Source organism: Phodopus roborovskii, unplaced genomic scaffold, assembly GCF_943737965.1.
Source record: "Phodopus roborovskii unplaced genomic scaffold, PHOROB, whole genome shotgun sequence".
Classification (NCBI taxonomy): domain Eukaryota; kingdom Metazoa; phylum Chordata; class Mammalia; order Rodentia; family Cricetidae; genus Phodopus; species Phodopus roborovskii.
The window spans coordinates 18185144-18307336 of NW_026126585.1; the positions used below are offsets into that span (position 1 = coordinate 18185144).

Below are 122193 nucleotides of genomic sequence, written 5' to 3' on the forward strand. Positions count from 1 at the left end.
TTTTTTAAAGATTTGTTTTATTTTATATATATGGGTTATTTTGTCTGCATGCATATATTTGCATACCATGTGCATGGCTGGTACGTTGGATCCCCTGGAACTGGCGTTACAGAGAGTTGTGATCTACCATATGGATGCTGGGAATTGAACCTGGAGGAAGACCCAGTGCTCTTAACCACTGAGCCATTTCTCTAGCCCCTATTTTGATATGTTTTAATTACATGTAGGTATGTGTGTGTGTCTGCATGTGGGTACATGCTCATAAATGAAGGTGCCCGTGGAGGTCAGAGGTGCCTAATCCCCTGGAAATAGTGATAGACAGTTGTAAGCCACTGGATATGGGTGCTAAGAACCAAACCAGAGTCCTCCTGAGGAACAGAAAGTGCTCTCAACTGCTGAGCCCCTTCTCATTCATGACCCCAAGGGCAGGCACACTGAGTTAAGCCACCTTACCTCAATAAGAGCTGAATACGTGCATTTCACCGCAGGAGTGTCGAAGCAAGGGAAAAAGGCTCGGTTTAACACGGCCTGACCCTGGGTGTAGACAAAGGGTTTCTTCTTTCCTGCTGTCTGCTCAGGAGCTAACCAGCAAACCTAAGAAAACAGAGAGGCGTTTCAGAACACACAGCTCACGAACAGAAAGGAACGGGCTGATGAGGGACATTTTCAGGTAATTCTCAAGATCTTCCTGCCAGCCAACCTGTCTCTGACTGGAATGTCCCTTTCTGTGTGTATTTATCCTACCCTGGAATATGCCATGGTCTCATGCCCACATCACAGGGCAGACACTTCCTTCCCCACCGTATCCCATGGCGCCTGGGGAATCCTCTGACGGGGATTACATCCTCTTCTGTGCCCTCACTGCTGTAGGATTTCCCATCTAACCAGTATTCTGCACTTCTGACAGAAGAGCAGAACCAGCCAGGGGTAATGGGCTTGTCCTTTGTTGTAGTTCATTTGTTTTTTGTTTTTAACAGTCTTCATGGAGCACATGCCAAGCCCAGTTTTCTTTTTAGTAATACTTCTGAGGCGCTCAGTTCATCGGTGTAGTAAGGCAACTCCTAGTCTCTCCCATATCTGGGTAGACTGGCGGCTCTCCCCTTTAAGATATCTCTTCCAGTGACCCTTTAGAAAAGTCCAGAAGGGGGATGCAGACCTTCCTTAGTACAGGTATGGTGAGACATCAGGGTACCTTGGTGTCTGACACAGCAGAACAACCCATTGGCAACACAAGGATATGCAATGACAAACTCATTCTGACCCTCAGAAGACACAGTTTCCAAGGCACAACTGTAGTTTCTTGGTTTCCCCAGATCTCCTTTTTGAATACCCAAGGTTATGATTGATGTGGCTGTCTTAGTTAAGAAAGCTAAGGCTTTACCATGATGGGACAGACCTTACTTTTGCCCATAGCAAAAGGAAACCATATATAACACTATTCTAGGAAGGGTTCAGAGGTGAAGTAAAACTGTCTGATTAGTCAGTCCTTTAAGGACAAGCAAGAGTCAGATGTTGGAAGGGACGAAAGAAGTCTTTCTCCAGCAGGTGAGTGGGGGAAGACAGTCTGGATGCAGCGCTGGGAGCTGCGTAGGCTCTGGAGAGGCTGGTAGGAGGCACTCCCAAGGAGACAGAAGAAAAGGCTTTGGAAACAAGGATCCGGGACATTTTAAAGATGCAGAAGAAAGCCACACTGGATGTTGGGTCTTTCTGCTTTTGTCCAAGTATAATAAATTCAATTAGTCTTCCAATAAATACAGTGCAGTGTGAAAGGCAGCTGACACAGTAGAAAAAGGTCAGCACAGTCAGGTGGCACATTACCTCTGCATTTCCCCTCTACAATACACAATTCCCACCTAGTCACCAGGAAAATGCCTGAAAATTTCCAGTAGAAGGACATTCAATCACATGTCTGCACAGCACCCTCCAAATCGTTAAGGTCATTTAAAAAAAAAAAAAAAAAAAAAAAAAAAAGGAAAATTCCAGGCAGTGATGGCGCATCCCTTTAATCCCAGCACTCGGAGGCAGAGGCAGGAGGATCTCTGAGTTCGAGGCCAGCCTTGTCTACAGAGGGAGTTCCAGGGCTCCAAAGCTACACAGAGAAAACCTGTCTTGAAAAACCAAAAACCAAACATCAATCAAACAAATAAGTAAGCAAACAAACAAAACCCCCAAAAGAAAACCAAAGAATAATCTGGGAAACCCAAAAATGTACAACTAGCTGAGTATAGTGAGGCAAGCCTGTTAATCCCACCACTCGGGAGGAGTTCGGGGCAGCCAAGGATACACAGAGAAACCTTGTCTCGAAACCTGCCAACCCTCCCCCCACCCCCTGCAACAACAAAAAAGATACAGATAGCTACAATGTGCTGCTTTGGCTGTGCAGAAAAAGAATAGATAAAAACCAAAACAAAAAGCTAAGACCATAAAGCCTGTGGCACCTTGTTAGTACGGACAGTTAGTGTGTATCAGTATTGACCGAACTGAGCTAAGGGAGAAAAGGATAGTGTAGAGGGCAAGGAAGAGCTGAGTACTATCTGCTCAGTTACACTGCTAATCTGCCTTTTGTTTTTATTTTAAATTTGCTAATCTCCTTGCTTCAACTTCCTGAGCACTGGGATTCCGGGCATGTATCAGGCACTTATATAAAGAGAATTCACCCAATTTTGTCAAGTACTTAGACAAATGCCTAGCATATGTCAGGAAACCCTGTTCACTATCTCTCTATCACCATCTATGAGATTATACATACAGGTATGTATGTATACATTACACACACGTATGCACATATTGCTTTGTTTGTTCTTAAGAAAACACAGCGATGCAATGAAGAGGCCTGACAGTATGTGCACTACAGACCATGTGAATTCTGGGAGAAGAGGCTGCAGTGCTTGGGTGAGAACCCTCTGCAAAGGACAGGAATGCATGCTAATGCCTCCATTGAAGACCTTCACAGCCTTTGTAAAGCAGAGAGCAGCCACAGCCACTAACGTTAGGTGCCCCCTTCAGACTGGGCAAATTTAGGGACGGTTAATTTTTAATGAATTGCTAGCTCCCAATGAGAATTAAGAATCAGCCAGGCAGTGGTGGCTCACGCCTTTAATCCCAGCGCTTAGGAGGCAGAGGCAGGCAGATCTGAGTTCGAGGCCAGCCTGGTCTACGAAATGAATTCTAGGATGGTCTCACAGAGAAACCCTGTCGGGGGAAAAAAACAAAAAGCAAAAACAAACAAAACAAAGGGAAAAGGGGAAAAAAAGAAAAGGAAAATTAGAAACCAAGATATTAGAAACCAAAGCTGTTTCCTGATGCCAAGCTTCCCTCTGGGCACCGAAGGGGACTTTCCTTGACCTTTGGGGCCACATGGTTCCGTGTGACTTTGACTTTCAGTTTCCCTAACAAGTTCCACCACCACAAGGCTGGCTTATATCCCTCTAGTCTTAGAAGCAGGAAGTGGGGCTGCTCTTTGCGCCCGCCCGTTGGAAGAGCAAGGGGAACTGCTAGCTGGGTAAGCAAGCTCCAAGAGTCTGCAACAAGCTTTTGTGAACCTTGTAACCCAGCCTAGGGCTGTCACTCTTAGGGATGTCCGCTGCATACGGTTACCCTTAACTTCCAGTATTTGTATTAACCGGCCAACCGAGAAGCCCAGATTATTATAAAGCCCAGAGTACCAATTACACATTCTCACTCTTGCTCAGATTCTTTTAAGTCCAATGCAAGATTTCAAAGGAGGAAGAAAACGTAATTAATTATCTAGGCTTCAGGGCTGTTTTAACCTGTACGACAAGAATGGCAGGATGATAAAGGGCCGTGTCAGCATCTAGCTAACTAACCAACACTGTCCAGACTCCATCAAGGACAATTACATATAAAACAAACAAAGTTTGTGTGTGAAGTTCCTCATCCGGAGAAAGATACGCGGGGTAGTGGAGAAGTGGTTTAGCACGTGTGTGACAGGCAGTCTAAGACAAATCCACAGACAGTGGCCCAGGAAGCGAGAAGGAGCGGCAGGAGGAACGCAGCGCCGGCTGGAGAGGTCCGAGCCCAGGGTGGGGACCCGGGAGCCAGAATGCAGAGCGGCTACCGGGGAGCAGAGTGAGCGCCCGCGGATCTCCCGCGGAAGCTGCACAGCAAGGCCAGGGTTGCTGCTCCGGGGCTGCGGGCAGCTCAGGGGCCACCCCGGGAGGGGAGGGCAGGGAAAGGCCGGTGGCCCTGGCGCGCGGCGCGCACTCACCCCGGGTCCCTCCCCGACGCGGTACGTGAGCTCCAGCTGGAGGCGCTCGGCGGGGCGGCAGGGCTGCGGGAAGTCCACGCACAGGGCCTGGCCATAGTGCGAAAAGGGTTGCGTGTGGAACGGCACGGTCTCCGCGGGCGGCTGCTGGTCTTCGGGCTGCCCCCGCCGCAGCGTCGCCGCCGTCACCTCCAGGCAGCTGTGTGAGTCCAGCCGCAGCTCCGAGGCGCCCTCGGGCAGCAAGCAGCGCAGCTCCAGCGCCACCGTGCCGCTCAAGCCGCGGCTTCCCGGTCCCGGTCCCGGAGGCCCGAACTCGGCCCGCAGGTCCAGGTGCAGGTGCAGGATCTCGAAGGCGCGGAAGCTGGAGGCCGAGGCCACGTCCACCGCCTGCGCCGAGTGCAGCGGCCGCCGGGCCACGCCGCCGTGGCTGCCGGGCCTTCGGCTCTCCATGGCTCCTGAGCGGTTGCTCACCCGCCGGGAAGACGAGGCTCTCCGCGGGCCCCGGCAGGCTCCGCCTCGAGGCGACGCGCCACCGTGGGCCCCGCCCCCGAGGATTGCGGGCGGCCACCGCCCCTAGCAAATCTGGGCCACAATCTGTCCCCTCCCTTGCTGCTCACAGCCCACCCCCCTGGTTCACGCGGCTTCCCAAGCCACCTGGCGACCGAGGACGGTGGTGTGGAGGGTCGCGCTTTGCCCACCCAGGTCCTCATCCTCCGAAGGATGCCGGGGACAGAACCTGGATTGGAAGGGTCTGTGTCTGAAATCTCACTCACTTTCTCCCCTGGGCCAGTTATTAAGACGATGGCTGACCTCTTGGACAAACTGCCTGTAAAACAACAGGAGTTGCAGTATCGCCTAGTGAGCAGCCGCCCCATCCCTCTGTGACCCGAGGCACGCGGACCCTCGTTAATGAGTTTTGTGCCAGAAGCAGGGACTTTCCTGTTGTTCCGTTGTATGTATATATTCCTACATGCGTTACATTTTACTTGTCTCTATTTTTAAGTTTTTATGTGTATGGGTGTTTTGCCGGCATGTATGTGTGCTGAGTACCTACAGGAGCCAGAAGAGGGAGTCGGATCCCCTGGAACTGGAGTTACAGGTTTTGGAAATTGGCATTTGAGTGCTGAGAACCAAACCAGGTCTTCAACCAAGTGCTCTTAACTGCTCCCTACTCTACATTTTATTTATTTAGTGGAACTGGAGTTGCAGACAGTTGTGAGCTGCCATGTGGGTGCTGGGAATTGAACCTGGGTCCTCTGGAAAAGCAATCAGTGCTCTTAAACCACTGAGCCTCCAGCCCCTAAAGTTTATATTTTTCAGTGAGTTCATTAAGGCTGGGCTAGTTAGGCCTCACTAGCTATTGAAATAAATAATATGTAACCCTTTTTAAAAAGTATGCTACTATGTAGTCCAGGGTAGTCTCAAACAGGCAATCCTGCATCAGCCTGAGGAGTTCTGGGATTACACCACTCTGACAATATTGTTTACAGGAGTTGGATCAAATCTAGGGCCTTAACGTATCCTAGGCTGCACTGTAAACTTAGACTAAATTCTCATGCCTGCACTGTAAACTTAGGGCTCATTACATGCCACTTGTATTTTCCTTGTGTGTCTCAGTTTATTGACCTAGGCTCATCTCTACATTTCCTCTTTCGTGCCAGAGCCATGCGGTGGCCACAGATGGAGACATGATGTACAGCCGTTCCCTAGAGGTGGGAACTTTCCGCCATAGAGGAAGAAAGGAAGTCATACTTAGGTGGCTCAGAAAGTGCAAGGCTATAAAAGGGGCAGGGTGGTGGTGACTGGTCTTGGTCCTAACACTAGGTGGAGGTCTGTGAGTTCGAGGCCAGCCTGATCTACGAAGTGAGTTCCAAGACAGCAGAGCTGTTTGTTACACAGACAAACCCTGTCTGGAGAAACGGGAAAAGAAAAGAAATAGTGAGCATGTTAGGGAGAGGACACTCTGGGGGAGCTGTGTGTGGGGAAGTTTCTTTGGCCAGTCCACAGTGCACTAGCCACACTAAATACATGTTTATGTTCTCCATTTTCTATCTAAAGATGAAATTTCCCCCAGTACTTGAGGTGGGCCCTAGAGTCACGTGCTAGGCAAACGATTTGACACTGAACGACATCCCGTAGCCCCCTCCTTCCCACTTTGAGACAAGGTCTTGTTAATACAGCCCTGGCTGACATAGACCTCTCCATGTAGAGCAGCAGGTCTCGAACACAGAGACCCACCGGCCTCCGCTCCTTGACTGTTGTGACTCATGTCTCACATGCGTGCATCTTTTTCCTAACACAGTGCAGTAAGGGGTCCCAGTGGCAGGGACAACCAAGTAACACCAGAGCACTTGTGTACGATTATATTGGTAAAGCGTTACATGCTGTTTAAGCTTACCGAGAAGCTGGCTCAGGAAACTTGGCCCCTCCACCTCAAGTCCAAACGTGTTTAAATTGTCCTCCCAACTTGCCCTGTCCTGGGTCAGGTGCCCACCGCCCCAACCTGTCAACTACATAAAGGGGAGAAAAATGGCAAGCAGCTAAGTGTACCTAAAAACACCGAGTCCTTGAACCACTTGAAGGTTCACTATTTCCAACAAAAAGTTCTGTTTATCCCATCTGTTAAAAATTCCTGGGGAAGGGTGGGGAAACTTATCCAGGAAAAGCAGCTAGATCAGGGATTCCATCGGCCTCCTGACCTCCCTAGCCAGTTCCTGCTGGGTGTTTGGAAGCCCTCGTTTGATGCTATCATTGCCTTCTGACCCCACTACTCCAGTCGTGGCTGCTGGATTTGTAAGGGCTAGGTCTGATGATGGTGGGCTGCTGTTCCCTATTGGATCCTTTGCTTTGCTTGCTGCATGCCTAATGAATAAGCTCACTCATCTGAAACAGAGCGTGGCCACCATGTTTCTCCAGACGGTATAGGACAACGTGGCACCTAGACTTTGGACTCTAGTATTTATTCTCCGATAAAAGGCACTAGTACTTTCAAAGACACTGATTGCAAGGTTTAGGTCAGGGAATATACAAACTGATCCTAGACCTGTGGGTCGCGACTCTTCTAAGGGTTGAATACATTTTCGCAGGGGTCACCTAAGAACATCAGAAAAAACATGTTTACATTATGACTCAGAACAGTAGCAAAAGAGTTATGAAGTAGCAAAGAAATCATTTTATGGTTGGGGGCATCACCTCACCATGAGAAACTGTATTAAAGGGCAGAAATATGGTAGGTTGAGAACCACTGTCCTAAATCATCTTGTGGTTCTGAAAGGTAAGAAAGCCCCAAACCAAAATAATAATAGGAAAAAGTGAGGGCTGATGAGGTCTGAATAAAAATGGCCCCAAACGCTCGTATATTTGGATGCTCAGTCACCAGGGAATGGAACTCTCTGGAAGGATTAGAAGCATCAGGTGTGTTCTGTGCAGCTGCGGGTGAGCATTGAGGTTTCAAAATCTCATACCAAGCTCGTCTCTGTCTGTCTGTCTGTCTACCAGTGTATAGAACTCTCAGCCATTTCTTCAGTGCCATGACTGCCATACATGCCATCATGATGATTAAAGCTCGGAAACGGTGACCAAGTCCTCAAGTAAATGGTTTTCCTTAAAAGAATTGCCTTGGTCATGGTGTCTCTTCACAGAAATAGGAGAGGGAGCTGGAGAGGTGGCTCAGAGGTCCAGAGCACTGGCTGCTCTTCCAGAGGATCTGAGTTCAATTCCCAGCACCCACATGATGGCTCACAACCATCTGTAATGAGATCTGGTGCCCTCTTCTGGTGTGCGGCACACAGGCAGGGAGAACACGTGTGTGTGTGTGTGTGTGTGTGTGTGTGTATTTTTTTCTTTAAAAAAATAGAGTGACTGAGACATTAGGGAATACAGCTAAGTGGTAGAGTGCTTATCTAGTTATGTGTGAAGTCCTAAATTAAAAAAAAAAAGCAAAACAAACAAAAAACAGTGTTAAGCCAGGCATGGTGCATGGTAGTGTATGTCTTTAATCACAGCACTCAGGAGGTAGAGGCAGGCAGAGAGTTTGGGACCAGTCTACAGAGCAAAACTTACAGCTACACAGAGAAATCCTTTTCTTTTCTTTCCTTTTTTTTTTTTTTTTTTTTTTTTTGTTGTTGTTGCTGGATATTTGATCACACTGTGAAACCCAAGATTGCATTATTCACTGGAAAAACCAAGATTGCATTATTCACTGGAAAAACCTGTTTCCAGGAAAGAAAGAAAGAAAAAAAAAAAAAAAAAAAAAGTCCTAGCACACACCTTACACACCTTTAATCCAGGGCTTTCTGCGTGAATACTGTAATGAGGATTAAATTAAGTCAACCATAGATCAAGAGGGGGGCAATCAACCAGTTGATGGGAGTGAACATAAGATTAGTAAGAAAAGCCATAGAGAGTAAGGGAGTCAGGAGGATGGATAGAGAGACAAAGAGGAAGTAGAGGGGAGGGGCATTGAGTTTGAGGAGCCTGGATTGGGACAGGAGGAGACAGAAGTTTCTGGGACAACGGCAATGGCAGAGGAGGAAGGTCAGCTTGCTGTCTTTGCGGCTCTGAGCTAGCAGGCTTTCATCCCAGCATCTGGCTCATGAGTATTTATTGGTAAAAATCGAATGATTGAGATTATGTTAAAAATAACACTTTCTCAAAAAACAAACAAGTCGCGTGGAAAGGATGTAAGAGCCAACCAGGGCAGGTATTGCTGCCAAGCCTATAGGCTGACTTTGACCCCAGGGACCCATCTGGAAGCAGAAGACCGCTCTCCCGTTTTGTCCTCTGACCTCCACGCCCACCTCCCCCACCTATGACTTACACATAGAGAAATCTAATATCGTTTTTAAAAGAGTCAACCAGAAGGAGTTCTTGACAGCCAAAGTTAGAACAACCTGCACAAATAGATAATGGTATTGCACAACCTGCAGAAATAAATGACAGTATTGGATCATAGCCCCCAAATGAAATCTCCAGGAGCTTATACAGGTAAAAATGAGAAAGTAAATGGGGAACAATTCTTCCTTTAGAAGAGAATTCTAAAAGTATAATAGAGAAATTACAAATAGAGAAAATAACAATGAAAAAGAGAGTGTGTTAACTAGTACAGGTAGAAGGAATGAAATAAATAGAAAACTGTATTTAACAGCACATATCAAAGTTAATAGGCAAAAATTAAAGACAATATAGTCACGTCTCAAATAATCGTACTCCCATTAGTTACAAGGGAAAAAACAGGACTTACACCTTTATAGGTGGCTGGAAGATGCCTGTATAAGCAAACAGTTAACACAGGTACCACTGGCCCCCAATATGCACTAAGCAAAGGGGTGTCATCTCCACACTGTCTACATCTCTACATGAGAACATATCAAATACAAGCAGAGTTGCCCTGTAGAAACAGACTACTGTTCTTCAAAAGCATAAAGCTGGGGGCTGGGGAGATGGCTCAGTGGTTAAAAGGACGAGGACGTGGTTCGGTTCCCAGCACGGATGTGATGACTTCTCAACCACCTGTACTACAGTTCCAAGGGATCTACCGCCCTCTTCTTACCCGACAAATAAATAAATAAAGCATAAAGGTCAGGGCTGGAGAAACGTTTCACTGGCTGAGAGTACTTGCTATTCTTACAGAGGGTCTAGGCTTGGTTGTAGCACCCACAAGCTGAGACACAGCTGTTGGTAATTCCAGTTCCAGGGAATCCAATGTCCTCTTCTGGTCCTGTGCAAACATCAGGCATGCACATGGTATATGTACATACATGCAAGCAAATGCACACAGACACACATTTAAAAGAATGCTTAAAGCATTGGAGCCGGAGAGCTGAGGCACTCACTGCCCTTTCAGAGGACGCAGGCTGTTTCCAGGGCCCACACGGTCACACAACCATCTCTAACTCCAGTTCTAAGGGATCAGAAATGACACCTTCTGGCTTCTGAGGGCAGGCACTAGGTGTCCACATGGTGCACATACACGTGGGCCGGCAAAACACTCGTACATATAAGACAAGTAAGTCTTTAAAAACTCCCCCCCCCCTCCCCCAGGCATCAAGGTCAAAAAAGACAAAGACTAAGAAATGGACAACAAAGGAACCATGGCATGAGTTACTGGGATTGAGGTCCTGTATTTGATCTTGAAACAGAAAAGAACATTACCAGAGAGAGATCTAAAGTCTATATAGTGTAATAACTATAATGTGAATGTTGAGTCTCCTCATTGTTAACATCCTAAGATGTTAACATAAATGAATCTGAATGAAAGATAAACCAGAAGCCTTTGGCTTTACAGCCTCTTAAGTCTATAGCTATCTAAAATAAAACGTGTTTTGGTTGTTTTTTTCAAGACAGGGTTTCTTTGTGAAACAGTCCTGGCTGTTCTGGAACTTACTCTGAGGACTGACTAGCCTGGCCTCGAACTCAGAGCTCCTCCTGCCTCTGCCTCCTGAGTGCTGGGACTAAAGGTGTGTGCCACCAGACTTGGCTTGCTGGTCTCTTTTTTAAAAGATATTTAATTCCATGTGTATGAATGTCTGCTTGCATGTGTGCATGTTATGTACATGTGGGTGCCTGAGGTCAGACTAGGGTGTCAGGTCCCCTACAGCTGGAATTAGAGTTGAGCTGCTGTATGGGTGCTAGGAACCAAACCCAGCAAGAGTAGCCAGAGCTCTTAACTGAGCCATCCAACCAGACCCTACTGGTCTTGTAATCACCAACTCTCAGCTCCAGCCAATCAGCATTGGTATCTTGTTAATCACAGTTGATTCTTTGAGACAGGGTTTCTGTGTAATAGCCCTGGCTGTCCTGGAACTTACTTTGTAGACCAGCCTCTGCTTCCCTAATACTGGGATTAAAGGTGTGTGCCACCACCCAGCTAGAAAGTTTAAAGGCAGAGGGGCTGGGGGTGTCGTTCCGTTCTGTGGTTGTATGCTCGATTGGCAGATAAGAGGGCCTGGGTTTAATCCCCAGCATGGGGTGGGGGGTAATAGACGATAAGCATTGCTTGGCAAGGAAGTGGGGAAAAATCCTCTCTCATTGCTCCTGGGAATAGTAAAATGGTGCAGCGCCCTTGTGGAAAACAGTTTCACAGCTCCTCAGAGTTAAAGATAGAACTATCACATGACCTAGCAATCTTAGCCTTAGGTAAATATCCAAGAGGACTCAAAGTAGGGACTCAAATAGATTTTTGCACTCTGGGGTATAATTCACCATAGCCAGAAGTTGGAAACAGCTTTACCATGAACAGCTGAATGAATAAAATCAGTTGGTATATGTATACAAGGAAATACTCAGACACAAAAATTAAAGAATTCCCAGGATGAATGGACCTGCAGACATTATGCTAGGTAAATCAAGACAGGCACCAAATGAGTCTATGATTCTATACATATGAAGGGCCTCAGACAGGCAAATTCAGACTGTGGATTAGCAGGGCTGAGGGGAGAGATGAAGGAAAAAAACTACTATTTAGTGCTGGAGTTTATTTATTATTTATTTTTGGTTTTTCGAGACAGGGTTTCTCTGTATTGTTTTGGAGCCTGTCCTGGAACTAGCTCTTGTAGACCAGGTTGGTCTCGAACTCACAGAGATCCGCCTGCCTCTGCCTCCCGAGTGCTGGGACCAAAGGCGTGCACCACCACTGTCTGGCAACATTTTGTTTTCAAAGCAAAGGATAAACATGTGGACATATCTTTCAGTTCTTTCCTTGGGAAATGACTCACGATGATTGCATCATCCTTCCCACATATAATTCATTTCAAGTAAGACCAGGGGTTGGCATAAACATGCGTTATCTGAAGTATGCTCAGTATGAAAGGCAGAACTCTGTAACTTTAAAAGGAAATGTCAGACCCAGGAACCTTTTATTGTCTGAATAATTGTACACAAAATACCAGACACAGAAGCCCTGAAGGAAACGATGGTGGAGTTTCACTGCTGTTTGCCCTTTGGTCCTTTATCTTCTAAGCACGTGTATATATACGCCTTTAAATGGCATTAGATTTTGATCACAAACGCAATCCAAGTGTGAATAAATAAACTTGGGATCTTTTCTCCCCTCTGAGTCTCTTTTAAATAGAAAAATGTGCTGAATGTCTCTTCACAGCCCACTTGGCCACCGCTGCCCCACCTACGGCTTTACAAAGACTGCAACCTGATCTTCTGAAACCCTAGTGACCCATGACAGGAGTCAGGGAAGAGGCGTCCTACTGATACTGCCGGTAGTCCCCGAAGGGCGAGGACGGTAGCTGGCTTGAAGGCAACTGTGAGTGATCTTCAGCAAACTGAGGGCCTGCAACAGAGAGAGAATAGATCTTTAAAAGAACAGCAGCATCCAATTAAAAAGTAGACCCCTGTAGAAAAGAAATGGATCAACTTAAAAGTCACTGCTACACGACAATTGTAGTTGCACTTTCTTTATAAAGATCTGACGAGCTGCCCAGAAGCTTGTGGAAGCCAGAAAGGCTGCCATGTGTGCCCTGAGAACAGAACCCTGGTCTTTGGCAAAAGCAGTAAGGGGCTCTTAATCACTGAGCCATCTCTCCAGCCCCTCTGCATGTCCTAAAAATTTTTTTAAATGTTTTTGTTTTTCTGGATATGTGTCGGTGTACATGCATGAGGGTACCATGAAAGCCAGAAGAGGGTGCTGGATCCCTTGGAGCTGCAACTTAAGAATGTTGTGAGCCCCGGTGTGAATGTCAAAACTGTGCTGAGTCCTCTGAGAGCAGCAAGCAGTCTTCATCACTGAGCCCCTCTCCAGCCCCTCTTGACACAGTTCAGTATCCACTTAAAATTGTGGTGACAAAATTTACAATGACCTTACTTATGTTCTTGTTGTTGTTATGGCAGCACAAGGGACAAACTCAGGGTCTCTGCAAAGCTATGCAAGTGGTAAAGGGTTCACTAAGCTACAGCCCTTAGTTGTGTTTAAAAGAACTCACTAACCCAACTTGAAATAACAAGTGTGAAAACCACCCCAAAAACCAAATAAATTTAAATAAAACCAATAAAACAAGATCTGAAATGGGAAGATACCCATAGCTTCTTACAACAAAATTTACAGATTTATTTCCAAAAGAAAGCAATGATGAGGACAAAAAGGCTGTTTTATTTTTTATTTAATTTTGAGACTAACTCTCATTTAACTCAGGCTAGCCTCAATTTGCTATGTAGATGTGTTGGCTAGTTTTATGTCAGCTTGAGACAAGCAAGAGTCATCGGAAAGGGGGTGTCCCAGTACAGGCTTCTACTGCTATGATGGGGCAGCACGACCCAAGACACCTGGGGAGGAAAGGGTCTACTGGCTTGTATCCCGTAACTGTCCATCATCTACAGAAGTCATTTTCTCAGCTGAGTCCCCTCCGTGCTAGACAGTTTAATGCTAACTTGACACAGAGTCATTAGAGAGATGGAACCCTCAACTGAAAAGGCCTCCAGATGGCTCAGTGGGTACGAGCACCGGCTGCTCTTCTACAAGTCTGGAGTTGAATTCCCCACAACCACATGGTGGCTCACAACCATCTATAATAAGATATGATGCCTTCTTCTGGCCTGCAGGCATACATGCAGACAGAACACTCATACATTAAAAAATAAGTTTTTTTTTTATTTTCTTAAGTGGGAAAAACATAAGACCCGCTGTAATGCATTTCCTTAATTAACTGCAGCCTCCAGGTCCTGCCCTGAGTTGCTGCCCTGACTCCCTTCAGTGAGGAGAGTGCTGTGGAAGCATGAACTGAATATGCTTTGGCTATGGTGTGCCCATCACAGCAATAGTAACCCTAACTAAGACAGTCACCAAAGAAAGAGGACTCTGAACTTTGTTTTAAATTACTTAATATTATGTGTATGATAGCCAGGTCGTCAGTAACGACCATAACAACTGTCATCTCTTCAGCCCTTAACTTGGTTTTGAGACAGGGTCTCCCCAGTGGCCTGGAACTTGTTAACCATACTGCGAGATCAAAGTGCTGGAATTACATGGGTCATCACGCCTTACTTTTGTTTTTTTTAGCATGAATTCTGGGGACCAACCTCATGGGAGGACAATTAACAGCGTGACTGAGCTATTGCTCCAACCCCAATCCAAGTTTTGGCATCATAGTCCTTATATCTGCACGCTTCCTTCTAATATCCAGGGGATATTTGCATTTATACACTGAACGCTTAGATAAGAAACTCTGAAAGTTAAAGAACAGATAGCCCCTCACACCCACCAAGTGATTAAGCAAATCCACAACCCAACTCCTCACTCTCCAGTAACTTAACTCTAATTGGGTGCCCACCAAACCCCAGTCACTCTCAATCAGTCCCTTTACACTCTTCTTCTATTCCCTTTTCTAGGACAAGTTTCTCGGTAGCTCTGATAGTCCTGGAGCTTAAGACATCTGCCTGCCTCTGCCTCCTGAGCGCTGGGTTTTAAGGCATCTGCCACCATGTGCAGCCTATTTTATAGTCTTGGAAGCAAGTAACACTATTTGGGTAGGATGATCTCACTCTGTTCTACGTCCTTGAGGTCAGGGACTGTGTCCCTCACCCCTCTACAGTCAGCAACTGTAACAGTACTTGCTACATACATACACACACAGCAAGAAGTGGTCACTACCACCATTGCTACATATCTGAGTATCTTTCAAATGACCAGAAACTTCTCAAAATTGGTAAACGAATACTAACAAAGCTTGAGGTCTACAAAGGAAGGCAAACACCAAATGAAGTCACCGGATCTGCTCGGAACTAGAGGAGTTACAGGCATCGGGGATGAACTAAGTGGAACAGGGAACAGAGCCTCTGCAAAGGCAGCAAGTGCACGGACTGCTAAGCCTTCTCTGCAGACTCCACCTAGTGTTTTTAAAGCTAGCCTCTGACATGGGCACACCTTTGGTCCCAGCACTCTGGAGACAGAGGTAGGCGGATCTGTGAGTTCGAGGCCAGCCTGGTCTACAGAGTGAGTGCCAGGACAGCTTCCCAAAGCCAGAGAAACCCTGTCTCGAAAAACAAAACACAAAACAAAAAAACAAAAAAAGCTAGCCTTTGAGCTTATCCTAGGTTCAAATAATACATATAGCATGTTAATACCTAAAGTAAAAATCACAAACTACTCCATTTTACCAAACAATATGCTTTCTTAATGTCAGGAAACCATTCCCACGTGTATGCGCTTAGAGCAATAAAGAGAAAAAGGACTTACCATTGGGGAACTGTGCAGAGGCAAACCTTGTCAACAAGATACCAGCTCCTTCAATTAAAGCTAGGAGAATGCCTCCCATTGCAGCCGACCCAACCATGGCTACCGGTCCATCTGAAGACATTAATAACAAAGATTACTATAAAGGAATGGGTCATCCAGATAGTTACATGTTTCTCTGATTCTCCAACTCTTCCACTGTCTAAGACCGTCAGCCCCAGGCCAGTGTACTTTTTAAACAGAGCTGTGATGGTTTGAACGAGACGGCCCGCCCCCATAGGCTCATGTTTGAATAGTTGGTCCCCAGACGGCGGGACCCTTTGGAAAGGATGGGGGGGGGGGGGAGTGGGGTGGTCATGGCGGTGGTGTGCCACACATCTATATATAACCCCAGCATTTGAGGAGCAGGAGCAAGAAGGTATTCAAGGCCAGTCTGAGTTAAGGAGGAGTTCGAGGCCATTCTGGATTACACAAGACCCTGTCAGCAAACAGGGCGCAAGCAGGGCCGTGGTGAGATGCAATTGTAGGCAAAGGCACTGAATTCCACTCCCGGAACCCAAGTGGTGGAAGGAGAGAAGAAACTCCTGAAAATTGTCCTTGACCTCATTTCGCACACATTATCCCACACAGGGATAAATACTGTAGTAATAATAAATTGAAAAAGCCCAGTCCTTTTTCACTCTATACCAAATCAGGCAATTCTCAGTTTCATACATTACAGATTTCACTAACAAAACTTTTTTGAGACATGGTTTCTCTGTGTAGCCCCTGCTGTCCTGGAACTAGCTTCTGTAGATCAGGCTGTCCTCAAATTCACAGAGATCTGCCTGCCTCTGTCTCCTGAGTGCTGGGATTAAGGACAGATGAAGTCGCTCCAAACACTTGACTCCCACTAGTATGTCCAAACGATGGTTTACTTAACAGGCTGAGGATACAGTTCGGTGAAAGGCACCTGCTCACCATGTCCAAGGCCCCAGGTCCAACCCTCAGAGCTACAGAAACTCACTCACTTCTTGCTGCCAGGATGGCTCCTGTTAAGGCACCACTAGTGATGGAGTTCCAGGGGTCTTCTTTGCCCCTTATCTGAACCATACTACAATCGATCGTGGAAAACAGTCCTCCCCAAACTGCAAAGCTACCTGTTTTATAAAACAAAACAATCAAAAAGCAACTAGTTTAGATTTCTTTTTGCCTTATTGTTATATTATTATTACTATCAGTCAAGTAAGTTTGCTTTGAAGTCCTGGTATCTATGAGAGAAGAGAAAGCGTTCCCCTCCCAGAGAGTCCATGCCCACTACCCCAGTGTGCCTCCCTTCCTACTAAGGCCTGGGCTTCAAGCATACATTAAAGAGCCCTGGGGCTGGAGACGACTTGGTGGAAGAACGGCTTGCTGCTCTCGCACAGTACTTGAGTTCAGGTCCCACCACCTACATCAGTGACCTGTAACCCCAGCTCCAGGGATCACTTTTCTAGCCTCCATGAGACCTACACACATGTGGCAGACACACAGAAATGCATGCACAAAAACGGCGTAAAGATGAATCTTAAGAAAGGAAAATGTATTTAAGATCTCCAACCCTTCTGAAAGGGGTAGGGTGAGGTAAGGAGGGGAAAGAATAAAATCCAGGGGCTGGGTTATTAGTGGTGGAGCTCTTACCCTGCATGTACAAAGGCCTGGCTTCCATCCCAGCACCATAAATAAAACAAGCTACACGACACAAAAGACAAGCCTAAAAGCAGCAGCAAATGTCTAAAATCATGTCAGTTGCTCTTTTAACAGCACACCTTTGTTTAAACAACAATATCTCAGGGCCTCAAAGGCACCTTCTTTTCGTAACTGAGTTCTCTCGTCTTTCTTCATCAAGTATCACGGAGCATCTACTCTGACCATCACTAATCAGAACACACACAGGGAAAGTCAACTACTCTGGGCCAACTTACAGCACAAGTTGAAGAGGCAAATAAACAACCTAGCCGGAGTCAGGGAATGCCAGTGTTAGACACAGGAGGCTTACTCCCTTTTTATTTACCCTCTATACCCTCCGAATCAGTGGTCAGGACCCTTCAGTGAAAATGAAGTAGCAATGAAAATAATCTTATGGCTGGGGGTGGGGTGGGCACCACAAGGCAAGGCACCGTATTAAAGGGTGTGGGGACAAACAGGATGCTAGCAAGAACAACCACGGGGCTTCAACAGATGTCTGAACCATGTCACTCCACAGGCTCTCTCCAGTTCCCACATGTTCAGGGGCAGCTGAGTACAGCAGGAGCCCCTCATTTTTGGTCCAATATTAGGGATCTCATACTTAGGGCACGATGACCTGCCTGCCCACAGGGTAGAAAGAGAGCAGACTCTTACAAGTTATTCTGTGAACCATGTGTGAGTGCACACATACACCAACCAAGTAAGTAAATATGTAATGAAACAAAGAAATACATATACACCACTTCAAGCCTGGAAGCCAGAGGCCAGAAGCAGGTCTTACATCCCCTGGAAATACAGATGGGCGTACAGATACCTTGTAAGTGCTAGAATCAAGTCCTCTATTGAGTCTTTACCATGACTTATGAGAAATGTCAACTCTGAAAAATGGTGTACCTTTGTATGTGAATATAATTTCCACGCTGTTTTTTTTTTGTCGTCTTTCTTCCAGCTGCTGAGTAACCAAGTTTTATAAGTGCCGTGCTTGTATAATCTTCTTCTAATATTTTGCACTGGTTTCTGCACAATTCTTTTTTAAATTTATTTTTATTTTATGTGCATCGGTGTTTTGTCATGGCTGGAACTGAAATTACAGACAGCTGTGAGCTGCCATGTGGGCGCTGGGAATTAAACCCAGAACCTCTGAAAGATCAGTCAGTGCTCTTAACCGCTGAGCCATCTCTCCAGCCCATCTGCACAATTCTTAATGTTAACCCTGGAGAACCTAATGGGTTTAGTTAGTCTCTCTGACCCTTTACATCACATTCTCTTCAGCATTATGCTATCACAGAAAATACCATTTCTGCTTCTCCAAATCTGATCTTTGAACACAGTCCTTCTGGAAAAGGAAAGCTGTGCTGGTTAGTCTTGTGTCAAGTTGACACAAGCTAGAGTTATCTGAAAGGAGGAATCTCAATTGAGAAAGAGGTCCCCCTAAGACTTAGATGTGATGCTGCATTTTCTGCCTTAGTGATTGATGTGGAGGGCCTGGCCCACTGTGGTGGGGCCATCCCTGGGTCCTATAGGAAAGCAGGCTGAGTCAGCCATAGGAAGCAAGCCTGTAAGCAGTAACCCTCACAGCCTCTGCATCAGCTCCCGCCTCCAGGTTCCTACCCTGTGTGAATGTTCTGGTTTTCTTCAATGACAGTGGCATTGAAGTGCTTTCTCGACACGGTCTTTTGCTGCAGCAACACAAATCCTAATTTAGCAAGGTGGTGGTGGTGCACACCTTTGATCCCTGAACTCAGGTGCAAGAGGCAGGTGGATCTCTGTGAGTTTAAGGCCAGCCTAGTTTACAGAACAAGTTCCAGGACAGCCAGAGATAGAGAGAAACCCTGTCTCAAAACAAACAAACAAAATAAACCTTAACTAAGACAAGTTAGCACAAAACATGAATGACAGAAACAAGACTTGTCAAACATAATAATCCAACTAATTTAACTTTCCAAATGAAACATCAATCAAAAAGAACTTACAGGGATACTAGACAAGCAGTGTAAATGAAAATCACTAATAAAAAGAATAATAATTTACTGGCTGAACTGTAATCTTAGCACAGAGGACAAGTGGGCAGAAGATCTTGAGTTTGAGTTCAGAATGGGGACGGAAGAAAGGGAAGGAAACAGGAAGGGCAGATGGACAGGTAGGCAGACAGGGAAGCAGAAAAGTCCATATAAGTGGAAGCATTCTTACCTCCCAATTGTGGAGCTCTGGTTTTAATAGCTGTCAAACTGCCTCTGAGCCTGTGGTTAAATCCCTGTAGCAAAGACAAAGGGAAGTGGTCTAGAATGTAATATATTAGGGACTGGAGAAATGGCTCAGTGGTTGGGAGCACTTGCTGATCTTCCAGAGAACCCAGGTTCAATTCCCAGCACCTACATGATAACCAAAACAGTCTATAACAACAGTTCCAGAAGATCCAATGCCTTCTTCTGGCCTCTGTGGGCACCAGGCATGCACATGGTTCGCAGACATGCATATCTAGTGAAGATAAAATGAAACCAACTGTCTACTCACCACTGGAGAATTTCGAAACCCTTTGAAGGCCTGAAAGATACCGCCACCTATTGTACCCATGGTAAAGGCACCACCACAGTCGTCCACAATCCGCCAGGGGCTAAAAAACGGAAGGGGAGAGAGAACAGGACCTTATGTCTCATCCATAAACCATAAAACTTTCTTTGCTTAATAAATGAAGGAATGCAAAAGGTTCCAGTGTGGAGTTGACTATGACCAATAAACTTTTAGATTGTAAAATAGGGGCAAAGATACTAAACACGTTCATAGCTACTCAGTCTCAAGTCCTCAAAGGCAGAAGGGTTTAACAATCCCATCTTTTTCTTTAAGAGAATGGTGGTGGGTGTGGTCTGCCTGGTTAAATTGCCTGGCCTCGAGTTGGTGCCTCATCATCCCTAGTGTTGGCACTACAGGTCTGTAACATCACAACCAGGGTTTCGTTCACCCACAATAACTTGTCACAAGTCTGTCCCAAGCTAGGCATTATAAGAAGTAAAGTAGAAAGGAAATTATATTGTAATCAACATTGATTCGGTTTCTAGAAATCAGGGTTTGCTCCCACCAGCATGAAGTATTGGGGTTTTGCTTTTTGAGACAGGGTTTCTCTGTTATTAGTCCTGACTGTCCTGGGTGACCTTGAACTCACTGAGATCCACCTGCCTCTCTCTGCCCTCTGCCTCCCCAGTGCTGGATTAAAGGTGTGTGCAACCATCACCTGGCAGCATTGTTTCAAAGCAGGGACCCAATGAAGATTCACTAGCTGCAGACGCTTTTTTTGTTTTGGTTTTTCAAGACAGAATTTCTCTGTGTTGCTTTGGAGTCTGTCCTGGAACTAGCTCTTGTAGCCTAGTCTAGTCCCGAACTCACAGAGATCTGCCTGCCTCTGCCTCCCGAGTGCTGGGACTAAAGGCGTGTGCCACCACTGCCCAGCTGCAGACACTTTTAAAAGTGTTAAGTCTTTTCAGGATAACTAAGTTCAAAACAGCATTTTAAACTTTAGAGCACACTAGACTAATACCTAATAATTAGAAGTTACATTTTCAAACACCAACATTGAAATGTTGCCCCCCTAACTCACACAACACTTAAATATGAGTAATTGGATCAGGAGATCAAAACTACTACTCCAGGAATCAGGCTAATAAAAGTCTGTATAGAACCCAGGACCTGACACACAACATCTCCAGCCTTGTTAAGTCAACTGTATTACTATAAAGATTTATGTAAGTTCCTCTTTGGTATATCACACAAGCGTATTCATACACAGCATGAGAGGGAGTATGCACGCATGCGTGTGCGCTATTTCAGCCAACTCTCAGAGTTGTAACTCTCCCACCACAGTCTTCCTAATAAAAAGCTGTTACTTCACCTCTGACACACATCATCCATCGCCTTTCAAATCTAAATGAAGTCCGTGAAAAAACATTTCTATAGTGTTCACATGCTCCTTGGGCAAGCACAGAGAGGCTTATAAACAATTTCACAACCAAACCTAAAGTCAAAAAAATTTCTTAGTACATCTGCCAGCCTCAAGAGATAAGCATGGATCTGGGACTGGTGGCACACAAGAGGCAGAGGCCAGCCTAGGTTACACTACAAACCCGCATCTTAGCCCCCAGCCTAAGGCCCCTCCCTACAAAACGACACGCACTACAGTGAGCTAGCCCACATTTCTTAACTTACCATTACTGCCTGCAAAAATCTGAATAATGACTCCTTTTCCTTTAAAGTTCATAATCTTTTAACTTGACACAAAGTTATCTCCTATGAATTTTACAACGAACAAAGGCTCACAAGAAATTAAGCAGCTTGCCCCAAAACAAACAAGAAACTAGTACGGCCAACTAAAAGCACAAACTTTGGTACTCTAACTCTTTCCGCTGGGTTTATGTGGTCCAAAGGGTTCTGAGAGCACAAGCGGTAAGAGAAGTATTAAGACACCGTTTTAACCCTCGCTAGAGTGTGAAGACACAGGCTGAAGGATATCTTTGGGGGGGGGGGTGGCACAGAGACTGCCACCGAATGACCATCAACTCCTGGGCAGGCACACAACCCCAGGATACCGATCCTTTCTCATTACAAATAGAAAACGAAAGGAAACCAGATAAACCTAAGTACCGAGGTCCCATTAAGTGCTCGTGGCCCGAGGCTTTGGCTGACAGCGTGAGACTTAACAGCCTTCCCACCAATTCCCAGCTACTTGGCTGTGTCTGCCTGGCTGACTCACTCATGTTCGGTGGTAGAGCCGAGCACGGAGCCCTCACTTAACCAACGCTCACTGAATGAACGCGCTTCTTCCGCCCATGGCTTTCCTGAGGACGCATGCAGCTCGCCTCGTCCTATTTCCCACACAGTCATTTACGGCTCCAGGAGTCGCACGCAGCAAATGACGCTGCAGCCTCCAAGGAGCTGACCCGGACCCCGTGGCCTCGGGGGTGAAGTCTACGGGTCTACTGCCTCGACGTGACCTCCGCGGGCCGGGGCCTTCTGACCGTGCGAATGCGGCCCCGGCCACGTCCGCCACCCCCGAGACCTGCACGCCGAGCAGCGCCGAGGCCTGGGGACGCGTCCAAGGTCACCGTGCGGGCAGCGGGGTCCCCACGTCCCCCGCACCGGGCGGACCGCGCCTGCCTCGGGGAGGAGGCTCGGAGGCCGCACGGAGCCCGGCACCCGGACCCCTCGCTGGGCGCCACAAGGCCACGGGGGTCCGGGCCGCGCAGCGCGGGCACGCAGCTCTGGCCCGCGCCACCCACGGCTGCCGGGCGGGCTCTGGGCGCCGGGCCGCGAGGGGCCCCGCTGGCGCCTCGGACTGCGGCCGGGAGGCCGGGCGGCCGGGCGCGGGGGCTGAGGGGCAGCAAGGGCGGGCGCGCCAGCTCACCACGGCTCTCTCGCGTACTCCTCCATCTTGGTTCCAGCCGGAGCGAGAGTGCCGGGCACGCGGGACTTCCGGAAAGCGATCGCCGGGGCGGAAGTGATCCCGGGAGAGGGCGGCGCCGTCCCTGGGTTGCCGGGCGGGGATTGGCTGGACGTTTCCCGCGGCAGCCAATAGTAGTTGAGACTCCGTGGAGACGTCGGCTCCGGGGAGGTTGCGAGGATGCCGGGTACTGAGCATCCCGACTTCGTAGATACTGTTTGTTTGTTTGTTTATTTGTTTGTTTGTGTGTTTGTTTGTTTGTTTGTTTGAGGCAGGGTTCCTCTGTGTAGCCCTGGATGTTCAAGAATAATCTATGTAGACCAGACCGGCCTTGAACTCACAAAGAGCCGCCCGCCTCTTAGGGTGTGATGAAAGGCGTGCGTCACCACCGCCCGCCGGCTATTTTTTTGTTTGTTTGTTTGTTTTTTGTTTAAACTATTTTTGCTGCTAACTATTATTGATAATGCTGCTTGATTTGCCGTGAACGGTGAATTTTTAGCAAATATACGTAGCTCTTGTGGAGCAGAGATTTATAGTCGGAGTACCCGGAATGTGTATGTGTGTGGGGGAGCGAGTGGACGCCGACGGAAGTCAGTTCTGGCTTCCCACACTGTGTGTCCTCAGGATCGAGCTGAAGCTGTCACGGTTGACAGCAAACACTTGACCCACTGAGCCATCGCTTTCTTTTTCTTTCCGAGACAGGTTTTCCCTGTGGCTTTGGAGCCTGTCCTGGAACTCGCTCTGTAGACCAGGCTGACCTCGAACTCACAGAGATCCGCCTGCCTCTGCCTCCCGAGTGCTGGGATTAAAGGCGTGCACCACCAACGCCTGGCTTTCTGTCAACAGCTCCTTTTGCCTCTTTTTCCTTACAGTGGAATTTTTGGGTTTTTTGTTTTTTGTTTTTGTGTGAGTGTGTGTGTGTGTGTGTGTGTGTGTGTGTGTTTGAGACAGGGTTTCTCAGTGTACGAGTCCTTGGCCGTCCTAGCACTCACTCTGTAGACCAGGCTAGACTCAAACTCAGAGCTCTGCCTGTGTTGGTCTCCCAAGTGCTGGCATGTGACACCTCCCAGCTGAGAAGAAAAATGTTATAATTATCTTTGTATCTCTCTTTACACACTACCTGATAAGGTACTGTCTGTCTCTGTGTGTGTATGTGTAGGTAGTACCTACATAAATTACTCCCAAAGGTCCTGAGTTCAATTCCCAGCACCCACATAGTAGCTCACAACCATCTATAATGAGATCTGCTGCCCTCTTCTGGCCTGCAGGCAGACATGTAAACACAGAACACTGTATACATGATAAATAAATAAACCTTGAAAATAAGTAAATAAATAACTGAATGAATGAATGAGTGAGTGTTGGGGATCTCCAGCTCAGGGGAGCTCCATTCCAAACCTTGCCCTCAGTGCACAGGCAGCACCTCCAGGGACTGCCCAGAAAAGCCAGTCAAGGGTCAGCTCCTACCCCAGGACTGCCCAAGACCATGCCTACAGGGTATGTAAGACCTGGCTCCAGACCCACCACGTGAGTTTCTCTCCTGCCTTTCTGAGAGTCTGTTTATTAAACCTGGGCTTATTAATCCAGCTTGATTGACTTATTGCATTGGTGGAGGATACCCAACAACCAGGGAATATGTACGTGTTTATTACGAGTAGCTACAGCTAAGGGAAAGAACAAAAGAGGAAAGTGGTAGGCTAGAGAAGGAAGAGCCCAGAGAAAGGATAAGTATAGTAACACTGGCTTGGTGTGTATTCACGTTGGAGTTCCAGCTTCTCAAGAGGCTGAGGTAGAAGGATCACAAACTCAGGGCTTGCCCGGACCATGGAATGAGTGAAGGCCTGTCTGGGCAACTTAATGAGATCAATTTCAAAATAAAGAGTAAAAAGATGGCTTGAGTCACGGCTCAGTGGTAAAGAGCTTGTGCTGTTCTTGTAAAGGACCTGAGTTAAGTTCCCAGCTGACTCTGGGTGACTCATGGCTATAACGTTAGATCCAGTGGATCCAACAGCTCTGACCACTGTGGGCCCTGTACTCAAAAAAAAAAAAAAAAGGTAGTTAGCGAGGGTAGCATTCTCCTTTAATCCCGGCATCTCAGGAGGCAGAGGCAGGAGTATCTCTGAGTTCAAGGCCAACCTGGTCTACACAGTCAGTTCCAAGACTATAGAATGAGGTCATGTCTGAAAAACAAACAAGCAAACAAGAAAATCCCCACCACCACCACCACCACACACACATTCTTAAAAACATGCTGGGAGTATATCTCAGTGATAGAAAGCTTACCTAGTAGATGCAAAGTCCCGAGTTGGAGATAGATTCTAGTCCCACCATTACAAAGAAAGAACTCCAACACAGAGCTGGAGTGATGGCTCACAGGTCAACAGGGCTGGCTGTCCTACGGGGGACCCAGGTTCAGTTCCCAGAAACCATAAGGTGCCTCACAACTCTTAACTCCAGTTCTAAGGACCAGGCCCAAGTGTGGTGCACATACATAATACAGGCAAAATATACGTATACGTAAAATAGAAATAAAATTTCAAAAAGAAGGCAAATGCAAGAAGCTACAATAACTCCCAGTGAATACTCTGCTTACCATGCATGTTTCGGATTTTCTCATATCTTACAATTTCAGGTTCACCGGGCTTTGCCTTGTGATAGAATTTTCAAAGACTCCATTAAATGATACAACATCTTAAGCTTTTAAAATTGGACTTATTTTTTATGGTAGAGGCACACACAGAGGCAGAGGTCAGAGGAGAGTCACTGCCACTGCCATGAATTTTATCATACCCCCCCCCACCATGCAGGGTTAGCATCCCCCCCCCCACCACCACCACGCTGGGTTAGCATCCTCCGGAACTGCGTCCAAATGAACCTTTTCTCCCACGAGCTGCTCCTGCCAGGTCTTGTGTCACAGTGACAGATGGGTAACCAATTCAAGGCAGGGCTGCTGCTGCTGCTCTTATTTTACAGCTAGAGAAGCCTCATCCCAAGGAGGCAGACATTTGCTCAAGTCATGTGGTCGGTAGATGACAATCACAGGACCTAATGCAAATCTGTCAGCCTAAACAGCATAAATTCTTGATTAACTGTATTGTTATGTGCCTCTTCCATTGTATTCCCCGTTCTCTGTGTAGCCCTGGCTGTCCTGGAACTCACTGGATAGACCCGGCTGGCCTTGAACTCAGAGATCTGCCTGCCTCTGCCTCCCGCATACCATACTGGGATTAAAGGCGTGTGCCACCATGCCCCAATATTTTGAGGAATTTTGAAAACTCTTAGTTATCTAATGGCTTCTTTGGAATCATTTGTATAATGACGGTCATGTTATTTCAGCTTTTGCATCACGTGAGACTTGAAGGGAGAGGATTGATCTTGGCTCCTACAGTTCTTGGCAGGAGAGCAAGTGGCAGTGGCAGGGCCCTACTCACTTCATGGCAGCCAGGCACCTGGAACCAGGTGGAACTTTTTACCTTTAACCCTTGGTGACCCACTCCCGCGTAGAGCTACCAGCCAGGGACCAAGCCTGGACTACTTGTGTTCTGCGGGACAGTTCGCACACCATGGCAGTACTGGTACTGACTGTGGGCTCCACACTGGCAGGTTCACACTGGTTGGCATCTTAATTACATCACCTGCTCTCACAGCAGAGCCTGGCAAGGGCTATTCACTGGTGGACGTGTGACTGCACTATGGCCCCCAGGGTTCTCTCGGCCCCTCCCCCACTCTCCCTTTGTGATCTGCCTGCCTCGTTTCTACCAATCCCACCAGCCCCTCCCTTAGCCTTAAAACTAAAGCCGAACTAGCCGGCATGAAAGGCCATGGCTGTTTTAGTTCTAGGTAATCCTAGGACAGAGCAAATGCTGATCAAGTGACTGCCTCTCTCTGGCTTAGGATGGAGAGGCGCCAGGAAAGATCGAAGCATCTACCCCGATGGGTTACACCAGGGCTTCTAAAAGGGATTTTGTGGCAGGAAGGAGGGGGGCAGGAGATTGAATGTCTCTGCGACTTGGGCAGCATGATGGATGGGCAGTAGAAAGCCCTTCTATGAAACAAGCCAGACCTGTTGCAATAGTATCTCCCAGTGGCCCAGAATTGCATTTCCCTTAAGACATGCTAAATTATGCTCTGGATTTATATGTGGGTGGTGCCTGCCATCTCCTCCTCACTGTTCACCGGGAAGGTTGTCTACAGATGTCCCCGCAGAAGAGGGCACTAAGGAAGGTTAGAGTGCTCTCCCTGAGAGCCTTGGGGCCTCGGAAACTGATAGTCCTCTAAGAGTCTCCTCTTTCTTCCCCAAAGAGCCTTCATATTTTCAGTCTGTTCCCAGATGGTGGTGGCACACACACGCCTTTAACCCCAGCATTCCGGAGTCTGAGGCAGGCAGGTCTCTGTGAGTTTGAGGCCAGCCTGAACTACAGATGACACAGAGAAACCCGGTCTTGAAAAACCAAAACAAACAAAAATACCCCCCCCCATACACACACCAAAACATTTTCAGTTTGTATACACAGTGAGGACATCACCCCACACCATGTCTTCCATCCTCCTGTTCTCTTGAGAAGTGACCCAAGGGCGGCAGGGCGATTGATGCTCAGCTTCCAGGCTCTCCTCGGCAGACAATGGTGTCGGTGGCTTGGTTACGAGAACTGCCCCTTCATCTTGCATTAGTATCTTTTCTGGGATTGTAAATGCCTGGGAGTTCCCCCCAAACCATTACCAAATACAGCCGAGAGGTGACTGTGGCCACCCAGCGATAGACAAGAGAAATCCACTCTTGAACAAGGCTTGCTTCAGGCTGGCCAGTTAATGAACCTCGCGGCTGGGTCCCTGCTTTCCCGGGCTCCAGTGGCTCTGCCAGCCTTTGCATTTTTCTATCTTTTCCTCATTGCGTGGCCCCTTGTCTTTAAAAGGCTAAACTGCTCTGTACTAAATTTGGTCACGCAGCGCTCCAAGATTCCCTGGAATGTCCTCAAGTTTCAAACAGCTCTGACAGCGAGGCAGGCCCGCCCCCTGCCTTGGGGATTGGCTTCTCCTCTCTGGCTGGGCAGCTGACAGGTTTTATTGGTTGCTGGTTAGACCAAGCAGGGTCCACTAGCCTTGGGCTGCTGGGAGGCTGCTGTGTCCCCCGAGCACCTGCGGCACAGCGGGCCCCACCTAGCTGGGTCTCCACACCCGAACCCACTCAGCTCTTGCCAGACCGGAGCCCCGTCTCCCTTGCCCGCGTACCACCAGCACGCCCACAGACTTGGCAAGAGCAGCTGCCCACTTTGCCAAGATGTCCAAAGTAGCCAAGTATCGGCGGCAGGTGAGCGAAGACCCTGACATCGACAGCCTGCTGTCCACCCTCTCCCCTGAGGAGATGGAAGAGTTGGAGAAGGAATTGGACGTGGTGGACCCCGATGGGAGCATTCCCGTGGGGCTGCGGCAGAGGAATCAAACGGACAGACCGCCCTCTGGCACGTTCAACCGCGAAGCCATGCTCAACTTCTGTGAAAAGGAGACCAAGAAACTCATCCAGAGGGAGATGTCCATGGATGTGAGTGACATAGCCCGGAGGGAAATAGAGTGGGTCGGGAGGCCCCGGGCGCCTAACTCCATGACTAGAACCCTTCTCTCCTTAGAAGAGTAACTTCTTACTGGCAGGGGACCTAATGCTTCGGAATAGCGTATTGTGCATTAAACTGGCAGTGTAAACCCCTGCCCTCAATTTGCTTTGTATGCAGAAGTTGGCTATGTGGGAAAGATGACATCTCAAGAGTCAGTTAGGGAAAAGGAGCTGGGAGGTGTCCTTAAAGAACAGGCCTTGTTGAGCCGATGCCATCCCGGTCTCTGGGCACGGTGCTGCCTTCACCTTTGCCCTGTGCTGGTGAGGAGGGAGGAAGGCTACACTGATGTTTGTAGTCTCCAACCACTCAAGAAGAGAAAGCCAAGCTGATCATAATGTCCTGGGGGGACATGGTCCAACTCCTGAGAGCAGGGGTTGGGAAATCAGGGAGACACTGTGGAAGAGTGGGGACATCGCTCCTGGGCCTGCCATCCCCTGGGCCCGTGTTCAAGGCTTTACCAGGAAATGAGGCGTGTGTGGGAAGCCAGGGGACTCAGGAATTCTTACCCTGTGGGGAAGGTGGCTATTTCTTTTACAGCTTTCATAATAAGGGATACATGTTAAACTAGGTATGGGGGAAATGGCAGGCCCTCCTTCAAGGGGGATGGTGACCCAGGGCAGGAAGCAGAGAATAGAAACTCAGACACGGTATTGACACTTTTGTGACCCCCTAATCCCCCCCCAACCCTAAGACTCACTCCAGAGTTTGGCTGCATTCTCTTCTCTTCCAATCCCTGGGCTCTGGGCCCAGTGGTTGCCTTGTCTCCAGAGGCTTCTGGAGGATGAGGTTTTCAGCCCTGGGAAACAAACCCAGGGCCTCTCACATGCCATGTAAGTAAGCCACCTTTGCACAGTCCGCCCACGCCTAGAACTAAAGCCTTTATTTAATTATAAAGCAAGATGCTTAGGTCAAAGAACATCAGAGGAACGGTTGTGTTCCTGGACTTTTCTATTCTACAACATTTCTGCTCTTAGTAAATACTGTGCCCCACCCCCCTCTCCTGTCCCCCAGTTCCCTGGCTCTGCCCAGGAATATACTTACTCCTTCAGATGGAGCCAGGTCAAGCAACAGAGGATGAGAGAGTGTGCATCTTTGGAGTTGATGCTGCTCTTAGGGCCATTTTCCCTTATGGAGATAGTCTGTCACAACCCACTCTTCGCTCTTCATGCAGGTAAAGGACATATGTTAGCATAACGGCCAGCTGGAGTTTGGAATGTATATTGATTGAGTAGTGGCCAGAAGTCTCTAAATCTGGGGGGAGGGGACATGTGAATCCTAACATGTAGTCTCTTTAGCATCATTACCAAAAGAATGGCTGTGAAGTCAAGGCCTAGCTAGCATTTAAGTCCCGGAAAAACCCTGTGTGAGAACCAGCGACTCTTACTGTCCTGGCTGTATAACTCCTCCCAGGTTACCTAGATCTTGAAAACAGTCCCCCCCCCCAGGGGCTGTTAAGTAGACTAAGAGGGTGGAAAGTGCTTGGCACAGAACCTGGCACACAAGTGCTCGATAAACATCAGCGATGGAATTATTAATTCATTTTAGTAAAGGAACTCAGATATCGGTGAAATCAGTCCTAAGCAAATCTCTGCCCTTGCGCAGCCCTGGCCACCCCTCAGTCTAGGAACTTGTCCAATTAGTGGCCAGAGCTAGCAAGCAAAGCACGGATGCTCAGGTGTAGCTGGAAAATGTGAGTTCCACTCCAGGCTGGGGAACTAGCTCCAGCTCTTGTTGCCTGAGCCTTCATTCTTCCTGAATACATGCAGGTGATGATAAGCCATCGAGTTGATGGTGAGCCAACCAATTAACTGGACCCTCGGAGCAAGATGGGCTGCTTTTTCGAGACGGGGTTTCTCTGCATAGTCCTGGCCATCATAGAATTCACTCGGTAGACCAGGCTTGCCTCCAACTCAGAGATCTGCCTGACTTTGAAGTTTATACTTCCTTCCTTTTTCCTGTTACATTAGGATATCAGAGTACAGGGGGGCGGGGGATAATGCCAGCCCTTCCTTATTTTTAAGACGGATCCTCGCATGGCTCAGGCTTTCCTCAAACTCGGCAGCTAGTAAGGGAGGGTGACTTCAGACTCCCCATCCTCCTGCTTCTACCTCCTGCAGGGGGATTACAGACACAAACCATGGGGTCCTGGTGCTTGGTAGATAAATGCAGGGCCAACTGAGTTCCATTAGGGTCACACAGCAGCTGTTTGTGAGAGCACCAGAGAGATGCTTGAGATCCGAGTACTTGTGTGTTTGTTAGAGGAGCGGTGGCCATGGCAGTCTGCCTGAGGGCTGACCTCCCTGCCTTCTGAGGAGTACCTTTACCTACTAAACCAACTGTCCCCGAGGGAAGGCACTGGGCATCATTAAGGAACTTTAGTTAAATCCTGTCTATGGGATGCTGGCAATGTGAACATTCTTTTTTTAAGTGTGTGTGGGGGGGTTGGTTTTTCAATACAGGATCTCTCTGTAGCTTTGGAGGCTGTCCTGGAACTCTCTCTGTAGACCAGCCTGGCCTCGAACTCACAGAGATCCTCCTGCCTCTGCCTTCTGGGTGCTGGGTCGACTAAAGGCATGCACCACCACTGCTGCCCAGCATGGACTTTCTTTTAAAAGAATGTTTATGCTTTAGACACGGGCAATAAACTATTCTTGGGAAAACTGACTGAACTGGGAAATATCTTTGAAATGACAGGAATGGGAGATGGATGAGGCAGCCCTGGAGAAGCTGGATGTCGGGTCTACAATATTGCATTGGTCTCTACTTTTGCTAAAAGCTTACCATACCGAGAAAACGCTTAATAGAAACTCAGAGTGGCAAGCATGCCATGCAGCTTTTCCTGGGAGGGGAAACCCAAGACTCATACCATGGCTGGAGTGCTGGGGTCTGGACCAGGAAAGCGACTGCCGATATGCCTTCTTAACCGAAATATCCCAGGGATCTTTTGGCTTGGTTAGCGTAGTTTTCATGAATTCCTCCCATCCCTCTTCCAGCACGCCACCTCCAGGTAGTCACCCCAGATTTTTAGGCACAGCTGTGCGGGCACCTCGATTGAGCATTCCCATACCATAAGGCTCAGTCCTGAGGACATTTATCTCTAAAGAAAGAAAGGGGTGCTGCTGTGCATCGTGGTGGGCATGTGGAGGTCACAGTCAAGGGACAGTTTTCAGGAGTCCGTTCTCTACTTCCCCCGGAGGCTCCAAAGGATGTAACTCACATTGTCAGGTTTGCTCGCAAACAGTTTCCCTCCTGCTAACTAAGTAACTAAGTCCCCCCCCCCCCGTCCCCGTCCCCATGGTGATGGAGACCAAGCCCAGGGCCTGAGCATGGCCAGCGTCTACCCTGCTGAGGAGCTGCATGCCCCTGCCGCTCTATTATTATTATTATTATGATGATGATGATGATGATGCCTCTGCCCCTCTATTATTATTATTATTTTATATTTTAGTCTTGTAACTTTCTGCTCCCTTGGCTGTGTTCCCCACCAGCATAAATGTGATCCAGGAGACAAATACTTACATAAGGTCTCTACACTGAAGATCCGAGCTGCTTATGAAATGAATCTCAGTTAGCAGGGGATTCAGGGAAGGCTGGATGGAGGGAGGCGGGCTCTTGTCCTGTAAATGGGGCGTATCTGGCAGCCAGTCTTCTCCCTGGTCCTCTGGGAGTTCTCCCTTAGCCCAGGTGGAAGACAGAGCCCGAGCCAGAGCATAAGCCAGCAGTGGAGTGAAGCGGTCTTTGTCTCATGTTTCAGGGACCAGATCCCGACAGGACAGCTCTTACTCTCTTCCCCTCCCAAAGGTGGGGGAGCGACCCCCTGGGCCTTGTCCTTCTCTCTAGGGTGACAGGGACCCAGGATTAGCACCTGCATGAAGCCAGGGTCAGGGGCCAGGGCAGCTGAGCTAAGGGGCAGAGGAAGGTTTTTCCCCAGAGGTTAACTTGAGACTCTGAGCAACCCCTTGCTGGCCCTCAGCCTCCACAGCCCCTTCCTTCAGCCTTGATTCGAGTCCATGCCCCTGGGCTCCCTGCAAGGATGGGAAGGCCCAAGGCTGTGGCACCAACCCCCAGAACGCCCTTTGCACATAGCTGGGCTCGTGGGGAGCACACCAGACAGCACGGCTCAACGATTAAGGAGATTAACCCCAACGGGTACACACTCAAAATAGCCCTGGAGGCCTGGGTAGAGAGGGCACAAGAGGGGGGGGCCTGCTGGCCCAGGTAGGCACAAGCACACGCCTAGGACAGGCTAGACAAGCTAAGAGCCACCTCTATCTGCAGTTTGGAAAAGCAGCTGACTTTGTCTCCAGCTAGGTGGTGGGACCTACAGGTGTTTGTCTCAAATGCACTGGTTTTGAAATCTTTCCTTCATTCACTGCGAAAGCAAGCAAGCCGCCAGAGCTGAATCCCACCTGCACCGGGGCCTGATGCTTGGCCCTTCTTGGGACAGCAGGCGTGAGAACTTGAGACCTTGGCTAGATGGGTAATGTGAGGAGGGGACAAGCCAGATGGGCCCGAATGAGGAGGGCTTGCAAGGATGCCATGGCCCAACAATGAGAGGAAGACGGGCATGGTTTCAAAGTCTGACTAGTGCTGCGGGTCAAGGAGGTTGCTGCCAGCAACATGGACCGTTGCAAGCGTGAGGATTTCAGGGACTTCATGGTCCCCAGACCTAGATGAACCAGGAAGCCAAAGCTTTTATCTAGCCTATCTGCCCTCCCCAGCCTCTCTCTCCCTTCTCTAGAAGACTGTGGGGTTACGGTGTCAGCTCTTGCCAGCACATCCACAGCTGGCAGAGTAGGCAAGCCTTGAGTGATACGGGCAAAGAGATATTCGCAACATGTGTGTGTGCGTGTTTGTGTGTGTGTGTGTGTGTGTGCACGCGCGTACGTGCGCACACCCAAAGCAAAAAAAAAAAAAAAAATGGCCACAGCACAGGGGTAGGATGAGGAGGAAGGAGTTGAAATTCATGTGCCTGCCAGGTTGGATAAGCAGGGATATCCTGATCCACAGTGTAAGGTCCAGGTTAGGCTGTTTTGTGTTTATCGAACCACAGTAGGCAAACCAGCAGACAGAGGCGGCTGATGTCCAGGTGTAAATCGTTGAGGGCTCCTGAGCAGCAGGGCCAGGCACAAGATAGAAAACCACAGGTGCCTAGACTCAGCTAGACCCAGATTTGGGGTCTGCTTCTGCCCCTTACAGCCCGTTACCGTGAAGCTGAGAGCCTTGGGTAAGAAAGAGGGAATGTTCGTTTATTTAGCATGTGCGGTGCCAAGGGCTCCACCAACGCCATGTCTTAGCTTCTTCAGCTCCGTTACTTGTCAAGCACGTATGACAAAATCGGCCTTGAAGGGCTCTTGGAGGATTGAACAGGATAGAGTTTCGTTCGTCAGGAGAGAAACTTTCTTCAATCTCAACTCGTCAGGCTTTGTATCTGCACAGATGCCAAAACGGCATTAAAAAAAATTCTCACGAGACCATAGGAGGGAGGTAATGGCAAGAGAGGGCGAAGGGAGAGGATGAAGCAAGGAACTAGTTAGAGAAGGAGGCAAGGGTTATTTGTTGCTTACTGCCTGGCTCCAGTCACCTGATTTCTCAGAACCACCTTTATTTTATTTGACTCACACCCACACCGCAGGCTTAAGGACCCATGCTTTGACAAAAGGCAGAAAAGAATTGAGGGGCATTTCTGGCACGGAGAACTCTCCTTGTTAGCCATGTTCCAGCCCAGGATGATCTCAGAAAGCCAGGGCTGCTTTGGGAGTTCTGGCTCCAGCTATCTCTGGGGTCCATGGCAGAGGCCAGGCCAGGTCGTCAGGACACTGTTTACAAACAGCTAGGAATAGAAAGGCCTCCTGCTCTGCACACACTGCCCTCTCCTCCCCTCACTTCTTCCCTGTTCAGGGTTCCCTACACTCCTGCGCCAAGAGGTGCACTGTCCTCAGATCAGGGCTTCGGGCGGCACTGTGGGGCTGAATGTGTGGAGTCCAGTGGTCGGAATCGTCCTTCAGTGTCCAAGCAGATCTGGATTCCCACCCTAGTCTGCTCATTTGCGTGATCTGGACAAATGCCCGTGCCTGCCTGCCAGAGCATCTGTCACACGGAAGTAGGAGTTTCTGGTCCTGGGACAGTACTAAGGCTCCATGCTCTACAAAGGGCTCCAAGAAGTGTGCTCGGTCGGAAACCTGGTACGGAAGGCCCAGGAACATTTGCTTCTCGCTTTCCCTTCGATCCAACTCAGCCCACTCATTCCCCTTCCCACTACACGCCCCCTCCTCCCTCACCCCTTCTCATTTAGGGCTGAGGAGGGGTCGTACCCACAGCCTCACACATTTTAAGCCTGGGCTCTGACCTACATACTCCCTTTACACAGAGTATTCATGAATCATGCTCTATGCTTATAAGGACAAGAGGGACCTACTAAGTCATTAATTCCTCAACTGTTCATTGAGCATCTACTATGTCGGGCATTTTCTAAATGCTAGGGCAGAGTGAATACCATATGTACTGTCCTTTTAAAGCCACAGAGATTATATTTATTCTCACGATCGAAATAGATACCATGTGTTAAGAACAGTTTTCCCGCCGGACTGGTCCCACAGCCTCACCGCCCCAAATAACACACAGAGACGCTGTTTTAGATGTAAAGCTGTTGGCCTGTTACTGGCGTTACTTATTGGCTAGCTCTGTCTTAAATATTAACCCATTTCTATCAATCTAAGTATTTCCACATGGTCTTATCTTACCAGAGGGTCCAGACCTTCTCAAGTCCCTACATCTTGAATCTCCCCTACTACATCTCCCAGAATCCTCCCTGTCTCCTAGTCCCACCTACCTTGCTTTCCTATTGGCCAACAGTGATTTATTCATTAACCAATAAGAAAAACGTGTTTACAGGGTGCTGTCTCCGGTCAATCGTGCTTTGCTTCCTGTTGCTGTGATAAAGACCGACAGCAACCTGGGGAGGAAAGGGTTTGTTTTCTTTGAGTCTCTGGATGGCTGTCCACCGCTGACAGAAGCCAGCGTGAGAGCTCAAACAGAGCAGGAACGTGGAGGCTGGAAGGAAAGCAGGACTATGGAGGGATGCTGCTTCCTGGCTTGCTCTCCCTGGCCTGCTCAGCCTGCTTACCTACTGTGGGCTGAGCCCTTCCATATTAATCATTGATCAAGAAAATGGGCCCACAGACCAACCTGATGATTTATTTATTTATTTTAGTTGAGGTTCCCCTTCCAACATAACCCTAGCTTGCATGTCAAGTTGGACAAAAAAAAAAAAAAAACCTAATTGGCACAATAGGCAAATATGTGTGTATGTGTGTGCGTATGCATGTCCTTATGTCACATGCACACATGTAACATGTATCTTGTATATGATTTTTTTAAAAGGTGTAAATCTGTTTAAGGAAAGAATATTTGATCAACCACAGTAGGGGTGCATTCCCAGCAGGGTCATCGGGGTCTTCAGTACCAGGAAGGTGACATTCTCTCAGAGTCTGGAACGAAGTCAGCAATCGGAAGGCCTGGGGAAGCAGCTTCCTAGAGGACAACCACATAAAGGCTTGAGGTGGAAGCAGTTTGCTGTGTCAGGGGAAAGTCAGGCTAGGGTAACTGGGGCCGGGCTGGGGGGATGAAGATGGCCCCCAGGAAGCAAGGTCCCGATAGTGTGCGGCCTTGTAGGGAAACAGAAGAGTTTGGTTTGTCTCCTAGTTTGTTTATGTGGCAGTGAGGACCAAACCCAGAGTTTTACACGTGCTAACCAAGTACTACACCACTTAAGTACACCCCTAGCCAGAAATGCGCGCACACACACACACACACACACAAACACACACACACACACCCCACCCTCTTCCAGACAGGGTTTCTCTGTGTAACAACTCTGGCTGTCCTGGAAGTCACTTTGTAGACCAGACTGGCTTTGAACACACAGAGAGCCATCTGCCTTTGCTGGGATTAAAGGCCTGTACCACCATGCCTGGCTAGATTTTTGTTTGTTCTTTTGTTTGCTGTTCGTTTGCGATGGGGTCTCATGTGGCCCAGGTTAGTCTCAGACTTGCTAAATAACCAAGGGTGGCCTTGAACTTGCGGTCCTCCTGCACCCACCTCCCAAGTGCGGAGATGAAAAGCTTGCCCTCCTGCACCCACTTCTATGCGGTTCTGAGCATCGAACCCAAGGCATCACACATGTCAGAGAAGCACTCCGGTTACTGGGTCACATCCCCAGCAGCTGAAGTTTGGATTTTCATCCCATCTTCAGTCACTGAAGGGCTTAGAGCAGGAGGCACGTGATCTGAACTGTACCTTTGAGAGACTCTTCTGGTAGCAGCCACCTTGGAGAGGATGGTTTGCTGAGGCAAGAAGTTCAGAAACCGCTGTCAAGTTAACACACTGGCTGATGTGCCCAGGGAAAGGAACAGTGGTTCGAGATGACGTTTGTGTGTTTTGAGACAGGGTCTCGGTATGTAACCCAGGCTGTCTTTAAATTCACCACCTTCTGCCTCCCTGGTGCTGGGATTTCATGTGCACCACCACAGCTGCTCCACTGGATTAATTCGATGCCGCTTAGGGCGACGGCAAATGGCAGAGGAGTGGTTTGGGAAGTGTCAGAATCAATAAGATCCCCTGGAAAGGCCCGGTTGCCAGGGGGCATGTAAGTTTTAGGCTTGGGAAGAAAGAGGGCTGGAGGAGCCATTAGTGTGTGAATGACATCTAACTCATTAAAACAGCTTTCCTGACACATTTATGTTTGCTTCCGAGTATGTATGTGCACCATGCGTGTGTGCCTGGTGCCCACAGAGGCCAGAAGGAGGCATGGAAGTCATGGAGGGTTGGGAGCTGGGTGCTGGGAACTGCTCTCTGCAGGAGCAGCAAGCACTCTTAACCACATCTTTCACCCCTGTGAATAACATTTAAAACCATGAACCTCGACGGCATCCTTTAGGGAGTGGGCGTGGCTGGAGAAGAACAGAGGGCTAAGGGCGGAGTCCTTCATTATATCAACATTTGGGCACTGGAAGAGGAGAGAGAGCTAATGGAGGGGCTGAGGGGCGGGAGGGGACCTGGTGCTTTCGTGGAATCGGTGGGAAAAGAGGATTCAAGGAAGAGAGCTCCCCACTCCCCACCTGGTCCTGTTGCTGAGACCTTTAATAAGATGAAGTCAGAGGGCCAGACACAAGGCCTGCACGATGGAAACCGCTGGAACCTAATGCAATCATTGCACCAAAGCAGGCAACCTCTCTCTCCCAGTCTGTCTGGCTGTCTCTCTCTCGTTCTAATGCTAATCAAAAGAGCCAAAGTAAATGTGGCATCAGGGAGGAGTTTTATGGGAGAGGGAGCACTGTTGCCTACCTGTACGCTGCTGGGAAGAATTCAGCAGAAAGGGAAACTTGGATGACACTGGGAAAGGAGTAGGGGAGGGATGGAGCTCGTGGCAGCTGGCAGGTCTGCCTACCAGGCAGTCTCCCCCTGCCTGGAGGAGGGGAAGCCAAAGAGACAGGTGTGGGGAGCGAGTAAGGAAGCTGATCTAGGATGCGTTGACGTGTGCACTGTGCGATCTGGGAAGACGGCACCGGAAGCCATATATAGGCAGGGTTGAAGCTGGGAGAACTTTAGGAGGCTGTAGAATGGTCAGAGGTCAAGGCCTAGGTCGCCAGAAGAATGTTCAGTGCTTCCTGGGAGAGGTAGAGAAAACGTAAAAGCTCTTCTGGACAAGAGACCTGGCATGCAAACTGTCACCAGACACCAACCAGTACCAGAGCCTTTCCTCTCTGTGTGCATCTGTCTGTCTTCAGGGCCACCCATGCACAGGCGGCGGAGCACACAGGTCCCATCCCAGTACCCAGTCCACAGCTGAGGGGTGGGACCGGCACAGATTTCCAAACCAGGTCAGGGACGTGGCTAAATCTGCTGACTGCTGACGGACCAGCTGTGTGGCCTCAGACAACCGATTAACATTTATAAGACTTACCTTCTTTTGCTTTTATTCTTTAATGCCTTTTTAGTATTGCATCTGTACTTCACAAGGTGGGCTTTCCCCCAATACATGTTTTATTGCAACATGAAAAACATACAGAAGTGTGTATGAATTGTAAGTGTAGACAGAGTTGAGTGGCTGACCAGAGCGGTCAGCAAATTGAACATCCGCGTGACTGTACCACAGTGCCCACTGGAGCTGGGTCCTCAGGGGTGACTCCTGTCCTATCTCAACCTCCAACCGCATAGGTTAGTATAGTCTGTTTTTCTGGACTCGCACAGGAAGAGTTTGCCATCTGGAGTCTGTCACGCCACTGTCTGTTGGTAAAGTTCAGTTGTGTTGCCCATAGCATTTTTAAGCCTCCATCCTGCTCAGTTTTCCACTGCATGAATGTACCACAACCTAATTCCTCCATTTCTCTGTTAATGGGAATGTGGGTTGGTTCTAGTCTTGGGCTTTTATAAACGATGATGCTAACTAAGAACATGTTTCTCACATTCATTACTTCCTTTCTGTTTGGTGTGTATCTAGGTGTAGAATTTATGGTTCACAGGAAACACATAAGACACTTGACTTACTTTAAGGGATGATGTTACTAATTTGAGGAGTCTTTGTGAAGATGGGCTGCAAAAAAAAAAAAATTGAGGTGGTCTAACACCATGCTTTGCAAATAGCAGGTGCTTGATAGACACCGTGGCCATTTCCAGATGAACCCACCTCTGAGAGCAGCGAGTGTGCACGCGTGTTCTTTGGACATACATAATCTGCCTCCATCTTCCTGACCCAGTCTAAGAGCCAGGGACTTCCCTAAAGCTCAAGCTAGGTTCTTTTACTCTGGACTCTCTAGTTTTCCAAAAAGCGGTGACTTGAAGGGTACCTTCTTCTGGCTGGGCATGGTGGCAGAAGCAGGTGGACCTCTGTGAGTTCGAGAGTAGCCTGGTGGTCTATGCAGCAAGTTCTAGGACAGCAGAGAAGTAGAGAGACCCTGTTTCAAACAAACAACCCCCCCCAAAAAAAACCCAAGAGAACAGCAAAAGTAAGTAAATAAAAGAAAGGCATCTTCCACTTCATGCCTCCTCCCGGCTTGGCTTTGCTGGACCCATTGTGATCCGCTGTCTCTTCAGCTAAGTTTTCAGGCCATTCTTTGTTTACTTAGCTTCTTCTTTAGTTTATGTCTGAGTTTTGGGTCATTCTAAACACTGTTCTCGGTTCACAGATTTAATCTTCCCCAGCCTGTCATCCGGTGTGGATGAGACTGTCAGTATTTCTATTCCGATTCCAAACCTCCGATCGTACCTGGAGCAGTCACCACAGCCATCGGCACCTCTGTGAACTAAAACCCCATAACCTCAGCTGAACCCTCCAGGCTGCCCAGGGCATCTTGCCACATGCCTCTCACTCCACTAAGAGGTTATTTCAACAGCCAGCCCTTCTCTGCGAACCCTGTTGTTCACCATCTCTCTCTCTCCATCCAAAACAAATGACCTAGCCCATATTTCACAGAGAAACACAAAACCAACAGGGAAGATGCTTGGATGCCCATCAGCATCCCCGGATGCAAACCTTCTCTGTCTCACCCCATGTAAATGGCATCTGTTCTGTCCCCATCCCTTTTGGATTTCAGTCCTTCCTGCCTGCCATGATAAAACCTTCACCCCAGTCGCTGGCACCCATGTATATCCCCAAAGAGTCTGGGATGTTCTGGTGGAGGTTCTACCCAAGCCCCCTCCCCCATCTCCCTCCAAACCCTGCAGCATCTCAGAAAGCCCGCCAAATGATGGCCCCTCCCCCAGAGATGCTCAAGACCACTCCCACAGGGTATTTAAACTGTCTCCCTTGCCCGTCACCTCTCTGGGAGGCAGGGGGGCGGGGGGGGGGCTGGAAGGTCCCCCGGGAGCGCTGTATCCATTAAATGTGGGCTTTTCCTAATTCGGTTTGATTTGCTCTGGTTTGGATTGCTGCATCAGCGTGTAGAAACTTTGCACGGCCTCCACAGGGACCTCTGCTCCTTGAAGCAGCCTCTCCTGCCATCTTCAGCATCCCTGATGCTCCCAGCTTTGATGGGGCAGCCTATTCCCTCCCCCCCCCCCCGCTGGGTCCATGATGTGTGTCTTGGTCTTTATCCTGTTTTCCTGTGACATGCAGTCACTCACTTGTTCTTAAAACGCTCACATCTGTGGAACCAAGACGCCACATTCTCCTGGCTCCCCCTTTTTCTCTCTGATTATCCCTTCCTGGTTGCGAGGACAGCAATGTTCCCTGTATATGGCTGCATCTTACAGCCTCCTCTGCAGTCTTCCCCAGGGGCCTCCGACCTCCCAGACGCTGCTGCCGCCCTATGCTCAGCCTCTATCTGTGGCCTAGATCTCTGTTTTGGGTTCTAGATCACCCAGTTGCCTCTTGGATACCTCAAGTGTCTCAAATTCAACCAGTCTAAAAATAAATTAGTCACTGACACCCCACCTTACCCCTAAACCTGTTTCCCCTCCACTTTCCGCACGCTGGCAACTAGAAGGGCCATCTAACTCGGAACCAAGGGAACCAGGCTCATAACGCTGGAGGTTAAGCGGCCCTCGCCTCTCTCCCGGTTACCAGACTTTACTAGTGATAGAACCCTGCCTGCTCTACCTCTGGGGTCTCTTCACTCCTTGCTACTGTACAACCGGCCATCGCTCCCACCCACATCACATGTCAGCTACACGCACGCCATGGCCTCCTTCCTAACTGCTGTCCCTGTCTCTCTCAGCTGCCAGGATCACTCCCTGCAGAAAAGCCTTCAGTTGCTCAGCAGCTCCCACAAGCAAATTTTACCCTCCTTAGCGTGGCTTAGGGCGTCCTTGGTGAGCCAGCATCCCTGTCACTCCTCAAGTACTCTTGTCCTTCACAATCTCCCTTTCCTGCAGTTGGAGACCATTCCTTGTCCCTCGTAGCTGCCAAGCCTTGCTGTGCCCCCTCAGTGCCTTTGAAAGTGCCATTGTCTAATTGGTGCTGGGCTGCTGTCATCTTCTTTAGAAAGATTTCCTGGCTGAGTGATGGTGGCGCATGCCACCCAGCACTGGGGAGGCAGAGGCAGGAGGATCTCTGTGAGTTTGAAGCCAGCCTGGTCTACAGAGCAGGTTTAAGGACAGCCAGGACTACATGGAGAAACCCTGTCTCAAAACAAAGCAAAACAAAACAACCCCAACCAACCAAACCAACAAAGATTTCCTGAGCTCCTGCCTGGGGTTGTGTGCTCCACTCCTGTGACCATTAGCGCTGTCTGCGGTATTCGGCACCGCGCACACCGCGCACACCGCGCACACCGCGCACGGTTTCAGAGTTGTCTTCTCGTCTTTCCCAAACTCCTCTTCCCCTCTCTTTTCTCCTCTTCTTCCTCTTCCCCCGATACTATGTCTCCCTCGTTATTTTATTTTATCTTGGTTTTTCAAGGCAGGGTTTCTCTGTGTAGCTTTGGAGCCTGTCCTGGAACTCGCTCTTGTAGACCAGGCTGGCCTCGAACTCACAGAGATCCTCCTGCCTCCGCCTCCCGGATGCTGGGACTAAAGGCGCCTCCTCTTTAATTTCTTAAAAATGTATTATTGTATGTGTATGAATGTACATGTGTATGTTTGTATATGTGAATGGGGGCTTGTATAGGTCACCCCACCAGTGTGGAGGCCAGAGGACAGTTTTGAGGAGTCTGTTTTCTTCTTCCACTACAGTTTCTGAGGTTTGAATGGCGTCGCCAAGCTCCAGGGCAAGAGCACTTACTATCCAAGCCTGATGAGGAAGAGGGGGACGAGGGGAGTTTGTAAATGCCATTTTTATTTTATTTTGCTTATTACTAGGGCGGGTTTGCACCTGCTGCAGCATACTCCTGGAAGTCAGAGGGCAACTTGCAGAAGCTGGCTCTCTCCTCCCAGCACCAGGACCACCAGCCTTGGCAGCAGGCCCTCTTACCAACTGATCCATCTTGCCCACCCCAAACGCCAGTCTTATAAAGCCTGACCGAATCTCCCAGAGTTGAGACTTTTTAATAATACGATTTTGAGCCCAGATTCTCCAATGAAAAGGCATTTGGCAGTGACCTTCCACCCTACCCCAGTTTCTGGAAATACTCAGTGAAAGCAGTTCAGAATTCACACTCTTGGTTAGCTAGTCGTCAGGTGTGGTCATTCACTCCATTCTCTTCCTTCTATTTCCCAGCTCCGTAGGGTTGTGGAATTACAGACTGACATTTCAACCAAACACGGTTGAATCCACCTGTGATTCCTGTACCACTTGGAGCCACTGAGGAGTTTATAAGCCCAAGTGTTACGAGCAGTTTTCCCACCAGCCTGGTCCCACAGCCACATCAGCCCCAAATAACACACAGAGACGCTGTATTAGATATAAAGCTGTTGGCCTGTTACTGGCGTTTCTTATTGGCTAGCTCTGTCTTAAATATTAACCCATTGCTATCAATCTAAGTATTTCCACATGGTCTTATCTTACCGGAGAGAGGGTCCAGACCTCAAGTCCCTACATCTTGAATCTCCCCTACTACATCTCCCAGAATCCTCCTTGTCTCCTAGTCCTGCCTATCTTGCCTTCCTATTTGCCAAAAGTGCTTTATTCATTAACCAATAAGAGAAACGTATTTGCAGAATGACATCTCCCATCACCCAAGCCTTAGCTCCCATCATCTAGGCTCCTCCTTAAGTGTCCGGGAGTTTTGTGTGCAGAGCTAGAAAAACAGCATTGCTTCCCTGGAGAACTTGTTCCAAGTATGTGTCCCTCTGGACCCCTGTCCCCCAAAAGAGTCAGAGGGGGACCTGCCTTTCCCACAGCACTCAGAGAACCTCCTCTCTGGAAGCCCAAGGCTTATGTGTAGAGTTGGTATTTGGTCTGAGTGGACCATTTCTACAGCCATGGAAATATGTACCAAAATAAAAAAGGAGAGTCCTCATAGATTTTGCAATATAGATTGTCTATACTATAGACAACCTTTCTTTCTTTCTTTATTTCTCCTTCCTTCTATTTGCTGCCAAGGCTGACAACTTCATAATTTATTTATTTTTTATTTCATGGGTGTTGGTGTTTTGCCTGCTTGTGTGTCTGTGTGAGGGTGTTGGATCTTCTGGAACAGAAGTTACAGACAGTTGTGAGCTGCCATGTGGATGCTGGGAATTGAACCCAGGTCCTCTTAACCACTGAACCATCTCTCTAGCCCCCAGCAATCCTGTTTCTTATCCAGACTTCTACAAGAGAATTAAGCCCTACCCTACCAAAAAAAGAACCCGAATAACTATTTCCTAAGTTTCCCTTGTGTTACTACAATAGAATACAAGACTGGGAAATTATTACTTATTTGACTTTTTTTGGGACAGGGTTTTGTGTAGGCTGAGCTGGCTTTAAACTTGTTATTGCAGTGAAGGATAACCTTGGACACCACATTCTCCTGCCTTCTCCTAAGTGCTGGGACTAAACATGCCCCTTGCCTGGTTTATGTGGCAGGTGCCTTTAATCCCAGTAGGGGCAAGATAATCTTTGTAAACTCGAGGCCAGCCTGATCTACATTTCCAGGCTAGCCAAGGCAGCATAGTGAACATGTCTCCACAGAGTAAAACAACAACAAGAAACAGAGGTGTGCTATTTCTGGGTTGACTCTCTTTAAAATGTAACGTAATGACAAGCGCTTACCTTTAATCCCAGCACTCGGGAGGCAGAGGAAGGGGGATTTCTGAGTTTGAGGCCAGCGGGGTCTACAGGGTGAGTTTCAGGATACCCAGGGCACAGAGAAACCCTGTCTCAAACAAAATAAAACAAAACAAAAAACCCAAAACAAAACAAAAACCCCAATGAAGAAACAAATAAAATAAGAATATACAATTTCCAGTGTATTTACCAAGTGTGGACCTCCCTGTTGGTCTGAGTTAATGCACGCTACACTGCGCTCCCTTATGGCGTTTTTGGAACAGCTCACCTTTTACTTTGTTCGTATTCTTCTCTCCACTGACACCCATCGCCTCCCCCCTCCTCCAGAGTAGGACCCTAACTCCTCCCAAATTGTCCTAGGCTCTCTCTCCCCCGTTTAAGATCTCCCCCGCTGACCACACACCTCCTTCTGTGCTTTCCCTTGAGATCATTCTCTGCACGTATACATTCCATTAAGTTTCTCTCCTGCTTTTTTTTTTTTTTTTTTCCTGCTTAGCATATTAGTCATTTTCTCATTTCATTAAAAACTCTTCCTGAACATCGTTTCCAATGGAGGTCATCACAGTCCATTGTATGGCTGTATAGAACCATTTGCCTATATTTGGGCATTCACATGGTTCCCAATAAATACACTTTCCAAGGTCCCAAACAGATCCCCAGAGCCTCAGCACAAGCTCCTTCCCTTGGCCTCTGGCACCCATCCCCAGGGATGAAGCCAGCCAAACAGATGATAAATAGAACCATTAACACACTGTTTTCCCAGCTGAGTCTCTGCTGAAACAAAACTCCCAGAGGAGAGCAAAGACTCCTTGGATGCTGGAAATGCAGGACTGACGGGCAGCTTGCAGGGCAGACACTCCATAGCCTGGGGAAACATGAGACCACCAATGTTATTTTTCAGAGGATCGAGTTCCTGTCGTTGGGTCACCTGCCAAGCAGAGCATTTTCCTCTCTTCAGCCCCCTGGGGTATGCCAGAGTGTGTGTACCAAGTTTCCCTCTGTCTTGGAAGGAAGATTTGTTACTACTTAAAAACAACCAGGGAGCTGGGATGTGGAGCAATCGTTATAATGCTTCCCCTTTGGTACAGGAAGCCCTGGGTTTGATCCCAAGTACTGCAAAGCAAAACAAAACATACTACCAGCAACAGGAAAACAACAGAACCAAAAGGCAATCAAGGCTCCAGCCTTGAACAGTTTCAAGTCCTTCCTCCTGCTTCCATAGAAGGCCCTGTCCTGCACACACACTTAAATAGTACACCAGATGCACACATCACCAAGAGGAGCTAAGTGGTTTCTCTTCATGGAAACCTCAGAGAAGCATTGCATGCCCACAGGCACCTACAGTGTCTGGTTGCTATCTAAGGAATTGCATGCATGGCCAAATTCATCCAGACACGATGATAACGAGTCTAATACCTCCTGCCTGTGTCACGCTTTGTGGATTACACACATGTCACTCGTGTGAGCCTCTTGTGTTCCTGGTAAGGCAGATGACCTTTAACCTGACGGATGAGGAAACTGAGCCTCACACAGCTAGCATCCAAAAAAGGTCTGAATTCTTTCCTTCGCTCTCAACTTGAAACAAATCATGTGTAACCACAAACTACTTTGTTATTTACTTACATGTGTGTGCTCAGGATGTGTGTGCATAGAATTGTGCGTGCATAGAATTGTGCACAGGATGTGTGTGCACAGGATGTGTGTGCACAGGATGTGTGTGCACAGGATGTGTGTGCACAGGATGTGTGTGCACAGGATGGGTGTGCATGCGTGTGGAAGTCAGAAGGCGATTTTGTGGAGCTCTTTTCTCCTTCCACTTTTATGTGGGTCCCAGTGATGTAAACCATGTCATTAGGCTTGTATGATGAGCACCTCTGCCCACTGAATCACACTCAAACTGTGTGTAACTCAACAGAGAAACAAAAGCAAATAGAAACAACCCACCCAGCCCTCCAGTCCAGTGCATTCACTCATTGACATGTGCTAAGCACACACCACGAAGTATCCTTTTCCAGGCTAGGTGCTGCTGAGTCCTGGTGGCTGCCTCAGCTTCCTGGCCCCGTGCACACACATCCTGAAACCCAGTGCACTCTGAGATAGGCTCGGGCCTGGCCTGCACACCATTTGACAGTTTTCTTTTTTTCCCACGAGAAAGGATTTCCTTGTATGTCTTTGGAGCCTGTCCTGGAACTCGCTCTGTATATAGACCAGGCTGACCTTGAACTCACAGAGATCCTCCTGCCTCTGCCTCCTGAGTGCATCACCACCTGGCAGTGGTCATATCTTTAACTGAAAGCAGGAAGCAGAGAAATTGAACTGGATGCAGGATAAGGGTTTAAACTCTCAAAGCCCCCTCCCAGTGACATACTTCCTGTAACAGCTGTATTTCCTCACAGCTGCTTCAAAGTGACAGCAACTGGGGACTAAGTATTCAAATACCTGAGCCTGCAGGTGACACTTGTCATTCAAACTGTCCCCGCACATATAAAAAATTTTATTATATAGCTACATACTTATTATACAATAGATTATTATTGTATAAGTTATTATATAATTATATTACATATTAAAATGGTAATATTTAAGTGGGTCCGAAACAAGTAATGTTAAAGTTAACTTTATCTTTTCTCTTTCATTTTTTGTGATGTGGCTACCAGAACATTTCAAGAAGTCACAAATGTAATCCGCATTATATTTCCTTTGGCCTGTGCAATATACAGCAGTATTTTTTTTTAATTGCTTTACAAATCAATTGTAATTAGAAACATGAGGTATCTGTATCTCAAGTGGAATTAGAAAACAGAATTCTTTCCTTTGCTTAAATTGGATTTGTTAAGGTAAAATTTCAAGCTGGGTGTACTGGCCCAAGCCTTTAGACCCAGCACTCAGGAGGCAGAGGCGGATCTGTGAGTTCAAGACCAGCCTGGTCTACAGAGTGAGTTCCAGGACAGCCAGGGCTACACAGAGAAACCCTGTCTTGGAATAAATAAATAAATGAAATGAAATGAATCAAGCGCACTGGTTTTATGCCTACAGTCCCAGGAAGCCAAGGCAGGGTTATCATCATCCGTTCCAGGACAGCCTGGCTCAAAAAAAAAAAAAAAAAAAAAAAAAAAAATGAAATCAGAAAAGGAAGAAGGAGAGAGAGGAAAAGAAAGAAGTTTTTTGCTTGCTATCATTTTTCTATTGTCTTTCCTTCCTAGTGGGATGTAATTCGTGTACTGTAAGATTTACCCTTCTTGAGTATGCAGCCCAGGGCTGTAGCTCAGTGGTACAGCACTTGCCTCTCCTGTGTGAAGCCCTGGGTTCAATCCCCAGCACTGCCTTCAAGAGGGGGGTGCGGTTTAGTAGACCTTTTCCCACAGTTATGCAATCAACATTTCTACCTAATTCCCTTTCCTGAGCCTTCGGCCCTGTCCGGTGCTGATGTGACAGGCATCTGAACTGTCACCCGACACCTGCTCTTCATTGTCCCCCATGTCACTGTACCTAGTCAGCTGTGCCTCAGAAATGCCTGCGGGATCCACCTCCTCTCCCCACCCCTGCTCATCCTCCGCCCACCTCCTCTCCCCACCCCTGCTCATCCTCCGCCCACCTCCTCTCCCCACCCCTGCTCATCCTCAGTCCACCTCCTCTCCCCACCCCTGCTCATCCTCCGCCCACCTCCTCTCCCCACCCCTGCTCATCCTCAGTCCACCTCCTCTCCCCACCCCTGCTCATCCTCCGCCCACCTCCTCTCCCCACCCCTGCTCATCCTCCGCCCACCTCCTCTCCCCACCCCTGCTCATCCTCCGCCCACCTCCTCTCCACTTCCCCTGCTCATCCTCCGCCCACCTCCTCTCCCCCACCCCTGCTCATCCTCCGCCCACCTCCCTCTCCCCCACCCCTGCTCATCCTCAGTCCACCTCCTCTCCCCACCCCTGCTCATCCTCAGTCCACCTCCTCTCCCCACCCCTGCTCATCCTCCGCCCACCTCCTCTCCCCACCCCTGCTCATCCTCAGTCCACCTCCTCTCCCCACCCCTGCTCATCCTCCACCCACCTCCTCTCCCCACCCCTGCTCATCCTCGGTCCAGGGTCTCCCTGTCACCTCTGGTCACAGTACGGTGACCAGCCTGCTAGTGACCTGCTTCCTGGTTTGTCTTAGCTTTAACTCTAAGCAGCTGCCACAGCTAAAGGACGACAACCCACAGAATCTGACGGATGCTTCTTTGTTATGAGGGGCATGCAGGGTGGGCCTGGTAGCCCATGACGATGATCCTAGCACTTCTCTCGACTCTAATAACTCTGAACGGCTTCCCCTAGGGAGGCTACTTTTTTTGTTGTTGTTGTTTTAAGATTTACTTATTTATTATGTATACCGTGTTCTGTCTACATACATGCTTGCATGACAGAAGAGGGCACCGGATCTCGTTAAAGGTGGTTGTGAGCCACCATGTGGTTGCTGGGACTTGAACTCAGGTCCTCTGGAAGAGCACCCCGTGCTCTTAACCACTGAGCCATCTCTCAGCCCTCCCTCTAACTCTTGACTCGGGCCCCGCCTCCCTCTGAACATGCATACTATGTTGAGGCCACTTAGCATCCTTGATTATAATGCCCCTTGGCCTGTTTGACTCTCCCTTTGCCGCTCAATCTTGACTTCAAAGCTGGGGCACCTCCGCCTCGGCTAGGGGTAGAAGCCTCTTGTTTGGCTCAGGGTGGATAGAGCAGGAGGAGAATTGTTACTGTTGTTCTTTTGCTGCAGCTATTGCCTATAAAACACAAACACGAGACTCAGCGCCCACACGTGGAGTTTATTGAGAGAAGGGAGAGAAAGAGGGGGTAGCTGGTGGCCAACCAAAAGCAGGAAAGAGAGAGGGAGAGAGAGAGAGAGAGAGAGAGGGCAAGAGAGAGAGGCCTGCTTTGCTTGAAAGCGGGGCTTGCGCATGCGTAACTGAGTCCTCTGGCAGCCAGGTAAAGCTTGAGCTGTCAGGTAAGGCTGATGTAACGATGACACGGCCATGAACATCCTGCCCACAGTCAGGGGCGGGGGTCAGCTGGCTGCTAGTTCCTAACAGTTACTATTAATTGTTTAGGTATGATAATGATTCCACACACATTTTTTTATTCCTTCAAGCGTCTGTCTTATCTTGTAGGTAAGGTTGTGCTTATCTGTGGTGCTGGGGGTGGGGGGTGGGGGGCAGAAGCAGAAGGATTACTAGTAATTCAAGGACGCCTGGTCTACATAATGAGTTCCAGGCCAGTCAGGCTTTGCTGTGACCTCGTCTTCAGAAACAAAGAAACAAAAAAAACCCAAATCAAACTCAACTAGACGGTAAAGCCATTGCTCTGGCTACTGTGTTTGGAGGCCCAGAAGGAAGGAATACAGGAGGCAGCCAGGCCAGCTGGGAGGTTCGAAATGCCAGAAGTCCCTACTTAGCATGGCATCGAGGATATTAGGGCGTATATGAGGGGAATATGGTAAGAAGGGAGAAGACTGTTTCCCATGCGTGCCCCGGACACACCATTCCCTAAGATGGCCAAGATCTCTCCCCTGGCATCCACTGTCCTTTTAATTCCTTCCCCTCTATCAGGCTTCAGACTGGTTACAGTATTTGCAGAACCCAATGGTGCAAAGGAGACTTTCAGATGGGGGCAGGAGAATCTCCAGTTTGAGGTTGGCTTAGGCTATATAGTTAGACACAACAACAACAACAACAACCAGAAAATCAAATTGAGAAAGGAATCAATACTTCTAAGATAGTGAACTGGGCAGGAGGGGCACACGCCTTTAACCCTTTAATTGCAGCACTCAAGAAGCAGAGGCAGGCGGATCTCTGAGTTCTAAGCCAGCCTGGTCTACAGAGCGATTTCCAGGACAGCCAGGGCTACCCAAAGAAACCCTGTCTCAAACAAACAACAAAAAAAAAAAAAAAAAAAAAAAAAAGACTTCCAAGTTAGTAAAAGGATTGCAATAAAACAAACCCAGTCCCTTCTGAGCCCGCTCCTGCAGCGCTGCAGAGGTCAGATGTCTGCCGAGATGGTCCCAATTAGGTCTTTGTAGCTTCTTTGTTTAGAAAGGCAGAAGGGGTGGCTGGGCGTGAGCCAGGACTCGGCTCACAACTCCAGGCAGCAAGAGGACAGCATGTTCCTCCTGCAGCCCCCTAGGACTCGAGGGACCCAGCACTCCGGGGAGAATAGCTTACTTTTAAGTAAATCTTTACAATGTTTCCAAGCTTGCTCGGCTTTTCATCTTAGCTGGAGCAAAATGCAGAGGCAGAAAGTAGCAGGCAAGCTTCTCCCAGAGTGAGAGCCGGGTGCTAAAGTAGTTTGTCTCTCCTAAAGACATTTCCTGGTTTCTCCAGGGGTTTGGGACAGCTTCTGAGTGTGAGTCACCCCACCAGGTGGAGCTGCCCCTCCCAGGGCATAGGAAGTCTGCCTCACAGACAAGCCCAGTGTAGCCCTTTCGTGAATCCCAAATGCAAACCAGAATTGGGGGGGGGGGGACCTTGAGAGGTTGCCAGGACAGCCATAGGCAACACCTCACCTTGAAACCTCACTAGCCCTAGAATGCAGAGGAAGGTCAGGGAGGGAGGGGGGTGCATCTCAGAAGACAGTTGTTAAAACTGGGGACTGGGGACAAGGTTATCACCCTAAGAGGAGGTATGGCTGGACCAAGAGAGGTGTTAAGGGAACAAACTGAACACACACACACACACACACACACATATGCAGAATGGGGTGTGTGTGTGTGTATGTGTGTGATAAACGGCTCTGGTACAGTCATGGAACATTGATGATTGTATGTCCGGTGGCGGAAGAGGCCCCTTGAGGGAGGCTGAAAAGGGTCTGCTAGAACAGGGTCTGGCGACCAAGGGGAAGATGCTTGCTGCAAGGAGGGCAGCCTGGTCCCTACCCAGATGTTCCCTAAGCAATTAAGCAAGACAAGAGATAAAAGACAGAAATGTTGGGCCAGTAAGATGGCCCTGGCACCTAACTTCCATCCCTGGGGCCCATGAAAAGGCAGGAGGAGAAAACTCACCCCTCAGAGTTGTATCTGACCTCTACATGTGTGCCATGGGACGTGTGCCCACATACATCATCCATATGTGTGCGCACTGATAATAATATTTAAAGAAACACAATAAATAAAATTTACAAGATGGAAACCTGCCTTGGCAGCAAGAGAAGGCCAGGCATCTGGATGAAAGGAACGTCTGTGATGTGCTGAGGGTGAGACAGGGCTGTGTTGGATGAGGAATGGGTTGAGGTGAAAATGTGGTCCTTTTTGGAGAAGACAGAGGCCGGGGTGGGAGGTGGATCCTGGATAGCACTGTGGGTGGGAAATAGAAATCTGATTTACAGGGGAAATGTGGGCATGTAGAAAGGGAGGGGGGATCCAGGGAGGGGAAAATCCAGGGCTAAGGAGAAGCTGGGAGCTTAGCTTGGGCCTCAGGACAGAGAGGAAGGTAAAGAGAGGGCCAAGGAGTGGAGTTTGTAGGTGTGACACAGGACATTAGGAGACCCTAGCCAGGCGGTGGTGGTGCATGCCTTTAACCCCAACACTTGGGAGGCAGGCGGATCTTTGAGTTCTGGGACAGCCTTGTGTACAGAGCGAGTTCCAGGACAACCAGGACTAGGTGAGAATTTAGGATTGAGAAAAATAAGCCTTCTTTGGAGAAATGACATTTATAGAGCAGTGGCCTAGAGAAAGCCACTAACGGAGGACAGAGCTAGGGACAGAGAACTTAGCCTGAAGCTAAAAGCCCTGTGGATTGGAAAACAAACTTGGTCTCTCTCCAGATGCTCAGCCCTTTGGAATAGCGTGGTGAAAATGGAGAATAAAATGTGGTCAGCTCCTCCCAGCCTCCCACTCGTGGCCCAGTGGGACAGGCTTCCTTGTTGATTGCATTGCTTTAGGGAACATCACTGGGGGCAGTCTCTGGGGACTGGCCTGGCTGCCTCCTGGCTTCCACCTCTTTCCTCCGCTTGAGACGTCTTCAAGGTTGCAGGAGACGGGAATAGGGGAAGCCACAGATCCAAGATTTCTCCCTGTGGACTCCACAAAGTCTAACACGCAATGTGTTCTACACCCCCATGTGGCCTGATCTGAACTGAGATCCAGGAGTCCAGCAGAGGGTCAGAATGATCAAGGCCCTTATACCCTGGGCCCCGAATGCCCCTCTGCTGGGCCTGGGCTTCTCTGGAGACAGTGTGAATAACAGGGCAGAGCCCCAAGTATCTCTCAAAGGTGGAAAGGGGCTGCAGCCGCCCATTCCATCCCTATACCAGACGTCCAGTGTTACTCCTGGCTCACATTGCCCTGGGCACATCTGTCCTACAAGCCGGTCACCTCTACTGGGCCTAACCAGTACCAGAGTGAGGCTTGGGGATTGTGGCCCTAAGCCAGGACTGGCGACGTACACTGTGTTCCCTGCATTTGGAAGGCTAAAGAAGGAGGATTTTGAGTTTGAGGTTAGCTTGGGCTACATTTCAAGGCTCTGGACCAGGCTGAGAGAGCTAATGAGCAAGTTTCTCAGATCTGCAGCATCAAAGAGTCCAACAGCAATCCGTAGCTTTTGATATTCATCGACTTGAATTCGGGTCTGGATTTAAAAAAAAAAAAATATGTACTTCTGTTTTTTACTTTGTGTCCTCTCCCCCAACCCCACCTTTCAAGTGGAAAAAAATTTGTGCTGGAGATTTTGCTTATTTTATTCTATGTGTGTGTGTGAGAAGCTGCATGTATGTAGGTACACCATTCCCAGTACCCAAGGAGGCCAGAAGAAGGTACTGGATCCCCTGGAGCTAGGGTTACAGATGGTTGAGAGCCACCATGTGGGTGCTGGGAACCTGAACTCCAGGTCCTTTGCAGAAGCAATCGCTTACCCACTGAACTTAGTCATCTCTCCAGCCCCCCAGACCTTTAAAACATCCTCTACTACCTTTTATTTCTGTTTTCTGAGTGAACTCTATATGGCATTGATATGGAGACCCAAGGGCAGCTTGTAGCAGTTGGTTCTCTATAGCATGTGGGTCGTGGAAATCAAACTCAGGCCACCAGGGTGGGTGATGGGTACCTTTATCTACTGAGTCATCTTGCTGGCTTCAGTTTCTGTTGTTGTATGCTTTGCTTTTATAGATTTCTCTGTGGCCATTGTCTGGCTCACATACTCTCTTGGCCTTCACCATCCCACACTAATATTTGGCTGGAGTTAGCGGACATCATTCTGTCAACAGTTCATTTTCTTCACCACTGTTAGGCATCTCACCTGTACCGGAATAGATGCTCCATGCTCGATGTTGTGTGCTAGGCTGCCAGGCCAGTGACTAACAGTACTTGGTGCCCCTGACCCTTGACTGAGGGAGATAGAGAGACAGAGGGACCCGTGGGGCTGCAGCCCGGGGGAAAGGGCTTGGCTGGGGTGACTTGGTCCAGGCTTATACTGACTCTGGGTAATGGAGACTGAGACGCGGAGAAGGTGGGCTGGGAAATGGCTGTAAGAAGGGCTGGGAAGGAGTGAACAGGCGAGGCCCTGGATCCGTTTGCCAGGCTCCTTTCTCTTTCAGGAGTCAGCCTCATCCCCGCCAGTGTGGAGGCTCCCCTTTGTGTTCATCCCGTCTAAGTTTCCGCTGTCATCACCTTGAAGGACTTTCTCAGGCTCCGTCTGTCGGGACCATGCAGCCTCTCCCTCGGCTCCCTTCAGAGCCGTCCGAATTTCCTGTGGGCCTCCTCTTGCAAGCCTGGTTTTCTCATTTCCGCTCGCTTCGTTTTTTAGCGCCTACAATAGGGATGGGCCTTTTAAATCGAAGCGTCTCCTAGAGAAACAGCGGGACACACAGTGATGTGACAGATTAAGGCAGCCCACAGTGCAGTCTTGGGCTGTGGTTTCGTTCCTGACGGTGGGGAATTTGAAACACATGGATGTCGGCCTGGGTTTCCATCTCTGATGGTGCCCGTTCCCTCGCCCTGTCCTCCTGCAAGGCCATCTCCACATGGGATCCACAGGAAGGGCTGGGCGTCTGTCTTTATAAGGGTTTCTATTGCGGCTATAAAATACCAAGATCAAAAAGCAAGTTGGGGAGGAAAGTGTTTATTTGGCTTACACTTCCATATGGCTGTTCATCTCTGAAGGAAGTCAGGACAGGAACTCAAACAGGGCAGGAGCCTGGAGGCAGGAGCTGATGCAGAGGCCATGGAGGGTGCTGCTTACTGGCTTGCTTCCCATGCCTTGCTCAGCCTGCCTTCCTTTTTATTTACTTATTTTTAATCTATGTGCATTGTTGGTTTTGCCTGCCTGTATGTCTGTGTGAGGGTGTCGGATCTTGGAGTTACAGACAGGTGTTAGCTGCCATGTGGGTGCTAAATTGAACCTGGGTCCTCTGGAAAAGCAAGCAGTCAGTGTTCCTAACCCCAATATCATGGTCTCCAGCTCCCCCTCTCCTTCTTACAGAACCCAGGACCAACAGCCCAGGGCTGGCACCACCCACCACGGGCTGGGCCCTCCCCCATTGATCACTAAATGAGAAAATGCCTTACAGCTGGATCTCATTTCCTTAGCTGAGGGTCCTTCCTCTGATGACCCTAGCTTGTGTCAAGTTCACACACGAAACCAGCCAGTACAATGTCCCTCCCGGAGCATCTGAGGGTGAAATTCACGCAACATCCCAACTCTCTACAGAGATCTGTGCCTCATTTACCTCCATCCACAGAGCCGAGGCCACTGTTGCTCAAGTGGCTGACCGCAGCGGTGCACTGGGATTCTAGAAGGATCTCAGATTCTCTCAGCTCCGCCTGCCCTGGGCAGGTGGTAGTTTGATGTGGACTGGGGTAGTAGCTCAGCGATGAAGCTTTTACCTACTGTAGGTAAGGCCCTGGGTTCCATTACCAGAACCTAGAAAAGATGGGTAATACAGTCCTTAGCTGTAATACACCTTAGCAACGTGGTGAAGATACACCACGTTGAAGATACACCACGCCTGGCCTCTCAGCTCAAAGCTTCCCAGGAGGGCAGGCTTCCCTGGTCCAATGTGATCCTTCCGAAGCCCTGAGCACTTGAGAAGCTATGCTCCATGGCCTGGTGCCTTTGGGGATGAGGGAGTCAACCTTCCCAGTGTTTGTACGTGTCTCCCAGCCAGGTGCTGAGGGTGGGAACAGCAATCTCTATGTGGGAGGGTCACGTGCAGAAGGGGTCTGCCCGGCCTGACACCTGCATTCCTGACAGTCTCCTGAGGACTCTGAGGGTTGTGCACTGGGTTGTCATCATAAAACAAGCACTCAAGGAGCCTCTAGGCTGTGCAAGAGCCTTGCTGGGTGTCTCACACCCCTTCCTGTCTTGGCCAGGGCTGAGAGCTCTGGAGGTGCAGAGTCCTCGGCATGCTTAGAAAGTTCTGTGAGGGGCTCCGTGTGCAGTTCCGTTGGTAGAGCGCTCGTCTAGTTTGCACAAGACCCTGGATTTGATCCACAGCACACCATGAGCCAGCAGCCCCAGTACTCAGGAGATAGAGGCGGGGATCCGAAGTTCAGGGTCGTCCTCAGCTGCCCTTTGAGCTGAGGTCAACTCGGGCGACATGAGAGAAACAGCCTGTGAGAAGGCGGCTCCCCACGTCAGTCAGACGATGACAAAGCCGCCCATGTGAGGGACTGTTTTAGGCCCTGATTCCACAGGGCTTGCTGAGCAGTCGGGGTGCCATGCCATGCGGATGGGAGAGGTTTCCCCAAGCAGCCTGGTCTCCTTCTAGCTTCTTATGCTCCAGGTAGGCCTCTGAGATGCTGCCATTCCTTCTTGCATGGAGAAGTTCCAATTCCCTTGGCCGTTGAGTAAGTGCTCGATTTTCCTACTCCATAAATTCTAAGGCTACAACACAAAGGAGACAAAAGGTCTCAAGTAGGACACGGAACAGGGCCTTAATGGTGCCATCAGTGAGCATTTTTCTTTCTTTTTTCTCCTTTATTTGAGACAGGGTCTTTCTACGTAGTTCTGGTTGTCCTGGATTTCACTCAGTAGACCAGGCTGGCCTCGAACTCACAGAGATCCACCTTCCTCTGCTTCCTGAGTGCTGGGATTAAAGGCAAGGGCCATCACACTTGGCTCTGGTGAGCGCTTTTCCTATGGCCTCCAGAGCAGTCATACCCATGTCTCCTATTCCAGTCCTTCTTGGCAGGGGAGCTTGGTCTGTGTCCTGTCCTCACAGTCACAGCTAGGTGAGGAGCCCCAGGGGGTCAGCTCCACTGTGCATGGGACAGTAGGTCCACAGGACCACAGAACTATATAGTCACAGCTGGGGTTTCTACACAGGTCAACTGTTTGCAGAACTGATGGATGGCCATACCTCTAAAGACGGAACATTTCCAGAACAATCAACCTAGAACAAGTTTTCCTGATGTGCAGAAGGGCGCTGGGGGCTTTCTAGGGTGGTAGCAGGTGTGTGTGTGTGTGTGTGTGTGTGTGTGTGTGTGTGTGTGTGTGTGTAGCTGCCTCAGAGCAGGGCCATTACCCACAGAGGCACTGCTGTGTCCCCAGCATGGGACAGCTGTCTCCTTCCAGGAGAATCTGGAATCTTCATTGTCACCCCAGGTGGAGCCTAAAGGGAGTTCACTCCCTCCCTCCACCTTCACCAGGTCAGGCTGTCTGCTTTGCCTTTCACGCCAGCTCCTCTCTGCCCTCCCTTCTGGAAACAGATGACATTGGCAGCTTTGGGGGCTTGTACTGGGAGGTCATGGGTCACCCATGGGGAAGTAGGGAGGGGCAGCTTCCTAGGAAAACCAAGATTTCGGGCTCTGAGAGCAGGTGTTGGACCAAGATGGATATAGGTAGTGAGGGGTTTGCATTCTAGAAGCAGGACCAGGAGATACCACCACCTGCTTCTCTTGCTTTCCTGGTTAAAACAACAACAACAAAACAAACAAAAAGCCCAGTCTTGCCCCCGGAAGAAGCAGGACCAGAGCGAAGGCAGGAGGAAGCCTACCACGCTCTAGATCCCACACACCGAGGCTGCTCTTACCATACATGACACTCCACAGACCACCAAGGCGGATGCCAACATCGCTCAGGCCTGGAAAGTATGTCCAGCAAAGACAGAATGTGGACCCAGAGTCACTACCCAAGCTGAAGTTCAGGCTGGGGAAGCTGGAAAGCCTTCTGGGGCTTCTCAGATTCTAGAAATGCACCAAGAGTGGCACTGAACCTCTGAATGGGGGGTGGGGGTGGGGAGGGACAGATGAGCCTGAATTGGAGGCTGTGGGAGGGACCACAGCTGAGGAGGGCTGTCATTCATCGTGAGGGGTCGTAAGCAAAGACAATTCCCCTCCAGCCTTCCAATGAGCAGCTCTCCAGGGGCCATCTACAAGCTAGCTCCTCACCCCTCACAGCTGTCTGGGGCCCAGGAGACTCCAGGGGAGGCTGCTCATCATCGGGTGAAGAAAGAGATGGCTAGAATGGGCTTAGCCTGAGGTAACGGATCCACAGCACAGAGCCCTTGGTTCTCAACTTCAGTAAGCTCTTATGTCATGGGACTTTCAAGTAGACAAACCAGGCCCCTCCCCTCCCTCCCTCCCCTCTCCTCTCCCTCCCCTCCCTCACCTCCCTCCTCTCCCCTGTCCTCCCTTCCCTCCCCTCTCCTCCCCTCCCCTCCCTCCTCTCCTCTCCCTCACCTCCCCTCCCTTCCCTCCCCCCTCCTCTCCTCTCCCTCCCCTCCCTCACCTCCCTCCTCTCCCCTGTCTTCCCTTCCCTCCCCTCTCCTCCCCTCCCTCCTCTCCTCTCCCTCACCTCCCCTCCCTTCCCTCCCCTCTCCTCCCCTCCTCTCCTCTCCCCTGTCCTCCCCCTCCCCTCCTCTCCCTCCCCTCCTCTCCTCTCGCCTGTCCTTCCTCCTCTCCCTCCCCTCCTCTCCCTCCCCTCCTCTCCCTCCCCTCCTCTCCCCTGTCCTTCCTTCCTTTCCCTCCCCTCCCCTCCTCTCCCTCCCCTCCTATCCCCTGTCCTTCCTTCCTTTCCCTCCCCTCCCCTCCTCTCCCTCCCCCTCCCTCCCCCTCTCCTCCCCTCCCCTCCCTCCTCTCCTCTCCCTCCCCTCCTCTCCCTCCCCTCCTTTTCTCTCCCTTCCCTCCCTCCTCTCCCCTGTCCTCCCCTCCCCTCCTCTCCCTCCCCTCCTCTCCCTTCCCTCCCTCCTCTCCCCTGTCCTCCCCTCCCCCTCCCCTTCCCATCTCTCCCCTCTTCTCTTTTCTCCTCTGTTGGTGCTAGAAATGTTGACATGGGGGCTTCTCTGTGATCAGATAATGACTTCACAGGAAATAGTTTCTAGAGGGTCTGGTCTGGTGATGAGGACAATGCTGTGTTTTGTTCACTGAAGACCCCAGGGCTTTTAGCAAATAGGACATCATCACATGACCATAGGCCTGGAGGAAACAGGTGAGGAGTTTCTTCTCACCTCTGACCCCAGGAGCGGTCCTGTCATGTGTCAGAGGCCACCGGAGGTTCTCCACGGTCATCTTTCCATAGCCTAGTCTCTGTATGACTCTAGACTCCAGACCCACCCCGCTGGGCTCTTCCTGTAACCTTTCAGCTTTTCCCAGAGGGAACAATCATACTATCTAGATCTCTCATCTGAAGGCTGATGGAGCTCAGTCCTCTAGTTCTCTGTTACATTTAACCTAAAATCCTTTTGCTATAAATGATGAAAGGTCAGAAGGGGTCTAGAGATAGCCGACACCGGCAAAAATAACCTGGGGAGGCCACCAGGCCACACACCACACTAATCCTAAAAACAAAAGCAAGCAGGCAGCCCAGACTCCCTCACAGATAAGCACAGAGGAGGGAGGCTTGGCTGTGTACAAGGACTGCAAAATCCCAGGCCTGGGATCAGTGTGCCTTCTCCTTTTAAGGCAAGGTCTGAGCAGTAGGGCTATGCTTGCCCCAACGCGCCAGCCCTATTCATTCCTGGCTATTTGGAGGGAAGCAGTGATTAATCAACTTCCCCACCCCCCTCCCAGCCTGTGTTACATTTGTTTCTTTTTAAAGTGTTGGCACACCTCTTGGTAGATCTTAGTCAACCTAGACCCCAGCTCAGGGGTCCAGCAAGGACTGGCAGCTGGTGTCTGAAGAGGCCGAAGGGCCGAAGGGGAGAGGTCGGGATGTGAAGTCTAGGAAAAGGTTAAAATGTAGAGGTCCAGTCCGTAGGGGTGGGAGGTGGGGGCGATGGGCGAAGCTCTGTGGATGGTGTGGCCCTCAGGCAAAAAGAAGCAAAGGCAGGAAAGCCTTGACCCCTAACGGGAAAGGTCAGTGACTTGATGGCTGCTAATGAGACAGCTGGGCCTAAGCCTGCCCACTGCTGTTGGTCATCATCTCTGTGGCTCTCGGCCTCTTTCGAACCACGCAGGTTGGGTACTCCGGAGGGGTGGCTGGGCGGTGTGCAAGGGATGGGGAATAGAGGAGGAAAGGAAGGTAGCCAGCTCTGTCCCAGGCCAGACCTCCAGAGCTCTGCTCAAGACGAGGTCTCACCCAGTGCTTTCTACTATGTCCCTACATGCCAGGAAAGCTTGATGGGCCTGGCTAGATAGGATGGGAGAAGTGATTCCCAGGCTAACCTGAAGAGGTCTTTATAGAAAGCTGCTCCAGGCAAAGTGATGGACCAAACCCAGCTTCCTGCGAACCAGAGTCAGAGAGTACAGGGCCTCTCCGACCTAGTTCCCCCGACAGCGCCAATGCCAGTACAGTAGTGCCCTCTGGGCGTAAGGTTGAAAGAGGTGCAGTCCAAGGCCTTGTCTTCCAGGCCTCAAGCCCTTGCCTGCCTATTGTGATTGTGGTAGAGAAACAAAGGATCCCAGGATTGGTCCCTAGTGCGGCCTTTGCAATGTACGAACTGTTTCTGTAGGCTAGCCTCTTCTCTATGCCCTCTGGGGAGGGTGCGGGTAAGGGAGGGCTGCAGGGCCAGAGGGTACCATGGAGTACTGCTCCTCCACACCCTGCCTTCCTTTCTTCCTGTACCCGGCTGAGCACACCTGAAAGAAAGCGGCCCTTCCCGGTCTCTTCATACAGAAAGCAAAAGGGGACAGCCGGAAAGGACCTCACAAGCATCCCTTAGCAGCCCAGCATCTCTTAGCAGCCCAGCATCCCTTAGCAGACCAGCATCCCTTAGCAGACCAGCATCCCTTAGCCAACCAGCATCCCTTAGCCAACCAGCATCCCTTAGCAGACCAGCATCCCTTAGCAGCCCAGGTACCCCAGGGCCTCCAGCCCAGGTGCTAGTCAGACGGCCTGCTCTCATCAGAGGCAATCTGCCACTTCCTCTGCTTCTCTGCTAGGAATGAGAAGCAAGCACTGTAGAAATAGGTCCAGACTTGCAGTGGTCCTTAACCTGTGGTCCTTGAGCTGGGGGGGTGGGGGTGGGGTCAAACAACCCTTTCACAGGGGTCATCTAAGACCATCCAAAAATGCAGGTAATTACGTTACGATTCATAAGAGTAGCAAAGTTATACTTATGAAGTAGCAGTAGAAAGTAACTTTATAGTTGGGGTCACTGACAACATGGGGAGCTGTATTGTGGGGGACAGCATTAGGAAGGGTGAGAACTGCCACTCTAGAGGGAGAAAGAGGGTCTGTGGAGGTGCTGGTTGGCCTGTGCTTCGGCCTTCAGCTGATTCCATCTGGGGCCTCTCCAAGCGATGTCAACATCACGGCATCTGTAGTCACAGTGAAGTCACAGAACCCTACATCCCACTGTGGCAGGCTACCACAGTGGGCTCCATATGTATCCCCAACTAGCCTGAAACTCACTATGTAGACCAGGCTAGCCTCAAACTCAGATTTGCCTGCCTCTGCCTCCCGAGTACTGAAACTAAAGGCATGCGCCACCATGCTTGGCCCTACCAAAGTTCTTACTAAACAGTAAAGGCAACAAAACTGTGAACTGTTGAAGAAGACACATATTCGATGGAAAGATACAGCTGTTGCGTCTAGCTAATTAATTAGTTCCTTTTATTTCAAGGACATATATACATGCATATGCATTCCATGGTAGAGAGAATAGAATTTAGAAATATCCTTGGTTGGTAAAATAAAATGTCAGCAACACTACGTTGATCATTTCAACATTTCCCCCCCTTTTGCAAATGTATTTCCTTCTGCTGAGGGTGTAGCTTGGTACTAAGAGCACTTACCTAGCACGTGCACAGGTCTAGGCTTGACCCTTAGCAGCAGCAGCAGACATACACACACACATTCTTACTTCGGTATCCAGAGCCCTTGACTCCCCTAGGGAGTAGGGCTGATTAGAGCGAAGGATATGAAGCACTCATCATGAATGCAAACGTAAGGGGTGCAAACACTCTAGTCAAATAACTGACATTTTAATGCATTTAATTTATTATTACTATTATTATCACACACATGGTCAGAGAATGACTTTTGGAAACTGGCTTTCTTCATCATGGGATCTGGGGACCAAAAGTTTGTCAGGCTTGCACGGCAAGTACCTTTGCCTATTGAGCCATCTTGCTGGCCTCCCTAACGTATATTATAAAATGAAATTGGGGCTGGAGAAGTGGCTCAGTAGTTAAGGGCACTTGGTACTCTTGGCCAGGAATGGCGGTGCATACCTTTAGCCCAGCACGCGGAAGCAGAGGCAGGAGGATCTCTGTGACTCCAAGGCCCTGCCTTGCTGTTCTTGCAAAGGACTCACATGTATACTCATAATTATCTTTGACTCCAGTGCCCTCTTCTGCCCTCTGTGAAAACTGCAGGCACGTGGTGTACCTACAATCATTCAGGCAAACACTCACACGTGAAAAAATCTTTTACAAAAATAGTTTATTGCAATTTATGCATATAGGCACTTTGCCTGCATGTACATCTGGGTCCACTCGCAAGGAGGCCAGAGGAGGGCATCTGAAGTTACACATGGTTGTTAGCCTCCATGTGGTTGCTGAGACCCAAACCTGGGTCTTCTGGAAGAGCAATCACTGTTCTTAACCCCTAAGCCATCTCCCCAGAAAAACAAATGAGTCTTAAAACAAAAACAAAAAAATGTAAACCATCAATAATGATAAGCGTTCAACATGGTAAACTTTTCTCCTTTGCCTCGGTTTACCATGTGTGTAGCAGGAAGCTCTAAATTATTCACCCATGACAGAAAAGGCCTAAGAATGTTCCGTGGAGGATCTGTGCTTTCTCTGCAGGCATTCATTCACACAGGGCTCAATGCTGAGGCCACCGTTCTGATGGCAGTCCACTCTCTGAGGCCAGTCCTGAACTACAGAACTCAACAGAGAGAGGCTGTCAACCTTCCCCAAATCAAACGTCCTTCAGAGACTCAAGGGCAATTATACAAGTCCTCTCTGCCAGTCTCCACCCCCCACCCCCTCCCCGCCAACTCTGCATGCTTATTTTTCTTTTCTGAATTCTTAGGAAAGCAAGCAAGTGGGGAGAAATGCCAAGAACGGAGAGGAAAAGGGCAGCGAGGCCAGCAGAAAGGCCCTAGGCCCCAGACAGGACTCAGGCCTGGGCAAGGAGCCCAAGAAGGGTGTGTTGAAGAAAAGCTTCTCCAGGGACCGGGAAGAGGCTGAGGGCAGAGGGGTTGAGAAGCCCAAGGAGGAGAAGATCATCAGGGGCATTGACAAGGGCCGGGTCAGGGCTGCGGTGGACAGGAAGGAGGCCGGGAAGGATGGCAACGAAGAGAGGACAGCAAAGAAGGAAGAGGAGAGGCCAGGGAGTAGCAGGAACGCGGGCTTGAGCAGAGACAAAGACAAGAAGAGAGAGGAGGCTAAGGAGCCCGGCAAGAAAGAGGAAGAGAAGCTAGCTGCAGGGGGCAATAGCGCAGTCTCCCAAAGGGAGAAAGGAAGGACGAAAAAGCCAAGTGAAGGCGCGAACAAGCGAGCAGAGGACGAGGGCGCACAGGAAGGAAGCGGGGACAGGGACTCCAGAAAGGAGGAAGAGACGGCTAAGAAGGAAGAGCGCCGGCCTGATAAAGATGCCAGGGAAGAGACCAAGACCAAGGCCGCGGAGAAGCAGGCCCCTGGTGGCCCCAGCAAGCCCGCAGAAGGGCCAGCCAGAGCAGAGGAGGAGGCAACTCCCAGCATATTTGATGAACCTCTGGAGAGAGTGAAGAACAACGACCCAGAGATGACCGAGGTGAATGTCAACAACTCGGACTGCATCACCAACGAAATCCTGGTCCGGTTTACCGAAGCCTTGGAGTTCAACACTGTGGTCAAGGTGTTCGCTTTGGCCAACACTCGGGCTGACGACCATGTGGCCTTTGCCATTGCCATCATGCTCAAGGCCAATAAGACCATCACCAGCCTCAACCTGGACTCCAACCACATCACCGGCAAAGGGATCCTGGCCATCTTCCGGGCCCTCCTCCAGAACAACACGCTGACAGAGCTGCGTTTTCATAACCAGAGGCACATCTGTGGCGGCAAGACTGAGATGGAGATCGCCAAGCTGCTCAAGGAGAACACCACCCTGCTCAAGCTGGGCTACCATTTTGAGCTGGCTGGGCCGCGGATGACTGTTACCAATCTGCTTAGCCGCAACATGGACAAGCAGCGACAGAAGCGGCTGCAAGAGCAAAAGCAGGCCCAGGAAGCCAGCGGGGAGAAGAAGGACCGGCTGGAGGTGCCCAAGGTTGGGGCTCTGGCCAAGGGCTCCTCCAAACCTTCACCCCAGCCATCTCCAAAGCCCGCCCCGAAGAACTCACCCAAGAAAGCGGGCGCTCCAGCAGCCCCGCCTCCCCCTCCTCCTCCCTTGGCTCCACCCCTTATCATGGAGAATCTAAAGAACTCACTTTCACCAGCTACCCAGAGGAAGATGGGAGACAAGGTGCTCCCCGCCCAGGAGAAGAACTCACGTGACCAGCTCCTGGCCGCCATCCGCTCCAGCAACCTTAAGCAGCTGAAGAAGGCAAGTGATGGTGGGCACAGCTGTGAAGCCAGGACAGCTCTAGGCTTGTAGGAGGGGGGGGGGGCGTACAGAGGGAACACACGCTGAAGAGCCCGCGTCAGGCCCCAGGGCTGCGGACCTCATCTCTCTTAGAGCCAAGGCCCCTTGCTTCCGTTAAGGAGTGGAGAAGTGGCTTCTCCGTCAAGGCTGCCACCGGCCGGGCCCTCAGACTTTCTTTTTTCTCCATTTTTTTTTTTCTCCAAACAAAACTAATTTTGGTTCCTTGTTCTGTTGTTCACTCTCAGGATTGACTCAAGTCCACAGGCTAGTCTGTCCTACAAGTCAACCTTGGAAGAGTTTACATAAATGACCAGTGTCTTGGATAATGACTGACTCTCAGTCTCTTGACTCTTACATCCCTGACTCCTTGGAAGTCCCACAGTCCAGAGTCATTTGTCTTCCTGACGGGACCCTCTAATCAGGATACCCTGACTGAATATCTTAATTAGGATACCCTAATACCCCTAAACATAACGAAAGACCCCACTGTAATTCGGAGGCCACTTGCTGACATCTGGCTTTTACAGAAAGGGAAATGTTCCTCATACGCTGACCCCACAGACACATACTGAGGCGTTTGGGTGGTACCCTTCTGCAATGAAGGAAAGTGAGTTAAACTCTCGGGCACCCTGATGGGCTCCCTGAGCTGACTCATCTCCGCTTTGCCTTACAGGTGGAGGTGCCCAAGCTGCTCCAATAGGACCAGGCAGCCAGGCCACTGGGGCCAATGCCATGACTGCCACACTCCTGTACCAGGGCTACACAGACCCCCGCTACCCCACCCTGGCTGAGTCATTGCAGTTGTCCCTGTCCACCATGGGAGAGCTCGAGGTCTGGGCCACGCTGGAGGGAAGACACCTAGTCTCTTCTCTCTTCCCTTCCTTGCCTCTGAGGCTCTCCAAACAGTGCTTTGAACCCTGGAGCTGAAGTTTCTGGTCAAAGGAGTTCTTTAAGCATGTCACAGAGAAGATGGCAAGGCCAGAGCCCGTGTAGCAGGCGTGCTGCCAACGGCTTACCATGCAGAAAAGATGTCTCCCAGGGACCACATATCCACCCCAGCCTTACTCCCTCCAGGGCCAGGATCCAGGCCTCTGAGGAGCCCTTGGGGGGAAAGCTGCTGGGCCAGTGGCATTCTATGGGACAATGGTAGAAGGATGGAGTGCATGGGCATCCAAGGGCAGAGCAGGAGAGTTGAGGATGCTACAAATGCCTTCATCTGCCTTGCCTGGGCAGCAGGCAAATGCCTTCATCTGCCTTGCCTGGGCAGCAGGCATGGTTGGAGGTGTCTGATAGAGAATAGGCTCCAGATGGGGGTAGAGAGACAGCAGCTGGGCCTGAAGGGTTGATGCCAAAGCAGACATTTTCTTCACTCCACCCGCTGCTGTATAAATAGCTATATGTTTTTGCATAAGATTTTGATAATATATACAAACCTGTGAGTGGCTACGCCTCACCTTTTTCCTTATGTGTTAATGGTCTTAGTGTTCACTCCAGGTTCCCCAGAGGGCCTCCAAAAATCTCAGGGTCTCTGCCAAACCACTGAAGGTCTTCGTGGACACCAACCCTGAAACCTGTGCATCGCTGCAGACAGGGGCGGTATGGGGGAGGGCTTGAACTCTTGAGGAGACAACCTCCTGACCTGCTGTTCCAGATCTGTTCCTCAGCCAGTCTCTCTGCCTCGAATCTACACCCAGAGCTGTTCTCAGGGGTGATGGGGCAGAGGCTCACGGGGCCCTGGGATGATGGCTATGTTAGGCACATTCAGGGATGATCATTCTGTGACCCTTCCTTCCTACTGTGGGCTCAGGGCCAGGAAGGGCACAGGCAGAGAATCAGCACAACTCAGTGAGGGGCAGCACCTGCACCAGTGTTACTTAGGGCCCGAGGTGCCTATTCGTGCCTGGTGTGCTTCAGCGGAGGCAGGGCCACCACAGCCACCACTGTCCCACTTAGGGGTGAAGCTCAGCGTCAGATCCCGTGCCTAGCATGGAGGCCTCGGGTTCCATCCCCAACACTGGCTTCATCACAAAAGCCTCTCACTAGTGTGCTTTGGAGCCAAGACCAGGAGCTTACACCCGATGGGTACAAGACCCTAGCTAGACACTTCAGGGTGCCTTCTGCTGATCTGTCTGCTATGCTGTGGAAGTCAACAGCCTCACTGTTTTGCAGGTAGAATTAATCATCGGAGCACGTTCACATGGCTAATAAGAGGCAGAACTGAGGTCTGAAAAATGGACATGCGATAGCGTTTTACAATGGCACTGAAGCCCAAAGGAACTGGTTAACCTAGCTTCAATCTGTCTATCTACTATCTGTCTGTCCTATCTACTATCTGTCTGTCCTATCTATCTATCTATCTATCTATCTATCTATCTATCTATCTATCTATCTATCTATCTATCTATCTATCTATCTATCTATCTATCTATCTATCCTATCTAATCTATCATCTGGCTAACCTTGAACTCCTATGTTGCCTCTGTGTGTATTAAGGATGTGTGCTACTGCACCGGGCCAATCTCTAGCCTTAAAGGGTCAGAACCTTTCACTTTTGCACTGTTTGTTTTTAACATAAGTGGAAACACGATTTAGCTGGGGTGGGGGGTGGTAGCCACTCCCTCCTCCTCCCAGAGCCCTCCAGGCCTGGGATGATGTAATCATTTCTGAAAGCGTTTAAAGCCGATTGTGGGAGCGCAGCGCCACCTCGAGGCAAACTGCGTCCCAGGCTCTCCTGCTCTGCAGAGCTGCCTAAATCTTGGACCTGGAGCTGGCGGCGGAGGTCAGGGGAAGGAAGGGACTTTGGCTCCACCCCGCGAGACTGTCGGTGCAGCACCGCGGCACAGGCAAGTGCGGAGCGGAAGCTTGCGCTCAGGACCTGCGGGATGCGCAGAAGCGTTCCTGCCCGCTCCACGTGTCCCACGGTCCGCCTGCCGCACCCGAACCCGCAGTCACGAGTCTGCCAGGTTTTTCCATCCTAAAACCGAGGACGGCCAGAACTAGCAACAGAAGAGATCTATTCCCACCCAGCAGCTACGTTTGACAAGGGGGGATAAAAATGTTCAAAGAGAGCAGCAAATGATTCATTCAAGTTAATGAATCAGGACTCAACTCCGGGTCCACGGAGAAGACACCTGACCTCAGCAGCCTCCTCCGCAGCATCTTCCCTGGGTTCCATTCCATGTCCCCTGTCCCCAAACTGAGAAATTCCTTCTCCTGATCTCACTTCGCTCTACTTTCCCTTGCTACGAGACGCCAAAGCTAGGACAAGAGTCTGTCTGGCACTGGCCACACGTGGGCACTAGAGGTTGCTGTCACAGGAGCTCACCATGGGATGAGCTATGGCAGTCAGAGGACTCCAGGTCTCGGGGCTGAGTGGTGAATCTCCACGCTCACTTGGCCACCGCTGAGAACTAAGATCAGGACGTGGGCCACTCACTCAAGACCATGCTCTTCTGGAAAACCAAGTTCTCTTGTCACCGTCTGGAGTACCGAGCACAGCCCCCCACCCCGACAGAAGATGCTATCCAGCTGAAATCAGCCTGGAAGTCAGGCCCAGGTCCAGCGGTTGCAGCATCCTTTGGGAGGCTTAATGCGCCCGAAGTCTTCTCCCCTTCTGGAATTCCCTTCTCCAGGCTTCTATCTCCTCTCCCTTTCCTTCATTTCCCCCTCCTCTCTTGGCCAGAAGAGTCTGCTTGCCTGGGTGCCTCCCTTCTATTTAACTCCAGTGCTTCCTCCTCTTTCTTAGCCTTTCCATTGGCTCCACTGTACCCCATGTGATCTTTATCCAAGCCCCCCCCCCACCCAGACCCCTACAAGTCCCTTGGAGCTCTGCCACCCTCAGCCCAGGTGAACACCCACACCTGAACAGCTCCGTATTTGTCTGAGTTTGTGTGTGTGCTTCTGCTGAGAAGCCCACGGTCTCACATATGCAGTTACAAGCCAACATTTTCGTATAAGAACAACCCTCCTCTTCAACTAGGTCTCCTATACCAGCCCTTAGACTGTTGACTGTTTCCTCCTAGCCTAGCAAGACCACACTTACATCATTAGGGTTCCCTAGTTGTTAATTGATGCAGGGTTTCTCCGTGGAGCCCTGGTTGTCCTGGAACTAGCTCTGTAGACCAGGCTGGCCTTGAACTCAGAGATCCACCTGCCTTTGTCTCCCCAGTTCTGGGATTAAAAGTGTGAACCACCACATCCAGCAAAGTCCCCTAGTTTTGTTTTTGGTTTTTGTTTGGTTGGTTGTTTTTTTTTGTTTGTTTGTTTGTTTTTTGTTTTGTTTTTCGAGACAGGGTTTCTCTGTAGCTTTGGAGCCTGTCCTAGAACTAGTTCTGTAGACCAAGCTGGCCTCAAACTCACAGAGATCCGCCTGCCTCTGCCTCCAGCCTGGCACCGCCTGGCAAGTCCCCTAGTTCTTAAGGGCCACCGTCTCCCCCTCCACCAGCCCTCCTTGTCTTACTGAAATGCCTGTTGGGTTTTCAGGGGTGCTAAGTGATGGAAAGCCCCCCCCCCCGGGCTCCCTCAGGTCTTGCCGGGCTATTCTTTCTGATGACACACCCTGGAAACTAGAGTTCGGGGGAGACGGGATGTCATCGTCACTGAAAACTCCAGTATGTGACGGGACTCTGCTGAGTCCTCTCTCTGTCTGCACTACACGTTTCTGCTCTGCTCTGTTAACCCTTCTCCACCGGCAGCTCTGGCTGGTGTTCACCTGCCCCCACCCTATAACACAAACTTGTCACAGCTTGTTGACTCAAGGACGATGGATCCTGTTGGGGCCCCTCGTACATTAGCATCATTTCTCCCCAAGTCTCGGAAACCTCACCCTGTACCTCTCACCCTCTCAGCTTCCAGGCAAAGAGAGTTCCCCATCTGTCCCCTACCCTCACAGAGAAAGTGAATCTGTAGCCATGGGCCTAGTATTGTCCCCAGGAGCATCAGCTACTCCTCTGTGACAAGGTTCATGCTCAGGGGGCAAATTCACGTGCCCCTTGATTTCACTGAGGAGAGGGAGGCTGGGAATTCACTCAGAAGCAGACCTCTGCCCAAGGGAGTCTATGACCCAGGCCCCAAGGCTCCTGCCTTCTAGGTTATATGATAAGAGGAAATGTTCCCTGGGTATGTGGCCACAGCGGTCCCTGGGGGCATGGTGAGCACAATGTCCCTACCTAGAACCTAGAGGGCTGCTGGAAGCTAGAAGCCAGAGGCTGCCCTGGGCTAGATTTCCTGACAGTGGCTGAAAAAAAAAAAAAAAAGGCTGCACTTAGGGATCTGGGAGAAGGGGATATTGGGTAAGCTGAGATTCTCCCTACTTGAGTCAAAACTATTAAAACTGTTTTGGGGTGTGTCTTAGGAGTAGAACACTTAACCATCATGCCTGAGGCCCCAAGTCCCATTCCCAGCATCACCAAACTTCAAAACTATGGCATTCCCTTTCCTACTTTGTCTGTTACCAGATGTCTTGAGAGCAGAGCATAAAGACTACGACTTTAAGTTATCAGAACAAGGGGAGACTGGGGTGGGGGCAGCTCTGTACATTCCCAGGTCCTCTCTTATAGGTAGCCTTCACAATCCTTATGCCTAGCTTTCGTGGGTCCCTGGTATGGGCCCGAAGGACCTGACACCTTAGCGCCCACGAAGATCAGGCAGTTGACATAAACATCTTACACCAGTCTGCTGGGCGGCCACATCTCTCCACCTGGCTCCTAGCCCTAGGCCTCCGATCAGGAAGGGAGGACAGAATCACAGTTTCAATTGCACTCTATATCATCTCTCTGACCGTTATCACTCCCATTCTATAGACGAAGGCACTGGGGTTTGGAGACACATTCAGAGGCGCACTCAAGGTCAGGCAGTGGCGTGACCTATATTTGAATCTAGGCGTGCTTGGATGGAGAGGTACCCTAATATAGTTGGGGACGCCGCAGATGTCCCAGAGGCCTGACCACGAAACGCTGGTGAGTACCCTCTTTCTAGCTGCCAGATCCAGCTCCCTTGCTTTGGAAAACAGCCCAGGGACCCTCGGGGGTTCTGCCCGCGATGGGGCTGATGGTGGAACGCTGCTCCCACGAGTGCTGGACTGCCCTTCCCTGCGTGGAACGCGGAGCAGGCAGCAGTCTGGGTTCAGTAGAAGGCAGGGCCAAGAGAAGGAGTGAACCAGGCCGAGGATGCCACTGAAGTGAGTTGTATCATTATAGCTTTAATCCAGCAGGGCCTGGGCTCCGGCCAGTGGGGCAGCCAGAGGGAAGGGCTGTGGCCAGCTGTGGATAGAGCCCCTCACTCTCTCCACCTCAGCCCAAAGAGGGCAAATAGGAGGGACCGGACCTTCTCATTGGGATCCTGCGAACAGAGCGACTACTAGAAACAGAGACCAGGGCCCAGGCTCTCACCTTACTTCCTGTTTCCCCGGTAAAAATAGCTCATGAACCCTGCAAGCCCGCCCCACCCACCCCTCCTGGCTCCAGCTCAGCTCACACTCCACTTCTCTGGGGCTCCGTCCCCAGAGGGCCCAAGGCTTGGCTTGGTCTGGGGCCTGGTGACTAGAAGACCCATGCCCACCCCCAGGGCTGGATGCGGGTACAGGATGGGGAATCTCCCACAAGAACAGCATCACGGAAGGGATAGCAGAACCACAGCTGTTTCTTCAGGCTCCTGGGTACGAGGGCTGTGGTGGCATGTAGGGGGGAGGGGCTGAAAACCAAGGAGACAAGATGAGGGTCAGTGGGGCAGGGGTACCTCCCCCCTTCATGGTGCGCAGGTTCCATGGGAAGAGATGCCTACAAGTTCCCAAGGAGAAATGGAAGGCGCCTGGGAAGGGAATCCCCCAGGAGCGAGGCCCCGGAGCAAGGGTGGGTGGGAACGAGCAGGAGCATGGACTCCAGGTTGCAAACTTACCTGCAGGGTTGTAGATTGGGGGCCCAGCTGGGTAGAGAGGATACTGAGGAGCAGGACCACTAGGTGGGAACATGAAACCAGGCTGTGGAGGTGCTGGACCAGCTTTGGGGTCTGGGGCATATTGGTATACTGGCTGCATCGGGATGCCTGTCATGGGAATCTCCTGGCCTAGAAGAGAGACAAGGACCAGCATTTTAAACGCCAAGCTCCCATGGAAACCTCCTCCTGTCCAGGAAACCAAGGTAAGCAGCCTGGGAACTGCCTGGCAGGCTCCTGGGTAGCCACTTGTGGCCTTCGCCTCTCAAAGCTTGCTTGCCCAGAGTTGAGCAGGGCTATGTATGAGGCTATGCAGCTCAGCCTGTGTTGACCAAGTTTGTTCCCCTCGGCGGGTTTCAGAGCCCTCAGAGGGCAGAGTGTAGCCTGGGGAATGTCCCACTCGGGTAAAAAACAGGTAGCTCCAGAGGCTGGCATCCCATAATACAGCACAGCTACCACTATAGGGTCCTCCTCCAGTCCTCCCCTCCCACACCCATCTCCCATATGGTGTTGCCGTTTTCGTGCTTATCAGGCTTGGGCAGTTACATGCAACACTCAAATACACATCCAAAAGTACTGGAACACACCCAGTTAATGTTCTGTACTACAGACCTCACCCCATATACTCGGCCTACTTACCATCAACAGATGCTCTCCTGTACGCCTGAATGCTCACGCGTATGCACATACAAGGGCATATCACACGTTCCCATACATTCCTGGACACGGTCTAATACTCCAGGGTTCACTCGCACACACTTTTGGGTGTCCCGTGCAGGCACACAGACACTGCTGGGGAATTCGCCAGCCCTCACTCCTTCCTTTCGGTGCCCATTGCAGGACTCTGCCCAGCCCATCTCAGGAGCATCTTGCCTGACCCTGTGCATACCTTCAAATGGGCTCTGCAGCTGCTGGCGCCTTCGGTATAGGTAGCAACAGGAACAGAGGAAGCAGCAGATGGTGGTGGTAACCACAGCAACAAAGAGGATCACAGCAGAGGCGATGCCTGCTATGGTCTTGGGACTTTAGACAAAAAACAGGTCCTCTCACCTTCCAACACTCATAGAGGAAGTCCGAATTGTGCTGGCACCAACTCCTGGCCAGCAGGGAGCATGCTAAGACGTGGGGTTCCCTGTGAGATTAATTCTGCCCACTCTATTAAGTAGGGCTTAGAGACCTCTACTTCCCAGGAGGCTATGCTCTCTGGCTAGCTAGTTGTGAAGCATGCTGGGATTTGTAGTTAGTGGTGTGCCCACCTACCCCTGCTTTTACATCTACACTTTAAGTGGTTAGGTTTGTAAGTGCATGAGCCTCAAAGGAGCCTTTGAAATAATGCAGGACCACTATTATCAAATCCCAATTGACATTTCCCCCTATATCTGCTTTATATGTTTGCAGCTCCCTTTAAAAAACAAAACAAAAACTTTGAGACGGCTTATTTGGGGAATAGGCGTGTAGCCGTACAGAAATAATGTTGGCATGTGTGAGGGCCTAAATCTAAATTTGGCACAGGGCTGGGTGGGGGCGGGGGAATAACAAAACCTTCAATTTGGGCAACTCTGGTTTTGCTTATTTGTTTTTTGAAACAGTTTCACTTTGTAGCCCATGGTGATCCTCCTGCCTCAGCCTCCTGAGTGCAGGTGTGAGACACCTATGTAGCAATTTCCAATTTTTTTTTTTAAGGTAACAGTGATCCATAGAGAACAAGTGTCTCAGCAAGATCACACTGTTAGTAAGAAGGTGGCTTGGGAACCAAACCCAAGTCCTCTTGCCAGAGCTTCTCTGCAGTTTGAGTGTTAACCCAGTAGGCTCCCTCCCAGGACCTGCAAGGCTCCAGAAAGCCTCTGAAAGCAGCCCAGGCAAGCCCGCGGTAACTAACCCCAACCAGCCAGCTCTGTCACCATTCGGGAGTCCTGGTGACTCCTTCAGCTAAGAGTGTGGAGGTGGGCCCTGGAGGCAGCGGGAGGCCTCTTGAGAGGGGGTGGGCTGGGAGTCCACAGCCCACCTGAAGGCCAGGCAGTGTTTCTGCTGTCTCTCGGTGATGAGTAAGGTCAGGTCTCTGCAGCAGTAGCGCTGGTAGCAGGTCCCGCAGCAGAAGGTGAAGAACTCGCAGTCAGATCCCGGATGCCAGGAGCCATTCCGGTCCAGATACCACAAACAGTCTTCATTCGCTAGCGCTGCGGGCAGGGCTTTGGGTGCCCGGGGGACACCGGTTCAATTCAGTTCGGGCCACCCTCGACCCCACTGTCTTGGGAATCTGAAAGCTCACTTTTGTTTCCACGCTGAGGGGATCGGCCTCGAAGCTCTAGAAATCCCCCTCTCCCTGAAGCTGAACCCAGCGCCTGGGGTCAGGTTCCCGCTGCCTGACCGCCCAGAGCCCTTTCTTCCCGCTCCAGGCGCACGGACAGCTGGAGGACAGCCCCAGGGTAGCCTCCAGGGACACTACCCCGTCCCTTTAACCCCTCCCCGATCCCGCCCCACCCCACCCATCCCGTGTGGCTCCCCGTCACTTACCCAGAGGAGTCCCCAGCACAAGCAGGACCACGGCAGCCAGCGGCGCGGCCCCGCGGGGCCCCGCGGGCGGCATGGCCGGAGGAGGCTGGGCGCGGCCGGGACCGCCTGGAAAGGGAGCCGCAGGACAAAGCTGGACCCGGCCGGCCGGCGGGAGCTGCAGCACCGCCCAGCCCGAGGCCAGGCTCTGGCTTCTCTCCCGCCTCCTCGGGGCGGGACTAACGCCCCTCCCGCCCGCAGGAACCCTGCCCAGGCCCCGCCCAGGTGTCTGCCCACCCAGCCTCAGCACCAGTAGGGCGCCCCTCACTGCTCTCCCTGTCCCGGACAGTGCAGTGACTCCTCCAGTCCGAGCCGGCAAGGGCGCAGACAACAGCTGGTCCCTGCGGTCAGGGAAGCCCTGCTGCGCCCTGCGCCCGCCCCTCTCCTGAGACCAATCATTATCCCAGACCCCAGAAACCGATCCTGGTGCCACCTCCTAATGTCCAGCTCATGGGCCAGCCGTGAAGGGACATGGGCCGCACCTTCTCTTGGTGTCCAGTCTTGGACGTTCTGCAGGGGGAGGAGGAGAGGGGCAGAGTCACCCTGCCCCCATTGCTAGAAACAGGCACCCATTGAGAGGAGGTTCAGAGCGGCTTTGTCCCTGTCAGTGCCCACAGGCCTGAGCCCTGGCAGCTGCACTGGCTCCCTGAGGTGGCTCCTTCCCCCTCTGAACGGACAGCTCTCCAACTCACTCACCAGTAGGGGTGGCCCAGGCCACTTGCTACCCATCCTATTAAACACTGCGGTGGAAACCTTTCTCTTTTTGGGGTAAGCCTACAAAATTACTGCACTAGCTACCAGAATCAACACAGGGTAATTACAGGCGGGCACCCTCAAGGTCGGAAAAGTCAACCTACCTTTACCAACTCACAGAGAGTTGTTACAGACTAAGAGGTCATGACCTGTGCTCCAACGAGCCAGGTTTAGCTACCCATCCTCAATAGCCAATTAAAAGAACCAAATTAACAATGAAAAACAGAACAAGGAGATTTATTCAATATGGTCACATTGCTGGATTGACAAGGAGGTCCATCCAGTGGGGCCTCTCCAGCCCTTCTTAGTCCAGTGATTCTGAGCCTTCCTTACGCTGCAACAATTTAATATGGCTTCTCATGTTGTGGTGACCCCCCCCCAACCATGAAATTATTTTCGTTGCTAATTCATAAGTATCATTTTCCTACTGCTATTAACTATAACATAATTTTTTTTTTTCTGAGACAGGGTTTTTCTGTCTAGCCCTGGCTGTCCTGGAACTTATTCTGTAGACCCAGCTGGCCTCGAACTGACAGGAAAGATTGTCTTAGCCCCAAAGAGGTTTTGACTCACAGGTTGAGAACCATTTTCCTAGCACATTTGCCTAACTAAACAGTCCAGGCATGGTGTGACTCCTCCTGCGCATCTGTCCCAACTCCTAGTTTGTCCTGACAGGCAATCTGCCAAAACTGTAAGCCTTTCGCGGGGAGACAAGTCCCTCCTCTGGATACCCCCCAGGCCTTCACCAACTCCTCACCCCGTTGGAGATTCCTGGGGAAATTCTAACTTCTTGGGGTTCATTCTTTCAATAGTTTGGCAGCCAAAGAGGGGGCATACACCAAAGCATGTGTTTATTGCTGCCGGACAGGTCATTATAGAGCGCCAACGATCATGCTCTATTACCCTGACCAGTACTACCAATCAAGCGAGGCAGAATCATGGCTACCTAGTCTCCTGCCATGTCCACTTAAAGCATTTTTTCATGTATGTGAGTGTTTGCCTGCATGTGCACCATGTGCATGCCTGGTGCCCTCATAGGCCAGATGAGAGCAACTGATCCTCTGGAGTTACGGTTATGAACCACCATGTTGGGGCTGGGAACCAAACCTGGGCCCTTGGCAAGAGCATTAAGTGGTTCTAACAACAGAGTCATCTCTGCAGTCCATGCCACGAGACACTGCAACGCTTGGACATCTACCTCATCAGAATCTTTGCCCAACTCCATCACTTACTGTTGGGAAATGTAAGTCCTTGCCCCTCACAGCTCTCTTCCTGCCCACCCAGCTGTAGAACTCCCGCGCTCTCAAGGTTGATCAAACAAGGTTGTTCTCATAACTTTCCGGTGTGCAGGGCCCGTGCCTTGACCCCAGGTGAGGGCGGTGCATGATTCCTCCTATGCTTAGCCCATCCCCTGGCTTGGGTAGATAAGCCCATCACTCTCTGTAATAAAGGGAGCAGCTTCCTCTTCAGTTCTCGTGGTGGTCTGTTAAGTGTTTCAATCCCGGCGACACCCTCTGCCAAGTTTGGTATTCTGGCCTGGCGGGTGTGGCAAGTAGAGGTTCCACCAAGATTTGGAAAGTGAGGAATCGTGGACGGGGTCCCTCTGAAGCCGGCAGGAGTGCATTGTGGAGGTTAGTCAAAGATGCCTTACTAACAGACAAAGCTAAAGTGAAAAAAAAAAGACATAGGAAAAGTAACAATTAGTCAGATCCCCAGTAAAGAGAATGATACAAAATGGTTAATGTCTTCTGAGTCCGAGTCAGAGGACGACTCTGAGGAGGAAATTTTAATAAAGGAAATGGGAGAACTCTGCAGTAAGCTGCGACGTAGTCATAAAAATCTCATAGGGGACATGGTCATGAGGGTCTTTCTTCAGATAAAGGAGATGAGGAAATAGCAACTGGATTAATCCAATTTATATATTTTTTAAAAGCCACTTCAAAATTTAAGTATAAGGACAGGTTACTAGGGAAAAGGATTTCTATTTTTGTTTCCACAGAAAATAAAAAGCTGTAGATTCCTTCCAGACTAACATGGTTTGATCAAGCCAGACCACCTGAAGCAGTGTCCCAGGTGATCCAACATTCAAAGCAGCTGGGACAAGGCAGTCTTGCAGACCACTACAGTCAGGATTTCTGCTGTCTTCTTAGGATCCCCTACCAGCAGGATAAAAGTGACTGAAAAAGGGGTTTTAGAACAAAAGAACAGAGACAAGCGGGGCTTCTTAGTAACAACATTTTCTCAGTGGGACTCTGTTTTGCTAAAGACAAGCAGATATTTGCACGGCTCCTTTAAGGGAGATTTCCTGACTCAGTATAGTGGGGGGAAAAAAAAAAAAAAGCAAGGCTTTTAAGAAACCCTGTTAACAACTGAATGGTGTGTAGGAGAGCTGGCAATGGCAGTGGCCACATCTCCAAGCCGGCAGCATGCTGCTGGATGATAGCATAGACCAAGGCAGTGAGCACAGCTCTTTGACATAAAGATGGAAAGCAGAGAGAGAGTCTGGATACTGTATGCTATTCTGTTGTCTTTGCATTGTTTGCCTGCTGTGAAAAACTTCTCTATCAACTCCTCCCCATGTCTCCTACCCCTTTTTTTCTTTGTTTGGGATGGGTCTGTGGGGGGGGGGACTCTTAATTGTTCTTCCAGAAACGGCTCCCTGACAACTGCTGGGTTCATGAAGTTAACACCATGGTGGTACTCGTTCCTGAGGCAGTTCCATAGGCTGTTCTAGATGATGGATGATGCAATGACTTTGTATCAACCGCAGTTGTTGTAAATGAACCCTCAGGGAAAGTTAGCCAAGCTTTGAACCTCCAAATTAGTTTAAATACTCAAATTCAGTTAGGAATATTGACTTTAAATCAACAATTGGTTTTAGCTCAAGAACAGGTTGATTATTTATGGGATTCATCAACAATTGTCTTACTATCATTCTGTTTATGTGACTCCTGGAAATGTTAGCGCTTCTGATGGAAAGTTACCTTTGTCAATTTCACTATCCAGTTGAGCCAATCTATTAAGGTGATTAATGCCACTCATGTGGATCCTGTAAAAGCTAGTGATTGGGGGAAATTTCATGCCCCACGTGGGGGAATGGGTACAGCACTGGTTGGGGTCTATTGTGTTATCTCTGCTCGGGGTCCTGGGTATCCATGCCTGCATCTGGATTCCGAAACCGGTACACTAGACAGGCAAGTGTCACCCGACAGGCACTCAGGCCTTGGCAGTGTAACCTGAATCAGCCTAAGTGTGGCTGCAGATGCTGGAGAAGTGATAAACAACAACGGGCAACTCCTAGCGGGATCAGTGCCGCCTAAGACAGGGAATGATGGGAGCATTTCCCGGTGACAGGTAAGGTATTTGTTCCCCAGGTGACCTAAGACAGGGATCGCCTCGTTTAAAAAATAAAAAGGGAGGAACTGTTGAGAAATTTAAGTCCTTGCCCCTCACAGCTCTCTTCCTGCCCACCCAGCTGTAGAACTCCCGTGCTCTCAAGGTTGATCAGATAAGGTTGTTCTCATAACTTTCCGGTGTGCAGAGCCCGTGCCTTGACCCCAGGTGTGGGCGGTGCATGATTCCTCCTATGCTTAGCCCATCCCCTGGCTTGGGTAGAAAAGCCCATCACTCTCTGTAATAAAGGGCAGCAGCTTCCTCTTCAGTTCTCGTGGTGGTCTGTTAAGTGTTTCAATCCCCACACCCTCTGCCAAGCTCAGTACTTGGGCTGCTCAGGCTATCAACAGACTCAAATGTGTTTAAGGTTTGTTTAAGGTAACCTAGTAAACGGTAGAGGAAACAGCAGGAGCCACAATTTCAAGATAGGTGGGTCTTGTCTCAGAGCAGAAGACTGCTGACAGCAAATGTTTCTGGTGTTCTGGATGAGGGGACTGGAGGTCATGGACAGCAAAGCAGAATGCAAGTGAGTTAGGGAAAGGAAATCACGGAGGGAGGGTAGCCCTAAACTGGGCCTTTGTAGGTGGGGCACATCCTTCCAGGAGAGACAGAGCAGGAGCAGCATGCCCTGCCACAGGACGCCGTCAGCCTCCGATGGTCTGGCCTGAATGTGTACTAAGATTGCACAGTGGTCAGTGGCACTGCCAAGGACATCTAGACTCATTGCCACTCATGCCTACACATTGCTTTCCTTCCTGTATCATGAGCTCCATGAATGCAATGGCCAAGCTCAGCAAAGAGCTGTGTCCTGTCTGAGTCGATTCTCCTGCATGTGGGGCTTCGGTCCCATGTCACCCGGCTCTACATCATTTGTCATCTTTAGTTCATTTATTTTTTAAAGAGTCATTACCCTTATTGGTGTGTGGAGACTGACGTGAGAATTTGGGAATTTGATTCTTTCCTTCCACCAAATAGGATCCGGGGGGTTTAACTCAGGTCTTGGCTAGGCTAACTTGTCTCACTGCCCTAAAGTTTTCCTTCCTTTTTTTTTTTTTTTTTTTTTTTTTTTAAAAGACAGAGTCTCATATGTAGCCCTGGCCTGGAGCTTGCTATGAAAACCAGGATGGCCTTGAACTCACAGAGGCACAACACAGTTGCTTCTGCCTCCCGAGTGTTGGGATTAGAGGCATGTACTACTATGCCCAGCTACATCAGTGATTTTGCTGTTTGAAAAATTCTAGGGTGGAGGAATAGAAGGATTCAGGGGCTGGAGTGCCCATGCAGGTCAGAACACACATGCATGCACGCATGCACACACGCGCACACACGCACATGCGCACACACACACACACAAAGACACACAGACAGACAGACTCTGACAGGGCTGACCTTGCCTCACACTCCTAATCCCAGTGCCTCAGGTTTCTGAGTGCTGGAGTGAGCTACCTTCCCAGCTAGCACTCCTTAGAGGCTGCGGAAGCACAGAAACGAATGGTTGGGATGAACTATATTACCACAACGGCCTGAGTCCTGAGAGACCATGGAGCAAGGACTAAGGAATTGGGTGTGAAGGCCGGGAGCCCTGCGAAGGGCTGTCCAAATCCTCAGCCTTCCTAATCTTCAAGTAAGAGGATTCAGGGTACCATCCTTCTCACCAAGAGTCGGTCTCTCTGGGCTCCTTACCTTTGAGTGTGTGAGACAAAATAAGGCTTTATCATTATCAGTAGGAGGCTGGCAGGGGGAGTGTGAGCAAGACATTAGACACCGAGATTGCAAATGAGCTCATTGCACTGTACAGATACAGGAACTGAGCCTCGGGGAGAATCTGATTCTCTCAGCTCACACGGCTGAGATGTGAAGTCCATACCCTTGGCATCCATCAGCGGTTCCTCCCTCCCTAAATGTTTAAGACTGTGCCTGCCTGGCATAAGAACCAGATACTTAGGGGAACAGGGGTGCTGAGCTCCGAGCCTCATCCCTAGCAGCCCAGGGCATGGAGTGAACAGGTAAGCAGGGTGTCAGGGATGAGGAAAGTATGAGGACTAGCCCATGCCTGGGACCCGGGGCCTGGCCTCAGCATTCAGAGCCCTGTACTCCAGGCTTCTCCCAATCCGTCCATGCCCCTGGTCACATCCGCGCCCAAGAGCTAGCCTGTGCATTGCTGAGATGCCCCTACTCTCCCAGGCCCTGGTCCCAGGCTAACTCTATCTATCCATTAAACTCCTGTTTGACTACACCAGTTTGAGCCGAGCCACTTTGAGATGAGACATTTCTTTTCCTAATTCCTACTTCTGTTGGTGCCTTCCTAGAGAATTTCTAGCTTCCTGCCCATGTACCCGGCTTGCCTCTGGCAACCCAAATCATACAGTGAGGTCATTATATATCCCTTCCCTCCATAGGACCCTGTGTCCATAACCATGATTGAATGTCATAGAATTTTTCTTTTTCTGATTTTTCTGTTTTGTTTTTGAAGACGGGGCTTCTCTGGATTGTTTTGGAGTCTGTCTTGGAACTAGCTCTTGTAGACCAGGCTGGCCTAGAACTCGGAGGTCGGTCTGCGTCTGCCTCCCTGAGTGCTGGGACTAAAGGTGTGCGTCACCACTGACCAGACAGTGTCAAATCTGAATATATCCTTTTAAGTTCTCGGAGAGGAAGAGAAAGGCCCAGAAGAGCACCAGGGACATGGCCGAGGCCGTGGCTGACCTGGGAACTGGAAGAACTCTGGTCCCTCCTAGTGCCCATTGGCCCAGCATAAGCAAGCATAGCAATTATGTTTCTTGCTGTAAGAATGTCCTCTGTGTTTGTTCTTGTGGTAATAGGCACTTGGGGGGGGGGTAGGGGCCGGGGTCACCCTGCCACCTAGCCACAGCTAGAAAGGGTGCTCTCCTCCAGAGATTGTCTTTAGGATTGCCTCTCAGCATGCCAGGCTCCTGCTGGTCTGCGGTGTGCTCTGCTACAGAGCGGAGATGACAGTCTGGACAGGCTGAGGGCTTGGGCGGTACGAGCAGCCACTTCTCAGGCAGCCTCAGTCTGGCCTTAAGAGCTGGTCCTGGCAGTGGGGCGTACCGGGAGTGCCAGGTTATCTTCCAATGGCACTTAACTCAGCCTGCAGCTCTGCCAGCTGGGCAGGGTGGGAGCAGACAAGTGTTCAGGTCTGAGTGAGTGGTGAAGGCTGTTCACGGCCTTCCTGTTTGTCTGCTGTCCCCTCACAGCCTTCCTGTCTGTGCCCCTCCTGGGAAGGGCTTGGGGCCACAGTACTCAGCACTCCATCTGGGGGCTGTTTTCAGCCATCCTAGTACAGATGGGAACTGTTGAATTTGGATGGATGCACAGGGCCTTTCTAGCAGGATCGGCTCTGCCAGGCCAGGTTTAGGTGATATTCCATTAGATTCAAGGTCACACTAACAAGCTAAATCCAATACTCTAAGCCTCAATTCAAAATGCTTTGTTACTGTACTGACTTTTAATTCTTAGAATCAATCTGCAGAACAGATACCAATATACCTGTTCTGTGGACTTGGAAGAAAACTTAAGTAAAGCTTGCCCCAAACTATCAAAGCTGGTAAGTGGGTCTGCCAGGATGCACAAAGATGTAACCTGGCTCCAGAGCCCATGCTGTGAATCACAAAGTAAAACTAGGTACAAGTCCTGCCCTGCTATTTCCTGACTGCCAACTCAAGCCACTCGACCCCCCCTCCCCAAATCTTGGGTCCCTCATGTGGAAATATATGGTTCATTCAGAGCCACTAAAACCCCAAAGTCAGAGCTTAGAAAGACACCAACGCACAATGATTTGGTTTTTTTCAAGACAGGATTTCTCAGTGTACTCTGGCTGTCCTTCAAAGCTTGAGATCCACCTGCCTCTGCCTCCCAAGTGCTGGGATTAAAGGTGTGAGACACCATGCCCAGCTGAAAATAATTTTTTTTTTAATTGAATGGATCAGACAGTATCCTACCATCTAGTGGGGGAATTTAGTATGTTATGGTTTACTTTCCTTCCAGGGTCATGAAGGGATTGTGGGCCTCACATAGTACAAAACTCAGGTAAGCATTCCAAGCCTATTTACGCTGTCTTTTTTTTAAACATATGCTCGTATATCAATTTGTGAGTTCGGGCCTATGTGTACACACGCACCCTAGGCAGACAGCTCTTCAAGTATCCCGTGCAGCCTTCTCCCATCCTGCCATCACCAGGCCCTCAGCCAGGATCAGCCAGGCTCCAGGGACTGACAACCTACTGTGGGAACCCAGGCCCCTCCTTTACGCCCCTTCCTGGCTCTTGCCGGACTTTGACTGAGCTTTTCCCTGTGGGTATCCTCAAGCAGTGTCTCCCACCCTGCAAAAACCTTGTAGGGTCATGAATTTCAAAGAACTCAACTATGTTGTGAGAGTGACTTGTGGGGAAAACACAGGAAACTGAGTCGGTACACCAATCTGCCACACAGATAACCATAGTGGGTGTTGGGCGGGAGCTGTGGCCGCCAGCCACGCTTCCATCCTGTTCCCCAGGCAGGTCTACAGAGTTGTCCTCCCAAAGGCTCCCCGCGCCTTGATTTAGCATTGGCGGCGGCATCTGTGAAGCTGAACTGAGTCAGGGTCAAATGCAAAAATCCAACCAGGCAAGTGGAGCCAAACACAGCTAGCTCCTGTTCTGTGTGAGTGTGCATGTGCGCATGTGTGTGCGCGTGTTAGGATGGGACTCCTCACATTCTGGTGAGCTGGGCATCAGTTCCCCATCTTACAACAGGGAAACCCAGGTCTACAGGACAGCATTCTGTCTTGGCTTCCTCCCCAGCTATATTGCTGAAGGGCTGCTTGAGCCTTTTAATAGGCCAGTGGCTCATGTTTTTCTTCTCATTTGCATGTGTGCCACACAGGCAGGAGAAACCTTTTGTAATCATCTAAAAAAAAAAAAAAAAAAAAAAAAAAAAAAAAAACAAAAAACAAAAAAACAGATCACTAGCTGGCTTGTGATCTTCACAGAAAGGCAGAGCAATCACCAATTTTTGGATTTTATTAACACGCTGGCTGCTTGCTGCTAGAATGTCAATCTGAGAATGGGGCTTTGGCGTGTGACTAGCAAATGCTTGGCCTCTCTGATGCAGAGGAACGCTAGAATACTGGGAAAACACACCTGACCCCTGTCGCTTTTGGCAGACTCTCCCTTACAGTCATTCATCTCTTCCCGTTTGTTATAACCTTAGCACACATGCAGCTCTTCTACCTAGGTTTGCTGCCAGATGGCCATGCCACCTGACACTTCCTCCTTCGGCTCAGGCTCCCTAGAGGAGGGGGCCTTGTTGGAGCTGCCACCATTTGGCTCACGTATCTGTACAGCTTTACTTCTGGCCAAGACCCCACGAATCCCAGTACCTTAATTTTTCTTGGCAGGGTGCTGATGTGGGGAGTACGACATTGTCAGCTTGCCTGATGCTAATCAAGGGCTCTTCCAGCGAGCCACACTCCAGGCTTTTTTTTTTTTTAAACGACTTTGTATGTTTATGTATACAGTGTCCTGCCTGCATGCCAGCAGAGGGCAATAGATCTCATTCAAGGTGGTTGTGAACTCAAGACCTCTGGAAGAGCAGTCCCTGCTCTTAACCACTGAGCCATCTCTCCAGCCCCCCCCCCCTTCTTTTAAAAGATGGGCTCACTCTGTAGCCCTGATTGTCCTGACACATAGAAAGACCTGCTGCCTTCTGCTTCTAAAGCACCAGAATTACAAGGGTGTCCTACCATGCCTGGCTCATTCTAACATTGCTACTGTGCTTATGCAAGCTTTTAAAATGCAGTTTGTTTCCACTGGGTGGTGGTGGTGGCGGTGGCGGCGGCAGCAGCAGCACACACCTTTAATCCCAGCACTCGGGAGGCAGAGGCAGGCAGATCTCTGAGTTCAAGGACAGCCTGGACTACAGAGTGAATTCTAGGACAGCCTCCAAAGCTACAGAGAAAGCCTGTTTCAAAAAGCAAAAAACAAAAAGTTGTTTCATGACAATCTTATCTGAGTCATCTCTCAGATTAAAGGCAGACACCTCCATGCTAAGCCCTAGACTAGCTTCTTGAGAAAATTAGCCTTCCGTGTCTAACAGAAGTTTAATAGTCACTGAAACGGACAGGAAACAGAGCCAGAAATCCATGTTTTATTATTCACTCAGGCACGACAGGTCTACCTGGTGGGCTGGGGCACGGCAGCACTTTGCAGTGGTGTAGTGGGATGTTCACTGTCTCCTCCTGTGGCAGGCTTCTGAGCCACTCTTTCCCCTCAACGGTTAGTCCTTGGTTGTCATTTCAGAGTGTGGTCGTCAGTCAGGACCACTGACAGCGAGCGACAGGAGGAAAGCCTGCAGCATCCCACACTGGAGTTTTCTGGGCTCTTAACAGCAGTATTTTTACTCAGGAACACAGCACTCTCATGAAATACTCTTGCCAACCTCCTTTTCTTACGACTTGATCTACTTGGATCCTAATGTCATCTAAAATTTGATCAGCATTCGTTGTCTAGGTCAGTTTCTTTCGCAAATGGCTTCCAACTCTTGGAAAGAGTAAGGCATAAATAACCCACCCATCGCTGCACCAAAGATGACCTATCTCGCATCCCTTCAGAGGGCTCACTTGTAGTTTGTAAGCCGGTGGTGCTTTGACCTTCCTTGTTAGTCATGCTTATTTAGTATGGCTAACGAAACCTAAGCTAGCTCTCATTATTGGCACCACTGGCTCTTTAGCTACAATGAACAACCCGGCCCCAGCAACACCTTCTCCCACAGAGTCGACTGCTTTTGAACCATTTGCTCTAAGTTTAAGCTTCCTAGTCAGTGACTTGAGGTAACAATTCCTCTTCTTGGAATTTTACCTGCTTTTCAGCCTTCTAGTGTCTCACCCATACCCTGGAAACCCTTCACTATTGGGAGCCTGCCCCTCATTAGCTCAGGGGTCTTTTCGTAGTCTCCCAATAGTCAGCCGCACTCTGTGCAAACGAAGTTGGTTCTCAAGAGACAAATAGGAGCCAGAGTTCAACGGTGTGTCACCAACAGCCACCAACACAACTCTTGCCCTACTCTTAGGAACAGGATGAGAAACCTCAGTGTACCTGTTGCAGAAGTTAAATACTCTGAAAACAATCTGTCCAAGGGGCATAAGATCCTCCACGTCCAAGCAGGTATATGTTAGCAAGGATGGCTTCCTAAAGGAACTGGTTTTCAAGTTTCCTAAGGCAGGAGCTTAGCCATCCCGTCAAAAGTGAAGCATGAAGGTTAGCAGCCCTTTGAACTCATTTTGGCACTAGACACAGAGGAACTGTTCTAATTGGCAGGCTCAGACGAGACCCCAATCACTGTCAGTTGACGTGCTGGGGGTCTCCCAAGTTTTCTCAACTCAGCAGGCCAACGCTGCTAGCCTGGCACCGTTCTAACATTTCAAAACCATTGGACAACATAATTGTGTGGAATGGTCTACTGTTTTAGCACCAAATCCAATTGGCTTTGAGGTCAGCTATAGAGCAAGTTTTCCCCCAAATTCCTACTGTGGTTTTCTGGGTACCATTTCTCTTTATCAAGGACTCTTAAGTTCAGGAGGAAAAGAGGGGCAGAGGCAACACTGGTCTCCACACTGCCAGCCAGAGGACAACTATCCACACTTTCTGGGGCGCTTACAAAGGTGGAAACTTGAGTGAAATGCCTCTGGACTCACGGTTGAGCACTAAGGACATCTGGTGGTATAGTCATCGATAAGCTGCCACATCCTCATGGTCCCAGGAAAGGCCTTTTAGATTAAACGCTACAACTTCTGTTTAAGAACAGTGCTCAAAAGTCACTTCTACATTCCCATCTCTTAAAAATGGAGGCCCAGATGTGGGCACTACCAAGCACAGGGAACACTGGACTACCACTCTGTTCTCTGTGATCATCACTCACTCTCTACTCACAACACAGGAAAACCCACTGAGGGATGTCACTTATTTTTGCAGTACTGTGGACTGAGCCTAGGGCCCTCCACATGCTGTACCACTGACCCTTTAGCCATATTTGAATGAAAAGTACCAGTCCTCTTAAGACTTTTGAGCTCTTAGCCAAATCATAGTAGGATGCCAAAACAGGCCCTACTCATGCTTTCTGTTTTGCTTTCCTTCTAAAGGGAATAAGCAGAAGGTAGAGGTGCTAAGACACCTTTATAGTATGCAGACTAAATTCATTTGTAAAGATTGCTTTACTGTCCTAGAAAAATACATGTTGCAAACTCAAGGGCTACAACTCAACCACTTTGGAGGATTCCTGAGGGACAGGGGTGACCTTTGACTATCAGGCTCTGTGGTTATACGTAAAAGAGGCATATTAAATATAGATGGGTCAGGCAGATTTAGAAAAAAATCTTTTTTCCTGATTTTTTTTTTTCCCTAAAAAAAGACCAGTCACCATCTGTCTGGCTTATTTTGTGTGCGCATGTACATATAGGAACAGCCTGGGGGAGGGGCTGTGTCATGCAATGAAGCAGAGCTGGCTCCCTTGACAGAGGCCTTAGTGTTGCATGAGGAAAGATGGAGGGAGGGTTACTGGGAAGGGTTAGTATGGAGCTGTCCAAGCTTGTTCCTACCAAGAACCTAGAGCATCAGGGGCTGAGGGTAGAAAGCATAATGATCTCTTTCAAGGGGGCTCCTATCTGAACACATCAGATATCCTATGAAAACGAACAGGTATGCTTCTGAATAGAAATGAATATAAATGGTAGTGACTTCCTGCGTTCCTGACGTGGGGCACAGTAATCAGGAACCCATAATCCTTCTGGGTATGTTTCTGGTCTGGCCAACAAAAGCTGCTAGGAATGGAAGTGAGGGCAGAGCTGGGGTATCTTCACAGGACTTTGAGAAATGCCTTTTGTTTTAGCATTTTTAAATGCCAGCCCTGGTGAGCAAGGACTGAGTTGTCAGTGTCACTGTGGAGACCGTGGAGACCATGGGCCAGGAAGCCGCTCCAGGCTGAGAAACAGTGCATCTCAGGACCAGTGGGGGCTGTGGCTAGCCTGTGGCTGGGCCAGGAGAGAGGGAGCACAGGCTGCAGACCCCTAGATGCCGATGCTCTGTAGGACCCGCCTCTCGTTGTCATTAAGGTGGCACGAAAACATTATGTAACAGGGCTGCTGAGCAAACTGGCAGAGGAAGTCGGTGAGATATGCCTGGAGGAAGAACAAGATGGCGTTACTCAAGGCTCCCAGGGCCGACAACAGCGTGCAGCCGAGTAAGGACCCCCAGTAAGTAGTTGGTACAGGAATGCTGGCTTCCAGACAAACGCCAGCTTCCTAAGGGGTAAGGAGTGGGTAGGCTTTCACATGTTACAACCCAATGACAATGCCCTATTTCCAAGGCTCTATCTCCTATTTCACCCAGAGAACGTCCACAAAGTAGCCCCTTAAGACGGGACACAGCTGAGGCAGGACGGGGGGGAACCCCAGCACCCCTCTGCTCCCCACGGCCTCCAGCGCTCAGACAGCAAGCACACCCACTTTTCCCGTAGTTCTCCTAACTATGGACGGATTTGAACCTACAACCTTGCTTCCATGCTTGAAATCGATACTGTGACTTGTAAGACGTCTATGGAGCACTCACCTGTAGGTCAATCTGATAGAGAGGGTCCTTCAGGGCATCAGGGTCATCTTCCTCATCATCTTCATAGTAATCCTCCTCTGTTAGACAACACAAGGCAAGTTAGGACAGAGCCCATGGTCAGGCCTTTGCTGGTATTCACCACCCCATGGCAAAAGCCCAAGGGACACGCCTGGGAGCCCACACCGCCTCCCCTCGTGCTTGGAGAGCCCATTCTTGGCACCAGTGTGCAAAGACCGTATTGCCCCGTCTGGTCTCAAATGGCTTACCGTATTTACTTGTAGCAAGGATGTCAGATAAAAGCTGGCCAGCTAACCCATCCTCCTCTTCCTCGTCGTCTTCCTCCTGGTCCTCCCACATATCATTGGAGTCATCTACTTGAAGATGACAAGCAGATGAAACAGTCATGCATTTCCCCTCCCAAAGCCTAATGGGACAAAAACAGGGTCCAGGGTCGCGGCAGTATGGACTACCCTCGTCAAGGGTGAAGAACCAAGGATGGCCAACCTTCTCAAGGAACTAAAGCTTCCCAGGAGGGGTAGGGAGGCAGCTTGCTTCCTAGCTGCCTCACCTTTAACCTCCATGAGAACTGATGTGGGCCAGACAGTGCAGACATGGAGCGGCTTTTCAGAAACACCCTGCCTCGCCCTTCCAAGCCGTGCCTAATAACCCTAATTGATCATGACAGTATGGGACTTGACCCTCCAGGTTAAAGTCTCCCGGGGTAGGGCCTGGTGCACCTTGATTCCACTCTGTGGTAGTGGCCTGGCGAGCCGCATTGGCCTCCATGACATTGGAGAGTTCATTGATAATCAGCTTTAGGATCTTGACCAACAAAGGAATGTTTGTCCAGCGCTCTGGGTCTAGGAAGGAAGTGAAAAGACCTCAAGTCAGATCATCCCCGGGCAGGAGCTCCATCCTTCCCATAGTTCTACTCATAGTCCCTCCGGTGCTTTCCACCATCTCTGACTGTATCCAGCCAGCAAAGAATAATTCACATTTAATTCTGCCTGGTGTTATATATAACAACTCAGCAAGGAGAGTTAAGAGTTCCGGGATTAGCGATCAGTTGCTACTAGTAACAAAGCTGAGCTCCAGGATGAAAGCTGGGGAGCATTGTCCCCAAGCTTTATTAGGTGCCAGTGCCTTGATTTTCAACACGACGGATCCATACGTTCTGATTTATTTGTGCTTATTTAAACCCTGCAGAGACGGAAGCCATACTCACTTTTGGCTGACTTAGAGCGGGTACGAATGCCTTCATCCAGGCCGTAGATCTCTTCTCCCTTCACACGAATATCCTGTAGCCTCTTGTCATCTGCATTGATGCCATGCTGAAGCAGCTTACATAGTGCTACAGAGCTGGGAAGAGCCAGAGAGTCAGCCCGCTCCTGCCCACTGCTTACTCCAAGGAGATTAGCTCACTGGCAGAAGATGAAGACCCTCCCTCCGGTGGGGAAACTTCTTTTCATGACTAATGAGCAGAGTCAGCAGAGTTCGCCTGACAGTGCGATTTGGTACCCAGAGGTGGTCTGCTATCTGCTCAGCTTGAACAAAGTTAGGGTGGGACACACAAAGTCTGTCCACAGTGTATTTAGGTAATAAGGTTCAGTTGAATAATCCTAGGCTAGAGAGGTTAGGGATCTAGAGTAGTAGAAGCCTTGTCTAGCAGGTCCAGGCCTGGGTTTGGTCATCAGCATCAGAAAAATAAAGACAAAAGTCTAGGCTACAGAGTTGCAAGCAAAGGCTTGGGTTTATAAAAGAATAAGCGACTATCTATGCTTACTTAACCAGGCAGAGTCTGTTCTAGAGGAGGCTGTTGGAGTTCAGAAGTACACATCCTACTCAACACAGAGACATTGAAATATACGGTTATCAAGAAAGATGAGACAAACCACAGGGACAGCTTGGTATGTCAATGGTGCAAGTCAGGGAGGAAAGATGTAAATGTGAGGAGAAGTAGAAAGCTCAGAGAGAGAAGACAGGGCCTTACCTTACTTTGCCTTCATACTGTCCATAAAAGAGATGCTGCCGGCTTGTCCACTCAGCCATCACAAATTCCAGGGCAGGCTTGCCAGTCGGTCCTGGGAGGCTGCACAGGAACTCCAGCAGAGGTTCCAGCTGCGTGTGCACGAGGTGAGCGAACACCATGATGAGAGACTAGAAGAGAGTAAGAGGGTGCTTGTTTGAGGGGCGAGAACAGCCCAGTCAGCTAAGAAACAGACTGGGGCTGGGCATGATGGTGCACACCTTTAATCCCAGTACCCAGGAAGCAGAGGCAGGCAGATCACTGAGTGTGAGAGGCCAGCCAGAGTCACACAATGAGACTGTTTAAAAAGAAAAAATACAGAGTTTGGTTTGGGCTGGGGAAATGGCTGAGTGATTAAGGACATTATTGTTCTGAGGAGCTGGGTTTGGTTCCTAGTATCCACAACCATTTATAACTCTGGTTCCAAGAACTGGACTTCATGTATATGGTGCGTGCATGCATGCAAGGAAAATACTGTTGTTGTTTTGCTGCAGCTAATGCCTAAGAATCACAAACAAGAGACTCAGCGCCCACGTGGAGTTTGAGAGAAGGGAGAGAAAGAGGGGGTAGCTGGTGGCCAACCGAAAGCAGGAGAGGTCAGAGAGGGAGAACAAGAGAGAGAGGCCTCCTTGCTTTTTTAAAAAGGGGGGCTTGCGAATGCATAACTGAGTCCTCTGGCAGCCAGGTAAAGCTTGAGCCGCCAGGTAAGGCCATGAGCATCCCGCCCATCGTCGGGGGGCAGGGGTCAACTGGCTGCTAGTTCCTAACAGATACTCATAAGCGTAAAATCTTCATATACAAATCATATCTACTCATAGGGCCGAACATGGGGCTTTCTTTGATCACGTTTCTTGGCCAGATCAGATCCATTTTTAGTTACGTGTTCTACAAGCATAGTGAGTGAATAAATCAACCCGGGACCCATATACCCAGTTGATTCTGTCACCCACTGCTCTTACCTGCATGACACTGAGTGTTTCTGCCTGTTGCATCTTACTGAGGATGGCACGAAGAATCTGGTCCAGATTCTCCCCGAGCTCCCGCCCTGCCTTGGAGATGAGAGTGGAGACCAGGCGGCCCACAAAGGCTGCAGTGAACTCAGAAGTGCGTGGGTCCAGGAGCTGGCTCACCACTTGCATCACATACCATAGTCCATTGTGGCCTTGCTCGTCGTGCCACTGAGCTACCTGTTCCAGTGTCACTGACACGTAGGCCCGCAAGCACTCTCCACCGTTCTGTGGGGACACAAGTAACAAGATTAGCCAAGGAAGGAAAGGGCGCAGGGAGGCCCTGGACTCTACTGACGGAAGCCCAGAGAGTTCACGTGGCCCATTACACTAGATTTATTGCTCCAGATAAAGACAGGCACTAACACCATCCTTCCTTTACCCGATCAGCTAGCTCAAAACTGCCTACTTTTCACTACAGGGGCCAATCACCCAGTGAATTGAGGTTTAACAGTAAAGATTTACTGTTAGTATTGGAAAAAAACCTTAGGTGTAGCAATATCAGGAGTCCTAAGACCCCACACAAATCAGCTTGCCTACGAATTTCCAATCTGACCAGTATTTACTATCATTTTTCTATGTCCTTTATATGCAACCACAATGAAGACCTGAAAAGTTACCGACATCCTCCATCCACCAGGTCTATCGCTTTGTTGACGGTATCAACAGAGCCTTCAGAAAAGTCCCAAAGCCCCACGTCTGACACGTAAGCTCCTACAGCATCAATAACCAAATATAGCCAGCCAGATACCTGGTGTTTACACTTTTAAAGGCTGTAACAGACCGCAGAGCACAACCAAACTAGGCTTCTCGAGTTGACAGACTTGTATTTCCAAAGTATAATCATATGTCACTTTTTCTGAGACTACTAAATGGCTACGGCTGGGAAATGTTTTCTTTCTCGTTTCCAAGTCTCAGATACCTGCATGGTGGCGTTATCATCCGTGTGAAGGGTGCACTGTGCCACAGCAGGGAAAGCTTGACAGATGAGGAGCTGGGAAAGGGGAGGCTTTGTATTTCGAACTACTGTAGTCAGGATATCAATGGCTGTCTGAAAGAAGAAAGAAAAGTCAAATTACTTCTGGGGTAGGAGGTATCCGGCACCCAAGATGCCTGTTAGGTATCTGGAGCCTCAGCTTCATTATAGGGCTTCTGATTTTAAGAGCCTTGGGGGCAGGTGGTATTTGACAGTGGTGAGGGGGATGTTTCAGTTGGTAAAGCATTACCCTTGTTGCATAAAGAACTGACTTCTACTCCCAGGATCCCTGCCAAAAAGGCAGGCGTGGTGGCATGTGTGCGTATAACCCTTGTGCTGGGGAGGCAGAGGAAGGAGGTTCCCTGGGGCTTGCAGGCTAGTCAGCACACTTGGCAAGACTTAAGCCAATGAGACATCTTGTTTCAAAGGAGGTAGATGGTGTTTCTGATGACACTAGAGGGTGTCTCCCTGCCCCCACATGCATACACAGACACACATGCATGGGGGGGGGGGGATGCCACCAGGCGTGGTGGTGCATGCATGCAACCCCAGACCCGGAAACAGACAGGCAGATCTCACTTCCTGTCCATGGGTGGGATCTGTGGGTGGCACCTGAAGAGTTCTTTCTCCTCCTCTGGCTCACAGATCTTATAGCCACTTACCGCACAGAGCCCTGCAGGGATCTTATCTGCTGGGGCCTGCATTATGCTGACCAGAGTGGGAATCAGTCTCATCTGCATTGGGCCTTGACAGGCTTCAATCTGCGACAGCTCCTTGAAGATGTCCTGAGCCAGCGAGGCGACAACAGGGTCTGAAGTGGATAAGGTAACATGGAACCTGTCTACTTCTGGTCTAACAATGTTGTTTCTTGTTCTACGTCTAACAAAAGTTAAACACTTCTGCACAGACTACATCTCACACACATGGGAAGTGTATCAGCCATTTAGATCACCTGAAGAACAAGGGGATGCTAAATCTTCAAAAGATACAACCGATGTTTTCATCAGAGAATGGACTTCTTAATATCTACCCCTAAAGTTAAAGTAGGCCTTTCTTCTGGGGTACCAGGAATAATAATGCAACCAAATGATAAAAACCAAACAAAACAACCCCCAAGCCCCAAGCCCCCATTGATATCTTATAAAGAAGTCAAGAAAGCTGGCTGTGGTGGTGGCTGCCTTGGATCCCAGCAATGGGGAGGCAGAGGCTGGCAGATCTGAGTTTGAAGCCAGCCTGGTCTACACAGTGAGTTCTAGGACAGCCAAGGCTGCATAAAGAGACCCTGTCTTTGATACAAACGTGCAAACACTGTTGCCCCCAGGCTCTCACCCATTTAAAAAAAAATTATTGAATTTATTTTATACTTATTGTATATAGGTGTTTTACCTGCATACATGTTTGGGTCCTACATCCATGCAGTGCCTAAGGAGACGGGAAGAGGGTGTCCCCTTTGGAACTAGTTACAGAAGGGGCTGTGGGAGATTAAACTGGGGTCCCCTGGAAGAACAGCCAGAGAGCTCTTCACTCCTGAGCCACTGCTCCTGCCCTTCCTACACCTTTTCAAGAAGCCACACATATTTCTTGGGGAGTAGCCACGACAGACAGGAGGAACTCCTAGGGTCCTGTCTGTAGTGTAGCCAAAGACACAGCTCTCAAAAAGCAGAGCTTCATAAAGAGATGGAGCTGCTTCTTTTGGGTGCCTGTTTTGAGAAGGGTTCTCATTGTATACCCTTTAACCTGTAATCCTCCAGCCTCAGCCCCAAGGGCAAGGATCACAGGTATGTATTGCCTGGCTAAGAAATGGAACCTCACGGCAATCTGCTTTTTACTATGTAATGAAAATACCTTTTTCATGTAGCATGGAAAGATGCACGCAGGGTACACTAAGGTACATGTTAAAAGGAACTACAGCATTTCTTGTAACACAAACATCTAGCCCTCAATTAACAGAATGGGTAAATTAAAGATATAGTAATTTCACAGAAAACTACTGGAGCCTGAAGAGGATAAGAGATCCACAACCATGCTCTTCAGGACACATTTTTGAAGTAAAAAAACAAAAACATTTTTGGTAGGACATCATATAATAACTACTATTCCACGGCCTGGCTTAAACCCAGGGTCTCCATGTGTGCTACAAGGACTCCTGTCCAGACCGCTCAGGGAGTTATTTACTTCCTATTCCACTATCATTTTTGAATTGCATCTTTTTGTGTTGGTCTTTCTCAGTATCTTTCCTAGCCCTTGTGTAAGGTCACCGACCCCAGGGAGAGCTTTCTAAACCCACCCGTCGATTCTCATCAGCACAGCGTTCCCGATGGCATACATACCATTACTGTACTTCAGGAAAATGGCAATGGTGAAGGGACAGACTTTGCTTTCCACGCTTGCCGTGAATTCAGGGTCAACAGTACAAACGATGCACAGGGTCTCCATCACCAGGTTGAGGACTTCTGAGCTGAACTGGGCTGCTAGGTGGATGAGGCCATCGAGGACGCTGGGGAGGAAGGGCTGAAGCACATGTGTGCTCTCCGAAACTTTCAGCTGATCACAGTAACTAGAGAGAGAGATACATAACTAAGAGTCCCTCACAAGATGACCCTTCAATTCTTAGGCTTCCAATCTTATATCTTTGATGACAGACAAACCTGGTGATCAGAAATGGGTCACCAGGACCCACACACTGGAAAGATGACCGACTGCCACAAATTGCACTTTTTGGGCCATGGCATACACATGCCCACAAATGTAATTAAAAATTACAATACAGTGTCAGTAATAAATAGCAATAAAAACATTGTCTTGCTAAACAACACGCTAAGAGACAGGGTTTCACTATCCTCTGCCTGGACTGGAACTTGATATGCAGACAAGGCTGGTCTTAAACTTAAAGGAACCACCTGCCTGTGCCTCCAAAGTGCTGAGCTTAGCAGTTATGTGTCATCATACACCCCTCGTTTGTCTTATAGTCATACAAAGCTCCATAATGACCAGCGAAACCAGGACATCATGGGCTTCATGCTCGGACCTTACTTCTATTTCTTTTTAAAAATTTTTCTGGGTCTTATTTAAATAAATAAAAAAAAAGCATACACCAGAAGAGGGCGCCAGATCTCATTATAGGTGGCTGTGAGCCACCATGTGGGTTCTGCAAATTGAACTCAGTACCTCTGGAAGAACAGTAAATGCTCTTAACTGCTGAGCCATCTCTCCAGCCCCTGCTTTTAAATTTATCTTGGTTTTACTCCTGGCCCATTTTTAAAGATTTAAGTAAGATATACATAGGTTTTAATGGATTTGTTCTTATTTAGTTGGCAAAGGCTTTAAATTATTTATGTGTTGGAGAAGGTCTGGGATGTTTCTGATCTGGAGTTGGAGTTACAGGTAGTTGTGAACTGTCTGATGGCTTCAGAGCTTTCTGAAAAGCTATTCTTGCTTTTAGTATAATATAGTATTGTAAATTCAACTAGAGCCAAACACTGGTTTTACCAAGACTGCACAGGAAGATTGTACCACGCAGTCTTCACACGTACAGACAGACAGGGTGACTCCTGCACATTCCCTAAAGACATGCCTCCCACTCTCCCTCCTCTCTCATTGCATGGCTTCTCAGTCACTGTTTCAAAAGTTATGAAGGCAGGCGGATCTCTGAGAGTTCGAGACCAGCCTGATCTACAGAGCGAGTTCCAGGACAGGCTCCAAAACCACAGAGAAACTCGGTCTCGAAAAACCAAAACCAAACAAACAGGATAGGAAGATAAACTTTGTAATTCTTATGCATAGAATTCAATTGAGATGCTTACATTTGGACCTTAAAATATCTTTTAAAATAAAAATGATAGGGCCTGGAGAGAGGGCTTGGCACTTCAGAGCACCTGTTCCTGGGGAGGATCTGGGCTCATTTCCCAGAATTCACAACTGTCTATTATTACTCCAGTTTCAGGGAACCAATGCCCTCTTCTGACCTCTGTGGGCACCAAACATGTACCTGGTACAGAGACATATGTGCAAGAAAACACACATATAAAATGTAAAATAAAAAACGTTTTAAAATAACAATGATTTCTCTGGTCTGGGTAGGAACATAAGTTTAAAAAAAAAAAGGCTACTAAACCTCTATTCTTTACCAACGAAAAAAAAGATCAAACTGGAAAAAATGCATGGTTTCTAAGGCCACATTCTCTCAGATTTGGTCTCTAATACAAGAACTATCAACAATGATGTGGTTGCTAGTCAGACTTGTATGTCCCTCATCAATTATGCAACTTTTATGTCACTCAGAACCTCCGTTATGCACCTCCTTCACCGCAATAAGGAACAAAAGGGACCAGGACACCTGAAATTACCTGCATTGCTTTTCCCCCTTTCTTTCCAATGTGCATCCTGAAGCCTGAAGGAGATCTTCAGAAGAAATTCCCAAACATTATATATAATGCACAAGATAGCTATGATGCTCTCTGCCCGAGTCATCTTCTCTTTAAGCAATTCTTACCACTCTGTATTAGCACACTTACCCCCAGATGGCTCTCACAGCAGAGATTCGAACCGATGGGGGTTGTGTTTCATGAAGCCCACTAACTGTTGCCTGTAGGAACTGCTGAATCAGTTCAGGGGACATAGCGACAGTGAAACGGCTGGCAGCCCAAAGTGCCCGTCCCAGGAGGAAAGGAGACGCTAGCAGAAAGAGCACGGTTACAGGTTAGATGGAAGTTTTTCTTCCCCCTTCCCCAACTCCGTTTCTCAAATATTAAATAACCGGAAACAAGCATACGGTAAAAGAAAGTTGCAATGGACGGTACAGAATCAATTTCTCAATTCTACCTCTGACTACTAAGTATTCTGACACTAAAGCCCTTGGTATTTCTTACCTATATTACTAGTTCATCTAACTCTCCCTATTACTGTCACAGTAATTGTACAGAACACAAATTATAACTCTGATTACGTTATCCCTCTATTAACATCCTACCAAATAACTTTACAGTCCACCAAATACAGATAGCAATAGTGACCGCAGTCATGGCTACCAAACACAAGCACACCCAGCCCCGGACACTCACACCTTGCTGTCGACTCTTTTATGCCACCTCGGTGATCTCGCTCTGAGCCACCGTAACCCTGCATGCTCTGCTTTCTCATCTGCTACATTTTGTTTGATAGTCTAACCACTAGCGTAAGAACTGCTACCTCCTGCAGAATCTATTCAGCCTGTCGAGAGCTCAGCTTAGTTATTCACACTGAATATGTAACTGACAGGAGTTATTGAACCTAACCAACCAATAAATAATCACTAAAACTTCACGAATATAGAGGCAGTCATTGCCTAGGTATGGTCTAGGTGCTCCTCAAAGTCCCCTGAGCTAAACTGACCACTTTCTAGTTTAGTCGTGTTATTGTCTTTTGTGGATGAGTGTTGTGTGTACATGGTGTCTGTGCTACATAAGTGCCTGGTGTGCAGAGACCAGAAGAGGTTGTGCCGTCTCCCTGAAATTGGAGTTACAGACGATTGTGAGCCACTGTGTAGGTGCTGGGAATCAAACGCAGGTCCTCTGCAAGAGCAGCCAGTATTCTTAACTCCAGAGCCATCTCTCCAGCCTTTAAAAATCATTTAAAAAAAAAAAAAAATTTTTTTTTTTTTTTTGAAGACAGGGTTTCTATGTAGCCCTGGCTGTCTTGGAACTCACTCTATAGACCAGGCTGGCCTTGAACTCCTGGCTCTGCATCCTAAAGGCTGGGATTAAAGGTGTGCTCAGCTCCCTAAAATCATTTTAAAGGAATACCAAGACATTAACTTGACATCCTCTCCTGGCCCATGATTGCACACATCATACTCACATAGACACACACTTTAAAAAGTATGTAAGTTAGTTAACAGCAGGTCCCAAGATCTCCTAGAACCCTGCATGTATTAAAACTTACCTGACAGGTTGAGGTCTGCAAGGATGACGTTGGTCAGGAACCCATGCATGTCAAAATGGATCCTGCCATTCTTCACACTGTCAGTGATGATGGATTTCACTGAGCCTAGAGCAAGCATGCAGGCCTCGTGGATTTTCCACCTGCAAAAGGGTTTAGTTCGCTAAAACAAACTGCAGTTCCAAATAAAGGTATCTAAAGTAAGGCCATTTAGAAAATGTATTCCACATGATCTGATGCCGAAGTTATTGATCTGTATTTCTAATTCATTTAATTTAAAACAATAGTTTTACCTCTGTCTATCTAATCCATCCATCCATCCATCGGTGTGGGAGCATTTATTAGTAATAGCATGCAAAGGTCAGCCCATTATTTCTACCCTGTAAGTTCTAGGGCCTGAACTTAGTTTGTCAGTCTTTACATTAAGTGTCCTTACCTGCTGAGTCATCTCATCAGCCATTACTACTACTACTACTAATTTGGTTTTTCGAGGCAGGGTTTTTATGTGTAGTCCTGGAACTTGCTCTGTAGATCAGGCTGGCCTCAAACTCACTATGTATCAAGGATGGCCTTTGACTTCTAACTCTCCTGCCTCTGGCTCCAAAGTGCTAGGACAGAAGTCTTGGCCCACATCCGGTCTCACCCCTCCAATGTAAGCACTACTATGAAACTCCTATGACAACACTGACTATGTCAGCCACCCTCTAGTGAACAGAAGCTCCCCTCTTCAGAGCTGTTGAGAGAGGGAAGAAATGATGCGCTGGACAAGCCTAAGCAGAGTGCTTCCTCGTGTTCTTACCAGTGCTCAGTGCCACTGTTTTTGGTCTGCTCAGCTTCTTGTAAGTGCCGAGTAGCTGCAGCAGCCAGGGCTGCTGCACTTTCATTCTGGAAATCTGTGGCCACAGCCTAGGGAGAGAGATCTAAAAATAAATATGGGTGTGGGTGGTTCAAACCCCGACACACCCACACTAAACCCAGACCAGGCATTTAAAAGAGACCCCATTAGCTCAGGGTTTCTAATGAAATTAAGAGCAACACCCAAAACTTTGCAGCTCTCAGTAGTTGCTGTCTCTGGCTATATTAAATACAGCACAGTAAAAAGTAATAGTCAGCCTTGGATAACAATGGATCAGAAATTTATTCTCTTGGAAGCTGGCTGATTGTGAAAATATAAGACCTCTCTAACACTGTATTCTTTTTTCCTGTTCTTTTTTTTTTTTTTGGTTCCAGCAATTCAGCCAAGCTCACTGTACACATGCCAGGCAAGCACTCTGCTACCGAGGCACATCCTGCTCCCTGTGTAACGTCATAGGTGACCAGACATAACCAACCAACACACAACAGGAATGGCAGTCTGTTCCTAGCACTCTGGCCTACAGACAACCCTATGCTCTAGTTGGAGGAGCCAAAGGAATCATGGGCTGATGCTGCACGCTCATCTCCCAGCAACCCTTTTAAGTTTGTCAGCTAGCTTCTGGTTTGTGCCATGGGGGTTGGCTGAAGGCAGGAGCAAACACAAGTGTTCCTGACTCAAGGAGCTTTAGAATTTCTAAGTCTCAAATTCATAAGCAACTTTCTTATGGCCTTAAAAAGGTCTGGGGTGAAGCTGCCCAACAGTGCTGCTTACCTTGGGTTAGATGTCTAGGAAGAAGAAACTTCCAGTTACTGGAGGGTTATTTGGTTGAAGTAGCAACGTAACTCTTACCAGCAACAAGTCTTGAGCTGCAATTCTAACAGTGTAGGAGAAAGTGTCATCATCCTCATCTTCTACAAACTGTTGTGGGTTAGCGGTCCACACTTTAATCTGCGAAGAGGATGGGGTCAGGTCATTGCGGGGCCCCCTCTCACTGCATAACCCGGCTGGCCTGAGAGACATCTGGCTGCCTTCCAGTGCTTAAAAGTCTGTTTGTTCTCTCTTGTTGAGGAGAAACAAATCATTTATCTGAATCTGTAGGAATGGCTATTTTTTTTGCAGCAGAATCTTCTTCAGAATTTGATGAATTTGCCAGAGGAGTGGTGGTGGCACACGCATTTAAGCTCAGCACTCAGGAGGCAGAGGTGGGTGGATCTCTGTGAGTTCAAGGCCCTGCCTTGAGCTCCCACCCCCCAAAAAAGAATGACAAATTACTTAGTTTCTGCCATCAGCTTGTAACTCTGATAAAGACTTTCTGAATATCTAGATTATTTACTATAAAATTTTACCAATTCTTGTGCTTATTTATATAAAAAATATTGTTATTCATATTCTTAAACTTCTTTTAAAAATTACATTTATGCTAATGTGGAGTGGGTTCTCTTCCACCACATGGATTCCAGGAATGAACTCAGATCATTAGGCTTGGTGGCAAATGTCTTTACCTGCTGAGCCATCTCAATGGCCCATGCCAATGTATTCTTTTTGCTTAATATTTAAAAAAATTACAGAATTTCATTAATTGCTTGAGAACTTCACAAGTTGTGTTTTGAGCGTATTCACCCCTTCACTCTCCCCAGACCTGGGGAAATTCACTTATTTTTAAATTTTGCAAGGCAGGGTTTTATGTAGTCCTGGCTGTCCTGGAACTCACTCTGTAGACCAGGCTGGCCTCAAACTCAGAGATCCACCTGCTTCTGCCTCCCCAACAGAGGGCACTGAAGGTGCGCATGTCTGGCTGGGGAAGCAAGTTTTAGAAACCAGGGTGTTGTTACTCTTTAGTTCTCCCTCTACATGCAATCAGAGAAGCCGTAGCTCAAGAGCAGACAGCACGAACACGTGTGTTGGTGGGAACCGGCACTGCAGAGTAAGCCAAGAAAAGGCTACTCAAGTTCAGACGGCATGGTTTGCTCAGTATGGCGCATTACAGATGTTGCTGGGTCACGGGAGTCCCAGGGACTCCCACACATCTCACCAACCACTGGTCTCAGCTGCTGCATTCTCCAACGTCCTTTTGTGGTTCCTAATGACCCATCAGCCAAGCTGAGAGGGGACAACGACTAATTTCACCACTAGGTATTGAGCAGGCTCTCCCACACAGAGCTCATCCTAATGAGAAGTGTTCTGAAAGTCTGGCTAACGTTAGAGCTGATAAAACTCCCAACCCTCGGGGATGAGGTGATAAACGATGCCGAAGCTTTCCTAGCATGTGTCAAGAGTTAGTCTCAGCGTCTGCTTTCTAGAAATGAGGCATCTGCTTGGCCAAGCTGCCACACACTTCAGTAACTCATCCCCAGGTGCCACTTGCCTGCTCCTCGGTGATCTGCATGTACAGGATGACGTAGTAAATAAGCTCAGGCAAAGCCTTCCTAACAGTGCTTTTGAATTTGCTGTTTTCTAGTAGGGCATGGACAAATTCAAAAATGCTGAAGACGAGGTTTTCAAAGCCTAGGACTTCTCCTACAGAGAATACACAAGAGTACAAATTAAAACAAAGAGAGAAAGTGTTCATTCTGGACATAAACTACATTATCTTTGTGTATCAACTGAGCATGTAAAGTAAACTTGCTAATTATTCCTGAAGGATTGGTATAGGAAGCTTCAGCTTCCTTCTTTACAGTCAAAGAAAGGAACTTTGAGGAGAGTAAATACTTTTAGGAGTTAAAAAAAAAAACCCCACAAACATGGAAGCTATTTTCCAGCAAGTCTACTTTTGATCTGAAATGCTTAAATACTGACATAGAAATGGAGAGTAGCATCATATAGGACTTCGAAGTTAAATGAGGCAAAATATCACGGGTAGATGGATTAGACATCGATCTATTACAACCCAAATGCTGTGATTTTCAGTGGACGGTGAATGTTCCTAAGGATGAGACGGGAGATAACGAATTCTCAGCGCCTCACCCAATGCACTTAAAAGAGGCATTACCGCCTTTTTTGTTTTCAACCTCTGACTTGTGTCTGTCTAGATTCCTTTCCCTGAGAACAGGTATTTCTGGTAGGATCAGGTAAACCACATACCGTCCGAGTCCACAGGGTCCTCCACTTCCTCTGTGTAATTCACTTCTGTCCTCACATAAGTATGGTGCAGAGTAAAGGCAGAGAACCTGGAGTCTACAGGAGCGCTAGATACCCAACACTAGGACCACACGGAACAGAAGAGCAGGACCCGAGGCTAGAACCCCGAGTCTAGGCAGCGGGTCCTTTGGGCTCTCAGGAAAGGATATAAGGCAGCACTTTCAGTTAGAGTGTTCCAGACGATGGGCAGGATCTGCTGCATGGAGGACACCATGTGCTTTGGGAAGTTTTTCACCAAGGCTGTCACTGCCTGAGAAAACAACAATAAAACCCCACTGAATGACACAGAAGCAATCAATGATTTCTGACTCTCAACGCCAAATGCCACTGTTAGTCATCTTCACCTTCAGAACCTCCATCTTGAAACCACTGTCAGATGTGGGGCCGTCTGGCATCTGCAGGGCCTGGACAAAGGCCTCTGTGAACTGCTGCACCACGGGAAAGATGAGGACTTTGGCTGCACCCTGACAACAGAAACCACAGTCAATGCTCATCAAACCCCAGCCCACAGCTTCCGCTCTTCTTAGGGCCAGGTTCCTAACACAGGGCGCAGGGACAGTCACTGCAGGGCTTCTCGAGGCCTCACGCCTCAGCTCCCACCTTCATCCCTCAGTAAGGTCCTCTCCAACCTACCCCTCCCCACTTCTCAGAAATGCACCGAGTCCCACCCGAGACCCGGGACCCGCATTCCAGCTAGCTTTCTGTTACACAAGAGGGTCTTAAGACAGCAGGAAGGCTCGAGATGTCTAATATGAAGGGACACAGGAAGAGCAGATGTGTAGCTCAGCTCAGTGGAATATGTGAGGTCCTAGTTTTAATTCCTAGCATGGAAAAACCAAACAAAAAAAAAAAAAAAAAAAAAAAAAAAAAAAAAAACAAAAAAAAAACTCACACCCAAAAAACCAAAACAGAAGGAAAGAAAAAGAATGGATCTAGGGAAGGTATTTGTAGCTAAAACCAAGATGGGTATCTATATGTATGTGAAAAATGTAATGAAAATGTTAAACCTCTCTATGTAAGACTGGCTATACCCTTTCTGGTAATTATGAAATTAGTCATTGGCAGTGGAAACCATTATTAATAAAGACCAAATTTTGTTAATCGCGAACCAAAGGCTCACCTTTTCCAGCTCTTCCATGTTACAGATCATATGGGCACAAGTAGTAAAAATCTCTACTGCTCGGGACCGAGTTCGAATACCATACACCTGGGGGAAAGATCATGGCACAGTCATGAGACTGGAGTGTGTACGTGTGTACATATGACTAGAAGAAAAATCCTCACAGGTAAAATTAATCCCCTAAAGAGATACAGATCCAATATGCTTATGTCAAAAATGAGTTTCTGTAATTAAGAGAGCATAAAGCAACAAAATGCTAGAACTTACTACATTCAGCCTTGTATAAACAGGCCTATGACTAAAATCAGGTCCTGTAGCCATTGTTTTGTTTGTTTGTTTGAGACAGGGTCTCATGCTGTAGACTTCACAGGCCTACAACTTACTGTGTAGACCAGGCTGGCCTACAGCTCAGCCTGCCTCTGCCTCCCAAGCACTGGGAGTACAGACATACTCCTTATGCTGGGCTTGGCTAACATGTGCTTTCTCCTTTTTCTGGAGACAGGGTTGTTTCTCCCACTTCAGAGTCCTGAGCACTGGGCTTACATACGGCATGTGCAACTGTGGCTGCTTCTTTACTTTGTGATGACAGAAGATAAGCCCAGGAGCTTGCAAAGACGAATCACAGGCGCTATACAGTGCTATATCCCGACTTCCCAATGTATTTCTTTTAAAATGTGCAGTAGTCATAGGGGGCAAGGGATTATGGAGGCTGAACACCTATGAGTGTTCATAAATGATTGTGTAGGGATCACTATTTATATATATACTAACACATACATACCTACTACATTAATAATCTATTCACACAAGAAGTACAGGACTGTTTCTAAACCCTTAGCTCAATAGGCAAGGTCGGGAGTGGGACATGAACTCGAGGGGGATAGGGTGCCAGAGCCTGTGTGCACTGATATATTCCCCTTACTTTAAACTTGAGGGGGATAGGGTGCCAGAGCCTGTGTGCACTGATATATTTCCCTTACTTTATGTAGGGCTTTTTGTTTTTGTTTTTTGAGACAGGGTTTCCCTGTAGCTTTAGAGCCTGTCCTGGAACTAGCCCTGTAGACCAGGCTGGCCTAGAACTCACAGAGACCTGCTTGCCTCTGCCTCCTGAGTGCTGGGATTAAATCCAAGGCTTTCCCATACAGCCACAAATTCAAAGACCATGGTCAGTTCGATTTCTGATCTAGATCACTGTCAGTTCTAGTTTTGTGGTGGGCATCAGTGACAAATACCATGACCAGAGATGTGAATGCTGACCAGAGCCAAATAGGTCTCTTTGCTGCAACCACTGTGCTGAGATTTCATACCTCAGCCATGGTGAAGATCTTATACATCTCTGGGAGAATGACAGGAGCAACAAGTGGCATCTGCGTGTCTGTCACTTCCCGAGTAAACTCTGCAAAGACAAAAGTTAAAAAATGCTCCTTAAAAACAAAGTGTGAAAATTACCAAGCCATCTAGGTAGAGTTCCTAGTCGGCACATGATGGCCACTGGTGTAGCAGCCTCACCCTGAGGAAGAAAGCGAAAGCACAGTAGTATTTGTTGTTAGACGGGGAGAGAGAATAGGAACACACAGCTAGACAAGAGGTTAAGACAGAAAACAACAGAGACTGAAGAGATCTGCAAGACAAGTGCACCCAAGTCAAGTCAAAGGGCACTGCTGGTGAGCACGCTAGCGTTGGGTGCACTTTCGAGATCTCACAGCTGTCGTCTGGGATTCAGTTCTGTCCTCTAACAAGTTACTTCAATGCAAATAACAAAGCAAACATAAGCCAGGCACAGTGCTCAGGAGGCACAGGCAGGCAGGTCTCTGTGAGTTAAAGGGCAGCCTGGTCTACTTTGCAAGTTCCACGACAGCTAGGGGTACCCTGTCTTGAACAATCTAACTAACCACCCACCCACCCACAGATGTACTAAGTGTCAGCTCCATTTATCAATGTGTAAATCTGGAGCCATTCTTAACTGGACAGGAAGGGGATCTCTAAGTGAAGGTATTTAACCCACTGTAGACTTGAAAGATGCTAGAAATACAGATCACACCCCCTTGTGCTTTGAAAAAGCGAAATAAGAAAATGATATGCAAAGCACATAAAGACCCTGTGTCAATCCCACAAGTCAAAGGTCAAATATGGGAGGCTAACTCTGCATTATGAGTGTGGTTTCCTTCTGAAAGGTAAATGATGAGCTTGAATAAGGAGTGTCAAATTCTATTTAGATTTTCAAAGAAATCAGCCCAAATAAATATAATGGATACCATACTAGCATTTCTTGGTCTTTGGCCTAAGATCAAGCATTGACTACACATTAATGATAAGTTTTATGAAAAACTACAACACGGGGCTTGGGTGTATCTTAGCATGTCAAATTCCCAGTATCAACACCACCACAACAAAAGAAGGCAAGCTAAAGGGACCTTACTGAGGAAGTTCTAACTGTACAACTGACTAATTGTACTTCTTAACTTTTCTATAATCATTGTGGACAGTCTCAATTTATTATAGGTTTAAGATCAAAAAGTGAGTTTTCTGAATGAAATCATTTAGCAAATCAAAAAGCTTGGGATAATAACACTTCAATTTCCAAGCATTAAGATCTATTGGATCAAATATTTAAATTCTTAGCTGCTATGCTTATATTTCCTTCTTATCATGAGACCACGTTCACTTTTATAACAGAAAAAATAACTCAGAAATTACAGTTAGGAACAACATCTTCTGGAGCTAGGCATTGGTGGCGCAGGCCTTTAATCCCAGCACACGGGAGGCAGAGGCAGGTGGATCTCTGGAAGTTTGAGGCCAGCCTGGTCTACAGGGTGAGCTCCAGGACAGACTCCAAAACAATACAGAGAAACCCTGTCTCGAAAAAAACCAAAAAACAAAAACAAGCCCCCCACTCCCCAAAAAACACACAACCAACATGTTCTCAAAAAGTCTCCAAGTCACCGGGCACAGTAGTACATGCCTATAGGCCTAGCTACTGAGGAAACTGAGTCACAAGTATTGCAGGAGCCTAGGAGTTAGAAGCCAGCCTAGCCAACACAGAGTGACCCCATCTCCAACAACACAGAAAACCTTAAAGAGAAATAGTCCCATTTATCTCATGAGTTCCTACCCACACACTAATATTCTTCTGACTTCACATTTCAGTTTCTGTGGTGCAAAATTGAAAGTCTGTCCTCCTTTGAAAATGATTGGAGCAGCTATTTGTGAATGAAGGTTGGCTGTCATCCACTCCAGGTCTGATAACTTGACTACAAAAAGATACAAATTTCTCCAGCATTTCTTTCTCTTGGCTGACAGAAAATGACCTCACTGTACAGTAATTTCTTTAGTCAACTAGAAAGAAGACCCTTCTGCATTCCAATCAGGATAACTGTATGGCCATCCTTTCTCTGCAGGCCTGTTAGAAAGAAGTCAAACTTAGAAAGAAGATTAGAACAGCGTTCCCTTCCCTTCCCTTTCTTTGGTAAAAAAAGTATCTCTTGGTAGATGTCCTGGCACCATAATAGTGTAAATAAAGGAGAAGCAAGGGCAATGAAAGGCTCAGTGAGGAGCACTTTGGCCTCTTTGGTAAATTCGCTGTTTCTGAGCTGAAAGCTAAGCATTGTCGTAGCCACCAATAGGAACATGGGAGGTACTCTAGAGGGGCATCTGGGCACGAGAAGAGGGAGCTTTGAAACAAATGAAGGATTTGTTTCTGACATAGAATAGATGATCTACTATTAATAGTGAATGGAATTTGAACTATGGACTACAGGTGCTGTTCCTCACGCACACCAGACTGCAGGAACAGGACAGGACAGGACAGATAGTGTCTGATGCTGTGGGTAAACACCGACAAAAACCAATTTGGGCAGGAAACTGTGATGGGGAATGGTCTTCTGTATATGCTTATCTTATTGGTTGATGAATGAAACATGTGGCCAATAGGGCAGCTCGGTAGGTGGGTCTAGGAGGTGAGGAGAATTTTGGGAAATGGATGCAGAGTCAGTCACCATGTAGGCTGCTGGAGGAGTAATAGCATACTGGGCATTACTGGGGAAGCCACAGCCTCGTGGCAATACACAGATCAATAGAAATGGGTTAGTAATTAAGACAGAGCTAGCCAATAAGAAGCCTTAGTCAATGGCCAACAGTTTCATAATTAATTAATTAATATGTCTTGTGTGTTTATTTTGGGGCTCTGAGAAGGCTGCAGAACTGGGCGGAAACACCTTAACAAAATTGCCTATTTTGGCTTTCAGGTTATATGTACTGAAGGGAAGCCAAAGCAGAGGCCACAGACGAGTGAGGCTTCCTGGCTTACTTCTCTGGTTTCCTCCGCTACCTTTTTGAGGTGGCCCAGGCCCGCTTGTCTAGGGATGGCATCACCCACAGTGGGCTGGGCTCTCCTACCTCAGCTGAGGGTCTCTATTCCCTGGCGTGTGACAACACAGAATACACAGAGCAAGGAAAGGATAGTGAAGGCAGCAAGAGAAAACACAAAGCCATGATAGGCAGGCAGGCCCACCGAGTAACACCACAACATTCAATTCAAAGTTTAAAAACCAGCTCGGAGCGACATGTTTCAAATTCTGAAGGAGAAGTATAGCCAATCCAGAGCTCGTGCCAGCAAAGCTACTAGTCCTAACTGAAGGGAAGATAAAAGCTTTTCACAGCAAAAATAGACTAACGGAATCCCTCACAATAAAGAGAAAAACAAATCCATGAATGAGCCACAGAAAATAAACCATGGTAGAAAAATGCCAGGCTTGGGGGGGGGGGGCTTAGCCCCACAGAATGTCATGAATCAATGCTTACTTTTCAGTAACAACTGAATGTTAATATCAAACTCACAATCAAAAGGTATGGCAGGAAAACGGATGGAAATTTGGAAATGCTCCATTAAGTGAGGTAACCCGGACCCGGAAGGACAAGTTCATGGTCTTTCTCATATGTGCCCCTGTATCTTTGTATGTGTGTACTATTCCAGCTTGAACAGAGCCACCCTCAGCCCCCAGGACCCCTGTAAAGACTGGCAAGTATCATGGAACCACACTAACTCAATCCCCTGGGAACAGTGGGTGGAACTTCTGGTGGCTGTGGAGAGGAGCAGCATGTAACAGATCTGGGTCTGGGCCACACCATCGCATAGCTCTAAATCATTCCTCTCACAGAAGGTCAAATACCAATGGCAGGAAAAAACGCTTCTGGTACCTGTCAGCACACGCATGGCTCCATGGACGGCGTTTAAGTCTCCGCTCACCAACATCTCCATGAGCAGGCTGAAGAGTTGGGGCCACGCTTCAGGCCAGTCCCAGTGGGCAATGGCTGACACAGCATAGGCCACACTGGAACGCACTTTGCTTATGGATTCTCTCAACCCATTGGGTAACAGCTCCCGGATGACAATTTTTGCCTGTGAAGGAGGAAAGAAAGGCCACTTGTCATCAGTCGGGTGGGAAGATGGAGGCAGAGCTCATCCACTTTAAGACTACGTTGCCCACTTATAGTAGCCACTTTTTTTTTTTTTTTTTTAATTTACTTTTTTGTTTGTTTGTTTTTCAGGTTGAGGTTTCTCTGTGTATCCCTGGCTGTCCTGGAACTCATTTAGACCAGGCTGGTCTCGACTAGATCCGCCTGCCTCTGCCTCCTGAGTGCTGGGACTAACGACATGTGCTATGCCTGGCCCAGAAGCCACATTTTAAGAGTTCATCAGCCACAGTGATGCTCATATTGGACATCACACATACAAAACTTTCCCACAATTGTAGAAGGTTCCAACCCACAGTTCTGGACCTTATATCTCATCTTTTCTTGGTTACTCAGGTTGATTGCTTAGCGACTATACCAAGCAGAAGTATTATTTTATTTAATTGGCAATTTTAACTCTAATTCAGGAAACTTAGGAAACTGAGTGTTCACAGCTAAATGTTTCAAATATTCTTATGGTCTGCAAAAGGAAAGAACTAGAAATTTGAAGACAGTCCATCCACAGTACTCAACATGCCACCCACTGTCTATTTTCTTCCTGGTCACGTTTCCTGCTATCAAAAAAAAAAAATGTTACATTACTGCTGAATGTATTAAGACTGCCTCTCACATCCTTGTAGGTAGACTAACCACGAAATTGCCTTTACCCTTTCTGTAGTTTCAGGAGGTCTGAACTTTTCTGATTGGGAACACCAGTGAGTTTCCACATATTGCTTCAAGATGACTGACGCCAGCTGTGAAGAGAGTAAACAGTCAGGTGTAACAAGAAATAGCCTCATTTCACATATAAAAACCACATACTTGACTGATACATTTGAGTCATATCTAAACCTGGTACAGAAATCATGTTTTATACACTGTCCTCATCCTTTCCCTTTCCCCTAAGAAAGTTTCCCTACTAAGTAAAGGAATTATCTGTTGGTCAGCCAGGACTCACCTGACGGATGGCCAGTGCCCCCTGAGGGTCCACAGTCAGCTCTGCCAGGTGAACACCAAATTCTGAAAAAGAAAATTTTACCATGAGTCTAAGGATATTCATGAAGGCCATAGCAATTCACTGAGCTCAAACTTGGGGCAACCAGGAAAGATTCCAGAAAGAAACTTGAACAACTGCCTCTGCGGTGCGGCGACTTCTGGAAATTTATGACATTAGAATCGGGAAAGCCTGGCTCAACCAGTTTAACCCTAAAAAACAAAATAAGGGTTGCAAACAACAGTTTTCAACGTGTAATATAAACTTTAGAAAAAGACAGGGTTTTGCCATGGAGCTGACTTAGTCTTGAACAAGATTCACCTGCCCCAGCTTGGTAAGTGCTGGGGTCACAGATGTGAGTCACATGTCTTGGACTGAATACTGGGAATATGTTACAAATAAATACCAAATAAAACAGATCTTTTCACATCTGCAAAGTTGCCAATGCTGTATAAGAATATAAGATCAAAGGTATACCGTAATTTTGTATCTCACAATCTAGGATTATACAAGCCACTACAGCTGCCACCAGTCACAAAGACTGAGATGGTTGTAAACGTAAACACTCTACATTTCAAATATAGCATGAAAAGCAAGTATCTTAATAATGTTTTTCTTTGCAACATTTTCACTACATAACCCTGGCTGGCCTCCGACTCATATAAATCCCCAGCTGCCTTCTGTGTGCTAAGATTAAAGGCACCCAAAACCGACCACCCTTAAAAAACAAACACCTTATATGTGGAAATGCACCAGGTTAAATAAGTACAGTATTTAATTTATTAGCTAATATGCTTTTTACGAAAAGCCTCACCAGGTTGGTTGACTGGCCTGGAACTCATTTTGTACATTAGGCTGATCTCTGCCTCCCGAGTGCTAGGATTAAAGTTGTGTGTCACCATAACCAGCCAGCATTAAATTAATATTTTAAAGTTTTGTCTCTATGTGTATTCATGAATAAATCTCTACCACAAGTATGAAAAAGCCAGTGGGAGCCAGAAGAGCGCTTCAGACCCTAAGATGTCCTGAAGCCAGAGTTACAGACAGCTGTGAGTCTTCCAACATGGGTGCTGGGAACCAAACTTAAGTTTCGTTCCGGAAGAGCAGCAAGAGCTCTTAACCACTGAGCTATTTCTATAGCTTTATTATTAAAATTATTTTTTATATTTCTTTTCTTAACCTCTTTTAATATTTAGTATGGCTAGTAGGAAATTTAAATCTTTATGTGACCCAAACCACACATACACACACTACTCACCCCCACCCCCTCTGACAAACAAAACAACCCAGCAAGGACTCCAGATTTGGGCAATTTGAAGCTACCACATTGTTCTTAGGTAAGTTTACTCATCCTATAAACCCCAGTTTCCAAATCCAAATAAAGAATAGTGGTATCACTATAACAAGCAATCCTATGAAGATTGAATGATTTAATACATGTGCTTACCATAAACCTGTCACATAGGAAAAACTTTATGACGAAAACTGCTTTGTTGTTTATTATTTTTATTGCCTACCATCATGTAAGGCGAAAGGCAACTCACCACATTTCTTCTAGTAATTCTAGGACATCATTTTCTTACATTTAGGCTCTTAATTCATTGGGGCTTATTTTTCAATATGGTGCAAAATTTGGGTCTAATTTCAAATGGTTATGCAGTTGTCCCAGCCCCATTTAAAAAGTCCCATCTAGTCAGCAGTGGTGACACACACCTTTAATCCCAGCACGCAGGAAGCAGAGGCAAGCAGGTCTCTGAGTTGGAGCCCAGCCTGGAATATAAAGTGAGTTCCAGGACAGCTGGGGCTACACAGAGAAACCGTTTAAAATAACACAAAAACAAAACAAACAACCCCCCCCATCATCTTTATTTTCCTTTTCACACCCTGCCTTTACTGTAGCCCAGGCTGGCCTCCAATTGGCAACAACTGTACTGCCTTGGCTAAGAGATGGGATCACAAAGGTTAGCTATCAAATCCACATCACAGGGTTCTTTCTTTCGGACAGTATCTCACACTGTGTAGTTCATGATGGCCTTGAACTCAATTCTCTTGCTTTAATCCTCTTTCAGCTTATTCCACACGTGTGCACCACCCAGCCACAAGTGTTTCTGTATTTTAACCCTGACCTATCACATAAGGCAGGCTCATGTTGCTATACAAAAATTGTTTTCAGATTTTGGAGCAGGGACGCTCTTGTCTTAATTTCTTCGCGAGCGTGTGTGTGTTTAGACTTTATAGTCTATATCTGCCTTTCTATTTACATGCCTGTGCCATGCCAGTGTTAATTATAGAAACTTTATTATGTTTAAATGTCTGCAGAGCTTGTCCATTCTGGCAGTGTTTTTTTTTTTTTTTTGGTTTTCTGAGACAAGATTTCTCTATATAATAGTTCTGGCTGTCTTGGAACTTGCTCTAGAGACCAGACTGGCCTTGAATTTAGAGATCTGCCTGCTTCTGCCTCCTGAGTGCTGGGATTAAGGAGTGAACCACCACCATCCAGCTCTTTTCAATGTTTTTATGAATTATTCTTCAATCTCTGTTTTCCATATGACCTTTAGGATCAACTTGTCTAGCAAATTTAATGTCCTATTGTCTGAGCTAATAACAGGGTGTCTTTCCAGTTAGTTTCACTTAATGCAGTGCTGGGGAGACGGCTCAGTAGTTAAGAGTACTTGCTGTTCTTCCAGAGGACCTAGGTTTGATTCTCAGTACCCATTTGGCAGCTCACAACTTGCTGTAACTCTAGTCTTAGGGAATCTGATGCCCTTTTCAGGGTTCTGAGAGCACTTGCAAGCACACGGTATACAGACATACATATAGGCGAAGCACCCACACACAGAAAATTAAAAAATTAATACAATTAAAAAACCCTGCCTACTAGACCCAGATTCAACTAGATATTTTTAAAAACTAATTTATTTTTATTTTATGTACATTTGTGTTTTACCTTCATGTATGTCTGTGTGAGGATGTTGGGACAGGCATTATAGACAGTTGTGGGTACAGGGGGTTGAACCTGGGTCTTCTGGAAGAGCAGCCAGTGTTCTTAACCGCTGAGCCATCTCTTCAGCCCTGTAATAGATTCTTATAGTTCCTGTTTGTTTTATTTCAAATTACTTAATCTTTAATTGAAATTGTAAATGGTTTTAAAAGTTTCAAAACAAGTTAGATCCTTTGTGTATAAGAAAGCAAGCTGTTGATTTTTATAACCAGACCCTTAGAGCTCATTCTTTTCAATGCCTTCATTTTAATTTATTTCTTGAAACAGGAAGGGTCAAAGCTGGGGCTTTTAGCCGGGTAAGTGTTCTACTGCTGAGTTCCACCCAGCCCCTCTCTAAGCCACAGGGTTTGATCTTTTCTATGGCGTTCATCATGTCACTTAGGATAGAATGAAACTGCCTGGAAACCAAAACAAAATAGGTTTCTCTTGAAACACACTTATTAAATGCTTAAATCATGAACAATGAACACCTTCAAAATCGTCTCTATGGATACTGAAATTCACTCTGATTCCAAACAGTGTTTTGCCAGTTCAGATTCTGAGTGAATAAAAAAAAAAAAAAAAAAAAAGCCCATTTATTGCAATAGAAGAAACTGGTGTCTAAAACCCAATGTTATGAGTCTACTTTCAAGACAGACTCTAAAACACAGATGAGCTATCAATCTCCTATTTATTTATTTATTTGTTATTTACTTACCTACTTAGTTTATTTATTTTGTTTTTTTGAGACAGGGTTTCTATTTGGCAGCTTTGGCTGTCCTGGAACTCATTCTGTAGACCAGGCAGATCTCCGTGAGTATGAACTCACGGAGATCTGCCCGCCTCTGCCTCCTGAGTTCTAGGACTACCAACACCCAGATCATTTCCAATTTAAAAAGACCTTTGTTTTGTTATTTGAGACAGGGTCTCATTATTTCTCATTATGTAGACCAGGTTGGTTTCCAAATTAGAGATCCACCTGCCTCTGCCCCGAGTGCTGGGATTGAAGGTAGGTGTGTGTCACCATACCTAGCTGTCTTAAGACCGCTTAAATACCAATGCTTAGATTTAAATTTAAAAAGTACATCAAATTTATAGTTAAATCTAGTTCACCATTTTCACATTAAAAATGTGCATTTATGTGTGTGCATCACCTGAGTAGGGAGGCCAGGAAGTGGAAGCCCCAGGGTTCAAGCTCAGGCATCGTGTGGGTGTTGAGACTTGAACCGTGTTCTTCCTGCTGAACCATCTCTCCAGAATTAGTTTTAAAAGGACTGAGATGCCCGATCACCTGAATTTGATCCCTGCATCCCACACGATAGGAGAGAGCCAACCCAACAAGTTGCCTTCTGACGCACACACGCACGCACGCACGCACGCGCCACAGCATAAGCCCAATCTGCATAAACAGACAAATGTAACACAAAAGAAAGGATAAGGAATTCTCCTAGTGAACGCTTCCACACTTGCCATTCACAGACTTAGTGTGCTGATGGGTGCTAAGCTCACACCTTCAGTCTGCCTGGTCCTGGTCTCCCTCCTGGGACACAGTGAATTAATGCTAGTGTGCTTCATGCAATTTCTTCAGAATGGCCTACACATATATTCATAAACTACCTGGAACACACAGAACTTTCCTTTAAGGCACTATTTAAATAATGTTTGTGTGGGGTGTTTTTGTTTTTTCGAGATAGGGTTTCTCTGTATTGCTTTGGAGCCAGCCCTGGAAGTAGCTCTGTAGACCAGGCTGGCCTCGAACTGCATGTGCCTCTGCTGGGACTAAAGGTGTGCACCACGGATGCCGGCTCATTTATGTGGTGGGCTTTTAAAAGTAAGCAAGAGTTTACTTTTTTTTTTTTTTTTTGCGGGGGATGGGGGGGTGGTGTCATTCCTATAGGGACAAACTAAAATCAGGTAAAAATAAGCAAAATATTTGATCATACAGCATGACAGTTACTGAGGAATGAGCTTTTTGAGAAGTTTTGAAATCTAAATTGAAACTGTAAGGCGTAAATGCATTTGAATGGTGATCTTTCTCTGAGGACACTGCTCACAGTTCTAGGGGGATGAAAAGTACATTCTAGAGCACGCAAGAGAACGGCACACAGGCCCTGAAGAACTTCAAGCCAACTTTCCAGAGAGAAGCTTCCAGGGAAGGGTTGGGGTTTTTGTTTGGTGTCTGTGCCAGGAGGAGGTAGCACCCTAGTGATGATCTCAGCCCTGAAGTAACCTATCTGAAGTATCTGGTAACCTATCAGAGACAGGTAAATTTTCTATAAATGCTTATTCCTTTCACCCAAGAGAGACTGGTTCAAAGTTCCACTAATATGAATGCCTGTTTAAAAGTCTACTGAGAAAGACAACCTAAAGATTAACCTGGTTAGAATACATCCTTTTCTCTACAAGTTCCCGGAGGCTCAAAACTATTAACCCTCAAATTGTAAGACAAAAAACTAATTTGGATTAGGCTATAGTGGGATATAAGAAAGGAAATTTCTGCCTGAACTGTACATGAAAGCTGATGAAGAATACACTAACTGCAATGCTGGTATGGGACTGTTAATGAAGTCTATAAAGCTAATGCAAGGAAGGAAAGAACAATTCTTATTTGAAGTATCTCCACAGGCACAACTTTATTCTTGAGTAATTAAAAGAACAAACACCTGTTGATGTTCACGGCCTAGGCTTAAATACCATCAACACAGTTGCTTCTTTACAATGCTGATTTCTGTCAGAGGGCAGAAAACCCCATCTGATGTGAATTTGAAGACTTTTTGTTTTTGAGACAGGGTTTCTCTGTAGCTTTAGAACTTGTCCTGGAACTCGCTCTGTAGACCAGGCTGGCCTGAACTTCACAGGACTAAAGGCATGCACCGCCGCCACCACCACCACCTGGCTTGTGAATTTGAAGACTTTTACTGACAGAATCTATATAATACCTTTTGAAAAAAAAAACAAAAACAAAAACAAAAACAAAAAAACTCAAAACAAACAAACATACAAAACAAAAAAACAAAAAAAACCAAAGCACAACTAAATATACCTGTTAAGAAACAACACTTCTTTTTACGTGTGGACACAAGTTCTTTGGAAATCCTGTGTTTTATGCATATGTGCCTTACAATAACTTTAGAAAACACAAAAGAGAAGAGAGAAATAACTTACTCGGGGATAATGAAAGCAGAGAAAATACAGGAGACACACAGACTGGACTTAGAAGAGCCTAATTTAAGATTCAATCTAAGATACTGCACTAAAGAAGGATGCTCCTGTGAGGGCCACATGAAGTTATCCTCCCAGAGCCATTTTGTGAAGAAACATAATTCCCTCAGCTCCTCTTCCGAGATTAAATAGGGACAGCCTTGTGTGGTTAATCTAGACTTTTTCACCTGACTTTACCGGGTGCCTGTACTCCACACTGACATCCCCTGACCTTTCTAAGAAACCCTTGGCCTTCCTTGTCTCTCTCTTTAGTCTCATGGCCCACATTAAATTCATTTTCTAGTCTTTTGGGTGTTTGCCCCTCCTTCCTGGTGACCTTTGCTCTCCTTTCTCTTACCCTATTTGGCAACAAATACCAGCATAAACTTTGGCTTCGAAGGGGAAATATAAAAGAGGGCAGGGAAGATCCGGGGTTAGCTAGGAAGTGCATTATTTCTATTCTTGAGGGTCCACTAGAGAGACAGAGAGACGAGAAAGATTTGCCAGTGCCTTGACAGACAACGCTAGGGGCTGTGAACAGAGAGTATCTGTAGGAAAGGTTTAGGTAGCACTTTGGAGAAGCCCCCTATCTGTCATGGGGTGGGGAAGCACCACAAAACCATAGCTGAAAGGGAAAAGAAAACTCTACCACTGGCCTTTTTCCTAGCGTGGCCGCCTTCCGCTCGGCTCAGTGCCCGCCACATGCCCAGGAGTGCGTCTGGATCCTTGCGGGGTGCCCTTCGCAGGTGGACAGTGCTTATGCTATACTGGAAGAGAGCCAGAAAAGTGCCCATGAGAACCAGAAAGCATTCCCAGCCAGCAGGGTCATCTCTCTAGGTCTCTAGGATGGGAAAATCATCACACATAACTGAGCAGCATCGGAGAGCCAGGAAAGCCGAGGGAGAGCACTATCCACACTCTCTGGTCAATGCAATGGTGGGAGATGGAAAGAAATTATGTATTCTCTTGGGAGCAAGGCAGAGAAGACTGGGCGGGGAGTACAGCTCAGTGGTAGAATGCTTGCCTAGCCAGTGTGCATAAGGCTTTGGGTAAAATGCTTGCCGAGCTAGCATGCACTGGCCCTAAGCACAGAAAAAAAGAAAAAAGACAAAATACCAAGTCAAGGGCAAATGTTGGGGTGAGGCATATATTTATTTCTAATAGATAAAAAAAAGAAATAACAAGAAAAGACTAGGTATAAACCTAGTTATTTTACAACAATCTCACTATGCAGGCTAGAGAGTGTAAGACTGTACATGGAAGTTACTCATTCCAACACTAGAAAGTTCTTTTTAAAGTGGGAAAGTAAAAGAAAAAGGAAAGAATTTCATTTTGGGATATAAGAAGAAAAGGATTAATATCCCAGAAATAAAGAGGTGACATTCTAAGAGTGGCTTTACCATAAACTGAATAAAAAGGAAACCAAGCTGGCAGAACATTAAGATTCTGAGCTAAGAATCCACCTCTCGTCTAATGCCCATGTGATCAAATGCTTGACACGTCCCCATCTCCTAATGAAACAGAATACAAGGATACAATAATAATAATAATAATAAAAACCTAATTTTTAGTCTCTGTGGGTAGAACTAAAACTTCACAAACTCTGCTGATCAAACTCAGAATCTCAAAGCTCTGAAGACAAATGAAAGGGGACAATTATCTGGTAAATGCCACACTGCATGGGAATTCCAGACTCCCGAGCTCAGCCACACTCAGCTCAGGACAGGGACAAGGCCTGATGAAGCAGGAAACTGGCATCATCTCCTCCTCTGTGTGCAGCAACAAGGCTTAACTATGTGGAGTTTTCAGGCTCCTAGATCCAAGTAATTACAGAAGAGAGCACGTGCAGGAATTCAAGAAAACTCTTCCAGGACATCAGGCTAGTAAAAGAGGACTTGGGGGAGCTCTGACACACACACACACACACACACACACACACACACTTCTTTAGCTTCTAAGAGTATGTGTTCATTCTGGATAATGCGGTAACTGATTGTGTTATTTCTAGAAAAAGCTGGAAGACAAAAGCATGTTGCTCTTTTTTGCCCTTTCTCTTAAGAGGTAACAACTGTGTCTCCCCCCCCCCCCAAAGTCTTTTACTTAATGTTCAAGAGTAGAGCTCAGCTGGGTGGTTGGTGATGGTGGTGCATGCCTTTAGCCTTTAGTACTAGCACTTGGGAGGCAGAGAGGCAGGTGGATCTCTGTGAGTTCTAGGCTAGCCTGGTCTACAGAGTGAGTTCCAGGGCAGCCTCCAAAGCTACAGAGAACCCATGTCTGGGGGTGGGTAGGGTGGAGGAGGGCGTGTAGAGCTCATCAGCTGGCACCCAAGAAAGGCACACACCTTTCTGTCAAAAATAACAAGTCACTTAATTTTAAAGACCACGTGGGTCCAGTGTCCTATATGAGGGAAGAGCAAACGGCTCGCAGTACAGCTACTGGAGGGAATCGGTCAGGTAGTGACTCGACCCTGTGCTCTATGGAAACAGATTAGAAAAATAACAGACAACACCAACTGCGAGATTTCTTGTTAACTTCAAGTTTTAAGGAAGCTATTTTAAACGACGAAAGTGAAGTTCAGTCTTAGCAAGTCCATGCAAAATCACTTGGTCTGCAGCGCTTTTTAATAAATAACGTGAAGTTCAGTCTTAGCAAGTCCATGCAAAATCACTTGGTCTGCAGCGCTTTTTAATAAATAACAGGAGCAATGTCCTGACAACCTAAGGCTAAGCAGCTTGTGAATCTTCCTGGGGACCAGATGCCACCTTTCATGTAAAGAACAACCATGGCTAGAGAAGAAACTGTCAGCTACCATTAAAAAGTATCCATGACACCCTGGACCCAGTGGGAAGATGACTGTTAAGGGCCACTCGCAGAAAAGATGCTTAAGGAATGAACCACCATCCTCTAACTAAAAATAGGCACAGGAGGGACAAGACTATTTTAAAGCCACTGAAGAGTCCAACACGGTATATTCAACTCCAGGCTTGATCCAACTCTGCAGCAACATTCCATACCTGAGCCACAGGCCTCACCACGGGGCCACCACCCCTCTTACAGTATCAAGGCTTTCCCCGTCTCCCTCATCACGCCACACAGCACGTTAACAGCAGGTTGTGGGGAAAGGAGGAGGGCGTGAGGCAGACCTCATCTATTTTTTCATCCGTGCACTAGACCAAAATTCTGTACTTCTCATTTCAAGACTCCTCAAGATGACAAAAGGGGGAGACAAAAACTTAAATAGTCCCAACAGTTTGTAACGGACTTTGCTTAGGGAAAGCCATAGCACCTGGCCAGAGATGGAGAAGTCAGAGCAGCAATAGTGTTACTGTACAGTTTTAATCACAAGCCCACCTTTCATAGCAAGGTGTCAGACAAGCAACACTGGGTGTCTCTCATTCACGGGAGGGTTAATGAAGGGTCGGTTTGCAACAGACCGGCAACTAAGAGAAGGTAGCATGCTAACTTTAGTGAGGGCTCTCTATCAGTGCTCTTCCTTTCTTTAGACTCAAGTAAAGTAATCTTTACCTACGAAGTTAGGGACTCCTTCAGGTCAAGTCATACATTGCTTTCCAACAGCTTTCTCCCACCCACCCACGGTTCCTTCTTTTAAAGAGTCTGGTATGTTCTAAACTACAAGTTGCCTTTCCAAATAGTCCGGAACCTGTTAGGTCTCCCAGCAGTTCCGACAGAAGGAAACTTTCCTTCAATAGTTGTTCATACTACAAGAGCATATAAAACTAAATTTAAGGAACATCCTTCCTACATCCATTTCTTTCCAATAAGAGTGAGTCCTGTGGGGACATCAACTCATGGTTTACGGGTGGTTGGTGAAACATAGGAACAATCTCTCATATTTCTGAAGAGGCGGTAAGTTTAAGGAGCCATGAAAATATTCTCTTGAGCTTGGGGATTCCGTGGATCTGGAGTCCCACGGAAATTCTGATAAGATGTATTTCTTACATAAAGACCAGGGAGATTTTACCCTTTTTCTGTTCTTTGTAAAATGGTCCTGATGAAGGCCCACTGGGCAGGAAGTTAAAAAGAAAACCTCACACTAATGTTTTCTTCTTTATCATTAAAGAAAAAAAAAAAAAAAAGAACATAATGGGAGGATGCGAACAAAGAAACTAAAACAAAGGGAAGACCGTTCCTGAACACAGAAATGCGCAATACTTAATAACTGCCAATGAGTCTTAAAAAAAAAAAAAAAATTAAAACAAAAAACCCGGGGGAGCACGGTCGGGAAGGCGGAGCAGTGTGTGCATCTAACCGAGGTGGTTTCTAGGCAAACTAGAGGATTCTGAACGAGCAGCCGGATCGAAAGCCGATGCAGAAACTCGTTGGCTGGCAGCCGCCTCCTCGGAGCCCTGGCTCGGCTGCCCGGCCCCTGCACAACCACGGGGCTGCAGGAGCGCGCGCGCGCGGCGGCAGAGCTCGCCTGGGGCTCAGCCATCCCGGCGGCGGCGGCGGCGGCGGCTCGGCCCACTCCGTCCGTCCGTCCGTCTCCCCGCGCCCGCGCCCGCCCGCCCCATGCCCGCCCGCACGTCCCCGAGCCCACCTCCCGCTCCCGCTCCGGCCCGGCCCCGGCTCTCCCAGGCGCGTGCGGCCGGGCGGCCCTGGCTGGTGCGAGCCTCCCTCGTGACGGCCCCGCCCGCCCGCCCGCCCGCCCGCCTCCCTCACTCACCCTCGGTCACCTCCAGCACCTTGATCTGCTCCTCCGCGGCCGCCCGCACCTCCTGCACGGGGGACAGGATCCCGGTGAGGGTGTCCACCAACGCCTCCTTCAAGCCCTGTGCCACCGGACCCGGCAGCCCAGAAGCCGCCCCAGCCGCCGCCGCCGCCGCCATCTTCCCTCCCCTCAGCCCGCCAGCCCCGCGGCCGGGACCCGCCACCGGATGACGGCTCCCGCGTGCGGCCAATCCGCGAAGCCGCGCCTGCGCATGTAAGGGCGCGGGCGCGGTGGGCGGGGCCGGGCCGGGCCGGGGGCGGGGCGCCGTGGCAGCCTCCGGAGACGGCGCCTCCTGCTGCCCGGAACCGAGCCGCGCTTCTGCCCGCCGGCCGGCCGGGGGCGCTGTGGGATGTGTGCGCGCACAGAAGCGCCCTAACGGTTTGGAGCCCCGAGAGCGCGCCTGGAATAAGGGGCCGCGATTTGACTGACACACGCGAGGAGGAGGTCGGATGCAAGTGGGCGGGGAGGGCTTTCAGGAAATGGCACCGATTTCAAGCTAACTGCCCTCCTCCCAACTAAGAGCATCATCGCTCGAGTCAGTCGGACCCGTTTCACTTTCTACCTTTAGAGACCCAAAGATGCCTGCGGGGCGTGCGGAGAAACCCAGGCGGAGTCGGCAGCAGGGGGTAGGCACTCACTGTACAAAGGTTCTAGTTCCCCAGTTTCCCCCCCCCCCCCCGATTACCTGAGCCCAGTCTCAAATGAGAAAATGGGTGTCCAGGAGAAAGTACCTACTTGTGAAAGAGCATTTCTTCGGACTGATTAGGAAAAAACAAAAAACAAAAAACAAAACAAAACAAAACAAAAAACCCCAACTTATTTAGCACGGCTTTAATCCCAGCACTCGGGAGGCAGAGGCAGGAGGATCGCTGTGAGTTCAAGGCTAACCTGGTCTACAGAGCGAGTTTCAGGGCAGCCAGGGCTACACAGAGAAACCCTGTCTTGAAAACCAAAAGCAATCTTATTTCTGTATTTGTTGTTAATTTGTTTTGAGACAGGGTCACATGTGTCCCAGTGTCCCACACTGGCCTCAGACTTTCTATGTAGCTGGTACTGGCCTTGAACTCCCTGATCTCAGTCTTCTTGGGGACAGTCCCCAGTGCTATTACAAGTGTGTGCGGTCACCCATGGCTCCAGTTGGATTCTTTGTGTGATTACTAAGAGGAATCCCGAAAGTATATAACTACTTAATTACAAAAAAAATTGTCAGTTTTGTGTGTGCGCACGCGCGCTGTATTCAAAGACCCAGCCTCTAATACGCCTTATATGGGACACTTGTAGAGGTCAAAGGACAGTTTTAGTGTGGAGTCTGTCTTGAGCCACCTTTATATAAGGTGTTGTGGCAAGTACTCGGCCCCCTGAGCCATCTAGCTAGCCTGAGACCCAGGGGAATTGTGGGTGAAGGGATAGGGGAACAAGAGTAGTTTATTATGGCTAACAAGGACTAGTCAAAGGAAATGGCCGCAACACAGAGACACTACTCAATAGAGCAAGTGGAGGGGATTGGAGCGAGGGGCTAAAAATTGAGGACAGAGTGGCAAACCGTGACAAAATGGATGGTCTGGCCTGTGTTGTTGGAGCAGAGCAGGCATTTCTGGGCAAGCGAGTGCCTTTTGACTCTGCAGTTCCCCAGTAGAGGACAGTAAGGTTTATTTTCTGTCTTACAGTGGCCAGGAGAACCCCAACTCCATTAGAGCAGCTGCCCTCTCAGCTCAATTCCTTTTAGCTCCCAAAGGAAAAGTTGGGTAGTATCTCGAGGACTGGTTCTCCCGACCCTACTAACGCTGCAACCCTTCGTGTTGTGACGACTCCAACCGTGAGACATTTTGTTGCCACTTCATAACTAATTTTGCTACGGTTGGGAACTGTAACGTAAATATCACATATGCAACCCCTGGGAAAGGGTGGTTTGGCCCCTAGGGGTGACCACCCACAGGATGAGAACCTCTCTGTATAGAGGGTGGTCCACACATTTTCAAACCTTGCAGTTGATTGAGGGAGAACTCAAGAGACTTCCTGCCCAGCAAACGGAAGCCTTGACTTCTGGTGAGGGAAACTGCCATAGCTAGCTTCAGCTGTTAACTTGACACAATGCTAGAGTCACCTGGAAAGAGAACCTCAACCGAATCAGACTGGCCATGACCAAGTCTTGGAACCATTTCCTAATTGCTAATTGGCACAGTTGGACCGAGTCCACTGTGCTTAGTGCGATCCCCGGGAGAGTGGGCCTAGACTATTTTAAGACCAAGCAGGGCAATCCAGTAAGCAGCTTTGCTAGGCGGGCTCTGCTTCAAGCTTCTTCTCTGGGTCCCGCCCTTGACTTCCTTTGATAATGAACTGTAATCTCTTGCCTTTGGTCTTGGTGTTTCATCACAGCAACAGAAAGCAAAGTATGACAGAGGCTGCATCCACAATGTGCAAGGTGGGTTCCTGCTCAGCATTTGGGGCCAGATAAGTTTACAAGCAGGTGGGTTTTGCTTCTGACTTAGGCAAATGACCGCAAGTTGTCTGACATTCCAGATCAAGCAGAAAGATAACTGGACACACAAACCAGGCAGAGAGCAAGCTAGAAAACCAGTGGACAATACAGGAGATATCTTTATTGAAACACAAATGGCAGAGAACAGATGACTTTTGCCGGATGGAGACATGCCTGATAGACAGAGGGCCTGGGTAACGGTTAGCCCCTGTGGTGATGGAGGAAGGCCATTTCAGCGGGCCAAAGGCATGGGTTTAATTTTCAACCAATTTCTTATTTAAAATGGATTACCGAGGGGGGCAGCCCAGCTCTCTTCATGATTGTTACCGCGACTATATACAACAGTTTGCTTTCCAGATTCAGTTTTGCCTTTTCTACATTAGGTATAAAAGGGGA

The 122193-nt window shown here is 48.4% G+C and overlaps 5 protein-coding genes across 5 annotated transcripts in view; 1 reads left to right on the forward strand and 4 right to left on the reverse strand.

Moving 5' to 3' along the window:
• Rnpep (arginyl aminopeptidase) overlaps positions 1 to 4746 on the reverse strand; it is a 19835-nt gene extending 15089 nt beyond the window's left edge. Inside the window, exons 1-2 of the mRNA XM_051203945.1 lie at positions 4229 to 4746; positions 454 to 594 (exon numbers count right to left, since the gene is read on the reverse strand). Of these exons, the coding sequence (XP_051059902.1) occupies positions 454 to 594; positions 4229 to 4675 (588 nt within the window). The 5' untranslated portion in view covers positions 4676 to 4746. The remainder of the gene's footprint in view (positions 1 to 453; positions 595 to 4228) is intronic.
• A 7300-nt stretch (positions 4747 to 12046) lies between these two features.
• Positions 12047 to 22622, reverse strand: Timm17a (translocase of inner mitochondrial membrane 17A). The gene is made up of 6 exons (XM_051203948.1): positions 22504 to 22622; positions 19626 to 19725; positions 19302 to 19365; positions 16415 to 16543; positions 15408 to 15518; positions 12047 to 12509 (listed from the first exon to the last, which is right to left on the reverse strand). The coding sequence occupies exons 1-6, from the start codon at positions 22527 to 22529 to the stop codon at positions 12424 to 12426; spliced, it is 516 nt and encodes a 171-aa protein (XP_051059905.1). The 5' UTR covers positions 22530 to 22622; the 3' UTR covers positions 12047 to 12423.
• A 4974-nt stretch (positions 22623 to 27596) lies between these two features.
• Positions 27597 to 65147, forward strand: Lmod1 (leiomodin 1). Its single transcript, XM_051204055.1, has 3 exons — positions 27597 to 28078; positions 62168 to 63664; positions 64377 to 65147. The coding sequence occupies exons 1-3, from the start codon at positions 27818 to 27820 to the stop codon at positions 64401 to 64403; spliced, it is 1785 nt and encodes a 594-aa protein (XP_051060012.1). The 5' UTR covers positions 27597 to 27817; the 3' UTR covers positions 64404 to 65147.
• Positions 65148 to 70153: 5006 nt separating this feature from the next.
• On the reverse strand, positions 70154 to 73395 carry Shisa4 (shisa family member 4). The gene is made up of 5 exons (XM_051204066.1): positions 73148 to 73395; positions 72639 to 72810; positions 71523 to 71656; positions 70598 to 70765; positions 70154 to 70393 (listed from the first exon to the last, which is right to left on the reverse strand). Exons 1-5 carry the CDS (start codon positions 73218 to 73220, stop codon positions 70347 to 70349), a joined length of 594 nt encoding a protein of 197 aa, XP_051060023.1. The 5' UTR covers positions 73221 to 73395; the 3' UTR covers positions 70154 to 70346.
• Positions 73396 to 85512: 12117 nt separating this feature from the next.
• Ipo9 (importin 9) lies at positions 85513 to 119502 on the reverse strand. The gene is made up of 24 exons (XM_051204079.1): positions 119274 to 119502; positions 108373 to 108434; positions 108083 to 108169; positions 107160 to 107361; positions 103271 to 103359; positions 101964 to 102050; positions 101188 to 101307; positions 100993 to 101093; positions 100787 to 100845; positions 100071 to 100222; positions 98555 to 98653; positions 97649 to 97755; positions 96853 to 96992; positions 95448 to 95607; positions 93264 to 93490; positions 91596 to 91744; positions 90880 to 91008; positions 89910 to 90185; positions 88915 to 89081; positions 88150 to 88283; positions 87662 to 87784; positions 87191 to 87295; positions 86925 to 87001; positions 85513 to 86494 (listed from the first exon to the last, which is right to left on the reverse strand). The coding sequence occupies exons 1-24, from the start codon at positions 119434 to 119436 to the stop codon at positions 86384 to 86386; spliced, it is 3126 nt and encodes a 1041-aa protein (XP_051060036.1). The 5' UTR covers positions 119437 to 119502; the 3' UTR covers positions 85513 to 86383.
• Between the last annotated feature and the right edge of the window lie 2691 nt (positions 119503 to 122193).

Excerpts from the sequence above, each read along its gene's own strand:
- Lmod1 (XM_051204055.1), top strand. The coding sequence starts at position 27,818 with ATGTCCAAAGTAGCCAAGTATCGGCGGCAGGTGAGCGAAGACCCTGAC. Across the intron at positions 28,079-62,167 it reads AGAGGGAGATGTCCATGGAT|GAAAGCAAGCAAGTGGGGAG; the intron begins GTGAGTGACATA and ends CTGAATTCTTAG. Across the intron at positions 63,665-64,376 it reads ACCTTAAGCAGCTGAAGAAG|GTGGAGGTGCCCAAGCTGCT; the intron begins GCAAGTGATGGT and ends TTTGCCTTACAG.
- Timm17a (XM_051203948.1), bottom strand. The coding sequence starts at position 22,529 with ATGGAGGAGTACGCGAGAGAGCCGTG. Across the intron at positions 19,366-19,625 it reads GGTTTCGAAATTCTCCAGTG|GGATTTAACCACAGGCTCAG; the intron begins GTGAGTAGACAG and ends TCTTTGCTACAG. Across the intron at positions 16,544-19,301 it reads CAGAGCTCCACAATTGGGAG|GTAGCTTTGCAGTTTGGGGA; the intron begins GTAAGAATGCTT and ends TTTATAAAACAG.
- Shisa4 (XM_051204066.1), bottom strand. The coding sequence starts at position 73,220 with ATGCCGCCCGCGGGGCCCCGCGGGGCCGCGCCGCTGGCTGCCGTGGTC. Across the intron at positions 72,811-73,147 it reads TGTGCTGGGGACTCCTCTGG|CGCTAGCGAATGAAGACTGT; the intron begins GTAAGTGACGGG and ends CCCTGCCCGCAG. Across the intron at positions 71,657-72,638 it reads AAACACTGCCTGGCCTTCAG|TCCCAAGACCATAGCAGGCA; the intron begins GTGGGCTGTGGA and ends TTTTGTCTAAAG.
- Ipo9 (XM_051204079.1), bottom strand. The coding sequence starts at position 119,436 with ATGGCGGCGGCGGCGGCGGCTGGGGCGGCTTCTGGGCTGCCGGGTCCG. Across the intron at positions 97,756-98,554 it reads CAGCTCAAGACTTGTTGCTG|GCTGTGGCCACAGATTTCCA; the intron begins GTAAGAGTTACG and ends CTCTCTCCCTAG. Across the intron at positions 91,009-91,595 it reads TCCCTGCAGGGCTCTGTGCG|ACAGCCATTGATATCCTGAC; the intron begins GTAAGTGGCTAT and ends TTCTTCTTTCAG.